The sequence below is a fragment of the Pleurodeles waltl genome, chromosome 10, assembly GCF_031143425.1.
Source record: "Pleurodeles waltl isolate 20211129_DDA chromosome 10, aPleWal1.hap1.20221129, whole genome shotgun sequence".
NCBI classification, from domain to species: Eukaryota; Metazoa; Chordata; class Amphibia; order Caudata; family Salamandridae; genus Pleurodeles; species Pleurodeles waltl.
This window is the reverse complement of record NC_090449.1, coordinates 64,535,985-64,646,259: the sequence shown is the minus strand read 5'-3', so window position 1 is coordinate 64,646,259 and position 110,275 is coordinate 64,535,985. Positions and strand designations below refer to the sequence as shown.

The following is a 110,275-nucleotide window of genomic DNA, read 5'->3' as shown; positions in this document are numbered from 1 at the left end:
TTTAAGTTGGCCATCAACAAAGTCCCCGGGCACTACTTCTGGAGCAAGCTTAATCAATAGGGAACACCACCACAACTATTTAAATACAGATGCTCTACTCCAATACACATGCTAGCTGAGAGCTTGCAATGCAGTTTTTATAAAATTATACAACAAGAAAGGGTTAAAACAAGGATGTGTTTTAGAGCCCCTCCTATTTACTCTTTACAAATCAGATTTGAAAAACACCCTCAACAATGACATTTTACATTGCCGAACGATATGAGGATATTATCATTGTTCAAATACTCCAACAGTGTAGTAATTTAAGCACAATTTCCATACACCTTGAAAGGCTGATTACATCTTTTGCCTCATAAAGCATGAACAATGACATGGAAGGTAATCTAGATAAAACCAAAGTGATGGTGTTTGGAAGAAAGGTGAGAAAGCCAGGCCACCACTGATTATTGAACAATAAAAACAATTGAGAAAGAAAGTAAGAGATGTCGAGGTATTCCATTTGCTAATCATGGTACCTATAGTGATTACTGATCACCTTTAAGAGCAAATTCCCAATCATTGGGGTTTGCCTTCAAGCCCCTGTTAAAACAACTGTGTGACACGTCATAGGAGCTCATTCTAATGGTAATAAAAAGTTTCCACATACACTGACATAAGACAAGAAGGCAATGTTAGGATAAGCATCAGCATTCCTTGAGAATCCTAACAGCAATTAATCCAGACAACTTTTTGGCCGCCCAGCATACACATTACGGGCACAGACTATACCGGAATTGGAAAGGAGAGGCAATCTCTGACATGTCAGGTGGCCTTCCTCAAACTGAACTACAAACTGAGAAATGCTCCTGGTCAGTCCTTAAATCACCATCGTAGGAAAGAATTCGACATTAGCAGACAAAGTAATAGAAGCCCATGGCAAAAATATCTGTCCCCTGCCTTAGAAACAAACACTGAACCCGGAGGATCAGTGAGAGAGGACAACAAATTTAATTGTATTCGAAAAAACTGTCAATAAACCTCTCTAAATCCTGTGTGTTGCTTTACTCTTCAGAATATCAAAACTATGCACTTCAGGATATTTTAAGGCACAATGTAAAGCAATCACTCTCAGACACCTTAGTGGGTAAAATAATCAAGTTTATTTAAGGGGCAAGTTCTCATATGGCAAAACTAACCACACTAATATATATATACATATATATCAAGAGAATAACATGAGAATAATGGTGAGAATATAATCACTCTGTGAATAACTGCAAGAGTCAGTGCATATAATACACGCGCACACAATATTCTTCAATGCTCAATAGCATGAAAATGGCTGCAAGAATAAGTGCATATTACGCACGCACACACAATGTACTTCAATGCTCAATAGCATGAAAATGACTGCAAGAATAAGTGCATATTACACACGCAATATACTTAATAAATTGAAAAGCTTCACCGAAAAGAGCGTCTGCGTCCCTCTGCCGTACACAAAGCCGGGGAACCCAAATCGGCTGGCACAGGGAGCCTCTTTCGGGACAATCAGTCCTCCTGGCGTTGCGTCCAACCCAGAAGAGAGTTCCTAAACCAGTCCATCCAGGCCCCCAAGCTTTATAGTATTTACTAACGCCCAGGAGTCTTTTCTAGAAAAAGACCCCCTCCTTTACAAATTGTGCAATCGGCGGTACCTTGTTCACCCTTCGAGACGTCTCCTCAGAACGGGCCAAGTTCCCAGGAGAGGGCTCCAAGGTGAAACTTGCATTCCTCCTTGTGTACAGGCAGCTTGCATTCCTCTTTGTGTACAGGCGCATCCCCCTGTTGTTCTAACTGATAGCTCGTGGAATGTAAATAGCGCCCTTCGTATCAGGCAGATGGAGCGAAGTTGAGCAGAAAAACACCCCACCCTTCAGCTTGCCGAAGCTTGTGGAAAAACACAGAACAGTGCCTTACGCACTGAACCAGGCTCGACAAAATGGAGTCGTGAACCAAAATGGAAGCGAAGGCCAATGGAAGCAGAGGCCAATGGTCCACACCCTGCACCACTGTTTACCTTGCACGTAGTGCTGCTACATGCACATAGTGCATGTAGCAATACATTTCCACCCTTGGACCATTTGGCCAACTTACAACTAAGTATATCCTATAAGCTGAAATGGCAATGCTCTTGGGCGACACTGAGATAGAAGGTTAGGCACACACTGAATACAACAACATAACGAAATTAAAATAACTGTTATGATAATGATTACACCAAAGATATAACGCAGTTGGCCTAAATTAGGCAGTCATCCAAAAGCCCAATCCCACCACCCCTTGTCAACATCCTGCTGCACCCCCTTCACTAACTTATGCAGGGCTTCTATATGGGAGTTGATTGATATGGAGTGGTCGGATAAATTGAAGCAACACAACCCTTCAAAATCACTGCAGCCATGGTTGTGTTTAAGCAGTAAATAATCAATAGCAGCGCGATTCTGCAAAGCAGCTCTTCTAATTCCCTGTACATCTAATAACAGCTCAGCTAAGGCAGCTGATGTATAGTTAATATTCTTGACTACTAAACATGCAAGTTTATTAATAACTCTGGTATTATATACTGCAAGTCCTGGCACCCCTACGATAGAACCAGCTAAACTAACCTATTCTGTTTTGGAAAGCAATGAAATTTCAGAATCACAGTCCGTAGGTAATTGAATAGTGTCTCTGGTATAGCGAGGGTGTAGAGCAGTATCCATAGGAAACATGAGAAAGCCTAAGCGTGACCAGGCACAAGGCCCTCCGGTTAGATTGGCTGGAATATAAGTAAAAGAAAGGTTACCACAAGAAAAGAGCCAACCTTTAGGCAACTTAACATTTTGAATGTGGCTGGCAGCAGGCACCACGTGCTGGCAAAACATCGAATTATCTACATTCAAACAGGTCAGGTCATTCCGTGAGTGGCACAACGTCCGTTGTGCAGCAGTTAAGTTTTTGTCTCTTTTCTCCAATTTGAGCTGAGCACATTTACCTATTTTCATAGGATCACAGGTCAACGAATAGCACACATCCCCATTTGAGATGTTAAACGTGAGTATAGATGTCATGTTCCTCCACAACCGCCTGCCCACCTCCGGGCAATGACTGCAGTACTCATAGAGTGACAGATGGGAGCGAACGTCACTCACATCCACCATTCCATCCTGGTTTGTATTGTTAAAGATGTGCAATAATACAGCAGCAGGAGTGGGCACTGCCACTAGACAATTGGTAATCAGATCTTGAACGCTTTGCATGTTACTCATACAGAAGTGAGATATATTCAGCACTTCCTGCGCTAGATGAATCCAAACATTGTTCGGTTGATGCAGTAGCGTCGGCATCTGCGACTGACGGTTGAATTTTTGGGCTATGAGCCCCTCCTGCTCCCCGGTGGAGTCTCCCGAACGGGCTCCATACACCACACTCATGGCACAGGCACTCCACAGGATGATCTGAAAAGAACAAAGGACAAAACACGTATTATCATTCTCGCAAATAGCATTTGTCAGCGGGAACATGTTCCCATTTGTCTTGACCAGGTCGCATAACTACCAGGACATTGTCTGGTCCAGTGGCGATGACATCAGCGGGTTGAGGAGGGTTATTTGGGGATTCAATCCACACTTTGGCCCCTGGGTTCTTGTCAGTAGACCCGAACCCTCCTTTGCCTCTTACAGTGAGAAGAGCTGGGGCGCTCCCCTTCTTAACAACACCTCCATAAACCGGCATGATGACAATTTGGGCAACGCGATCACCAGGTTGCACCACTAGGTCTGCGTCACCACTGTTCAAGAGAATGACTTTTAACTCGCCTTGGTAGTCTGCATCTATCACGCCTCCTAAAACGTGGATGCCTCTCAGGGCAAGCCCAGACCGAGGGGCGATCAGACCGTAATGCTCAGGAGGAATCTGAATTCCCACCCCAGTTTTAATCAGAGTGATGTCTCTAGGCTTTAATCGATGCATGTGTAAAGCATGCAAGTCAAGTCCTGCAGATTCTGGTGTAGCTCGATATGGGGCCAAAGCTCCTGGAGCTGTTTCCCAATACACAATGGTATTGCTTGCTGTAAATGGATTAATCTGTAAAGCAGGTGTGAGCATTCTCATGAGAGGTGTCTCGGCATTTGTAAGGGGTCGGTTGTTCAAAATTTGCAAAGCATCGTACAAATTATCCCTCCACCCCTACAGTGTCCCATCAGACAGTTTACGCAATTGTTCTTTCAGCAACCCATTCATTCTCTCAATCAGTCCCGCTGCTTGTGGGTAGTAAGGTATGTGAAAAATCCACTCAATATTGTGTTGTGCACAATAGTCCTGCACTAGTCTGCCCTTGAAGTGGCTGGCGTTATCACTTTGAATCTGGAGTGGCACCCCATAGTACAGAATCAACAGATCTAATGTTTTCAGAGTGCTCTGCTGAGTTGCGCGCTTGCAGGGAAAGGCTATGAGATAACCAGAGTAAGTGTCTACCACAGTGCAGGCATACTGACACCCTCTGCTCACTGGCATTGGTCCAATGTAATCAATCTGCCAAATCTGTCCTGGCAATTTACCTCTGCCTAGCTGGCCTCTCACCACCTGTGGGACCGGTCTGTGCTGTGCATGCTGACAAATGGGACATTCAATGATTGCTGTTTTAATCAAATCTAGGGGAAGATGCATCCCTCTAATCTCGGCCCACCTGTGAGTAGCCTTTTCTCCAAGATGTCCGCATTTCTGGTGTGCCCATTTAGCCATTCCCACCAAATCAGAATTCTGCGCCTCCACTTCAGCCTCTTGAATCTTGGCTCGATCGTCTGCAAGACAATTGAACCATCGGTCTGATGAATCAGTTGGACAGTGAGCGTCCACATGATAGACAGTCACGGTGCTTTGAGGTAACATTTCCCAGATCTCCTGCCATAACTCCTTCCCCCATACCTCTTTGTTATGGATTTTGTCCTGATGTGCATGCCACGTGGGAAGCCAAGTAGCTAACCCATTGGCGGTAGACCAGGAATCTGTATAAATGTGACATTTTCCAGGTAGCTCTTTTTTCAAAGCCTGATACACAGCATAAAGCTCTGCAAACTGGCTACTTCTTCCCTGTCCTGTAGTTGTCAAAAGCTTTTTTGTAACAGGATTATGGAACACTGCCTTCCAGTGCCTTTTCGCTCCAACATATTTTGCTGAGCCATCTGTGAACCATACATGTTTTTTGTCATCTGCAGACAAGTCTGCGAACGGCTGGCCCCACCCTACTGGGGATTCACACACTGAAGGTACATCATGCAACATTTCGGAATTCTCCACTGGAGCCTGCGCTACCTGCTCATGCAAAACGGCAGTTCCTTTTGGACCCGCTTGTGCCCTGTCCTGGACATACCATTTCCATTTTATAATGCTGGCTTCCTGCGCATGCCCAATTCTATGAGTTTTAGGGGAACTCATCACCCACTGCATGATGGGAATTTCAGGCCTTAAAATCACATTGTGTCCCAGTGTAATTTGCTCAGTATCAACCAGGGCCCAATAGCAGGCCAGCAGCTGCTTCTCAAAGGGAGTATATCGCTCTCCTGCCTCGGGTAACTTCTTTGTCCAAAATCCCAGGGGCACCCTCTTTCTTCCTTGTTTTTGCCATAAACTCCAATTAGCATACTGCCCCTGGACTGTCACATTCAACTCAATGTCTCCCTCTCGAATCGGCCACAAATCCAAAGCATGCTGAATGGCGTCTTTCGCCAATTCAAACGCGCGCTGCTCCTGCTCTCCCCATTCAAACGCATTCTTCTTTCGTGTAACTTTGTACAATGGGGCCAAAATCTGAGACAAATGGAGTATATGCTGTCTCCAATACCCGAATAGTCCAATAAAACTCTGGGCTTCCTTCCGATTTCACGGTACTGCAAATTCCTTAATCTTTTGTTTCACTTTTGGCAACACTTCTCTGTGTCCCTGATTCCACTGAATGCCCAAAAATTTCACGCTCTGAGACGGTCCCTGCACTTTCTCGGGGTTAATCCCTTTATTCTGCAAATGTTCCACCACCCTGTCTAGCTGAATCTGCACCTGTTCTTGTGTCTCTCCCTGCATCATCACGTCATCTATATAGTGAGAAATTTGCACTCCAGGAACCACTGGTACTTCATCCAAATGCTCTGCCACCAGCCGGTGGCAGATAGTGGGGCTACGTAAATACCCCATGGGCAATCTACAGAAGGTGTACTGACGCCCCGCCCACTGGAATGCCAGCTGAGGCTGGCTCTCAGTAGCTATTGGTATCGTAAAGAACGCATTGGCAATGTCAATGGTGGCATACCAAGTCCCACTGTGTTTCTGTATGTTCTCAATCAAGGTAATGGTGTCTGGGACCCCTGCAGTCAGAGGAGGTGTATGTTTATTCAATTGGCGATAATCAATGCAAATCCTCCAACTGTTATCACTTTTACGAACAGGCCAGAGGGCATTATTTTACGCAGTGGTGATGGGAACTATTACCCCGGCCTCCAGTAAGTCATGTATAGTCTGGCTAATCTCCTCATGTCCTCCCGGTATTCTGTCCTGTTTCATTTGAATCACCTTAGTAGCTTGGGGAAGTGTTACCGGAGGAATCTTCAACAGCCCCACCCTTGCGGCGGCTATTGATATAAATCTTTTGGAACCAAATTGATAACATCCATCTTCCAAATGTAGGGTCATCCCTTTCAAAATGTCAATTCCAATAATGTACTCGGGAATGGGCACAATCAAGACAGTGTATTCTCTCTTTGGAAGTGCCCCTATTTTCATGGGAACCACTATCTGCACTGCCGGGGTTTCTTTTCCGCCCAATCCCGTAATGGTGAAGTACTGTCCCCTGAATTTTCTTGGGTTGCCATGAATCAAAGTGGCCTCCGCTCCGGTGTCAACGAGGGCTCGAACTTTTTGAACATTTCCACGTTTCCAATAAATTTCTACTTTGACATGAGGTCTGTTATCTTTGCGAGCCCATCCCTGCACCGGAGTTTGACCTGTTTCCTAATCTATTTTCACTCTGCGCACATCAGAGTCTGCCCAAGTCAGATCTGGATACAGTTTGCGGTAATTCTCAGGGAACTCCTCTTCCCTGTCTCTGCTTCGCAACCTCTCTGAGCTTACCAGCTCCCTCTCCCACTCTCTTCCTCGAGTTTTCCCAGAACCTGTCAGTTCCCGGTCTCTCTCCCTGCTCCGGGTTCCCTCTGAACTTCGGTGCTCTTCCTCCCAATCTCCATCATCTGGGATCTCTCTCTACTGTGGGGCTCTCTCCCTCTCTCTCCCTTTTCACCCTCACGCTCCTCCCCTCCTGCCTTTCTCTGGTTCACCACTTTGTTATCCTTCTTGTTCCCTTTCCTGCTCCCCTCCTTTTTATCCAAACCGCGTTTGCGGTACATTTCCCATATGTCCTTGGTGCTTATCCCATCAATTTCATCCCTGGTCACCCCATCTCGCAGCAAGGCCTGAAACATGTCTCGCCTTGTCACCCTGTTGTTATCAGTACGATTCTCAGACCGTGAATTCCTCTCTGGCTTAGCCCATTCTCCTAAGTCACTTAACTCACGCACCGCTTCTACCACCTGAGACAATGGGTTACCCGTCTGATTAATTAACAAAGTCATGATGACATGCTTATATGCAGGAGGAGCGGCTCTAATCAACCGGTTTCGCACAGACACACTTAAAATTCCATTCATCAAATCATGGGCATTACCCATAAAGATAGCTGTTTTCATCCCTTCTTCCATCAATCTCTGTACTGCATCTCTCAAAGTATACCAAGGTTTATCATTAGGCGACCAGTCTGACTCTGTCGGATACTTCTGAGCACACCCTTGCGCAGCTAACTCCAACAAATTGGTCATGGGACCATTCCCTGGATAAGTTCTAAACTCATTTTGGATAACCGGGTCTGTACTTAACATACAAAGCCTCGGGGCGTCGCCGTGATCCAATTGGACCCCCTGGCCTCCCATATCATGCACACGCACCATCCACGTAAGCAATGTTTCCCCAGACCTCTGTCGAAATCTGTCTATCACATCACTTAGTTCTTGCTGTGTATAATCCTCCAGGGCATCCAACATCACCCCTCCAGGATTAGCTGGGCTATGCTGTAACTTTCGCCGATATATGGGCTGCGCACGGACAACATTCCTGCGCTCTGTCTTTCCCTGACTAACATCTTGACAGTTATCACCCCCGGACTCATCTGAAAAATCAGATGTATCCCAGATGTTTCCATCCCAAAATTCAGGGTCAAAGGCTAATCCTGCCTGAGAGATAGCTAAATGCACCTTCTTTTTATTAACTTTCCCTCTTCGTTTCTTGTGTTTATATTGAGCGACTCTAACGGCCGTTCTCTCTGCAACCAGTTGGTACATTTCAAGCTTATCACTTAATAATTTATTTTGACAAGCTAGCATGGTAGAGGAATTTCGGGCTCCTACTAACTCCTTCTCCAGCTGCTCGTGGTCTTTTTGTAACTGTAAACATTTTTCATACAACTTTCGGTACGCAGAAAGCAAGATCCAGCCTCGCCTCCCCAACGCACAAATCTCCCTTCCCTTATCAATTGATACCTTTTGTAAACATGTAAGAACATCTTCAGGTTCTGCATTTGACATACACACATTCCAATTTTCACACAAACCAGCACAACGTGACCATTCCTGAGCTAAAAGTTTATACGGGGCAGTTTCCCACCCCGGTATTTCTATGTCCGGATTTGCTACATGAGAACTTGCTTTTGAGTTCGCTTTGATCTTATTAAGCATTTTCCCCTTTTTTTTTTTTTTCGAATCCTGCAAACGACTACGCCAATTTGTGTTGCTTTACTCTTCAGAATATCAAAACTATGCACTTCAGGATATTTTAAGGCACAATGTAAAGCAATCACTCTCAGACACCTTAGTGGGTAAAATAATCAAGTTTATTTAAGGGGCAAGTTCTCATATGGCAAAACTAACCACACTAATATATATGTACATATATATCAAGAGAATAACATGAGAATAATGGTGAGAATATAAGCACTCTGTGAATAACTGCAAGAGTCAGTGCATATAATACACGCACACACAATATACTTCAATGCTCAATAGCATGAAAATGGCTGCAAGAATAAGTGCATATTACGCACGCACACACAATGTACTTCAATGCTCAATAGCATGAAAATGACTGCAAGAATAAGTGCATATTACGCACGCACACGCAATATACTTAATAAATTGAAAAGCTTCACCGAAAAGAGCGTCTGCGTCCCTCCGCCGTACACAAAGCCGGGGAACCCAAATCAGTCCTCCTGGCGTTGCGTCCAACCCAGAAGAGAGTTCCTAAACCAGTCCATCCAGGCCCCCAACCTTTATAGTATTTACTAACGCCCAGGAGTCTTTTCTAGAAAAAGACCCCCTCATTTACAAATTCTGCAATCGGCGGTACCTTGTTCACCCTTCGAGACGTCTCCTCAGAACGGGCCAAGTTCCCAGGAGAGGGCTCCAAGGTGAAACTTGCATTCCTCCTTGTGTACAGGCAGCTTGCATTCCTCCTTGTGTACAGGCGCATCCCCCTGTTGTTCTAACTGATAGCTCGTGGAATGTAAATAGCGCCCTTCGTATCAGGCAGATGGAGCGAAGTTGAGCAGAAAAACACCCCACCCTTCAGCTTGCCGAAGCTTGTGGAAAAACACAGAACAGTGCCTTACGCACTGAACCAGGCTCGACAAAATGGAGTCGTGAACCAAAATGGAAGCGAAGGCCAATGGAAGCAGAGGCCAATGGTCCACACCCTGCACCACCGTTTACCTTGCACGTAGTGCTACTACATGCACATAGTGCATGTAGCAATACATCCTGTTACTCGTATTTGATGAATCTGGTCGAAGCAAATGATTGCACTCCTGGATGGCTATTAACACTTATGAATCGGGAAGGCAACAATCATATTGGAGAAAATATTTATAAAACTAAGGGCCATATGAATCAGTGTTTGGCGATCGCAAACGGCGATTGCAAAAACTGCATTTTGGTATGCAATTGCAACTACATACCGATTCGGTATTAGGAAGGGGTGTATCAAAGGCGTCCCTTCCTAATACTGAATGGCAGAGAGATGTATGATTGTTTTGTGACTGCGAATGCAGTCGCAAAACAATTGCAGTTACCACCAATTTCAAATTGGTGGTAACCCATTCGCAAAGGGGTCCCAAAGGGAACCCTTTCCCTTTGTGAATGCATGCGAAAAACATTTTTAAGAGCAGGCAGTGGTCCCGCGGACCACTGCCTACTCTTAAAAAATGAAAAGAAAACTTTTCATTTTTCTTTTTTAAATGCATCCCATTTTCCTTCAAGGAAAACAGGCTGCATTTAAAAATAAATGCTTTATTTAAAAGCAATCACAGACATGGTGGTCTGCTGAGCCCAGCAGGCCACCATCCCTGTGATTGTAGCCATTCGCAATGGCTTGCAAATTGTGACCTACCTCATGAATATCAAGGAGGTCGGTCCATTTGGGAGCCCTTGCAAATCACAGTATGAAACTCCTGGAGTTTCATACATTCCAATAGCGATTACTTAATTGCGATTCGCTACGAATCGCAATTTGGTAATCGCTATTGGATTAAATGATACATCTGGCCCTAAGCACCTCAAATCCTGATTTACCAGGATTCCATCCAAAGATCTAGCACCACCATGGTTCAGTTTTAAAAATAACCATAAATGCAGGGTTCGTGTTTACAAGAACAAATCAATTCTTCACGTGTTACGCTCTTTACCTGCACTTATTGAGGAACACAAAGGGTTGATCCACACTCCACTTAGTCTGTGAAAGAGCGCTAATGCTGTGCCTGAATGGAGAATGTTTGCAGTTAAACACCAGATTTTGTGTTTATGGCTCTTGTGCAATCTAAACTCCACATTCTTCCATCTATAGACCGCAGTATCTTTAACCCCTTCTGTGCCGCGGACGTAATGGTTACGTCCTGCGGCACAGTGCTGCTGTGCCCAGGACGTAACCATTACGTCTTAGGCACACAGCCCAGAGGGAGCGCTATCGCTCCCTCAGTGGGGTTCCCCCACACCCCCCTAGTCAGGGATGGAAGGGAAAGCCCTTCCCCTTCCACACCGACCCCCGCCCCCACCCCCCCTGTGACGTCAGCGCGTGAGCGCGTGCTGATTGTCACAATGCCTCCTCCTTCGCTCTGGAAGCTCAGCTTCCAGCGCGATGATCGGAAGAGAAATGCAAAGCATTTCTCTTCCGATCACGTGGAGGAGGCAGAGAGGCTTCAAAGGGAAGGAAATGTCAAAACGCCCACTAGACACCAGGGATGTCTTTTTTGAAAAGGAAACTGACATAAGGGAGCGACCCCTTGGGCAAGGGTCGCTCCCAGGGGGGGCATTTTTTTTAAGGCCTTTCCTGCCCCCCCCCCCCGGGGGGCAGAAACCTCTAGGCACCAGGGATAATTTTTTTTTGTTTTGTTTTGTTTTTGTTTATTTTTTTGTTTATTTTTTTGTTTTAGGTGTGGGGAGCGACCCCTTAGGTAAGGGTCGCTCCCATAGGGGGGAAATTATTATTATTTTTTTTTTTATGAGGCCAAACTGCCCCCAAGGGGGGCAGAAACCACTAGACACCAGGGAGGTTTTTTTTTGTTCGTGAATTTCACGTAAGGGGAGCGACCCCTTAGGCAAGGGTCGTTCCCCTGGGGGGGCAAATTTATTTTAGGCCATTTCTGCCCCCCAGGGGGGGGCAGATCAGCCTATTTTAATTGGGCCGATCTGCCCCCAAGGGGGGCAGAAACCACTAGGCACCGGGGATTTTTTGTTGTTGTTGTTGTTTTACAGATGGGGAGCGACCCCTTAGGCAAGGGTCGCTCCCCTGGAGGGGCAAATTGTATTTAGGCCATTTCTGCCTGCTTTGGGGGAAGATCGGCCGATTTTAGGTCAATCTGCCCCCAAGGGGGGCAGAAACCACTAGGCACCAGGGATCTTTTTTTTTGCGCCATCAGGCAAGGGGAGCGACCCCGTAGGCAAAGGTCGCTCCCTGGGGGGGGGGAGGCACATATATTTTAGGCCATTTCTGCCCCCCTTGGGGGTAGATCGGCCTATTGTTATTAGGCCGATCTGCCCCCGGGGGGACAGAAACCTCTAGGCGCCAGGGCTAATTTTTTTGTGTGTTTTTTTTTTTTTCAGAGATGGGGAGCGACCCCTTAGGCAAGGGTCGCTCCCCTGGAGGGGCAAATTGTATTTAGGCCATTTCTGCCCGCTTTGGGGGCAGATCGGCCGATTTTAGGTCAATCTGTCCCCAAGGGGGGCAGAAACCACTAGGCACCAGGGATCTTTTTTTTGCGCCGTCACGCAAGGGGAGCGACCTTGTAGGCAAGGGTCGCTCCCCGGGGTGGATGGGGGGGCAAATTTATTTTAGGCCATTTCTGCCCCCCCCAGGGGCAGATCGGCCTATTGGTATTAGGCCGATCTGCCCCCAGGGGGGGCAGAAACCTCTAGGCGCCAGGGCAAATTGTTTTTTTGTTTGTTTGTTTTTTTAGAGATGGGGAGCGACCCCTTAGGCAAGGGTCGCTCCCCTGGAAGGGCAAATTGTATTTAGACCATTTCTGCCCCCCTTGGGGGCAAATCGGCCGATTTTAGGTGAATCTGCCCCCAAAACCCCCAAGGGGGGCAGAAACCACTAGGCACTGGGGATCTTTTTTTTTGTGCCGTCATGCAAGGGGAGCGACCCCGTAGGCAAGGGTCACTCCTCGAGGGCGGGTGGGGGGGGCAAATTTATTTTAGGCCATTTCTGCCCCCCCCCCCGGGGCAGGCTGAGCTAGAGGCCAAAATCCACAGGTAGGCACTTTGCAAAAAACACCTCTGTTTTCTGTGAAAAAATGTGATGTGTCCACGTTGTGTTTTGGGCCATTTCCTTTCGTGGGCGCTAGGCCCACCCTCACAAGTGAGGTACCATTTTTATCGGGAGACTTGGGGGAACGCTGGGTGGAAGGACATTTGTGGCTCCTCTCAGATTCCAGAACTTTCTGTCACCGAAATGAGAGGGAAAAGTGTTTTTTTGGCCAAATTTTGAGGTTTGCAAAGGATTCTGTGTAATAGAACCTGGTCAGAGTCCCACAAGTCACCCCATCTTGGATTCCCCTAGGTGTCTAGTTTTCAGAAATGTGCTGGTTTGCTAGGTTTCCCCAGGTGCCGGCTGAGCTAGAGGCCAAAATCCACAGGTAGGCACTGTTTTCTGGGAAAAAATGTGATGTGTCCATGTTGTGTTTTGGGTCATTTCCTTTCGTGGGCGCTAGGCCTACCCACACAAGTGAGGTACCATTTTTATCGGGAGACTTGGGGGAACGCTGGGTGGAAGGACATTTGTGGCTCCTCTCAGATTCCAGAACTTTCTGTCACCGAAATGTGAGGAAAATGTGTTTTTTTAGCCAAATTTTGAGGTTTGCAAAGGATTCTGGGTAACAAAACCTGGTCAGAGCCCCACAAGTCACCCCATCTTGGATTCCCCTAGGTCTCTAGTTTTCTAAAATGCAGAGGTTTGGTAGGTTTCCCCAGGTGCCGGCTGAGCTAGAGGCCAAAATCTACAGGTAGGCACTTTGCAAAAAACACCTCTGTTTTCTGTAAAAAAATTGGGATGTGTCCACGTTGTGTTATGGGCCATTTCCTTTTGTGGGCGCTAGGCCTACCCACACAAGTGAGGTACCATTTTTATCGGGAGACTTGGGGGAACGCTGGGTGGAAGGAAATTTGTGGCTCCTCTCAGATTCCAGAACTTTCTGTCACCAAAACGTGAGGAAAATGTGTTTTGTTAGCCAAATTTTGAGGTTTGCAAAGGATTCTGGGTAACAGAACCTGGTCAGAGCCCCACAAGTCACCCCATCTTGGATTCCCCTAGGTCTCTAGTTTTCAAAAATTCACAGGTTTGGTAGGTTTCCCCAGGTGCCGGCTGAGCTAGAGGCCAAAATCCACAGGTAGGCACTTTGCAAAAAACACCTCTGTTTTCTGTAAAAAAAATGGGATGTGTCCACGTTGTGTTTTGGGCCATTTCCTTTTGTGGGCACTAGGCCTACCCACACAAGTGAGGTACCATTTTTATCGGGAGACTTGGGGGAACGCTGGGTGGAAGGAAATTTGTGGCTCCTCTCAGATTCTAGAACTTTCTGTCACCGAAATGTGAGGAAAATGTGTTTTTTTAGCCAAATTTTGAGGTTTACAAAGGATTCTGGGTAACAGAACCTGGTCAGAGCCCCATAAGTCACCCCATCTTGGATTCCCCTAGGTCTCTAGTTTTCCAAAACGCACAGGTATGGTAGGTTTCCCCAGGTGCCGGCTGAGTTAGAGCCCAAAATCCACAGGTAGGCACTTTGCAAAAAACACCTCTGTTTTCTGTGAAAAAATGTGATGTGTCCACGTTGTGTTTTGGGCCATTTCCTTTTGTGGGCGCTAGGCCCACCCTCACAAGTGAGGTAACATTTTTATCGGGAGACTTGGGGGAACGCTGGGTGGAAGGACATTTGTGGCTCCTCTCAGATTCCAGAACTTTCTATCACCGAAATGTGAGGAAAATTTGTTTTTTTAGCCAAATCTTGAGGTTTGCAAAGGATTCTGGGTAACAGAACCTGGTCAGAGCCCCACAAGTCACCCCATCTTGGATTCCCCTAGGTCTCTAGTTTTAAAAAATGCACAGGTTTGGTAGGTTTCCCCAGGTGCCGGCTGAGCTAGAGGCCAAAATCTACATGTAGGCACTTGGCAAAAAACACCTCTGTTTTCTGTAAAAAAAATGGGATGTGTCCACGTTGTGTTTTGGGCCATTTCCTTTTGTGGGCGCTAGGCCTACCCAAACAAGTGAGGCACCATTTTTATCGGGAGACTTGGGGGAACGTTGGGTGGAAGGAAATTTGTGGCTCCTCTCAGATTCCAGAACTTTCTGTCACTGAAATGTGAGGAAAATGTGTTTTTTTTAGCCAAATTGTGAGGTTTGCAAAGGAGTCTGGGTAACAGAACCTGGTCAGAGCCCCACAGGTCACTCCATCTTCGATTCCCCTAGGTCTCTAGTTTTAAAAAATGTCCTGGTTTGGTAGGTTTCCCTAGGTGCCGGCTGAGCTAGAGGCCAAAATCTACAGGTAGGCACTTTGCAAAAAAACACCTCTGTTTTCTGTAAAAAAAATTGGGATGTGTCCACGTTGTGTTTTGGGCCATTTCCTTTCGTGGGCGCTAGGCCTACCCACACAAGTGAGGTACCATTTTTATCGGGGGACTTGAGGGAACGCTGGGTGGAAGGAAATTTGTGGCTCCTCTCAGATTCCAGAACTTTCTGTCACTGAAATGTGAGGAAAATGAGTTTTTTTAGCCAAATTTTGAGGTTTGCAAAGGATTCTGGGTAACAGAACCTGGTCAGAGCCCCACAAGTCACCCCATCTTGGATTCCCCTAGGTCTCTAGTTTTCAAAAATGCACAGGTTTTGTAGATTTCCCTAGGTGCCGGCTAAGCTAGGGGCCAAAATCTACAGGTAGGCACTTTGCAAAAAACTCTTCTGTTTTCTGTAAAAAAATGGGATGTGTCCACGTAGTGTTTTGGGCCATTTCCTTTCGTGGGCGCTAGGCCTACCCACACAAGTGAGGTACCATTTTGTATCGGGAGACTTGGGGGAACGCTGGTTGGAAGGAAATTTGTGGCTCCTCTCAGATTCCAGAACTTTCTGTCACCGAAATGTGAGGAAAATGTGTTTTTTTAGCCAAATTCTGAGGTTTGCAAAGAATTCTGGGTAACAGAACCTGGTCAGAGCCCCACAAGTCACCCCATCTTGGATTCCCCTAGGTCTCTAGTTTTCTCAAATGCACAGGTTTGGTAGGTTTCCCTAGGTGCCGGCTGAGCTAGAGGCCAAAATCTACAGGTAGGCACTTTGCAAAAAACACCTCTGTTTTCTGTGAAAATATTTGATGTGTCCACGTTGTGTTTTGGGCCATTTCCTTTCGTGGGCGCTAGGCCTACCCACACAGGTGAGGTAACATTTTTATCGGGAGACTTGGGGGAACGCTGGGTGGAAGGACATTTGTGGCTCCTCTCACATTCCAGAACTTTCTGTCACCGAAATGTGAGGAAAATGTGTTTTTTTAGCCAAATCTTGAGGTTTGCAAAGGATTCTGGGTAACAGAACCTGGTCAGAGCCCCACAAGTCAACCCATCTTGGATTCCCCTAGGTCTCTAGTTTTAAAAAATGCACAGGTTTGGTAGGTTTCCCCAGGTGCCGGCTGAGCTAGAGGCCAAAATCTACATGTAGGCACTTTGCAAAAAACACCTCTGTTTTCGGTAAAAAAATTGGGATGTGTCCACGTTGTGTTTTGGGCCATTTCCTTTCGTGGGCGCTAGGCCTACCCACACAAGTGAGGTACCATTTTTATCGGGAGACTTGAGGGAACGCTGGGTGGAAGGAAATTTGTGGCTCCTCTCAGATTCCAGAACTTTCTGTCACTGAAATGTGAGGAAAATGTGTTTTTTTAGCCAAATTTTGAGGTTTGCAAAGGATTCTGGGTAACAGAACCTGGTCAGAGCCCCACAAGTCACCCCATCTTGGATTCCCCTAGGTCTCTAGTTTTCAAAAATGCACAGGTTTTGTAGGTTTCCCTAGGTGCCGGCTAAGCTAGGGGCCAAAATCTACAGGTAGGCACTTTGCAAAAAACACCTCTGTTTTCTGTAAAAAAAAATGGGATGTGTCCACGTTGTGTTTTGGGCCATTTCCTTTTGTGGGCGCTAGGCCTACCCAAACAAGTGAGGCACCATTTATATCGGGAGACTTGGGGGAACGTTGGGTGGAAGGAAATTTGTGGCTCCTCTCAGATTCCAGAACTTTCTGTCACTGAAATGTGAGGAAAATGTGTTTTTTTTAGCCAAATTTTGAGGTTTGCAAAGGATTCTGGGTAACAGAACCTGGTCAGAGCCCCACAGGTCACCCCATCTTCGATTCCCCTAGGTCTCTAGTTTTAAAGAATGTCCTGGTTTGGTAGGTTTCCCTAGGTGCCGGCTGAGCTAGAGGCCAAAATCTACAGGTAGGCACTTTGCAAAAAAACACCTCTGTTTTCTGTAAAAAAAATTGGGATGTGTCCACGTTGTGTTTTGGGCCATTTCCTTTCGTGGGCGCTAGGCCTACCCACACAAGTGAGGCACCATTTTTATCGGGAGACTTGAGGGAACGCTGGGTGGAAGGAAATTTGTGGCTCCTCTCAGATTCCAGAACTTTCTGTCACTGAAATGTGAGGAAAATGTGTTTTTTTTGCCAAATTTTGAGGTTTGCAAAGGATTCTGGGTAACAGAACCTGGTCAGAGCCCCACAAGTCACCCCATCTTGGATTCCCCTAGGTCTCTAGTTTTCAAAAATGCACAGGTTTTGTAGATTTCCCTAGGTGCCGGCTAAGCTAGGGGCCAAAATCTACACGTAGGCACTTTGCAAAAAACACCTCTGTTTTCTGTAAAAAAATGGGATGTGTCCACGTAGTGTTTTGGGCCATTTCCTTTCGTGGGCGCTAGGCCTACCCACACAAGTGAGGTACCATTTTGTATCGGGAGACTTGGGGAAACGCTGGTTGGAAGGAAATTTGTGGCTCCTCTCAGATTCCAGAACTTTCTGTCACCGAAATGTGAGGAAAATGTGTTTTTTTAGCCAAATTCTGAGGTTTGCAAAGGATTCTGGGTAACAGAACCTGGTCAGAGCCCCACAAGTCACCCCATCTTGGATTCCCCTAGGTCTCTAGTTTTCTAAAATGCACAGGTTTGGTAGGTTTCCCTAGGTGCCGGCTGAGCTAGAGGCCAAAATCTACAGGTAGGCACTTTGCAAAAAACACCTCTGTTTTCTGTAAAAAAATGGGATGTGTCCACGTTGTGTTTTGGGCCATTTCCTTTTGTGGGCGCTAGGCCTACCCACACAAATGAGGTACCATTTTTATCAGGAGACTTGTGGGAAAGCTGGGTGGAAGGAAATTTGTGGCTCCTCTCAGATTCCAGAACTTTCTGCCACCGAAATGTGAGGAAAATGTGTTTTTTTTTTTGGCCAAATTTTGAGGTTTGCAAAAGATTCTGGGTAACAGAACCTGGTCAGAGCCCCACAAGTCACCCCATCTTCGATTCCCCTAGGTCTCTAGTTTTCAAACATGCACAGGTTTGGTAGGTTTCCCTAGGTGCTGGCCAAGCTAGAGGCCAAAATCTACAGGTAGGCACTTTGCAAAAAACACCTCTGTTTTCTGTCAAAAAATCGGATGTGTCCACGTTGTGTTTTGGGGCATTTCCTGTCGCGGGCGCTAGGCCTACCCACACAAGTGAGGTACCATTTTTATCGGGAGACTTGAGGGAACGCTGGGTGGAAGGAAATTTGTGGCTCCTCTCAGATTCCAGAACTTTCTGTCACTGAAATGTGAGGAAAATGTGTTTTTTTAGCCAAATTTTGAGGTTTGCAAAGGATTCTGGGTAACAGAACCTGGTCAGAGCCCCACAAGTCACCCCATCTTGGATTCCCCTAGGTCTCTAGTTTTCAAAAATGCACAGGTTTTGTAGGTTTCCCTAGGTGCCGGCTAAGCTAGGGGCCAAAATCTACAGGTAGGCACTTTGCAAAAAACACCTCTGTTTTCTGTAAAAAAAAATGGGATGTGTCCACGTTGTGTTTTGGGCCATTTCCTTTTGTGGGCGCTAGGCCTACCCAAACAAGTGAGGCACCATTTATATCGGGAGACTTGGGGGAACGTTGGGTGGAAGGAAATTTGTGGCTCCTCTCAGATTCCAGAACTTTCTGTCACTGAAATGTGAGGAAAATGTGTTTTTTTTAGCCAAATTTTGAGGTTTGCAAAGGATTCTGGGTAACAGAACCTGGTCAGAGCCCCACAGGTCACCCCATCTTCGATTCCCCTAGGTCTCTAGTTTTAAAGAATGTCCTGGTTTGGTAGGTTTCCCTAGGTGCCGGCTGAGCTAGAGGCCAAAATCTACAGGTAGGCACTTTGCAAAAAAACACCTCTGTTTTCTGTAAAAAAAATTGGGATGTGTCCACGTTGTGTTTTGGGCCATTTCCTTTCGTGGGCGCTAGGCCTACCCACACAAGTGAGGCACCATTTTTATCGGGAGACTTGAGGGAACGCTGGGTGGAAGGAAATTTGTGGCTCCTCTCAGATTCCAGAACTTTCTGTCACTGAAATGTGAGGAAAATGTGTTTTTTTTGCCAAATTTTGAGGTTTGCAAAGGATTCTGGGTAACAGAACCTGGTCAGAGCCCCACAAGTCACCCCATCTTGGATTCCCCTAGGTCTCTAGTTTTCAAAAATGCACAGGTTTTGTAGATTTCCCTAGGTGCCGGCTAAGCTAGGGGCCAAAATCTACACGTAGGCACTTTGCAAAAAACACCTCTGTTTTCTGTAAAAAAATGGGATGTGTCCACGTAGTGTTTTGGGCCATTTCCTTTCGTGGGCGCTAGGCCTACCCACACAAGTGAGGTACCATTTTGTATCGGGAGACTTGGGGAAACGCTGGTTGGAAGGAAATTTGTGGCTCCTCTCAGATTCCAGAACTTTCTGTCACCGAAATGTGAGGAAAATGTGTTTTTTTAGCCAAATTCTGAGGTTTGCAAAGGATTCTGGGTAACAGAACCTGGTCAGAGCCCCACAAGTCACCCCATCTTGGATTCCCCTAGGTCTCTAGTTTTCTAAAATGCACAGGTTTGGTAGGTTTCCCTAGGTGCCGGCTGAGCTAGAGGCCAAAATCTACAGGTAGGCACTTTGCAAAAAACACCTCTGTTTTCTGTAAAAAAATGGGATGTGTCCACGTTGTGTTTTGGGCCATTTCCTTTTGTGGGCGCTAGGCCTACCCACACAAGTGAGGTACCATTTTTATCAGGAGACTTGTGGGAAAGCTGGGTGGAAGGAAATTTGTGGCTCCTCTCAGATTCCAGAACTTTCTGCCACCGAAATGTGAGGAAAATGTGTTTTTTTTTTTGGCCAAATTTTGAGGTTTGCAAAGGATTCTGGGTAACAGAACCTGGTCAGAGCCCCACAAGTCACCCCATCTTCGATTCCCCTAGGTCTCTAGTTTTCAAACATGCACAGGTTTGGTAGGTTTCCCTAGGTGCTGGCCAAGCTAGAGGCCAAAATCTACAGGTAGGCACTTTGCAAAAAACACCTCTGTTTTCTGTCAAAAAATCGGATGTGTCCACGTTGTGTTTTGGGGCATTTCCTGTCGCGGGCGCTAGGCCTACCCACACAAGTAAGGTATCATTTTTATCGGGAGGCTTGGGGGAACATAGAATAGCAAAACAAGTGTTATTGCCCCTTGTCTTTCTCTACATTTTTTCCTTCCAAATATAAGAGAGTGTGTAAAAAAGACGTCTATTTGAGAAATGCCCTGTAATTCACATGCTAGTATGGGCACCCCGGAATTCAGAGATGTGCAAATAACCACTGCTCCTCAACACCTTATCTTGTGCCCATTTTGGAAATACAAAGGATTTCTTGATAGCTATTTTTTATTCTTTATATTTCAGCAAATGAATTGCTGTATACCCGGTATAGAATGAAAACCCAAGGCAGGGTGCAGGTCATTTATTGGCTCTGGGTACCTAGAGTTCTTGATGAATCTACAAGCCCTATATATCCCCGCAACCAGAAGAGTCCAGCAGACGTAACGGTATATTGCTTTAAAAAATCTGACATTGCAGGAAAAAGTTACTGAGTAAAACGTAGAGAAAAATAGCAGATTTTTTCACCTCAATTTTAATATTTTTTTTTTCAGTTGTTATTTTCTGTAGGAAACCCTTGTAGGATCTACACAAATTACCCCTTGCTGAATTCAGAATTTTGTCTACTTTTCAGAAATGTTTTGGTTTCTGGGATCCAGCATTGGTTTCATGCCCATTTCTGTCACTGACTGGAAGGAGGCTGAAAGCACAAAAAATCGTAAAAATAGGGCATGTCCCAGTAAAATGGCAAAATTGTGTTGAAAAATTGGGTTTTCTGATTCAAGTCTCCCTGTTCCTGAAAGCTGGGAAGCAGGTGATTTTAGCACCGCAAACCCTTTGTTGATGCCATTTTTAGGGAAAAAACCACAAGCCTTCTTCTGCAGCCCCTTTTTCCAATTGTTTTGAAAAAAATGAAAGTTTCACTGTATTTTGGCTAATTTCTTGGCCTCCTTCTGGGGAACCCACAAAGTCTGGGTACCTCTAGAATCCCTAGGATGTTGGAAAAAAAGGACGCAAATTTAGCGTGGGTAGCTTATGTGAACAAAAAGTTATGAGGGCCTAAGCGCGAACTGCCCCAAATAGCCAAAAAAAGGCTCGGCACAGGAGGGGGAAAAGGCCTGGCAGCGAAGGGGTTAAGAGCAGTCAGGAGCTGGGCAGGATCCGTCTGCACTCTGGAACAGACAATGCTAATTTGGTTTTTGATTGTAATCCCACTATTCCTTAATTGTTTTTAGTAGTTCTTTTTTATCAAATACATTGGAAATGGTAATACTTTCAATCAGTTAACTAAACAATAATGACATTTTGTAATTGGAAAACAATAACAGACACTAATTTACAAAAATACATGCGAATGGTGGAAATGAAAATGTCACTTACCCAGTGTACATCTGTTCGTGGCATCAGTCGCTGGAGATTCACATGTTCTGCATAGCTCGCCATCTGGTGTTGGGTCGGAGTGTTACAAGTTGTTTTTCTTCGAAGAAGTCTTTCGAGTCACGGGACCGAGTGACTCCTCCTTCTGTCTCCATTGCGCATGGGCGTCGACTCCATCTTCGATTGTTTTCCCCGCAGAGGGTGAGGTAGGAGTTGTGTTGTAGTAATAGTGCCCATGCAATGGAGTGACTAAGTATGTACCTATTTAAGGTTAAAATAATATATATACAAATGTACAAAGTTGAAGCTAACTTCCAAACTGCTACAGGCTCCTGGGGAGGTGGGTGGGCACATGTGAATCTCCAGCGACTGATGCCACAAACAGATGTACACTGGGTAAGTGACATTTTCAGTTCGATGGCATCTGTCGCTGTAGATACACATGTTCTGCATAGACTAGTAAGCAGTTATCTCCCCAAAAGCGGTGGATCAGCCTGTAGGAATGGAAGTGGTTTGAAATAATGTTCTTAACACGGCTTGACCTACTGTGGCTTGCTGTGCGGATAACACGTCTACACAGTAGTGCTTGGTGAACGTGTGTGGCGTAGACCATGTGGCTGCCTTACATATTTCTTGCATTGGGATGTTTCCTAGAAAGGCCATGGTAGCACCTTTTTTTCTGGTTGAGTGTGCCCTTGGTGTAATGGGCAGTTGTCGTTTTGCTTTAAGGTAGCAGATTTGGATGCATTTAACTATCCATCTGGCTATACCTTGTTTTGATATTGGGTTTCCTGCATGAGGTTTTTGGAATGCAATAAATAGTTGTTTAGTCTTTCTGATGTTTTTCGTTCTGTCAATGTAGTACATTAATGCTCTTTTGACATCTAATGTATGTAGTGCCCTCTCAGCTACGGAATCTGGCTGTGGGAAGAACACTGGTAGTTCCACTGTTTGATTTAGGTGGAACGGTGAAATAACCTTTGGTAAAAATTTAGGATTAGTCCTTAGGACGACTTTATTTTTGTGTAGTTGTATAAAAGGTTCTTGTATTGTAAATGCCTGAATTTCGCTTACTCTTCTTAGAGATGTAATGGCGATGAGAAATGCAACCTTCCAGGTTAGGAACTGTATTTCGCAAGAGTGCATGGGTTCAAAAGGTGGACCCATGAGTCTTGTTAAGACAACATTTAAGTTCCATGAAGGAACCGGTGGTGTTCTTGGTGGTATAATTCTTCTAAGGCCTTCTATGAATGCTTTAATGACTGGTATCCTATATAGGGAAGTTGAATAGGTAGTCTGCAGGTATGCAGATACTGCCGCAAGGTGTATTTTAATGGAAGAGAAGGCTAGGTTAGATTTTTGTAAGTGAAGCAAGTAACCCACTATGTCCTTTGGAGTTGCGTGTAAAGGTTGGATCTGATTATGATGGCAGTAGCAGACAAACCTCTTCCATTTACTTGCATAGCAGTGCCTAGTGGACGGCCTTCTGGCTTGTTTTATGACGTCCATACATTCTTGGGTAAGTTGTAAGTGTCCGAATTCTAGGATTTCAGGAGCCAGATTGCTAGATTCAGCGATGCTGGATCTGGATGTCTGATCTGTTGGTTGTGTTGTGTTAACAGATCCGGCCTGTTGGGCAATTTGATGTGGGGTACTACTGATAGGTCTAGCAGTGTTGTGTACCAGGGTTGCCTTGCCCAAGTTGGTGCTATTAAAATGAGTTTGAGTTTGTTTTGACTCAATTTGTTTACTAGATAAGGAAGGAGAGGGAGAGGAGGAAAAGCGTAGGCAAATATCCCTGACCAGTTCATCCATAGGGCATTGCCTTGGGACTGCCTGTGTGGGTATCTGGATGCGAAGTTTTGGCATTTTGCGTTCTCTCTTGTTGCAAACAAGTCTATTTGAGGTGTTCCCCAGAGTCTGAAGTAAGTGTTTAGAATTTGGGGGTGAATTTCCCATTCGTGGACCTGTTGGTGATGTCGAGAGAGATTGTCTGCAAGTTGATTCTGGATCCCTGGAATAAACTGCGCTATTAGGCGAATGTGGTTGTGAATTGCCCATCGCCATATCTTCTGTGCTAGATGGCTCAACTGCGTTGAGTGTGTCCCCCCCTGTTTGTTTAGGTAATACATTGTTGTCATGTTGTCTGTTTTGACAAGAATGTATTTGTGAGTTATAATTGGTTGGAAAGCCCTTAATGCTTGAAAAACTGCCAGCATTTCTAGGTGATTTATATGCAGTTTTGTTTGATGTACGTTCCATTGTCCTTGTATGCTGTGTTGATCGAGGTGTGCTCCCCACCCTGTCATGGAAGCATCTGTTGTTATTACGTATTGTGGCACTGGGTCTTGGAATGGCCGCCCTTTGTTTAAATTTATACTGTTCCACCATAGAAGCGAGAGGTAAGTTTGGCGGTCTATTAACACCAGATCTAGAAGGTGACCCTGTGCTTGTGACCATTGTGATGCTAGGCACTGTTGTAAGGGCCTCATGTGTAGTCTTGCGTTCGGGACAATGGCTATGCATGAAGACATCATGCCTAGGAGTTGTAATATCATCTTTGCTTGTATTGTTTGTGTTGGATACATGCGTTGTATGATCTTGTTGAAATTTTGAATTCTTTGTGGACTTGGAGTGGCTACACCTTTTGTTGTGTCTATTATGGCTCCCAGGTATTGTTGTACTTTGCACGGCAAAATGTTGGATTTTGCAAAGTTGACGGTGAAACCTAGTTTGTAGAGGGTTTGTATGATTTGATTTGTGTGTTGTAAGCACTTTGTTAGTGAATTGGTTTTGATTAGCCAGTCGTCTAGATACGGGAATACATGTATTTGCTGCCTTCTGATATGTGCAGCCACTACTGCTAGACATTTTGTAAAGACTCTTGGTGCGGTTGTTAAACCAAAAGGCAATACTTTGAATTGGTAATGTATTCCTTTGAATACAAACCGTAGGTATTTCCTGTGCGACGGATGTATTGGTATATGGAAATACGCGTCTTTGAGGTCTAAGGTTGTCATGTAGTCCTGTAGTTTTAGCAATGGTAACACTTCTTGTAGCGTGACCTTGTGAAAGTGGTCTGATTTGATGTAGGTGTTTAGTATTCTGAGGTCTAGGATTGGTCTCAGTGTTTTGTCCTTTTTTGGTATTAAGAAGTACAGTGAATAGACTCCTGTGTTTGTTTGTGTGTTTGGTACTAATTCGATTGCATTCTTTTGCAATAGTGCTTGAACTTCTATTTCCAGAAGTTCGGAATGTTGTTTTGATAAATTCTGTGCTTTTGGTGGTATGTTTGGAGGGAATTGTAGGAATTCTATGCAATAACCATGTTGGATAATTGCTAAGACCCAAGTGTCTGTAGTTATTTCCTCCCATGCTTTGTAATAATGACCTATTCTTCCCCCCACTGGTGTTGTGTGGAGGGGGTGAGTGACATCTGAGTCACTGCTTGGTTGTAGGGGTTTTGGGGCTTTGAAATTTTCCTCTATTCCTAGGGAATTGCCCTCCTCTGTATTGGCCCCGAAAGCCTCCCCTGTACTGTCCCTGGTAGCTGGACGGTGTTGCCTGCGAGGTGCTGGCTTGTGTGGCCTGACCCCGAAACCCCCCTCTAAAGGGTGTCTTGCGGAAGGTGCTGTAGGTTCCTCTGCTCTGCGGGGAGTAGAGTGCGCCCATGGCTTTAGCAGTGTCAGTGTCTTTTTTAAGTTTTTCGATTGCCGTGTCCACTTCTGGTCCGAACAGTTGTTTTTCGTTGAATGGCATATTGAGCACTGCCTGCTGTATCTCTGGTTTGAACCCAGACGTTCTTAGCCATGCGTGCCTTCTAATGGTCACAGATGTATTAATTGTTCTTGCAGCTGTGTCTGCAGCGTCCATAGAAGATCGTATCTGGTTATTTGATATGTTCTGTCCTTCCTCAACCACCTGCTTTGCCCTCTTTTGTAGTTCCTTGGGAAGATGCTCGATGAGGTGTTGCATCTCATCCCAATGGGCTCTGTCATAGCGCGCAAGTAGTGCTTGAGAGTTAGCGATGCGCCACTGGTTTGCAGCTTGTACTGCGACTCTTTTCCCAGCTGCATCGAACTTGCGGCTCTCTTTATCTGGGGGTGGTGCATCCCCAGATGTGTGGGAGTTGGCTCTTTTCCGAGCTGCTCCTACTATGACGGAATCTGGTGGCAGCTGTGTGGTGATGAAAACAGGGTCTGTAGGAGGTGCCTTATACTTCTTTTCCACCCTTGGCGTTATTGCCCTACTTTTGACCGGCTCCTTGAATATTTCCTTTGCGTGCCGAAGCATACCTGGCAGCATAGGCAGGCTTTGGTAGGAGCTGTGGGTGGAGGAGAGGGTGTTGAATAAAAAGTCATCCTCGACTTGTTCTGAGTGGAGGTTTACGTTGTGGAATTGTGCTGCTCTAGCCACCACTTGAGAGTATGCTGAGCTGTCTTCTGGTGGTGAGGGCTTTGTCGGATATGCCTCCGGACTGTTGTCCGACACTGGGGCGTCATATAAGTCCCAAGCGTCTTGATCCTGGTCACCTTGGCTCATGGTGGTGTGAGCCGGGGAATGTGACGGAGTTTGCGCTGGTGAGACGTTAATTACAGGTGGAGGAGAGGGTGGCGGAGTCACCTTTTTCACCATTTTTGTTTGTGGCGCCTGGTCTGTTTGAAACTCCAGTCTCCTTTTTCTCCTAATAGGGGGAAGGGTGCTTATTCTTCCTGTTCCCTGCTGTATGAAAATACGTTTTTGCGTATGGTCCACTTCGGTGGATTGCAGCTCTTCCTCAAACCTATGCTTTCGCATCTGAGAGGACAGTGATTGTTCCTCTGTATAAGAGCCTGGACCTGGGTCGGTTACGGGTTGCTTCGGCACCAAAACCCTGCCTGTATCTCTTTTCGGCTCCGAGGTGGCTTTTTTCTTTTTTGGAGTCGAAACCTCTCGGCGTCGATCTTCGTCGGTGCCGCTGTCTCGGCGTCGAGCCGCTTCTACACCGCCATCTCGGTGTCGTTGCTTTTCTCCAGCACTTTCTCGATCCCGAGAAGGCTGCGTGCCGGTGTCTCGACCGGAGTCGGACGATCTCGGCACTGTCTTGGCCTTTTTCGGTGCCGATGGTCGGTCACCGAATATATGGGTGGAGCCATGGCCTGGTGGCAGTGGCGTCCCCTGGGCCTTGTCACTTTTCTTCTGTGTTGTTTTCGACGTCTTACTCACGGTTCTTTGATCGTCGAATTCCTCGGAGTCCGATTCGTGGATCGAAAAGGCTTCTTCTTCCTCTTGTTCCTCGAACTCTCGGTGCGCTGTCGGCGTGGACGCCATCTGAAGTCTCCTGGCTCAACGGTCACGGAGTGTCTTTCGGGACCGGAACGCACGACAGGCCTCGCAAGTCTCTTCACTGTGCTCAGGCGACAGGCACAGGTTACAGACCAAATGTTGGTCTGTATACGGGTATTTGTTGTGGCATTTGGGACAAAAACGGAATGGGGTCCGTTCCATCGACGTTGTTCGACACGCGGTCGGGCCGACCAGGCCCTGACGGGGGATCGAAAACTACCCCGAAGGGCACCGGAGCACGTCGATCTTCGATGCGGTGTTGACTCTAACTACGCCGATCCCGAACGCAACAATACCGACGAAAATCTTCCGATATTAACTAACTTTCCGTTCCGAAACTCGGAGCGACAGGAACACGTCCGAACCCGATGGCGGAAAGAAAACAATCGAAGATGGAGTCGACGCCCATGCGCAATGGAGACAGCAGGAGGAGTCACTCGGTCCCGTGACTCGAAAGACTTCTTCGAAGAAAAACAACTTGTAACACTCCGACCCAACACCAGATGGCGAGCTATGCAGAACATGTGTATCTACAGCGACAGATGCCATCGAACACATAGTTACCATTCTTGCTAAGGCAAAATAGAACATTAACTTTGTAAAGTAGAAAAGTAAATTGCATGTCCAAATATTTTTTTCTAGAGATATGAACTGTCAAGTGAAGGAAAAGGAGTGTGTGTATTTTCTAGAAAGTAAACAGCATTACATCCACCAAATACATTTTTTAAACTACAAGCTGTTTGGTGATTCATTAATTTTACATGCATATATCTGCCACCTATGTCAGTTGGTACCAGGTGATTATGCTAAATATATCAGAGGTCGACTGGGAGGATAATAGACTATGGGGGTGATTCTAACCCTGGCGGTCGGTGTTAAAGCGGCGGCCAACCCGCCAACAGGCTGGCGGTAAAAAATATGGAATTCTGACCCTGGCGGGAACCGCCAACACAGACAGCCACTTTAACACTCCGCCCGCCACGGCGGTACAAACAAACAGCGCGGCGGTCACCGCCAACAGCCAGGCGGCAGACAATGTACCGCCCACCCTATCACAACTCACCAATCCGCCACCTTTTCCGGGGCGGGAGCACCGCCGATAAAAACACGGCGGAAACAGACTACGAACGGAAAAACGCTCACCACTACGCACTCCAGGAGGAAGGAGGACAGCATGGAACCCGAATTAAACATCCTACCTGCTCTCGTCTACCTTCTCATCTACCACGAGTACGAAGTCCGGCGCAGACGACAACGGTGAGTACTGCACCTACGACACACGGGAGGGGGGAGGAAGAAGGGTTACGGGCACACACATATGCGCCCCCCACCCCCCAACTATGTACACACCAATGCAGAGCAACAAGTCACAGTGACACCACCCAAACACCCCAGAAAAATGCTAGGACATAATCAAATTTGGAATAAATATTTATGTACCAAAAAGGTCCTGAAAAATATCGTACAACCATGAAAGATATTCACAAGAAAACAAATGACATACACATCAGTGTATAACTGAAGTAACAAGTCCTGCACATCCTACGAATTCATCATGTCCGTGGGCCAAAGTTTTGAGAAACAAGGGCAAAGCCCACACAGGAGACCTGAGTCCTTTGGAGAGAACACTGCAGGGGCATCAGATGTAAAAACTACAGGCACCTCAGGGGGAAGGGAAGGGGGGGGGCACCACAGCCACATGAGTCCACGACGCCAGATCCACGAGGAGCCACCATGCCCAAGCCACAGTCTCTCAATGTCTCTACAGTGGGTGGGCTGCCCACTGGACCATCCTGGGGAGTGCAAAGCCACAGTCTCTCAATGTCTCTACAGTGGGTGGGCTGCCCACTGGACCATCCTGGGGAGTGCAAAGCCACAGTCTCTCAATGTCTCTACAGTGGGTGGGCTGCCCACTGGACCATCCTGGGGAGTGCAAAGCCACAGTCTCTCAATGTCTCTACAGTGGGTGGGCTGCCCACTGTACCATCCTGGGGAGTGCAAAGCCACAGTCTCTCAATGTCTCTACAGTGGGTGGGCTGCCCACTGTACCATCCTGGGGAGTGCAAAGCCACAGTCTCTCAATGTCTCTACAGTGGGTGGGCTGCCCACTGTACCATCCTGGGGAGTGCAAAGCCACAGTCTCCCAATGTCTCTACAGTGGGTGGGCTGCCCACTGGACCATCCTGGGGAGTGCAAAGCCACAGTCCATCAGGTGGATGACAGTCTCCACTGGTCAAGGAGGAGGCATGGTGGGCACAGTGAACCATAAACAGTGATTGAGACGGCGGTGCCCAGCGGAGCGGTGCTTGAGAGGAAGGGCCCAGCGGAGAGGTGGAGAGACAGCGGTGCCCAGCGGAGCGGTGCTTGAGATGAAGGGCCCAGCGGAGCGGTGTTTGAGACGGCGGTGCCCAGCGGAGCGGTGCTTGAGACGGCGGGGCCCTGTTCAGCGGTGCTCTTCTCCACGGCGGGCCCTGTTCAGCGGTGCTCTTCTTCACCGCGGGCCCTGTTCAGCGGTGCTCTTCTGCACGGCGGGGCCCTGTTCAGCGGTGCTCTTCTCCACGGCGGGCCCTGTTCAGCGGTGCTCTTCTTCACCGCGGGCCCTGTTCAGCGGTGCTCTTCTCCACGGCGGGCCCTGTTCAGCGGTGCTCTTCTTCACCGTGGGCCCTGTTCAGCGGTGCTCTTCTCCACGGCGGGCCCTGTTCAGCGGTGCTCTTCTTCACCGCGGGCCCTGTTCAGCGGTGCTCTTCTGCACGGCGGGGCCCTGTTCAGCGGTGCCTATCTTCACGGCGGGGCCCTGTTCAGCGGTGCTCTTCTTCACCGCGGGCCCTGTTCAGCAGTGCTCTTCTCCACGGCGGGCCCTGTTCAGCGGTGCTCTTCTTCACCGCGGGCCCTGTTCAGCGGTGCTCTTCTCCACGGCGGGCCCTGTTCAGCGGTGCTCTTCTTCACCGCGGGCCCTGTTCAGCGGTGCTCTTCTCCACGGCGGGCCCTGTTCAGCGGTGCTCTTCTTCACCGCGGGCCCTGTTCAGCGGTGCTCTTCTGCACCGCGGGCCCTGTTCAGCGGTGCTCATCCAGCAGGTCAAGGGAGCCAGACCTGGCCTGGACTCCCTGCTCAGTCGCCCTCGGACCGTGACGTTTCGGGACCCTTCGGGGACGGACTCCTGGCCTCCTTAGTGTCCTCCTTCCCAGCTGGGATGTGGCATGTGGGGTCCACCTTCTCCGCGCTCTTGCTGCCCTTCCGCTCCTTTGATGGGGCTCTCGGGCCCTTGCCTCCCCTAGATGGTGTGGGTGGTGAAGTGGCCGCACATTGCTCCTTGGGGGCAGCCCTGTCGGTCCTCGCACGGCGGCCCTTGTTTTTGCGGGTCCTCTTGCCGGGGCGGGGGCTGGACGTGTCCTTGCTGCTGATCGATGTGTCACTGCTGGCAAAGGGTGGGCTCCAGAACCCATGCACAACAGTGACACCCGAAGCTGGGCTGGTGGTGGCTGTGGTGCTCTTGGGACTCTTTGAAGGTGGATGGGGGAGCTCATCGGGGGGAAAGAGGTCAAGGTTAGCCATGAAAAGTTTTTTAGGGCCAAGGTAAAGGGTAGGAGAAGTGGAGATGGAAGTGGAGGTAGAGGAGGTGGTTGGAGGAGAGTCAGGTGTGCTGTCATTGGGTGAAGGTGCTGGTGCTGTAGGCTGTCGTGAGGTGGATGGCTGTTGGGTGGGTGGCTGCCTGCGTTTGTGTGTCTTGGAAGAGAGGGTGACAGACACAGTGGGAGAGGACACAGGGGACGTGTAAATGGCAGTGGGGGTGGTGACTGCACGAGTGTGGACTGTACTGGAGGGTGAGGTGGTGATGGAAGCACTGGCTGATGTTGGGGTGCATGCAGGTGTGAGTGTAGACGTCACAGGCAGGGAGGAGGGAGACGAGGAGGAGGGGGACACAGGGGTGGCAGTGGCTGTTGGCATGTCTGCATCTGGGTGTTGCTTGGGTGAGTGTTTGTGGGATCTGTGGTGCTTGTGTTTGGATGAGCTGCTCTTGGGTGTTGAGGTGTGTGCAGGCTGGTCTGATGGTGTGGATGGGATAGGCTGAGGAACAGGAGGCAGTAAGAAGAGGGAGGCTGGAAACAGGGACAATGGCTGCCGTCAGTGCTGAGGCCAGAGCAGTGAACGCTCGTTGATGGGCAGCCTGACCCAAATGAATGCCCTCCAGGTACGCATTGCTCTGTTGCACCTCCCTTTGCACACCCTGGATGGCATTCAAAAGGGTCGTCTGTCCAACAATGAGCGTCCTTACCAGGTCAATGAGCTCCGCACTGAGGGCAGCAGGGGCAACAGGGGCAGGGGCTGAGGTGCCTGGGGCGAAGGAGACGCGCGCCTTCCTGGGCGAACGGGCACGGAGCGAAGACTGAGGGGCTGCTGGGAGGGCGGGGCTGGTGCGCTGGGTGGCGGCTGTACCTGTAGAGGCGGGGGCACGGATGTTGCCGCCACCGCTAGGGAGCTCCCATCCGAGGACGTGTCGCTTTCGCTGCTCTCACCAGCGGTCCCCGTCGTGGTGCTCCCCTCGCCCTCCGGATCACTGGTGCCCTCGGTGTCTGTTCCTGGGCCCACCGGGGCATTGTGTCCTGCAGCTCCCTCGTGCTCCGATGCCAAATCTCCTCCGCCTGATGATGCTAATGCACACATGCACAAGAAGATGAAGAGAAAGGGTGGGGGGAGAAAAAAGAAGACCAGGTTGAGTGCATGCAATGTCAACACCGTTGGCGGAGAGGACAGACACAGGAGCCTAATGCACTAAGCCGCGCATTCGGGGTACACTACTCAGTACTACTGACTAGGACAACAGGCCAAGAGACGTCAAACGCGCACATGGGAGATGCTGGACCTTCAATGGCTGTACTTGTCACCCTACCGAGGTGGGGGCCGGGGGCACAGGGCCATGCCTAAGGGAGAGGACTACACTACAGAAAGCGCCCTGGCCTAATGTCACCCACAGCCCTCCTCCCCCACCCAGACGCCTCCACTGCGCAGAAAGATAGGAGAATGTGCTGATACTCACCCCCTTGTGTCTGCTGTGATGTCTTAAAGCGCCCATCCAATTCTGGGTAGGCCACCGCCAGGATCCGGGACATCAGGGGGTCATGGTGCGACTGGCACCCCTCTTAGGTTGGGAGGCCATCCCCAGCAGTGTTTCTGCGGTCTTCCTTGTTCCGCGGCGGATGTCCTCCCACCTCTTGCGGCAGTGGGTGCCCCGTCTGTTGTGGACCCCCAAGTTCCGGACTTCCTTGGCCATGGCACGCCAAATCTCGATCTTCTGATGCGCGCTGACCTATTTGACATGTACAGGGTGGAAAGGAGGAAATCATCAATGACCTGCATGTTAGATGTGATTGGCCCCCCCCACCAACTTTGCCATATGGCACATACTCTCATCTGTCGGGCGTTGCACTCCTCATTCGCCCCCCACCCCACCAACTTACATCCACCCCAATCCACACAGGCATAGCCCATTCCATGTGCACCCGGTGTACTCACTTGTTGGTCTGGAGGACCGTAGAGTAGCGCATACTGGGGGAGGACCCCATCCACGAGCTTCTCCAACTCTTCAGACGTGAAGGCAGGGGCCCTTTCCCCAGTCGCAGCAGCCATTGTATCTTCCAGACCGAGGTCACAGCAGCACTTGCAGTATAGGTCCTCTCCTGTGGATGATCAGGTCTCGAGTGATTAAGCAGATAGAAAATGGCGGTCACGCCCGCGGCGGTGCCTACCGCGGCGGTGCGTACCGCGACCGCCGGCGCACTTCGTCATTGGCTCCTGAAACCCATAGGCTTCAATGTTAACCAATGCGGCTTTGCGCCGCGGTCTTCGACCGCCTACCGCCACGGTGTGCCCCGCAAGCGCATTGACCTCACATCCCATTGTCCCACTTCACAGGTCAGGCAGCCGCCATTTCAAGGGCCTACATGGCTTAATTTTGACTGCGACACACAGGCCTAGGCCTTGCATTGCCACACATACACGCCTTTCAACCCATTGCCATTCTTTAACTGTGCAAGCTGTCTGTACGTACCTGTGGTTTGGCTGACTCTGTGCTCCATGTTGTCCTTCCTAGGCACCGTCCGCTGGGACTTGGGATGAGAAGGAGGAATCCTCGCATGTACCGACCGCTGGTGGACCTGTCGACAATGGAAGAACGCCATATAATACTTCGATACAGACTTGACCGTGCCACTATCCATGAACTGTGTGCCCAGCTGGAGCCAGCCCTGATGTCCCCCATCCGCCAACCCACAGGGATTCCCCCTCTGGTGCAGGTTTTGTCAGTCCTCCATTTTTTGGCAACTGGGTCATTCCAGACCACAGTGGCCATGTCATCTGGAATGTCTCAGCCTATGTTTTCAAAGATTTTGAGTAGAGTGTTGTCTGCCCTGATGAAACTCATGCGGAGCTACATCATTTTCCCAGAGGAGGGTGACTTGCCTACAGTGAAGGGTGATTTCTATGCCCTTGGACATATCCCCAACATCATTGGTGCCATTGATGGGACCCATGTGGCTTTGGTACCCCCAAAAGACGATGAGCAGGTGTACCGAAACAGAAAAAGTTATCATTCGATGAATGTCCAGGTGGTCTGTTTGGCTGACCAGTACATCTCCCATGTAAATGCCAAGTTCCCAGGGTCAGTGCATGACGCGTATGTGATGCGAAATAGCAGCATCCCCTATGTGATGGAGCAGCCACAGAGACAACGTGTGTGGCTAATAGGTGACTCTGGTTACCCCAACCTGCCTTGGCTACTGACCCCAGTAAGGAATCCCCAGACCAGGGCAGAGGAACGGTACAATGAGGCCCATGGGCGAACTAGGAGGATCATCGAAAGGACCTTTGGCCTCCTGAAGGCCAGGTTTAGGTGCCTGCATATGACTGGGGGATCCCTGATGTACTCACCAAAGAAGGTGTGCCACATCATCGTGGCCTGCTGTATGCTTCACAATCTGGCATTGCGACGTCAGGTTCCTTTCCTGCAGGAGGATGGTGCAGATGGTGGTGTTGAAGTAGCTGTGGAGCCTGCGGAGAGTGAAGAGGAGGAAGACTCAGAGGACAACACAGACAACAGGGACAGAGTAATAGAACAGTATTTCCAGTAGCACACAGGTAATAATCACCCATGCCATTTTACATTTCCTGAAAGCCTCCTGCATCTCAACTTTGTCGGTTTCCCCCCAGACCTATGAACATGATGTTTGATTTTCCCTTCCCTTTTCTGTGCTGTATGAGCCACTGCGTGACCTCGGCTTGGTTGGCCCATGGACTAATGCTAAGTTACCTCGGTATGTGTAATTCACAATGTTCACAATACGTAATTGATATGTAATGTGTCATACATTTGTAAATAAGACAGGCTGAGTCCTGATTGATTTCAGTGCAATATGTGATTTATTATTAGTGCATAGATATTGGTACATGATAGTGAAACAGTGATGGGTGGGGGTGGAGTAATGTCCATGGCGGAGTCCAGTTCTCAGTCTCACAGGTGCATTGTCCATATGCCTGTGGCAGGATGGAGCAGGGGCAGTTCAAGGTTTGACAGGGTGGCAATGTGGGACAGTGGGAGGACTTCAGGGGGTATGTGATGCTGGCGGGGGACTTGACATCCTACTCTGTCGGTTTTTTTGATCTCAGGCTCCTTTTGCGGGGCGGTTGTTGTTCAGCAGGAGGTGGGGTTCTGGGGGGCTGTCGTTGTGGTGGGGCCTCCTGTCCACTAGCGCCGGCGGAGGTGGTAGGCTGTTCCTGTTCCTGGCTAGTGACAGGGGCCCTGTGTGATGCCACATGGTCCCGAAACGTGTCCTCTATGCGGTTCAGGGCCTGGACTATGCTCCCCATAGCGGATGAGATGTTGCTGAGTTGGTCGCTGAACCCCATGTAGCGTTGCTCCTGCTGTGCCTGGATCTCCTGGAACCTGGCCAGTACCGTCGCCATCGTCTCTTGTGAGTGGTGGTAGGCAGCCATGATGGTGGTGAGGGGCTCTTGGAGAGTGGGTTCCCTGGGCCTCTCCTCCCCCCCCTGTCGCACAGCAGCCCTCCGAGTTGCCCTGTTTCCCTGGGCCTCTGTCCCCTGGACGGTGTGCCCACTCCCACTGCCCCCAGGTCCCTGTTGTTGTTGGGTTGGTGGGTTACCCTGGGGGCCCTGTAGTGGTAGACACACCGCTGCTTGACCTGTCCTAGAGACAGAGGCATGGGCCCGCTGGGTGGGAGCTGTGCTGTTGTTCCCAGAGGGGGTTGGGTCTGCAGTGGCCTGTGTCTGGGTGAGGGGAACCGACTGCCCAGAGGTCCCCGATGGTCCGGGCTGGTCGTCAGGTTCCAGGTCGACAGAGCTGCTGTCATCACTAGTGGCCTGTTCCGGGGGTGGGATGGACATTTCTGGTCCCTCCTGACCGGTGTGTTGTCGTTCGGGTCCTGCATGGGGTAAGAGGGTATGGTTATTGTTTCTGTGTGTGCATTAGCTTGCGTTTTATGGGTGCCCTTGTCCCCCAGTGCTGGCATTCCCTTGGGGGAGGTGTTGTGAGGGTGTTTTGGGGGGGGGGGAGGGATGGGTATGTGCAGTGGTCATGCTTAGGTGATGGGTGTCCATAGTTTGGGGGTGGCATGCAGGGGTTGGTGTTGGGTGGGTTGTGCTGGGGAGACATTCTCAGGGAGGATGTGTGCTGGGGGGTTGGGGGTGAGGGTGGGGGTTAGCATGCTGGGGGGGGGGTGAAGTGGTTGGCCTTGTACTTACCAGAGTCCATCCCTCCGTGTACTCCAGCGAGGCCAGCAGGATGCAGGATCTTGCTCCCATGTTGTGAATTCGGGTGGAGTGGGTGGGGGTCCCCCGCCAGTCTTCTGCACTGCGATGTTGTGTCGCGAGACCATCGAGCGCACCTTCCCCCGTAGGTCGTTCCATCGTTTGCGGATGTCCTCTCGATTTCTGGGATGCTGTCCCACCGCGTTGACCCTGTCCACGATCCGCTGCCAGAGCTCCGCCTTCCTTGCTATGGTGGTGTGCTGGACCTGTGAGCCGAAGAGCTGGGGTTCCACTCTTATGATCTCCTCCACCATGACCCGGAGTTCTTGGTCCGAAAAGCGTGGGTGCCTTTGTGGTGCCATGCGGTGGTGTGTATGAGGTGTGGGGTGGTGTATGTGTGATGTGTGTGTTGGTGTGTGGTGCTTTGTGCTTCTATGTGGTGTGTGTGATGTTGCGGTGTGCCTCTGTGTGTCTGGCTATCTATTCTCTGATGTGTCTCTCTCTCTCCTTCGTCTCTGGTTTTTGTTGGTAGGGGTTTGTGGGTGATGTGGGTGTGTGTTTTATATGGTATTGGATGTGTGGGAGTGGTGTGTGTATGTGTTTCAGGTGTGTGCCTTTCAAATTGTCCAATGTGGTAGGGGTTTGTAAAGGTGTGTGTATTTTGACCGCGGCGGTGTGTAGCGCCAATGGAATACTGCGGTTGAATGACCGCCGCGTCGATTTGCGGGTCATAATGGGATGGGCGTATTTCTGTTGGCGTGGCGGTGGAGGTTTGGTCTTCTCCAGTTTACCGCTGGCCGCTGATGTGGCGGACTGCAGTGGAGGGCGGATTTTCGGAGGTTTTGCAGTTGTGGGTCAGAATGTCCGTGGCGGCTGACCGCGGCCGCGGCGGTATTGTGGCGGCCTTCTGACCAGCGGTAAGCGGCTTTTACCGCCGAGGTCAGAATGACCCCCTATATTGCTAAAGGAACACAGGTTGACAAGCTAGGTATTTACAGAGACAGCAGATTTAATGTAGCAATATAGGTGCTCCTAGCACTCCAGAATAGATACAGATTTTTTTTAAGTGAAGGACATATTACTTACCTTGCAGAGAAAATACAGACCACAATTATAGACAACCATTGTTAAAGAAAGCCTTACCACTGACATTAGAAAATATTAGTGTTCTGTCACACTTACCAGCAGTGGGCACCACAGCACTTAAAGTGAGCCCTGAAAATGCTAATTTAAGATAAGTTCTCCGCCACGGTTTTGGGCTGACTCGAGACTTAACTAGTTGAAGAACTGGAGCAGCAGTATTTTACCACTTTAGAAATTGATAAATGTTTGTCACTAGAAGTTTCAAGTGATCTACTGCTTTAACATTTGTTGACATCTCTACACTAATTCCACAGCGCCACAGAACACAATACAGTTACATACCACAAAACAAAATAATCACCCAAAAACACAACAGGGTACAACAAACAGTGAAAATAGAATGTGACACACAAACCATAGTACAGCACAACAGTAACCCACAGACATAATTCAGCACAAAAACAAAACACTACAAAAGTAACACAACATGACTGAGACAAAAACGCAACACAAAAATATGCACCAATATTTTTGACACAAATTACCACCTCCAAAATTCAGCTCTGTTGATATAGAGATAAAAGGCATTTGCAAGATGCAGTAGCTTAATTGCTGCCAATAGCTTGTAATCGCCTCAGTCAGAAATATTCTGTGATCCAGCTATGGACGTGACCACAGGCAAGAGCTCTACATTCAGAAGTGATTGGGGCAGCAATGGGCTTCGAGTTAGACTGCTGTTGAAATACAGGCTGAGTATCATTCTAGAATCAGGAAACCTACCACATTTCCACTTATATTTCTTTTATAAGCCTATCATACTGCTTTTATACAACTGGGTCTGCGCAGCCTTCCAACAAGCACTAAAGCAATTCTTCTATACATGCAGCTATGGAGGGTATGTTTAAAAGTGAACAATTAAATGTTTAAACTTTTGAACTAAAATATGAGGTGGCACAACCACTCAGATAGCTGAAAGGCTTTGGTACGTGTACATAGATAGATGAGAGATAGATAGATAGATAGATAGATAGATAGATAGATAGATAGATAGATAGATAGATAGATAGATCGATCATCAAGGTACATATATTTGCAGTTAGGTGTAGAAAATCTATACAAGCCTACCTTTTGATATTTTGTGTCTTGTTATTCTGGCCATGATATTGTGACCCACCCGTAATCTGGCTTTGATATTGCCAGCCCACACCAGTATAAAATAACCAAAAAACGAATATTGGAACTGGAAATGAGGAAGACATCTTTGCCTCATACAGAAGCTAGACAATGCATGCCCTTGCTTTGAAGCTGGGTGAGATGTCCTCACCCCCAACAGGAGCTAAGCGCCGCAAGTGTCCACTGTCATAAAGGAGACGAGCAAGATATTTCCTTATATCAAACCAGCAGTTCACAAGACAGACAACGTACAATTGAAAAAACTGTTTGGTTCAGCGAATGATCAACAATTTACAGCCTCCATTTGAATTTATTTAACAGTTTTTGAATTGCGTAGGTGCTTGCTTTGTGGCACCTACAATACATATACTAAGCTGATAAGATTTTGAAAATACAAAAAATGAAATACATTTTGTAACAGACATAGCACACTATTCTTGGATTTAGACTGCTTAGAATAACACATATTTGTTCCTTAAGTAATTGCAGAAAGTGTTGCTATTTTTCACGTTCAAGGAGGATGTCCTTTTTAAGGGCTCATCATACAGTGGAGAACACTAGCCCACCTTTCACTCGGAGGTGAAACCTTGTGTACTTATAGGTGGTAAGAACCCAGAGTCTAGGTTGCTTGAAGGTACTTTTTTATTTCCGTTTTGAGGAATACTGCAGATTGACCACTTACGAAGTGGATGCTTCTTGGAGGCTCGTATGGTGGGAGTTACTGATTATCTCCAGCATGCTGCATTCATCCTCTTCCTGCTGTTGGTCATTGTCTCTCTGTCATTATACTCTGTTCCACCCTCAGCAACCCAACCCAACCCCACCGCGTCACCAGTCACTATCTTCTGCATTCTCAGTCAGTCTTTTCCCGTCTCTGTGGGTTATTTCCTCATGCTGTGGCAAATATCACTCTTTTCCTGTATCCCCCACCTCAGGCTGTATATTCAATTCCCTCTTGTGTGCCCTACGGTCATTTATATATAATTTGCAGTGCAGTGAGTCCTATCCCCTCATATGAAAGCTCAAAGCACCATCCTTTACCGAGACAATGACTTACCACTCACTCATCAAGAAAGCATCGCTGCACAAAGAAGTGAACTCAAACATTGCATATGAGGCTGACTATTCACATCAGGCCCGTCTTCTGAAGCATGAGTATCGAAACCTGGTGCAGCTTCTAGGGCCTCACTATCCAAAGTAGGCCCATCTTCTGAACCCACAATATCCACTCACGGTCCATCTTCAAAGGCATCAGTATCAACACAAGGTCTATTGTTTGAGGGATAAGTTTCCAAACTTGATTCATCTTCTGAGGCCTCACTATCCAAGCAGGCTTATCTTCTGATATCTCATAATTCCAGACAAGGTCAATTTAATGAAGCCTCAGTATCAACATATGGTCCATCTTCTAAGGTCTCAGGATCCAAACTTAGTTTGTCTTCTGAACGCTCACTATCGAACCCAGGCCTTTCTCTTTAATTCTCTGTTCAATATCAGGCCATCTCCTGAGGCCTCAGAATGTAAACAAAGTGAGTTCAGTTGAGGCTTTAATAACCTAATCAGGGCCATTTGCCTCAAGGCCTTATATCCAACCGGGTCCTTTCCAAAGGCCTCACTGTTTAAATGCCCCACGCCTTAAGACCTCAGTATCTGCATCAGGCCACTTCTAATACAAACAATTCAAATCTGCATCAGGCCATTCCTGAGACTAGGTATTCATATCAAGCACAACTGTCAAATCCTCAGCTTTAAAGTTAGGCCCCTCACAAGATCTCAGTATACAAACTGAGTTAATCTCCTTTGACCTTCACATCCCAACAAGTCCCTCACAGTGCCTCAGCATCACGATTCAGCCATGCTCTTGAAAACATTAGCATGCACACAGTCCCATCTTCAGAGGGGTCTTGGGATTCATTTTACATTCAGGTTCTGTTCTGGCACAAGAATATTATCTGATTCTGTTCCACACAGTTCCATCCAGGGAACTGTGAATCTCCCCAGTGTCACTGAAAGCCTGGCCAGCCTGGGTGAACGTCAGCTTGTACTTGAGACGCACTCGGTCCTAGGAGGAAGGAAGACACAAAGGTATTACTGGTAATTTGTTTTTGGTGTGGCCAAAGAGACACAATACTGGCATTACTTCCCCAATCACAAGACGGTCAATGTTACCTGTCACAATGGTTTGCGCATTGAGATTTGTGGATATTCATGGGATGTACATTTCGCTGGCGAGACATAGCATTGACGACTAGGTTTGTAGCCTGCAAGCGAATCGGACCTTATGTGCTATATAACCAGTCACAAATAGTGGTCGCTATTTTCAAACCAACTTTTTGAGAATGGAATATAGTATTACGGGAACTGACCTCTGTACCAATAGGTCAGTTCACAAAACACTGAATCATAGGGCATTACAGAACAACCTACCAAATTATTATTCATTAGACAGGCTTCAATTTATGAACCCTGTGATTGATTGACAGCAGACCGTCATCCCTGTGACTGCATTCCAAAACATAATATATTTTTTTTTAAAACAGCCCATGTTCCTTATTAGACTTGTACTGCTGTTTTTTTGTTTTTTACAAAAAAAAGTTACCTGTTTTGGAAAGTTCCAGGGTTGGGACGACAGTGGTACTCTGAACCACTGCCTATTCCCCTGAGGCTCCCAACAAAATTATCAAAGAGAAATTCAGGAGGAGGACTCCCCTTTCATTGCCTCTCCTATTTGCGATACAGAAAGGATCGCAAAAGTTCTTTTATGAATCAGAAATCATTTTTGACTCATTAAAGAGCTTTTCTACATAACAGAAATGCTTTTGGAGCCGATAACCCAGTAGGACATGGGTTTGCAAAAGGGCTTTGTACATGAGGCCCATTTGACTTGGGGTTACCTTGGCTATCTGGAGCTGAGCTTTAACTTCTGTTTATTCTAAATAATGGCTTGCTGCCTGTTCTTCATGCATACAAGACCTCTGTAACCTGAGAAGCAGATCATCTATCAGATGTTGGAGCATCTGTGTATCCTGGGTATGCAGTAGCTTTGTTGCTGTAATATTTAGGTTAGCCAAGGGTACCTTGGTAACAGTTTTTAAGACCCGTGGAATGTCAGGTATAAGTTCTGCTGTTTAACGAGTTTAGTCTGCCAACTACTGTACGTTCATTGTAACCAGTGGTATAATGTTCATGACCAAGGCCCAATTCTGTAATCTGCGTAACTAGGGAGATGATTCTCATGCGTAATACTTCCAACTGTAACACCTGTGCATTATGAGGGTTAGTCCTTCTATCTATATATGTTGGACGAAGAATAAGTCAGCAATCTAATGTCCAAGCTTGTACCATCTCTGTAAATTGAGGATTATTTCTGCTGCACGCGAAATTACCTAATTTGTCAACATAAGCAATAAAACATAAAACATGCCCTGTTTCTTACCTTGCCTGCCTGTCTTGCCAGAAGCTATATCAAGTGTTGAACCCCTTCATTCAGCTACACCCAAGGCCAGATTCTTGCATCATCCCAGGAGGCTCGCAGCTAAGGGATTGCTTTCATAGCTGCTTGGAATACCATGACCCAGCTGTCTCCCCAAGCCCCGATTCTAATCAAGGCCGTGTACTGTGTGGGGTTGTGAACAATGTCTCTAGGATTTATTCTGCTTTCCAGCCTGGCCTTGGCTACACACTTACCTGTGTGAGACTTGGCCCAGCCCTCACTGCCAGTCAGCTGCCCGGTCCTGCTCTGTTTTCCCTCATAGTCTACTAGAGATCAATTCAGATATGCCATGACACGGATCACACAGGGCACCCAAAAGTAGTTACCAACCAGAGGTTTGCCACTCAATCAACTAAAGGTACACACAAAACAGAAAATACCGCACAGCTCAGATATGGCAAATAGTCAACTATTGCAGGACTCCTATCCGCTCTTGCCACATGGAGAGACCACATCCTATCACCCAAGAGAACAGCTGACGCCTCCACTCATCCCACAGTTCATTCACATCAACATCGCCATTCACTGTGGAGACATTTGCTTCAACCCTCCTGGCACAGATGGCAATCATTGCCAATACATCAACACAGTTCAAGTATTCCACATAGTAGGCAAAACATTTCGAGCCTGATTTAGAGGGCTCCCCCGTCACAAGCGTGACAGATATCCCTTCCGCCGTATTACAATTCCAAATCGTACTACGGCAGACTGGATATCCATCACATTTGTGACTGAGTAACCCATTCGTCAGACTCTAAATCAGGCCCTTAGACTGCTTCTGGCAGACAGGCACTGAGCAAGTTACCAATCTAAGATGTGCTAGCAATCGAAGCACGCCTTCCTCACACAAGACTTCTGACTCCACCCTTCAACCACTGTACAGTGGCGTAATGAAACTTGAGCCCCCCCTCAAAGTACACGGAGAGGCCCTCCTTTGCTCTCACTCAGGAGCTCTAAGGCCAGGGTACTGAGCTGAGGGTAGCCCGTGGAGCTCGGGGCCCCCAGCACCAGGCTGCAGGGCCCTTTGTTACGCCTCTGCCACTCTGAGGACTTACTGCAGCACGATGCCAAAACATATCATCAAAGGACGACTTAGATCTGACCAACAATCGAATGCCTGGAAACATCTGGTGGGCAATCTGGACGACCGCCTGTACTCCAGTGCCATTCAGATAGCAGACTGGGCACTACACAGATGTCACTAACATTACATAACACTGACAAGGCAACATTTCTTCCCAGTTTACAGTAACAGGAAGTGAATTCAAAGGCAGTTCAGCCTTTTCTGGGATCCTCTTGTAATGACTGAAAAAAGTGGTGATATGCTGCATCGATGCCACAGATATTCTGATTGACTTACATCAAATAATGAGAATGGTAATAACACAGGTCCCTATTCACAATCAGAATTACTGACACAGCATTCCGTTTCAGCAATACTCATTGGTAATCCGTTCAACCAATCAGTGCAGCACAATTTGTTACGACTATTCTGATTGCAAGCTGTCAGAAAAGCAGTGGTTGGGTAGCTCATCCTTGGTACGTGTTTTCTAATCTGCTTTCAGGATAGATTATGGTGGATTTGCAAAATGAGTTCTGCTTCACATGTGGCCTAACAAGGGTAGATTGTCCCATTTTGAATTTCGATAAACAGCTTTCTAGTACTAACATAACATGTGGTCCTGTTTATTCACTACAAGCTGCATACAAAAATTCCCTGTTTACACTTGCTACAATAAGAAGAATTATTGCAATAGTTGACCAAACCTGTTCACAGCTCAGCTGATGTGATTAGGTTTGATACTAAAAAGTTAAAACGTTACCCACCTTCTGTGGATTGCAAATCAGCAGAACCTGGGATATGACTTCTGGGGGGAGCAAAGGATTAAACGGGGGTAGCTCGGAGCTTGATGACGGCTGCAACTTTATTCTCATCACCTGAGGAGGAAAAGAGGACATACTTGACAAAAGAATTACACTGGGTAGGGATGAGCAAAGGATAGTATATGGGCAGCTTCTGGGATGAGAGAAAGGAATCCTGAAGGTTTGCCACAGAGGCATGATCACCAGGCACTTCAAAGGTTTTATTGCTAGAGGTGCAAAGATTACCTTTAGTGACACTGGCTAAATACTGCAAGCACTTCACTGCAAGTGGTGTTCATAAGGGACACTGCTAGAGCTGCGAACGTGAGTGTTTGAGGAGTGTCCAGGAAGTGGGAGGGGTATTTGGGGACCCCTGGTGGTGGGCTGTAGGGGAATATTATGAGTGTTTTTTTGCTGAAAGGGTGAATGAGAGGATTGTAGGAAGGACTGCAGAAGTGTAAATGAAGGAGAGCATCTGAGTTTAAAGTACTAAAAGGGTGATTTCTTTAGGAACGAAGGAGGTACTTGGGTCACTGCAGGGCTGGTGCAGAGGGGTTGTTGTGTGGAATAAATGCATTTAAGAGCACAGTTATAAGGTATTACAGATTGAAGGGTACGCCACTTCTCCATGATTCAACATGGACGCCATCAGATTTTACCTGTCTGCACCACAAGACCATGAATGCAATGAGCTTTCATGAGCACTACCATCTTCAAAACGTTGGTCTCACTGATGGAGCAGTGTCAGCATTTAGCATAACAAGTCAAGTGCTGGAGTAAAACAAGGATACTGCCCGAGGGTCATAATCAGTGCCTAATTTGTGCTTTTTGTTTCCCGTGCGGGGCACCAGCACTTTTTTTGAGGGCCAGCACTTATTTTTCTGCCTCAAGCATTTACTGCCAGCAAAAGACACATATGGGAGAAATGGGAGAAGAGAAAAACGAAAAAGCGTCACAGTGGGAGAAAGCAGAAAGCTGCAGGTGTGAGCTGAAGGGGCATGGAGTGTCTGTAAATGGATGAAAGGGGCCCGAGATGGCTTTAGGATTACTCTGCCTCAGTATTCTGTGTTCGCGCATTTAATTGCAGGGGCCGCATGTTTAAGAGGAGGGCTTTGGGGACCGGCACCTTTGTATTTACAAATTAAGCACTGGTCATAATAGATTATTGGAGGTTATAGCGATACCCTGGTCATATACGAAGGAATGCCTGCAGTTCGGTAGGGAAGGGTATGAGCAAGTTTGTATCAGTTGTTAAAGGAAAAATGCTAGGATTGTGTCAGCTGGAAAGTACTCACAAATAATTTATAGAGGTGTTTAGAGCACTCCCAGGGGACCATTTATTAAGTGTCGTAAGCATGTAGTCATAGAGGGCACTATGTAGGTGTGACAAAAAGATAGCCTCAAGATAGCATGCCTCAAGATAGTGAGGTCAGAAGGGGGGATCCACTAATCAATACACCTGTTTCAAGTTGGATCAGACTCTGGTACCTTGATATTAAGGAAGCTTCTTCTGAGACTCTGTTTACACTTACTTGCGTATTCTCGTACTGATGCCACCATTTACCAATTTTGTTATTTTTCTATAGACTATCTGCTCTTTGACGTATTGGTGATTTCTGCTTGTTGGATGTAGGCAAAGACTCATTGGTTGTGCTAGGATCCCGGTGTGATTGTAAGCCTCAACGTCCAAAGTTGGACATCAAACTTCTATTCTCTTGGAAAGACGATTCCATTTTGGGTGGAATGGCCCACCCACCTTGCTCTTCTCTAGTTGGCTAGGTCCTTGTTTGTTTATAAGACTAGCTCTCCTCCCAGGTTGTGGTTGATTCTTGAAGCTTTGCATGTAGAGAGATTTGTTTGTGGCGAACAGATCTATGTTTGGTGTTCCCCATTGGTGAAAGTATTTTTGAAGTACTTGAGGGTAAATATCCCACTTGTGTGTTTGTTGATGATTTCTGCTGAGAACATCTGCCAATTGGTTGTGTATACCTGGAATGTATTGTGCTATCAGGTGAATTTGGTTGTGTATTGCCCATTTCCAAATGTTTTCAGCTAGGAGGGAGAGTTAGGACGAATGTGTCCCTCCCTGCTTGTTTAGGTAATACATGGTGGTCATGTTGTCTGTTTTGATTAGGACATTCTTGTGAGTGAGAAGAGGATGAAAAGCTTTGAGTGCTAGGAAGACAGCTAACAACTCTAATTGATTTATGTGTAGCTGTTTGTGTTGGGCATCCCATTGTCCTTGGATGTTGTGATTGTTGAGGTGAGCTCCCCAGCCAATCATTGATGCATCTGTTGTAATTATGGTCTGAGGCACAGGGTCTTGAAATGGCCGCCCTTTGTTTAGATTTGTGGAATTCCACCACTGAAGGGACATGTATGTTTGGCGGTCTATCAACACTAGATCTTGAAGTTGACCGTGTGCCTGTGACCATTGTTGTGCAAGGCACTGTTGTAAGGTCCGCATGTTTAATCTTGCGTTTGGCACAATTGCAATACATGATGCCATCATTCCTCAAATCTTCATGACAAATCTGACAGTGTATTGTTGATTTGTTTGTATTTGTGTGATTATATTTTCAGAAAGCTTGTAGCTTTTGTCTATTTGGATATGCTAGAGCTTGCTGAGTGACTGGTATTGCGCCTAAATACTGTTGTATTTGTGCTGGTCGAAGGTGTGATTTTTGGTAGTTTATTGAGAAGCCTAGTGTGTGTAAGGTTTGTATTACATTGTATGATTTTGGCATTGTGTATGACTGTTTGATTTTTATTTGCTAATTGTCTAGATAAGGAAAGACATATAGGTGTTGTCTTCTTAGGTAGGCTGCCACTACTGCCAAGCACTTTGTGAATACTCTTGTCGCTGTTGTTATTCCAAACGGCAACACTTTGAACTGGTAGTGTTTTCCTTGAATGACAAACCTGAGATATTTTCTGAGTGCAGGATGGATGGGTATATGAAAATACGCATCTTTGAGGTCTAAGGCTGTCATGAAATCTTGTTTTTGTAGTAGTGGGAAGTAACCATGTGAAAATGTTCTGACAGGATGTAAAGATTGAGGGCCTGAGGTCTAATATTGGCCTGAGGGTGCCATCGTTTTTGGAAATTAGAAAATATAGTGAGTAAACTACTGTCCCTATTTGAGACTGTGGCACTGTGGCACCAATTCTATTGCTTGTTTGAGCAGTAGAGATTGGACCTCTTGTAACAGAACGGTGTGTTCTGTGGATAGTTTGTGTGACCTTGGTGTGATATTTGGAGGAGTGTCTATTAATTCTAAGCAATAGCCATTGCGGATAATTGATAGCACTCAGTTGTCTATGGTAATATTTTGCCAATTTGTGTGGAACTGTTGTAGTCTTCCCCCCACAGGAGAGGTGTGGAAGGGAATGAGGGAAGTCACTGTTTTGGGTGCTGTGGAGGCTGCTTAGAGGCTTGAAATTTCCCTCTATTTCTGGGGTACTGTCCTCTATATGTGCCCCTAAAACTACCACGTTGGTATTGCGGTTGGTAGGTTGGCTTTGCCTGTGAGGTGGATGCCTCAGAGGATTGTGGTCTGAATCCACCTCGAAACTGAGGTTTTTGAAAGGACCCTCTATATGGTGCAGAGTAGAGTGCACCCATTGCCTTTGCTGTGTCAGAGTCCTTTCGCAATGTTTCTATGGCTGTGTCTACTTCTGGCCCAAAAATATGTTTTTTATCGAACAGCATATTTAACAGTGCCTGCTGTATTTCTGGCTTGAATACAGAAGATCAGAGCCATGCATGCCTGCGTATAGAGACTGCAGTATTGACACTCCTAGCAGTGGTATCTGCTGCATCTAGGGCAGATCGTATTTGATTGTTAGTAATGGCTTGCCCTTCCTCCACTACTTGTTGTGACCTTTTCTGGTGTTCTTTGAGGAGATGGTGTATTATGTCTTGCATCATGTCCCAATGGGCTCTGTCATAGCGAGCTAGTAGTGCTTGCGAGTTGGTTATTCTCCACTGATTTGCTGCCTGGGACGCAACTCTCTTCCCCTGCAGCATCGAATTTCCTGCTCTCTTTATCAGGAGGGGGTGCATCTCCTGATGACTGACTATTTGCTCTCTTCCTGGCAGCGCTAACTACCACAGAATCAGGAGGTACCTGAAGGGTGATATAATCAGGGTCAGAGGGTGCAGGTTTATATTTTTCTTTATCCTAGGTGTTATGATGCGTGCTTTAACAGGTTCACTAAAGATCTGTTCCGCATGCTTTACGATGCCTGGGAGCATCGGGAGGCATTGATACCTAGAATATGTTGAGGATAGAGTGTTAAACAAGAAATCCTCTTCTAGGGGCTCTGTATGCATGGTGACGCCATGATATGCTGCTGCCCTAGCTATGACTTGGTTATAGACAGTACTATCCTCAGGTGGTGATGGTTTAGAGGGATAGCTGTCTAAGGGCCAGATGCAGGAAACACTTTGCGACTCGCAAATGCGTGTTTCCAATGCAGAAATGCATTTTGCGAGTCGGGACCGACTCTCAAAATGCATTTCAGAATCGCAAATAGGAAGGGGTGTTCCCTTCCTATTTGCGATTCGTAGTGGTATGCAATACCATTTTCGACTGCATATGCGGTCGCAAATGGTGTCGCAGTTACCATCCACTTGAAGTGGATGGTAACCCAGTTTCCTTTGTGGAAAACGGGCTACACTTAAAAAAAAAACAACTGCTTTATTTAAAAGCAGTCACGAACATGGAGGTCTGCTGACTACAGCAGGCCTCCATGTTTGCGAGTGCCTATAGTCGGTATGGGGCCACAATTTGCGACCCCATACCGACTTGCAGACGGTGTCTGAGACACCGTTCTGCATTACAAATTGCGACTTGCAATTTGCGAGTCGGAAGGACTCGCAAATTGCAAGTCGCAATTTGCAATTTTCCTACATCTGGCCCTAGATCGTTACTTGGAATGGGATCTGGGTCATAAAGATCCCATGGATCCACATTGTCCTTGGTTGAATCATAAGAATGAGTGGGTGACTGCACTGTGTAGGGCTAGTGGGGAGAATGAGCAGAAGATTGAGTAGGTGGTGGTTTCTCCTTCTGCTTTGGCACTTTTGCTGGAGGCTGTATAGTGTTCAATTCCTCCTGCAAAGCTAGCTTCCTCTTTGTTTTTAAAGGAGGTGCTGACAGAATTCTCCCTGTTTCTTTATGGATGTGGATCCTGGATTGCCTTTCATCCATAACATCTAGTACTGGTTGTACCTCTAACTCCTCTTCAGAGGTTTTGTGGCTTTCTTTAAGTCTCTTTGAAAGTCCATGTTCCTCTGTGTAAGTTGGCCTTTTTGGCTCTGAAGCGTGCTTTTTCAGGATCGAAAAAGTTGATGAGGACGAAGGTTTCGGCTTCAAAACTGGCTTTCTAATTTTCGACTCTGAAAATTGGTGTCTAGTGGAGTCGGAAATGGAGCTCTTTGTTGTCTCCGATGTTTTCAGAGGAGTGGCCTTTTTTGGTGACGAACTGGGAAGTTGGTCACCGCCAGTCTTTTTTCGGGCCGAGCCAGGGCCTTCTGGCAGTGGCGTACCCAAGGCCTTGTGCTTTTTCTTTTGTGAGGGTGCAGGGGCAGACGTACTCGCATGTTGTCCTGCTGTGACTGGTCTGTCTTCCTCTGATTCTTGCTTGTACTCGGAATCTCGAAGTGAGACTGCGGTCTGCATCAATTCTTCTTCTTCTACGTCGAGATGTTCACCGCTCCTCAACGCCATTTCGAGTCTTCTTGCCCTTCTGTCTCGCAGAGTCTTTTTCGATTGGAAGGATTGACAGGCCTCACAGTTTTCTTCCCGATGGTGTGGGGAAAGGCAGAGGTTGCAAACCAGATGCTGGTCTGTGTACGGGTACTTCGCATGGCACCAAGGACAGAATCGGAATTGAGTCTGATCCATGAGGCTTCCACGCGGTCGGCCCGAATAGGCCCGAGTTGGGTGCGCGCGCCCCGAAGGGCGAACAAAGTTGTTTTCCCGACGGTACTGCTGTGTCGATAGAAGGATTTTAACGTGATCGATTCAATACCAACAAAAAGAGAGTTTTACAGAGTTTTCCGTATCGAAATCTTGGTGCTAGAGGAAACACGTCCGAACCCAACAGTGGAAAGAAAACAATCTAACAAGGGAGTCGACGCCCATGCGCAATGGAATCGAAGAGGAGGAGTCACTCGATCCCGTGACTCGAAAAGACTTCTTTGAAGAAAAACAACTTGTAACACTCCGACCCCAACAGTAGATGGTGGACTACAAATGCACAGCATTTGTATCTGCAGCTACACATGCCATTGAACATATATATATATGTATGCATCTGTGTAATAATAAGTCTGGAGGTGGGCGTGGGCACTGGATACAGAGAGGCATTGTCACTGGCAATACTGGAGACAGGGAGAAGGATATTCTGGTTCATGTTGGCAAGGGAGGTGAATACTCATTCGAGTCACCTATAGCATGTGGGGTGTGACAAATATCCACAGTGTCACTGAAGGAGAGCTGCAGTGAATACTCTGCTTCACTATTGTGAGTGTTTTATGGATCTCTGAGGCTACTGCTGGAGAGGCGTGGAGGGATACAGGGTACTCAGGAGACTGCAGGGAGCAATAACTCACAGGAGTCATTGCTGACGGCGCACTGAGGTCATGTTAGTGGGTGTGACAGATGCTCTGTGGTCACCATAGGAGCGAAGAATCAAAGTCTCCTACGAGTTAGTGATGCCAAGCACTCAGGGGATCACTGCAGGAGATGTGTGTCAGGATAATCTGAGGTAGCTTCTTGAGGGCTGCAGGGATGGAATAAATACTCTGGGATCACTGCTGACCGGGGTGTGGTGGATATGCCTAGGGTCATTGCTGGAGGGCTGTGAAAGATACTCATACAGTCACTAAGGGTGGGGCGTGTCGCATAGTGTGACTGCTGAAGGGCTAATGAGGATATATATTGAGTCACTCTTGGAGGGATTCAGGTGGGGCCACTTTGGGGCCCGCACTGGAGGGCTGTGAAGAATATTCATAAAGGCCAATGCTGGAGTGGTGCCAGAAGATACTCTGAAGTCACTGCTGGGGTATGACACAGATACCTTATGCATGACTGCTAGAGGTTTGTCGCATATAATCATGGGGTTTACTACTGGAGTGGTGTGGTCAATACAGATGAGGCCTCTGCTGGCTCGAGTAGGGTGGCAAATACACACATGGATCATTGGTGGATGGGTTGCAGGAGCGTTGTCTGGAGTCACTGCTGGAGGGGGTTTAGAGATATTCATCTGGGTCACGGCAGGAGTTCCTGGTGATGTGCTTGATAACAGAAACCATTCACTAACAAATGGCATTCAGGCCTGCCTTGTTTTTTCCTATAATGGGGAACACTCAGCATTATATACCCCGATCCACACCAGATGCTCACCTTGGGGACCGCAGCCTGGAACAGGATGTGCTGGGTAGGTTCTGGCGCCGTACTCAGTACTGAGAGGACTAAAACAGTCACATCAGGTCGCTCGGGTGCTGTCTCTGAAGACACATGTAACATGACCTTCAGACCATTGTTATCGTAGACAGTGACCGGGACAATGCTACCTGCAGAAGAAAGAACACACACCATGAGAAGAAGTGGGACTATTCCCTCTTTCCTGAGGGTGCAACACAGTAGGGCTAGACAACAACCCATAGGGGATCATGACAAAGACTCTTCCATCATCCTGGCATATACTCCTACTACTAAGAGTGTTAACCAGTAGGTAGTGTGTAGGCCAAGAGAACCCCAGCACTCTTGTCAGTATTTGTTTTCCATTTTAAACAAATGTACTTGAAGATTACATAATCGTTTGATAATCAGGATGGGTTAACTGCCTCTTTGTTGGTTGCCTGTACCCCGCGTCTGTAAATAAAATTGGAAGAGGCCGGTATATGTTGACTTTTGCATTCCACTCTTCTGCACCACTAGAAAGGGAATAGAACATTCTTGTGATTAATGTTCACGTTTTTGCAGAACCAGTAGCAGAAGGTCCTGCAGTGCTATATGGCAGAACATTTTCAAGAGAGAATATCCCATGAATTGAAATTTTGCTCAGTAATTGGGTATTCCACCCCTTCCAAACTACTCGTACTTGATTTGTTAGCACTCGACAGGATGGAAGTAACCCCAGAGATACCAGGGCTTACTTCCGATCATTGTTATCAAATATGATTTCTTTTTATTGTATGTATATATGGAATTACAGATAGGTAGCTTTCAGCAATGAGGTTGGGTTCCACCAAGGGGTTCCAAGTGTTTTCATAGACAATCTGAGTGAAGCTCAAGTTGTCCACAATGTCTCTTAGAACACGGATGTGGCAAACACCCTTCATTTGATATGTAGCCATCGCCAGTTTTGAGTTGTAATTGCCCCTCTGCCCCACATAGTCCTTCCTTTCTTGAGCTGACCCTCATGGACCAGCAATCCTGAGTGAAATGAGCAAACAAAGCATACCATGGATGCCTTCAAAATGCACTGATGCTTAGTGTCCTGCGCACCCCTACCCACCCCTCAATAGGTCAAGCCTTGGCAAGAAAGCATTTTTTTAAATTAATGTATTTTTTGCTGTCATATGCATTATGCAAAACAATTGGCAAACATAAATAATATAGAAATAAAGGAGTGGGACACCGCCGTGGTATGGACGTGCACTCCTTTTCAGGTGCCAGTGCATATGCGATTAGGAAAAATTGAGTCACTTTCATTAATCCATGGTGCATGTTGCAGTAGCTGGAAGAAAAGAATGAATGCAGTTGAACAGAGCAATGGACAAAAAGGACTGACTATAAGACCTTCAATGAATGCATACATGAATGTATTTTCATTATGATTTTTCTTGTCTAGTCTGAGATTGGCGAATTAGCAAAGCTGTCAGTAGGACAGATCTAAAAACCAAAAAAAGGAGGGTCATCCTGCCACTTTCCCCTATCTATGACTGGGATTTCATCCCACTTCCCATTTCTTCCCTAAGTATGCAGCTCTTCTCCCAGAGCGAAAACACACCTTCAGCAGACATAGCGAAGATCAACTGCTCTGTCAGGTTCACAAATCTTTAGTTGACATGGCAGGGATCTGCGACGCGGCTTGGAGGGAGGCCTGGAAGGTGGTGAGAGGTAATGTCACAGCATGTGCCTCTGCTTCCAGCAGAGACATGGAGACCCCGGGCAGACAGGGGAAGACGAAGAGGCCACTACTCAACACTCGCCATGTCACAACTTACCTTGAGGCTCTGGAGAACTGTATGAGGCAGGTCCGGGGGCGGGGCTGGTAAGATTGACTCTCCACCACATTCACGCGCAGGGACGCCACAAAAGTAACCAACCTACCGGCTGCTCACTGTTGTGGCATCACTGAAGTGAATAATTATGAAAAACATTCTTGTGTGGCTAAAACTAGGAGCCGAAAGCCACAATGTATTTATGGTCTTGACCCTTCTAATTTGTACTCTCTAATCCTTGTTCCTATTCTGTTTCTTGCCTGCTTGTTCCTGGCGAGAGAGCTAAATAAATCCAGTACTACAAATAAGGGAATGTTTTCATAAGGAGCAATGTCTGAAGGCTTCATTGGCACTAATAAATCTTGCTTTATATCCTAGATTTTGCAACAATTGCTGGTGTGTGCATCACTTCCTGAGCTCAGGTGACATTCAGATACACCTCTCATAAGTAACTCCCTCGGTACACTTTTGCATCATTGGCACAGCGTGGCATCTCACTTACTAGGTCGGATGGACTCTAACGGGATGAAGAGGCTGTCCAGGGAGGCATCGAGGGAGGTTGGCGACGACACTGCAGGGACTGGCACCTGTTGACGAGATCCCCTTGGAGCCACTGTACTCCAAGAATTCTTTTCGAACTGGGGCTGCATCTCCATGTTGTGACCAGGCAGGTCAAGTGGGGACAATCTATCCCCAGAACAATTTCTAAAAACAAATAAAAATGCAGGCAAAAATGAGAGACTATGAGTGTGCCCGAAAACTACTTTTAACTCCCAGGTTCACACACATCCATGGCGTTGCCAGTGTATTGTTCAAATGGTCCGTGAACTTCTCATAAGGAATAAATGCAATTAATGGATATATTGGTACTTTAAAGAAAGAAAGAAACCAGCTATTTACCTCTAAAAAATAGTTTCTTGCCTTAGTTATGGCTTCACATGGTCTGCATACCTCTTCTATTTAGTTGTTGGTTGGAAATGTGCAACTTGTTTGTCACAATTACCTCTTATTGCACGTCTTAACAAAGTACATGTATGTAATAAGATCCCAGAATGCTGTTGATGAGTGGTCCACCACACCCAGGCGACAGTGCTGCCTTTACATCATGTTTCTGCGTCTCTTCTATCGCTGTATTTGTTTACAGCAGTTTGTTTTCAAATTATGATTAACCAGGTCCCAAATATTGCTCCAGATAAGGCCCTGTTTTTGCAGTGATTAAATCTATCATAAATACACATGGACCGTTAAAAGGGTGCTGGAAAAGTCTACTTATGTACTTAGGCCCATATTTACAAGTGGCCTGTACTGCCAGTGCGTCACTGTTTGTGATGCAAAGGTGGCATGGGCTGCATACCCATATCTACGAGGCCATGCAAAGCCACTTTGCATGGCTTTACTTGGCCTTGTAGATATAGAGTAAGGCAAAGCAGCACAAATTGCTGCCTTGCCTTGCTTTGCATCAGGGAGGCATTTCCATGGGTTCCAGGCAGGTGTTCCCACGCAACATCTATGGATTTTGACACATTCTGAGATTTACAAGGTTTGGTAAACCTGAGAATGCGTCAAAAGGCTACGACTGCCCAGGGGTGGCTTAAGACTGACGCAACAGGGAGATATATCTTTATTTATTCCCGTTTCCCCTCTTTCTATGTGTGCTGCATTCTGCAGCACACATAGAAAGAGGAAATCGCCTCCTGTGATTCTTTTTGTGCAGGAAGGTGTCCCTTCCTGCACAAAAACAATCATCCTTACAAAGCAGGCACCCTTGCACCAGGTGTAATGGTGCCTGCTTTGGTGCATGGCTGAAATCTGCACCAGCGCAGGGGCAGAGGACAGAAATTAGCTGTATCTTGTAGATATGGCGCATTTCTGCCCTTTTCCCGTGGTGCAGGGAGACGCAGCAAGGCACTTGCTGCGCCTCCCTGCGCCATGGGCCTTGTAAATATTGCCCTTGATTTGAAGAAGGAGCATTTCGTAATACATTTTAGTAATCACTGGAAAGCTATGAATCCCTCATTATGTCAGTTGTAATGCAGTACTATTTTGCTAATTTATGCAAGGAACTCCAAGTTGCTACTCTGCTGAATTCTATGACATGAATGTTTTGTATTAATAGAATTGTTGCCTTGAAGCGTCAGGTTTCTGTCACCCGGGGGCGGTCGCGGTAGAGGGGGCCCACAGAAACAGACTGCAGGCGTGGACTAAGGGGCCAGTCTGACCGAATCAACAAGTGGGCTCAGGTCTCACAAGCCTGGGGTTGTAGGGACACTAGTGGTCCTTTTCCTCTTGTTCCAGGGAGTCCAGGTGCAGTGGACCGTCAGGTCTCTGTCTGCAGAGACAGTTGAGGTTGAGAGGGCCTGCAGACGGAGGATGCAAGCGCAGTCGGGAGGTTCACAGTGGGCGAACTCAAGGTGGGCTTTGTCTCTGGAGGTCCTGAAAACCACGTTGACACCGTTGGCCCACTACAGCTTGGACTAGGCGGCTCAAGTGCAGTGGGGATGTCCGGCATCAGATTTTGGCTGTCCGGGTCCTCACGGTTCTTCTTTGGTTGCCTGCAGATGCAAGGAAGCAGCTTCTCTGCTCCAAGTGAGTTCTTGGCGATTTGGGAAGCACTGGCAGCTCTCCTGGTTTCATGGAGGCTGCAGCGGCAGGACTGGGCAGTTGCTCCACAAGGGTCAGGTGCCGCAAGCAGGCTGGCAGGGTTGGCACCACATCAGTCGTGCTCCTCAGTTCTCGGGTGAGCAGGCTTCTTGTCCACTCTTTCTTTTGTGTGCAGAAAAGACCTGAGGTCCTGGCTTCAGAGGGTCCCCTAAATACAAACTTTAGGGCCATTAAGTGGAGTGAAGGGTAATAGTCAATTGACTACTTACCTTTGGGGTCACTACACCCCCTAGCTGAACACTTTCATTAGGGAGTAGGCATCACACTGTCCTAGAGTTCCTAATTCCACCACACACAAGATGGCTGAATTCTTAATTCTGTGTCCACTTCAAGTTGGTCACCTTAGGGGTGTGTTCAGCCTACAAATGCAACACTCCTCCTGCATAGTTAATTTTCCCACCCGTTCAGGTGCCAAAAGAGCCCTGGCCCAGGGGGGGTCGGAATCTCCATCTGAGGAGAGCCGGATCTACATACCAAAGGCGGTGAGCTCCTTTGAAGCTTCCTGTCTTGGAATGCAGATTTGTAGGTCATCCTGTTGGGAGGGGTGTGTAACACCCTGGCCAGAGCAGGCTTTGTTCCTGACCTCAAGAAGGCAAAGGCTCTCACCTTTGGGGCAGGCTGGATGGAACTAGCAGTTAGCCCACCAGCATTTGGTAGATTATCAGGAGGCACCTCTAAGGCACCTTCTGTGTGCATGTATTAATAAATTCATCACAGCAATCAGTGAGGGTTTATTAATATGAGATGTTTAATACCAAACATTCATAGTTTCAGTGAAGCCACTGTGTAGCTGAGGAAATCGTATTGACTAGTGTCCAGCACACGCATTTAGAATGGCCTCCCTGTTAACTTACTATGTCTAAAAGTTGACAAAGACATTGCAGGGGCATATTTGCTCATGCATATATGCCCTCGCCTATAATATAATTCACCCTGCTTTAGGGATATAGGGCCCGCTTTAGGGGTGACTTATAAATAGTACAGGCAATGTTAGGGGACATGGCACACAAGTGTGTCATGTTGTGTTTTCACTTTTTTGGGCACCCTGCCACGCAGTCCGCAGTGGCAGTCTGCATGAGTTTGGTGCGGGTCCCTTAGAGCGGCATAAGTTATGCTGCAGCTCTTCAGTACCCAGACCCTACGTACCATTTACTAGGGATCTACAGGGGTAATAAAGGGCCTGGCCACTTGGGGATCAAGTGACCAGGTGTCCTGCTTTGGGGAAGGTACTTGGGACCTGGTTAGCAGGAACCCAGTGCACTTCAATCAAAGTTGCATCCAAAACCAAGAAAAAGGGGGTGGGGGGGCTTCTGCAACCAGAACCCAGTTCTGTACACTATTTTACTTCTTTTCTGATTTTTCTGACACTATATTTTTTGTTCTATTACACAGACTATAATACAATGTCCATTCATCTTCCTGTCTATTATTTACTCTGACCCTATATTTCATGCAGATTTTCTCAACTGCAGTCTCGTATGCCTGGAAAGTATGAGTCTCTTGGGTTCTAAAATCAGTCATCTTTCCCTTTTTTATCGCAATTGCAGCATAAACACTTTCTTTGCGTTTGAGTGATAGACCACCCTCTCACACAACACTGTGTGCTTTCCAAGATGCAGGGTTTTTATGTAACTGATTGTTTTCTTACACTATCCACATCATATGGAGCTAATGCTGGCACTACCTTGGTAAGGAAGTTGCTCTGCCTTCTTTCCTATCTTCAGCATGGGCTCTACCCAGGTCACAATGCTCGTGCTAGTATAAAAAAAACCCTAACTCTTCCAGGATGATGTTTCCTTACATCCATTCTTCCCTGTGTGGGTCACAGCATATTTCGGCACGTGCCGTTACGTTACACAGTCTGTACATTTAGTTGTATAATGCAGTCATAGGTCACAAACGTGAGTAAGCATGTTACATAGATTCTAAAATTCCAATGTAATAACCGCAATACTAAGTCATATCATTTGTGACATCTGTGCAAGCCACCTGCAGTTCTTGGGATAGTACCCCCGGTTCACGCGACCAGTGTGGATGATAGAAATTACCAGCCTCTGTACACTCCAGTTCTGAGTTGAGTAGCTTGGTTTTAAATGCTGTAATAAAGCCCAGTGTTTATGCAGGTCCTTGACTCCAGGCCTGAGTCCCATAGTTGCAATAATACTCTCTGATTATGCAAGTCCTTTCCTCCAGGCATGGTTCTCCTAGTTGCAATAATACTCCCTAGTTGTGCAAGTCCCTGACTCCAGGCATGGTTCTCCTAGCTATAATAATACTCTGGGGTTGTGCACGTCCTTGACTTCAGCCCCGCATCCCATAGTCCTTGACTCCAGACATGGTTCTCCTAGCTATAATAATACTCTCTGGTTGTGCATGTCCTTCACTCCAGGCATGGTTCCCCTAGCTATAATAATACTCCTTGGTTGTGCAAGTCCTTGACTCCAGGCCTGCATCTCTTTGTCCTTGACTCCAAGCATGATTCTCCTAGCTATAATAATACTCCCTGGTTGTGCAAGTCCTTGACTCAAGGCCTATGTCCCATTGTCCTTGACTCCAGGCATGGTTCTCCTAGTTATAATAATACTCTCCGATTATGCAAGTCCTTTCCTCCAGGCATGGTTCTCCTAGTTGCAATAATACTCCCTGGTTGTGCAAGTCCCTGACTCCAGGCATGGTTCTCCTAGCTATAATAATACTCTGGGGTTGTGCACGTCCTTGACTTCAGCCCTGCATCCCATAGTCCTTGACTCCAGACATGGTTCTCCTAGCTATAATAATACTCTCTGGTTGTGCACGTCCTTCACTCCAGGCATGGTTCCCCTAGCTATAATAATACTCCCTGGTTGTGCAAGTCCTTGACTCCAGGCCTGCATCTCTTTGTCCTTGACTCCAGGCATGATTCTCCTAGCTATAATAATACTCCCTGGTTGTGCAAGTCCTTGACTCAAGGCCTGCGTCCCATTGTTCTTGACTCCAGGCATGGTTCTCCTAGTTATAATAATACTCTCCGATTATGCAAGTCCTTTCCTCCAGGCATGGTTCTCCTAGTTGTAATAATGCTTTCTGATTATGCAAGTCTTTGACTCCAGGCATGGTTCTCCTTGTTGTAATAAAACTCTCCGGTTTTGCAAGTCCTTGACTTCAAGCATGGATCTCCTAGTTGTAATTATGCTCTCTGGTTGAGCAAGTCCTTGACTCCAAGCATGGTTCTCCTAGTTGTAATAATACTCTCTGGTTGTGCAAGTCTTTGTCTCCAGGCATGGTTCTCTTACTTGTAACACTACTCTCTGGTTGTGCAAGTCCTTACCTCCAAGCATGGTTCTCCTAGTTGTAATAATACTCTCCGATTGTTCAAGTCCTTATCTCCAGGCATGGTTCTCCTAGTTGTCATAATACTCTCTGGTTGTGCAAGTCCTTGTCTCCAGGCCTGCATCCCATTGTCCTTGACTCCAGGGACGGTTCTCCTGATTGTAATAAATCTCTAGGGTTGTGCAAGTCCTTATTTCCAGGCATTGTTTTCTTAGCTATAATAATACTCTCTGGTTGTGAAAGTCCTTGACTCCAGGCATGGTTCTACTAGTTGTAATAATACTCTCTGATTGTGCAAGTCCTTGACTCCTGCCCCGCATTTCATAGCTGTAATAATACGCTCTGAGTATGCAATTCCTTGACTCCAGGCATTGTTCTCCTAGTTGTAATACAACTCTCTGGCTGTGCAAGTCCTAGACTCCAGGCATGGTTCTACTAGTTGTAATAATATTCTCTGATTGTGCAAGTCTTTGACTCCAGGCATGGTTCTCTTAGTTGAAATAATACTCTCTGGTTGTGCAAGTCCTTGACTCCAGGCATGGTTCTCCTAGTTGTAATACAACTATCTGGCTGTGCAAGTCCTAGACTCCAGGCATGGTTCTACTAGTTGTAATAATACTCTCTGATTGTGCAAGTCCTTGACTCCTGCCCCGCATTTCATAGCTGTAATAATACGCTTCGAGTATGGAAGTCCTTGACTCCAGGCATGGTTTTACTAGTTGTAATAATACACTCTGATTGTTAAAGTCCTTGACTCCAGGCACGGTTCTACTAGTTGTAATAATACTCTCTGGTTGTGCAAGTCTTTGACTCCAGGCATGGTTCTCTTAGTTGTAATAATACTCTCTGATTGTTCCCTTGACTCCAGGCATGGTTCTACTAGTTGTAATAATACTCTCTGATTGTTCAAGTTCTTGACTCCAGGCATGGTTCCCCTAAATGTAATAATACTCTGTTTTTGCAAGTACTTCACTCCTGCCCAGGGTGTCGTAGCTGTACTAATACTTGCTGGTTGTGTAAGTCGTTTACTCCTACCCTGGGTCCCATAGTTGTAATAATACTCTGTTTACTGAGGTCCTTGACTCCAGCCCTCCGGCTCACAGTTGTGTAAACAACCTCCATTCAATGCATGTCTATTTATTGCAAGTCTAATGTCTTGTACAAGACACAGCTGGCTGGTGTATGTCATTACTAATATCTCCTCAAGCATCATTGAGCCTCCTTAGGTGAAATGCTGCTAGTGCAATATGATTTCTTAAGATACAATAATAACATACGTTTGTATTAGTGTAAACATCATATCACACTTACACAGTGCAGACATATCTCTCACCTGAGCTCCAAGTGGCATGGAGGAGGCAGCGTTCCAATATCCAGTAACAGGCCTTTGTCCTGGTCACCGCTTCCTCCGAGGGGCCTCCCCCCTTTGGCACGGACCTGCGCAGAGGCGTGGGCACTAGGTAACCCATTCTGTGCCGCGAGCTGCAAAGCAATGATCGTTTTGAAATGAAACGTGAGGGTTCGGTTCAATTCTGAAGCACAGGAATCAGGTGGGAGGAGCAGGCGAGGGTAGTAGATAATCCGTACTATCCCAAGGGTCTGGTACAGGAGATACATAAGCTCACCCTCCCACCTCAGAGGAAGAGAATTAACAAGAACACCAGGGAGATAAGACCCGGGGGTCAGAGGCGTCGTGAACCCCCCGCTTTAGCAGCCACAGCGGGGGTGGGATTCTTGATGGGCGTCTTCTACCTGCAACTCGGCAGATAAAGGCTCATTATTAATGTGAAACGGTGGGTGAGTGAGAGTGAACGGATGTATGTGAGGATGGAGATACGAGTGAAAGGGTGGGTGGAGAGATGGACGATGAATGCATGGATGAGTGAAAAGATGGATGGATGATTGAAAGGGTAAATGGATAGATGGATGGGTGGACGGGTGGATAGATGGATGGGTGGATGGAATTTTGAAAGGGCGAATGGATGGTTGGATGGCTGGATGTGTGAGTGAAAGGGTTAATGGATGAGTGAAAAAGTGGATGGATGGAAGGATGGATGAGTAAAAGGATGAATGGATGAGTGAAAGGGTGGATGGATGGATGATGGGGAAGAATGGGCATAAGGGTGGATAGAAGAGTGAACGGGTGGATGGAAGAGTGAAAGGGAGAATGGATGGATGGATGGATGAATGAAAGGATGATGTAAGGATCAATGAGTGAAAGAATGGATGGATGAGTGAAAGGGAGGATGCATGGATTGACGGATGAAACGGTGGATGAATGTTGAGTGAAAGGCTGAATTGATGGATAAGGGAAAGGGTGGATGGATGAATGAAAGGATGGATAGCTGAGTAAAAGGGTGGATGGATGGATGGAGTGAAAAGGTATATAGATGGGGGAGCGAAAGGATGGATGGATGGTGGGATGGATGAGTGAAAGGATGGATGGATGGGTTGATTGGTGGGTTTCATGGATACATTTGGAGATGGACGGATAAGATTAGTTAAGAATGGGCAAATGAATGAACAGAGGGTCGGAATGATGAAAGAATGAAATCTGGATGAAAGACTAAATTGATAACAGAATGTAAATGCGAAATGGTGGATATCAGTGCATGGATGGAAGGATTTTATCAGACTTTCCCACCAAGGATGGCTTCCAAAAATGTCATACAACTTCTCCCGTAGCCGTGGGAGCCACAGTTTCTCTTCCTCACATGAGCTGTCGGCACAGAGTTGCTTACAATGCTCCTATTAGTCTAACCATATGATCTGAGCCAGAGTGAGGTCTGCTGTAGCCTGTGTGCAGAAGTTTGACCCAAAAGCATGGATAGAGGCCTTGCATGAAAACATAAAAATAAAGAACCTTACATGCCATGCAGGAGCCAAATTCACACACGAAGAAGTGAACGTGACGTCATTCGGGAAGAACCATTTCATGGGGTAAGTACAAGCCAGTTTCCCAAGGAACATTTTATCACGAAGGACCAGGGCTTACAAAAAGCTCCCTGGTTTACCAGATGCACCATATCTGGCAGTAAGCACCAGACCATTTTGGACACAACAGAACACAGGAAGCAAGTGTCTCTTGTGGAAATAACAGGCGATACAGATGTAGTATTCCAATCCATACAGGAAATAGACAACACAGGAAGTACCGAGCCTTATAGTCAGGTGCAACCAGCAGAACAAACACCTCTACTAAATTACCAAGCCATGCAGAAAACATAAAGGTTATTAGAAGCACTAGATTAGTGCTGGGGCACTCGGGGATCGCCCTTCCATACAATAAGCATCAAGCCATACAAGAATTGACCAGGCAATACAGAAAGCAGCAGACCACCAACCAATACTAGGTTATTCAGGAAGCATTGGCATAGACAAGAGCACCAGTCCATATACTAAGTGCTGTTTCATACAGCCTGGTAAATCTTTGCAGGTTCCTTTGTTATTTGTATGAAATAGTGCGAAGTCGACCCTGAGGTACTGGAGCGCTTTACATGAGCACCAGTTACATTACAAAAGGAAACATTCATTTTTTCAAGCACTGGGAGATTAAGTGATTTGCCCAGAATCACAGGATGTTGAGACGACACCCAAGGTCGAACCTAGTTCCCCAGCTTCAAAGTTGACACCTCTGGTTTACACCACATCCTGTTTCTTAAACTTTAACTCCTGACAGCAACACAGAAATAATTATCTTGAATTCATGTCAGTTTCTTTGTGGATTTTCCATGAACAGTTCCTTCTACTGTCCTTCCTATAGATTATGTTGTGTTCTAGTTAAATTTCGACTCAAAATTATTGTGTGCCAATGATTTAGTATGGTCAAATTTTTGTGACTACAAAAACGTGATGGGCAAAACGTTTCGAGGGTAAGTGTACTTTTTTAAACATATTTTCAGGAACATCGAGGTTTAAATTATAGTGTACTTTGTAGTTTTTATGTTATGTTTTTATTTGATTGTTTATGTTATTTGCAAATTAATTTTACATTATTTTTAAATAATAATATAATGAGGTATCTTGTTTCGGGTTGTTAGGTTTACTACACAGGAAGTGTCAGACACAATGTGCAAGGGTAGACAGGAAGCAAGAGTCCTAATTTGCCATGCCGAAGTCACAAATGCTCAAAGCAACCCACCAGTTACCATCCCACCTGAAGGTGGCAAGCCCTCCTCTTGGAAATAGAAGTTGACAAGCTCTTTTCTTTAAAAAAGAAAACGCCAAACGTCAAATGATGGACCTGTCCTTATGCAAGACCTGCACAAACTTAAGCTACCTTGTTGATACCTCGGTTTTCTGGTGGCTTTTTTGGGTCAGATGAGTAGTGGGTGTAAGGTTGCTTTATTTTGATAGTTTCGAGGTCAGTGTGGTCCAATAGACATAACAGTTTGTGGGGTGTTTTAGCACTAAACTGTGGTCGAAATACAGACATGCAGAAATATTGTCTCAACAATATCGACCATCAATATATCATCAAGGTAAATAGATGAGTTAAAACGAATAAATCTACACTTAGCTACATTTACTAACCTTGACAAGAAAATGGCATTTGATATTGTAGACAAAATGTTTGTGAGGTTGATAATGTTCACCATTCAGTGATGTACACCCCCCTCACAATCAGTAAAACATTTGTTTACAAGTGATTGCAAGCCAATGCAAAAGGTATAAACAAAAACAGCATCCAGCTGACTGGTCCATACAATAGTGCCAACTAACCCCACAACCATCATATGGTGCTATGTAGCTATAGTAGCTTTCACTTCCAGGGAGAAGTCTCCAGATCCTACAGGTATTTCAGCCATGGCATGTGTGTCTTTTCTAAACATTGTATTTATGATTGGCCTGGAAAAGGGCTTGAAATGAATAGGTTCTCGCCACCTCACCTGTGCAGGTGCAGAGTCCGGGGATGCCATCTGGAAGGCCGGGGAGTCTCTTAGCTCTATGAGAGAAGAGTAACACATGAAAAAGGAACAAGATCACCTTCCTACCTGCCTTCAGGGGGCCCCCATTCATCCCAAGGCCAGTTATTATCTGTGAGATGTGAGAGCCTCATGGGCCCAGCATCATATTCTGCCGGGTGCACCGCCCTTTGTGTCATGCCTCTGACTTCTGCTTTCAGATAGAACAAGTAGGCACACTTCTCACCACAAGCAATGAACATACAACACATGCAAGGGGTGTGTGAAGCAGGTATGAAATCCACTGTTTAGTATTAGATCACAGATCAGGGTGAAAGGGATTTCAAGAAACATGGCACAGAACAAGATGAGATTCACGGATGAACACGACAAGTTGCGATCACACTTCCGTCTCCTTTCCCGTTCTAGAAGGACTGAAAATCACGCTACTCAATAACAACCAATCTAAAAGCCTCATTGAGTCCCCCTGCAGATAAGCATGGTGTTCAAGATCCTCGCAACCTGATGTCTACTAGAAACCGGTCCCAAGTACTGCCAAAAGGGAGATTAAAAAGTACCAGTTCTCCCACCCACTACACTACACTCTTCTGAAGAACACCTGGTGTCTGGCCCTGCATCTGACGCAAGAGATAGAGTGGCAAATATTTAGCAGTAATGCCACCTTATCTCTGGAACAATTACCCATAGACATTTGCATCACACTCACTCTAGCTCTTCAGTGGCAAATACCCACCTCATCTCACATTATATTCAGACTCTAGAGAAAACAAACACACACAAAGACATGAACATACTGTAAACTGAACGCAATATGTATTCTAAATGGAAATGTCTGACGTAGACAATACTTATGGCACAACCTTTGAGAGCTTTTTAGCATCCGCATGTCTATGCCACAGTTAAGAGGGAATACTGTACCAATGAACTTAAAACCCAAACCTTACTTGGATGCCTGGTCTATGGGTTGACCTCACAGCCTCTCTCTGAAGCTCCTAGAAGCAACTGAGTTTTGTAGTGAGCCTCATACAAGCCAATGAACATGAATGTAAACAAGCTCATTGAGAAGTCTTCAGATCGGCTGCAGGTTCAACAGCCTCAGTCATTAAACATAGGTTTCAGGTCATCGTATTTCACACTTGGAAGGGATGGACACAATAGCAGAACGCTAGGGATGCAAGGCTCACCTAAGGAGAGGAACTCTTCCTCCAGCACACAGATGGAGGGCACGCTTAGGAGCGCCGGGCCTGCTGTCCGATGTCCTACCTCCTCCAGGCCATCCAGTGAGGTGAAATCGATTAATCTGTAGCTCCGGGTAACTTCAGGGCCTGTGTTTTCTGCGCAAATAGGAAAATTAAGTGACTACCCACAAAAACCATTCACACATCCCGTCGATGTCTCTCTGGACATCCAGAAGCTCCTGAACACGACACAACATAGTCTACACAGAAAGCATGAATGGGGCAGTGACATGAAGTGGAGTATACAAAGGCGTGGAGATGATTGGCATTAGCAAGGGAAAGGTTGATTATCAATGAAATGGGAGTTCTATTATTTCCTTTTCCATTTTAAGCAGACCTACACTTTTTTTGCAATGTTGTTACATAGTCCCTTTCCGGGTCATTGTTTCACCTGTGCTCCTCAAAGCTGGCAAGCACGTAAGATGTGACATGTTTCAAGCAATGTCCTCCTATCACCATCCCTCGACTCCCTGCCCACATCTTCCTGGTCAGAGTTCCACTATTTTGTGTTGCACTTTCAGCAGGCTATCATATATACATGAGGCGATGTGGGCACAAACAAGAGCCAGTGTGGTGACTATGCATATTATATTCCTATGGCTCCACCAGACTCCAGGGAGAAGGTTTGTGGATTAGGGACTAGCTTGGTGCTGACCACCCACTTTTCCTTATGATCAAGGAGTAGGACCCCAGATAAATTGTTCTTTTTAGTGTTGACTCATTGTCCATTGCTGACTTTTTGTGTTGCCTGAAGTTGACTGCATATGGACTCCTCATTATGCCTTTCCATCTCCCATCACGATGAAAGTTGCAGAGATGGACATGAGCTAGAAAGCCCCAGGCAAACCTACCTGCCAGTTACTTGGGTCAGTTTGGTGGTTGCCAAGGGACCTATCCGCTCTCCCAAAGCACCCTGTATACCCCAGCTCTGTGGATATGAGCCGGATCCCTGCACAATAGGTCACAGATAGTGGGTGACTCCTTTCATTCTCTCTTTAAAAAACTCTTAGAACATTCTCACTTCAGGCACACTCAGTCCTTCCTTTGCAGGACTTCACTGAAAAAATCTCCAGTAGGGGCCATCATTCACATCATACCCTGCTCGCGGCGTAGGCATGTATTTTGTCACTCGAGATTTCTATGTCTCTCCCACTTTGGTACATCATCTAACTGTAGGCTGAGTGAATGGCATGCAGATACCCTCATATGTCATACAAGAGGGCAGAGGTGCCCGCAGCTGCAAGAACCCAGAATCTGTCTTCCAGTTGCAGTCTACCTAATGGTTTCCGCTCTCTGACTTGATATTCTCAGCGATCACAGGTAAAATGAAACGGAGTATGGGACTGCCTTTGTCTTCTTCACACAATTTGTTTCTAACAGGAAGAAGTTTCAACTTTACTTTGTAGATATTGGTGACTTTCATCTAATGGCAGACATTCCCGGGCAGGTGGTTGCCATGTATTAAGAGACACATGTTAGCAACAACTGTCTTTGCTAAACTTATGGGAGCAGCAGCTTGAGGAAGTCATTTTTGACCAGGAGAGACTTGCAGACTTGAAAGTGTCTGTTTCTGGCCCTTCTCATTTTAGCCTCCCACTAGACTTATGAACAAATTGAAATTAACTTCGATTTAAGAAGTTCTCCTGTCACATCAGGTCTACGTGGTGCATCATTGATGAATTCTCTTTTCAGAAATGCCGCCTGGAGGTTTCTGAAATCTCCAAGTTATTTCCTGCACTGCCCTCCTAGACCATTGGCATGGACCCTTGGTCCTGTCCTCTACTAAATCCATTCAGGTTGGGGTGCATTCTTCTGATGTGGGAAGGATCTCTTTATTACAGATAATCGAAGATATCGTTTTAAGTTGGTTGGTGCAATGTTTTAATTAATGTTTTGGCCAAGGTAAAACCCTTTGCTACATCTGGCCCTATGTGATCTACAACAGTGCGTGCTGCAAACTGCCATTTGTGGGCTTTGCTGTATGTATCTTGGAAGGTGAGCCCTAACGTGTTTTGTTGCAGAATGGTGTCTGTTGTGTTCTGGTGAATACTGCTATTTTGAGCAGGGAGATCCCCAAATGTAAGGCATATCTGTGCTACGTTGGATGTATGCTAAATATTATGATGAATCATGTTTAGTGTTTGTGTGTTGATTCTTGGTGGTGAGAGCTGTTAACATATTGTTCATGTAATGTTGTGAATGTTATGTATTTAGCCCTGTTGTGTAAATCAATAGATTATTATTTTAAGTAACCCTTCTAAATCCTTAATTAATGTCTTTCAGGGGATGTGCCCATGAGTTGGTTGATGACTCGGTGTGGCCTCTATGCCTGGAATCATGTAATTGGGACAGAAATGCACAATACACTGAAAGTGTGTTTCACATTGCTCATGCTTATATGACTTCATTCATATTACAGTCTGAGGTCTCAAAACGTATCCAGGCTAAACATTTATGGTCAAGTACCAAATCTGGGATTAGAACTAAGGTCTCTATTTTACAAGATCAGCTATTAGTAAAGAGTGCGTATGCCAAATGGGACAACTTTGTATATGCCTGTTCAATATCATTTTTTTTTAAAGTTTGCCAAATTCATATACTTCAAGAAGTTATTAATTTTTCATAAAGAAATTTTGAGAGCAAAATCTGACAAAAAGTATTTTCTACACAACAACAAAAACATGCACAAACTGCTTTCAAGGACAGTTTTTTAGTTTTTTAATACACAAAAACCTGGCGGGGACAGTGGAGGAGGGGCAAAATCTCCAACAAAACTTCAAATTCAACTGCATCTGAAATTGCATAAATGTTACAAACCTCGCAACACTTCAGCAAGTTGAAAAGTTTTTGTCTTTGCCCAACTTCGCCGGAATTTTAATTTCACACATCCCAACATAGTAGACCACATCTCATGATTTGCTGCTGCCCGCCCCACACTCAGGCCTTCAGACGGTATGAGATGGGGATGGAGGGGCTTATGCCTGGATCACTGGAATGTACCTACCAAAACTCTTGAGATCCCTTAAACGTGTTCTTCTATTAAATTCATATTAATAAGTACGGCTAACATATTTTCTCCCATCTCGAGCCAAGGCATTACAATAGGCTTATTGAAAATCCTTATTGCCACTAAATTCTTGCAACCATCATAGCTTCACTTTATGTCTGTTGCTTTTAGCGGCCCACGTGGTACCTCTGGTATCTGATCCATCCGCTGGTGCCGGCCCAAGGCTTCGCCCTTCACAGCCTCTGCCCCCCACGATCTGCCGGTACATGGAGAGTTCCTGGGTCAGCTTATCATTCACCCGTAGAACCTCCGCTGAAGGGAAGAGAAACAAGCATGTCATATCAGATCTGAGCAGCAGAACAGCTGCGGCCTATCCTCACTAGCAAGGTCACATGCACCAGATCACACTCTGCGCTACCACACAAGGGGGGAGGATCCAAGCTCAAGAAGTCTTGACTCCCAAGACTGTGCTAGCCATGCTCACGAGTAAAAACAGTGATGTGTTTGCAGCGGCTATAGCATTTTCATTTTTAGAGCTGGTTTGACACAGCTGTTTTTATGGCTCATGTTTTTTAACAAAACCACAGAAATGCACTTATATATAAATAAATAACTTGGCTTTCAGTCAGTTCTATTCATCCATTTCCCTGTTAAGTGTCTTTCACATACTGTTTCTGCCGACCACCGCGTACAGCATGCGGCAGTGGGTCAGCCCACTTCAGCCACTGGCTCTCTTGAACTGTGAGAGATGCCATTTTCACCTGCTGGCACGCACAGCTGCGTTGGAAAGGTTTGCTTTTCGGGTTCAGGGCAAGTGTGCTTGGCAACTAGGTCACTTTTATTTTGAAATTTATATAAAGGTTTACCGAAAGTTTTTTGCATGTTGTATGTGTTGCAAAAAACCCAAATACAAAATGTGCATGCTTACCAAGGCTAGACCTATTGGCTTTGTCAATGCATGTTTTTAGGGTGGAGGCAGAAGGGGATGTTGTGCTCCATGTGACTGTCCCAGTCTCTCTACGTCACTGGGGATGCCATCTCTTCCTCATGGTAACTTCACAGTCTACTTCGCTCATCTATTGCGTCACTAATCTGACCTGCATGGACAGCTTTGGTTGGCTCCTAGCTTAGACCTAGTCATCCTCCTCCGCAACCACACACCTGGCTCATGTCTCTCCTCCCGCTGCACAGGCCACAACGCAGGCTGAGTTTGCTAGGACGATGGTGCAACGTTCTCCGTCGTCCCGAGTATGAAAAAGTGGAGTTAGGTCCCAGTGGGCATGCGCAGACCTCACGAAAAACTACTCTGTTGATACACAGAGGCAGGCTTGTGGCATCATCAGCAGACAACTGACTGGGGATTAACTGAGCATACAGGGCCCCCTACACCTCTTCACATCAAGGGCCAGGGTTTGGGTTCAGAGGTGTGGCAGGGTAGGGAAGGGTGAGCATCTCCCGGCTGCCACCTGTGTGTGGCACGTGGCATCTCCAGCTCAGTACACTGGCAGAAGCTCAAAACGGGGCCTTCCAAGTAAGGGACGTTTCCGCCTGTTAAGTGCAAACAATATCCCTCGGCAGAGTGCACGGAGCGTTTTCTCGCTGAGCCTTGAATCTTAGTAATAACACGCTTACAGATAGTGTATGCATCAAATCAGAGGCGTGTTTATTACACCGAGAGGAGTGCGAATGAGCAAAACACAAGCCTAGGTCAAAAGCACAAAAACTCTGAAATGTATTGAAAGTGCTGTACGATGAGGGGTTCGCCAAATACGTTTTTCATAAATAGCTTATTTATCGAATTAATGACATTTAAATATTGAACATAAAGTCAGATCAACTTAAATAAGACATTCAGTTAATTAATTATATGTATTTGAACTAATATAAACAGTTACGATTTCACAAAACACTTGAGAGGTTATAACAAGCTCAGATCATCAGTGCATTCCACATGCAGAATATGCACATTTCAGGGCCGTTTCAGGTCACTCTTGGGATATGATCTTATGACCGCCTCCAATGAGTTGGTCCATGATCATAATAGATAGGTCACTTGTCTGCGTGTCTCCTGGAGCTAAACTGGACAATGGGAGTGTCATAGACACATGCCATTGGCTGGGATTCTATCGGACCAATCACTAGAGCAACTACCAGAAGACCCAACTGACCCACTCCTGCATCAGGACCTTATCACTTGTACCCTTTTGCTTACTTTACTTCCAGACGCCGGTACTGAGCACAGCATGATGGAAGGGACTTATCTATTGTTTCCATTGTGCATCAAATCCGATTAAACCAATCCCAGGCTTCCGATTCTTGTGACGTCAGAGGCAACCCACTAACAGACAGTTTGTGCCAGTGCTCCAGAGCTCTACTCCTCCGCGAAAACACAGGGATGAGTCTGCAGCGCGTGCAACTAGAAGCGCGACCTCTCCAAAGATGGCCGAGGTAGGCTGCATCACCTGAGTCAAGGGGAAGGGAAAATGGAGCTAATAAAGGCTGTTCCACGCATTCACTGACAGCCAACGCCTCCAGTGGTACATGTCCAGGCCATATTTAGCCTTGCGCTTGAGAGAGACAGATAACCCTGAACATTAGCCGCACGGTCTCCCCTGTCCCCACATCTATCATGTGATGTCTGACTTTACCACAGGTAGGCCCCCCTCAGAGCTGAAATCTCAATTTTTTAAATGGGGAAAAGAAATACGAAAATAGATAAGATAAAGACCTCTCGTTTAGGATCAGTGTCATGGTGAGCGACTTACCACACAACCCACCAAGAAATGTCCCTCAACAGGCAGTTCGCAAGGAATTAAGCGCACATTTTGCCTGACTTCCAAAAAGTGGGATTTATGGGTAAAATTAAAAGTTGGTGTGCATGACATACCCAAAGCCTCATCATTATCAAGCGTGTCACTTGCCAGACGGAAGAGGGTGGGCCGCAGCTTCTCACAGCGCTCATACAGGTTCTGGTCAGGGAGAGGACAACATATCCTTGTTAGTACAGGTCCTTAGGTCCAAAAAGGCAAGAAAGATGCAGGTCTAGGAGAGGCTCAGTAGTGAGTCTCAAACTGATCTCTCTCTCACACACTCTCTCTATTTCACTGTCTCTCACACACACACACACATTGTGTCTCTCACACACACTCTCTCCTCTCTCACATTCTCTCTCTCTTTCTTTCCCACAGTACTGTCACTTTGCTGTAGCCACTAGCCACTAGCGACACAACGCTACACAGCATAGCTCCAAGCTTCACAGCAGAGAATCACCAGCAGCGTACTATATCCAACTGAAGAACACAACCAAGCAGCCCACAACAAAAAGTCCCTAAACACATGCTATCTGGACAGGAACATACCGTGAATCATCTGCTCTAGAACAGCACCTGAAGTAGTAGGAAAGGCTGCGTAAGGATGTGAGACCTTGCTGGCAGTGGTGATGCTAGCAGAGGGATGTGTTGTCACTTACCACTACCAGACACAAGCACACTTTTCTTCTTTACCTGCATTTCTTGGCGGTCGCCTGGCGAGACGCATCCCTTCTGGTACTTGCTGAGCTTCTCGGCCAGCAGCGTTGTCTGGCTCTGCACGTCGTTGATGGCAGCCACCCGTCTGGAGTGCTTCTCGTTCTTCTCCTGTTCCTGTGAAGGCAGAGAGAAATCAGCACTCCTGCAGCCTGCCCAGGTTAATACCTGCAAAGCCCTGCAAAAAGGTATGCGTGCAACCACCACAGGTCAAGAAGGTGGATGCATCACCAGGGTGGCGAAGGAGCGCAGCGGAGGAAGCTTCATCACTCATCAGCTCCATGTGTGCAGCACGCGCCACGGCCATAAGCTGAGAGCTTATCAAGAGAAGAGAAGAGAAGAGAAGATTTCCTCAGGCAGGAGATCAAGCAGTCACACTGCATCATTGCCAGACCTATGTGGAGCAGAGCAGCATGGAAGTCCTGACTATGGTTATTCAAATCCTTTCCTTGAGGAAGACCTAGCCAATGACAAAAAAGTTTAGAGACCTTTCACTGAATTTGAGCCAGGGAATGGATATCAAGCGATCTCTTTGTTACATCAAGCAGTAACAGAAGGTGTGATTTTAATTTATGGCTCAGGCGAGTTACTGAGCAGAAGTGCCTTGGTTTTGTACATGAAAGTGCTCATTCACGAATGAGAACTAAAAATTGAAACATTAACTTATAGGAAAGTATTTTACCCATGGATATCAGGGCGATAGAGGGTTGGTATTAACACCTAGGGTCAACCTGCTATTAAACAGTATACAACTTTAGGATGGCACAGTGAGATAAAGATTTTAGAGACAAGACTACTCTGATGATCATGCCACTTTGTAATAACACTCATATAAAAAATAGTTTTGTTAGTTTAAAAAAAGAGTAAAAACCTGGGTGTGATGGGCAAGCCGTTATCCTTTATTCCCTGTACACATCACAGTCATGCTGAAATTAGAAGTGCACAGGATGTGGAAGTAGATGCAGCCCCAGCGCCTGCAGGAACAGCTTACAAAGGCACTGAAAGCACAGGCCTCACCTACACATTTCCCAGCTTGAGCAAGACATTATTGTACCTCATCATTAACAGTGGTCCCCCAACTCCTGCACAGGTGCAGACCTCTCACCTCGCTTCTTGCGATTTGCCCTTTCTGGCCCCATATCTGAATCTCCCATCCATGACCCTCTATGAGTCACAATTACTGATGGTTCTGGGCCATCCTGTAACCTAACTCTCTGCAAATCTGTCCTCTGTGCGAACCAACCAATTTACTTGACTCCTGCCTTAGCTCTCTGACCTCATTTCACGCACATCATCTCTCAGTTCTCTCTTTCTTCTGCCTAGTTGACCAAGGCAGACCATGTGAGTCTTTCTGGCTCATCCTTCCTGTGGCCCTCTTTTCACTGAATTCTTTTTCCTTGCTTGTTCTTCCTTTTGCAACCCCCACCCCACCCCATGGAATTTGGGTGTATATTTCTGCCCACCCTTCTTGTGGACATCTCTTCTCTCACTGCGCTTGGGTCACTTTTCCAGACACTCCATTCCTGAGGCACACACACTTCTCATTAAGCGCAGGTCTATTTTTCTTGCCCCCACCAACCGCCCCCTTCCTGGGGTCATCTCTCGTCTCACTGGATGGAGAGTCTCTTTCTGGCTCTTAATATATATATCATATGTCATATCTCTTATCACTCCAGCATATCCCTCTTTCTATCTCACCGTCCCCTGGCCCTCTCTCCTCTCACTGCATGCAGGCTTCTTTTCTTGCCTCACCCTTCCTATGGACATCTCGCCCCATACTCTGCAGGTTTCTCTTCCTAGTTCTCTTTATCAGGCTCTTGTTCTGATTCCCCTTTTCTGTGCCATTTGCTCCTTCCACTCTCAGCAGTCCCCTTCCCCACTAGATTTTACCTCCTTTATTAGAGTCTTGATCAGCCTATTTGCTGCCTTCAGGTCTTCGGGGTGGTTACTCTTCAGAAGTCTCGCCAAGAGCTGAAAAAAAAGATTTGCAGCACTTCAGTACAGGACGTAATCATCAAACACTAACATCTTTGGATCAATGTCTGCCTGCGAATAGCCGGAACCCCCTGACTGAACACATAATCAAAAACCTAGACGAACACACACATGGGCCAATCACAATTGCAGGCGCTCTAAGCACGTGGTAAACGGGAGGGAGGCAATACAAGATGGCGCTGGGCAATGGAATGGTACTGATCCCCCCAACATGTAATGGGGCCCAGTGTATTTTAAATACATGCTGACACACTTTTGAAAAAAAGAATCAGAAAAAGGACCCAAAGTCTGTGATGGGGAATAGGCACGCTGGCCTAGGATTAGGAGTTGGCACGTGGTCCTGGACTAATAGTAGGGCTTGCACCTCTATACGTGATGCAGAATAGGAGAGGATGGTTCCTGACTCTTGACAGCTGGCATCAGAGTATAAACTCTTAGGTCTGTGACAGGTAATTCTGATCTTAGACCATAGGCTTAGCCTTTAGAACCTGGCGCTGGATTGGGAATGAAAGATAATACACTAATTCTGAGAAGTGGGTATTGTAGTTGTGGCCTGGCTGTGCGGTGGGGAATCAGAACATTAGCATCACTCCCCCCTGACAGGCACAGTGTACATTCTCTTTTCAGGCAGATCAGTCCCCTTGGGTACACAGGTCCTGCACCAAGGCATCATCAGACCTAGGGCCAGTCCAGATCAAGGGTGGGGTTCAGTATCTGGCCCAAGAGGTGCAAAGCCTTTCTGTTGTTTGTACGTAAATGATTTCCCTTTAATTAGTCTTTTTTGTCCTGACTGGACCTTACATTTATTAGCTGATATCTGCTGTGTTACAAAACAATCTGAGTTTCCAAACCCCTCCACTTCTAGGAGTAAGCCTTGACTACTCACATTTGCCACGCCAAGAGAGTCAAGTGCCTAAAGTGAGTCATATAAGGTAATGCCCTGCGACATCTATATTCCCCAAGACTACAGACCTCACATGAATTGTATGTCTTTGTGATCTGAAAGGCTTCAAAACCTCACTCTTCAAGCAGCATCTAGGCTTCATCAGAGAAGTACCCCTTGAATCCTCTGCATATTCATCACTCTACACAGCCCATCTTCCCTACCTTGTGGCCTACCCACTGCCACCAGCTGCTGTTTCACCCACAGACCTCCCACCCTCATATTGCCCAGAAACACTATACTACCAAAATATCGTGGCCAAAATATCAAGGACCAAAATATTGAGAAGGTAAGTGCATATAGGTAAGTACAGATTTACTGTTAACTCCACCTCTGCATACCTTGAAGATATTTGTCCACAAAATATTGGAAGCACAATGTTCTGGAGTCAATATTAAGATGCAATAACTATCACCCAGCACTGACTGCCATGATGCATTCTACCTCCAGCTTAGTGCCTCCAGACCTACCTACCATATTTTCTTACAGAATACATCCCCTCCTGGCTGACTTTTGTGAATCTCTCTGTTGGTTTGTAGTTAGGTTTGTGCTATACAAGCCCACATAAAAGACCTCTATAGATGTGGAAGCATAATGAGGCAGTCATGAGAGGGGGTGCAGCTGCATGCAAACAAGGCGGTTGTTTAGGGCAGGGAGAAGGAAGATAAAAAGGAGGCACATACACGGTATGCCTCCGTGAGGAGGCACACCTATGGTCAGTGCTTAATTTGTAAAGTAATTAGTGCCGGTGCTCAAACTGCTGCTCTTTGCAATTAAAAACTGGAACCATCAATAACAAGGGGGCATTGTCTTGAATCCACCTCATTCCTCTTTAATCCACCATCATACACTCCCTGCCACTTGAACTCACTCTTGCAGGTTCCTGCTGTCTCCCCTTATGAGGGTTTTTCTGCTCCTCCTCTTCCCCCTTCTCCCATTTGTGTGTTTTCTCCCATTTGTGTGTTTTTCTCAGCTCGGGTTGAAAGTCTGATGAGGAAAAATAAGTTCTGGCCTCCAAAATGAGTGCCGGGGGCTCCACCGGCCTCTACCGGCTCATATTAAGCCTGCCTATGATCATACATGGAAACAGGATGCAAATTTGGCTTGAGATAGTCTAGGGTTCATGGTGCATCCATTTTTGGACAATTACTTAAGATAGTGGTCCTTTCTGGTATTTGTAGTCTCTGCTTTCGTAGAACCAAATGGATTAACACACCACAAATCAATGTTCTGTAAAAATGAAGCCTGTAACTAGACATAGGGTGTCCTCTTATCATCTAGACACATGGCAAACGTGTCCAAGCAGTGAGTACCCACAAGAGCAGGAATACATCTAATAGCAAGCATGAGTGGAATCAGGCCTTGAAAGACATATGAGGAGCTGCCACACAGTCACCTGAGACTTCTCTTCATCATCAAAAATGGAATCCTTCGGCCGTGGTGACGGTGGTGGTAACAACTTGTCTCTGGGTAACTTGGGGTCTTTTTTAATAATGCCTAAAATCAGAAGAAATAGAAAAAAGGAAAAGATCTATGAACACAATACTTTTGTTTTTGCACCAGGAGCACACCAGAAATAGGCACACACCCTACTCCTTCTTTCTTTATTAATTCTGGTTCTTACTTACCCTGGTACCTCCTCTCTATGCCCAGCGCTCTCACGCTGTCTCCTCTGCTAGTTACCTTTCTCTCTCAGTGTCTCACTCTTTGCTGTGCTTCTCTCATTCTACCTGCCCCTGTCTCTCTTGCTCTCTCCCTGTCTGCCTCTGTCATTCCTCAGCTGTATTTCTTCTTCCTGTTTCCTTTGCCAGTCTGCACCTGTTTAAATCTGTCCAGCAGTAAACCTTACATCCTGCGCCCCCTCCCACAGTGGGTCCACAGGGGGTTAGGCTCCCCAAGCTATTCCGCATCCCATTTGACCTCCACCACAGTCCTCGGCTCGGTTGTGGTGCTGCGCCGCCTCCGGCCATCTCCTGGTATTGTTTCATTTATAGCTCTGTCTGTCAGTCTCTCCCTTAGCTCCCGCTTCACCTCCTTCCTCTGGAGCTCTGGAACTCCCTCCCTTTCTCTTCTCTCTTCCCCTTCAGCAGCACTGCACACGCTGCCTCCTTTCTTTCTCGGCAGATTTTCTTTCAACTTCATTTTCCAATCCCTGCAGTCGCCACGCTTGAAAAATAAAATCCTATTTTTATTGCTGAGCACTTTTCAAGCACAAAAAATAACTGCACAGCTCCTGGTCATCCGCACTACCCAGGCCTCTGCCGAAGTAACAAAGGAATAGATCATCCCTGGGATTCTTAGTGCATATGGATGCCACAGACATGGGCCACGGCTGGGAGTTCTAGAGAAGGTAAAAAATCTGGTTTTCTGAAACACACGTTTTTATAATACTGGGAATCATAGTCCTGTCCGCTTACATTAACCTGCAGGGGAAAGGCTGCAAGCGGGGGGCCAGGAGCGGATTTCCTATTTCCACAACCTTGTTCCACGTCCCTACTTCAATGAAATGTATCCATTTTGCCAGAAGGGCAGGGGCACCCAACTGGTAGATTCTAAAAATTCTGAGGCCAAAAACCACTATCCATCCCTGTCCACTTACATTAACCTGCAGGGGAAAGGCTGCAAGCGGGGGGCCAGGAGCGGATTTCCTATTTCCACATCCCTGTTCCACGTCCCTACTTCAGTGAAATGTATCTGTTTCGCCAGAAGGGCTGGGGCACCCAACCGGTAAATTCTAAAGCCAAAAACCACTATCCATCCCTTTTGTTTTTTTGTCTTATTAGAGTTGAGTGAGACACGGGCATGGTCTTCCAGCTACTGTGGATTCAATGGCCTCCAAGCTGAGGAAGCATCTGTCGCGACAGACCAAGCTTCAGCCAAGGAGTAGCACCACGGACGGTGGAAGATGGCATGAAAGGTCAACTCCGTCTTCTTGCACCAGAACTACTGATATCTCGGCTGAAATGATTCTAAAGTATTGCTTTTTCCTCCCTTCATGACCTGTGTGTCTTACTAGAGTCATCAGCGCATTAGAGTCGCAATCTCAGTCGTCAAAGAAGGTAAATGAAAATAGGAATACCAAACAAATCACAATCAAGCCAAGCAGGTGTTTACCAGAAAAAAATGTCTTCTCACTATTGCAGGTGTTTAAATTAAACCCAACTACAATAAATGCTGTCCAATGGCATATCTTGTTTATTTTGTTTATTTCCGCTTTATTATTTCTGACAATCGTTCAGATGACTGTAATTCAACAAGTCAATGGACTTTTAATATATGGAGTAATGGACCAGTCACAGAACCTTTCAAAGAGGTTCTTGAATGGTTGGGTCGCCAATAACGATTTAGAAGGATATGTGACGTTCCGCTAAATATGAGTGTTTGATTTACCATTCTCGGCTGACAGGTTTTGGATAATTGGAAGACTATGAATGAGAAATTCACCAAGAAAGAGAGCACTGGATTAGTCAAATCATGAACCAATGCCGGCAGCAACTGCAGACTACCATCCTTTGAGCTTGAATATGGAGATATCGTACTGCGTTTCATCCTTTTGATAGGTGCAATAAGTGATCCCGCCCGTGTGCTCCTCCCCTTGCCTGAGTTGTGTTTCTCCATCGTGTAGGTTTCCCCTTGCCCCTCTTGATGTTCCCTTCCTCATGTGCTTCTTTTGCCTTCCTTCCCCCACTGACTAGCCCAACCCACTCCTCGGTTGCCCGCTGCCCCCCTCCCCACGGTCCTATTTCTTTTTTAATTGTAGCTTTTTTTGGAGGGCCGGTCAGAATATCAATGTCAGCTCTTTTGCTTTATAAATAAACGATCTTTTGCACTACTTCAGATTCATATTTTGTATTCAGCGACACATCTCGGATCGGCTAATGTTTTAAAAAATGATGGCTGTGTCACACCCATGCACCACACCTACAAAATGACCGAGCCATGCCTACAAAATGGAGTAGTTGCGTCCTTGCGTCTTCTTTTTTCCTTTTGTTTATGCTATACAAAATCTGCAGTTTTGCCATCGCTGTACAACATCTGCAAATAGCATTTGCAGCGCTAAAAGGTCTCAAAGTCAAGACCTATTGATTTTGCCAATGCTTTTTATTTCTGCCTGAGATTTTGTGATTTTGCAGCTCTCCTATGATGTTCTGATGTTGTCCAATAGATAAGCTGCCAACTTTGGAAGCCAGGGACATGGACTCTAATAGTAGCACAACTGAAAATCTCCCCGAGTCTAAAAGAGTAAACATATGGATTCTAATTCAATTGAAAATAAGGATAACGTAATGCCAGTTTGCAGTTCGAATGTGCAAATTATTGACTAATCTACACCCTCTGGTATCGTGTCATAACACCCTTGTTAATGTACAGTCCTCTATTGCTACCCAGCTAGGTTTGCGCTATATAAAAATAAATAACTACATAGGTATGGTGAAAGAGGGATTTCTGTCTTAACTCTGACTAAAACCGAAGATAGTGAATCTAATAATCATATTGACAATATGTTTTCATTCATACTGGAAGGCAGAGGTAGGCACTGTCTAGAGCTTTGCTTTAAAAGGTATCTGAGGGAGAGACCAGGGAACCTGCCTTAATAGCGGAATTCGATCCTCTTGTGGTATGTGCATTGATGTTACTTTACGTGTAGTCTTTGTTATTTATTTCGCCCGGAGATTCTTCGCCTTTTATTATTATTATTATTCATTTTTAGTTATCCTCCATTATTGCTGTCAGCAGTGCTTGGATTGAGGTCTCCTACAAGACTCTGGTTGGGTGAATTTTATTTGGTCGAGCAGGAAACCACTGGGATGATGCTTAATTGGAGCCTACAACAGGGCTCCGTTTAAGCTATTTGATTAAAGTGAAAAAAGTACTGTTCAATCAATCAAGAAGTATTTGTAAAGCGCGGCTTGTCACCCGAGTGTGTGCCCTGGCACTGTTCCCTTTGTCATTTCTCAAAATGGTGTTGGATAATCTTAATGGATTTTGATGTTCTTGTAGGTTTTTTGGTTTTATGTTTTAAACCAAACCAAACCTATATATTTAAATGGTACGCAATGGTGAAAGTATGAAAACTGACCATTTTTCTTCAGCGTTCGATACGCAGTCTGGATTTTAGATTCTTCCGGAAACCAAACCGTCCAGCTGTAGAGAATCTCTATGATTCGTTCCTTCACATTGTGTGCAGACCATGAGCCTAGAAACTGAAGGAGAAACGGTTGAGTACAGAAGTAATATTGACAGTAATCTTGTCGAGGCAGAACTAGAGCTTTAATTAATCTAGGCAAACAACCTCATTCAGTGTAGCGCCTCCTGCAGACTTCTCCTTATGGCTGGTGGGGCTCAGCACCACCAACGCTGGAAGCAGACATCCATTTTGATTCACATCAACATATCACCTCTAGTGAATATATCCTCCTCATCTCAAAAGACAAGCACTTCACTGGATACTTTCAATGCTTCCATAAGTGAATTGTTGGACCACAGTTAAAGAAGCCTTCAAGCCTGTGAATAACTCCCCAAGCCCACATGATGAGACAATCGTTTCCTTATGGGACCATCCTGTGTATGAAGTCACCGTGCATCTCAAGCCTCAAACATATGTCAACAAACTGGACATCCACACCATCAACCAGAAAGATTTCATTACTCCAGCTATGCAATCCACGCAGCTTCCTGAAGTAACCATAAGATGAGTTACTGGTGCTCAGTCAGCCACATAAACAAATCACCCCACCAATAAATAAATAACTACATGATTAACTAAACAGAGGCCATCTCTAAAGTCTACAAAGGCTCAGGAGACTCATGAAGATAAGGAATAGCCTCATTTTTTTTAAATAATCATAGTTTATAGTCTTATATTTGTTTATTCATATTTAGATTTGTTTGTTATTTATCTATTATTGCATTTTTTGTGTAAATGCGTCTATTTGCTCATTTATTTATGTATATATGTGATTATTATTTGTTAACGGGTACATTTGATTGTTATTATTTAGTTAACGTGTTTTTTAATTTGTTTATTTGTCTACCTTGTATTCACTTATTGGTGTGTATGTTTATCATTGTATTTGTATGTGTGTGGCTATTATTAATGTATGTGTTAATTATAGAGTTACTTATTATTTATGTAATTCTTTTGAGTGCTGTGAACATTTCAGAGGAATGGAGCTTGGTAATGTTGCACAGCCAACAGACGACTGGTAGACCGGGTGGCGAAACTGGGTAGAAATGCCAGAATTATTGGCTCAGTTCTGGGTCACCAAAGCTAAAAGAAAGACCAAGGACTAAAAGTAAGGATGACATTAATAAAGTTAAAAAAATGCTGTTTGATTTTGCATTGTGGGCCTTCTGTTATATTATTTTGCCAAGAATGGTGTAACAAGGTTTTAGACATCTTTAATGACAAGAATGAACTGCTGGCACTCAGTCCTGCTAACAGGATGAGTCAGCACTGTGATGCGGTGCCTGAGTACTGCTAACAGGATGAGTCATGGGTGCAGAATCTGTGAGTCAGCAGGGCTGATACGTGATTCAGTACTGCTCAAAGGATGAGTTAGCAGTGTTGAATCAGTGAGTCAGTATTTTTAGGCCGAGTGTGCAAGCGCTTTGACCTGTTGTTAGTATTGTGGGCTTTTAACCATGCCCACCTCACGCCCATTACTTTCACACGTTCGTTGGTTTGCCTTTCAAAAATCCTTTGTTATAATTGTTAAAAGCTTTATGTTTGTCCCTCCTTGGGTAGGTTTTGTTACCGCCTTGTAGATGACCCTGTTACATGGATAACTGCACGATTGCCAATATGCTTGACTGTGAGTGAACTTCTTTTTCCTTTTGTGTCTCTCCTTCGCGCTCATGGCAGACATGGAGCTTTGAATCGGCTTGCTTATGTCAACAGTTTTACTTTTCATTTTCAATTTATGTGGCTAGAAAACTCCAGTTAGGAATTTACAACACCAATAGCTCTAACTGGAGCAAATGCGAGACCCATTGCATTGCAAATGCTTGTTTTAATACAGTGAGTGAATAGTTCTCAAATCTTCAGCCAGCTCTACAAATGGGCTGAATTATCAGCGCTGATACGGTGAGTCAGCATTGCTGAAAGGATAAGTTAGCGTTGCTGTTCTTTTTACATCTAATGCAGGAGTAGCAGGCTCAAAGGGTCTCTCGCGACAGAACCCAGTCATCAGGGGAGAGATGCAAGAGCATGGCAACAGAGGACCTAATAAGGAAGGGTTAGCCGACTGCTCTGCTGTACCCCTACTTCCACGCCTGACCACAGCAGGTATGAACACCACCAACGGTAATGCTGGCGGGGCGGTGTATTCCTATCCGACAGGGGAGCGCTGCAAGCAGAGCTGCCCTCCGGATAATGATACCCATTCCGCCAGCCTTTTCCCTGCGGTTCACACTGCCAAGGAAAGGCTGGCGGAATGGGTATCTTGGGGCGATATGGGGCCCCCGTGCAGTGCCCCATCACGCAGGTCTCTGCGCGATGGGTGCATCTGCACCCGCCGCACACCAACATTGGCGGCGGCTCCATTTGGAGCTGCTGTCAATGTTACGGAGCCTCTTCCCCGCTGGGCCGGCGGGCGGAAAAATTATACGGCTGGGGGGGAGGGGGGTAGTCGCGCTGGCGGTCTTCTATTGACCGCCAGCACGGATCTTGGGGGTTTTGACCGCCGAGATCATAATGAGGCCCATAATCTTCTACCACTTTGTTTTCTCCCTTATCTCCTCAACCACTCTGAAATCCATTCGTCCCAAATCTACAAATCTTACCTTCGGTGATATAACTTTAATCAATTCATTTAGGAATCTGAACTTCGCAATTTCTTGATGGAAAGAGTTCCCACAATTATTGATGCAAGTCTCCAACACCTATGAGAGGAATAAGACTCATGAGTTAGAGGCAGAGTTCACTGGGGCAGCAAAAGGAATTTAACTGGTTATGCATGCCGCATTCAAACATGAGAGGTGTAAGTAGAGGAAGACAAGCACTGACATTCCTGGATCTGTGGATTTTGCCACAGGTGACTATGGCTGAAAAGCCCAGCTGGAAATTAAATAGAAGGCAAACTCATCACAGGTGAGCAAGCTCCTAGAATGGATGGACCTTCTTGTAGCTATGGAATGTATGACACATTTAACCATCTTCAACTGGACAGTTGACAAGTTGCCTGGTGTTATGGTCGGACATTACGCCTTCGCTGTAAGTTCAGGCTATGTTTTGAAAGAAACTGTTTCTTGTCTCTAGAGTGGTTATCAATCAAGGATTTTTGTAGAAGAAGGTTAAAGTACAAATTTCAACACTGATGTTTGTGAAAACTGAAGATGTCATCCCAGTTCCCAGGACTAGTTACCAGTCACACGATGCTATAATCAAATGCTGTTGTTTACTCCAAGAAGCAAGATACAATATGCTCCATACCTGTTTTTGATTCATTTCAACTCAAATAGGATTGAATCGACTTATTTATCTCATCAGCAGAGGAAGAGAAAGATAACATGAACATGTAAGTGAAAACAATGGAAATCAACTGCAAAAAGTACTTCACAACGTCTATGAATAATTGTTCAATAGTATTTATTTTTTATTGTTACGACTAAAAATAGCTAAACAATATTTAAAATATCATAAAATGAGAAGTATAAAACAAAATATCATATGCAAAATTAAGAACACCCACTAAACATAAAGGGGCAGATTTATCAACACTTTGTAACGCCGCACCTTGACGCGGCGTCTCTCTCTCTGCCTCCGCAGCAGGAATGCGCTGCCGACATTCGGAGCGCCATTCCCCGCGTTTTTTGGTTTCAGTGGTAGCGCATCCTGGGAAGCGTGTATTTCGCTGCCGGTCGCGTTACCCTTACCTGTAAGACATTTTTCTTCTTTTCTGTTGGTGGTGGTTTTTCTCTGGTCTTTTTCCTTCTTGCCCTTGTCTTCTTCATGTCCATGCTTGTGTCCATTTTGTCTTCTTCCTGTTTGTATTCCCAGCATGCTCTCTTTTCTTATATACTGCTTTCTTTTTCCTATTCTTGTCTATGGGCTTTGCCCAATTCAAGGTGGTGTTCCTTCCCTTTCCTGTGATGTCACTTCCCCTTTTTCAGTATATAAGCCAGTCAATCTTGCTCTACCTTGCGTTGCAAACACTTCCTTTTGGTTGTGCTCTTTGCTCCTGTTCTTCGTTCCTGCATTTTTGCCTTGAAGTATTTTTGCCTATATTTGTTCCTGTTGTCAAGCCCTGTTTTTTCTTCTTCTTTTTCAGGAGTTCCTGTTTGAGGTTTTATCCCAGTGCTTGGGGTTTCTTCCCTCTGGGACTCCTTCTGGATGGTACGGTCTGCTTTGGCGTTTCCTGTCAAGCGGCACCGTGGCTACTAGAAAGGGTCGCCCCTATCTGGGATTATCCAGAACCTGTAGAAGACCGGGTGTATTCTCCAAACCTGTATCCAGAGGTGAGAAGTCGTAACACACTTAGGGCCTCATTAGGAGTTTGGCAAACTCCCGACGGGAAGGTTGCCGCCACACTGGTTACCTCCCCACCGGACCCATTAAGAGTTTCCCAGTAGGCTGACGGGCCGAAACCGAGGTGGCGGGAAAGTGGCAACAACACTGTCTCTGGCTCGTAATCGAGCCGGCGGCAATGCGGTCGCCTGCAGGGTGCACTAGCACCGTCGCATTTTTCACTGTCTGCACAGGTAAATCCACCATAAAAAGGCTGGAGGAGAATCAGGCCATAATCAGCAGAGCAACGCTGCATGCAGCGCCTCCCTGGTTGATTCCGATCTGCACCCACCGTCAACCCATCGGGATCACCGACCCCTGCGGAGACGGCAGAACCCTGACGGTCTGACCGACAGCCTCGTAATGAAGCCCTAAGCCTGGTGCAAAGTCACCAAAAGTGATGTAAACCGTTGAAGAGCATTTATTTATTTACTTACCAAAATGTGTTTGTGCTGGAAACGTGGCTACAAGTAATCCAAATAACACATGGTTTTAGGTGCAAAGCTCTATCTACTTCTACTACTGCAATGAGGGTGGCATCCTCCAATGAGTCACATAGTGACACACTATGGACAGGATAGAGGGTTATGGCAACAAATGGATGGTTTGGAAAGTTGTGCTGCCACAGATAGACTAGGTGTTGATGCTATCCCCTAGGTGGGGAAAAGGGTGATGCCACCATATGGATGGATGAGAGGCTGATGCCACCCCTTGGCAAGGTCACAGATTGATGATGCTCAGGGTGATGTCAGAGGGTGGATGGAAGAGTGATGCCTCCGTCACGAATGCTTTAATGTAAAGAAAAGGCTGAGGCACTTGTTATGAAATTAACAATGAGAGGATCTTACCGTCAAGGCTCGGAGAGCTTCTGGTTCCTGTGGTGACTGGATCTTATGTGCCAGGATTCTAGTAGCAATCAGCGGGCTGCAGTAAAGGTAGAGAGGTGATATTGTCATCTGTGTCTAGGATCTTAAACACTTATGTGTACTAATTGCTAGCACTACACAATATATGTGTCCAGTGACATAAGGTATTTTTGCACAATACCCACAAAATTCACTAGTAGGCATTGATGAATTGTGCACCTTAGGTTTTACCAAACATAAATAAGATAAAAAATATGCTACACAAACGTAAATAGAAAACAAGAAAAACACTAGAGATACCTCAAACTGCATAGTGATTATTTGTACCTCAGACTTGGTGACACGTGTCTGATTTATCAAACTATGTGGCAGACAAATGTCGATACCTGAATCTTTGCAGCTCACATCTACCCAATACCTCAGATCTTATTCTAAAATATGTTTGGTAACTCAGACCTTGTGGTGCACACCTGTAATATAGCCATCATCATGGTGTTTATATATCTAGTACTTCATTCATCGTGGCATAGGACACAGCAGGACATATGAGATGTTCCTGATTGGTCACATCCCATTGGACATGTATGATATTGAGAAATTTCTAGCACACGTCTGATACCTCGGAACCTCATGGGACATGCATGGCCAATACCTCATATTTTGCGCTCATATCTGCTCTGTTGGACCTCATGGAATGAGCGTGTGTGATACACTGGATATCACAAGATATCTGATATCATAGACCTCAGGGTACAAATGTGCGTTACCTCAGACTTTGTGACAAGGCCTATGGGCTTAACCAACTGTGGACACAGATAAGTGATTGAAACAAATAGATGGGTGTTTTGTAGGTGATGGCACTCATTATTTCCCACCAAAATCATAAGCACAGACTGTATATATAAGGTGCTCCTGGAAGGGGAGATCCAACCTACTCCCCCTAATTTTCCCTGGAAAGGGGTTAACTATGTGATTGAAAACCAAGGCACACGTTCAAATACAAATTAAAGTCAATGTTATCATATAACATGTTTTTCTGTTCCGCTTGTATGTAGTGCTTGATTTTGACATACAGTCCACCGTTCCAGCCAACATGTGTTTCATCATGCAAGTATAATCGCTGTGACTTCGTCAGGGTTGCCTACTCAAATTATCTTCTGTAATCATTAGTCCTTATTGAGCCAAGAACACGTATGTTGTCACCTTCGTTTCACCATATTCTGTGTTCAGCTCCTTAGTCAATATAGATATGGTTGCGTACATGCCTGAACGGGGACGCCAATTGTTTTGACTAAGGAGCTGAGCGTTGACAACAATTGTGAGGAACGTGGATTGTATGTCAGAAGCAAGCACTATAAGCGTGGAATAAATAAAAGACTGAACAGAAAAACACAATATATGATGACATTGACTTTAATTTGACTATGAACGTGTGCCTTGGTTTTCATTCAAACAGACAAGTGATTGGCTAAATTAAATCACTTGCTCGACTAGCTCTGTTGTAAACACTGGTGGTCATTGTTAAAGGAGTACTGATGTTCAAAGAGGACATACTACACCCCTTACCTAGCAGCATCATTCTCAGTGACTGCTAACACCATGGTCCCCATACCACCACTGCGTCGCGGACCTCACTATACCGAGCATGGAATTGTTTTTTTCACTAATTAACTTGAGTATATAAAAGTTAGGTCTTGATTTGGCTCACCCCTCTGGATCAGCATTAACAAGGTCACAGAGACGCTGGATACTCTCCCAGTTTTCTTCTGGGTTCTCTGGATCAGTGGCTTTATCTGAAAGCAACAAAGATATTGTTACAAAAGCAATGCAGCCCAAGTATTGACAGGTCTAAAACTGCTATTTTCCTCAGCCATGCAAAGAGAAGACTGGTCCTACTCTGCTTTTTCCCATTGGTCCCCTTAGGTAGCTCTGACAATGCTGCGACCTGGCTGCTAGTGTGATTGTGGTTAGACTAGGTGTTAGAAATGGGGTCTTTGGTTGGTAGTCAGGTTACCCCCTGTCCATGCGAGGACCCTCACTCTAGTCAGGGCAAAGGAGAAACACACCCGGTTAACCCCTGCTCACCCCCTTGGTAGCTTGGCACGGGCAGAACGGCTTAACACAGAGACATTGTGTAAAGTATTTGTACCAACACACACAGTAATACAGTGAAAACACTACAAAATGACTCAACACCAGGTGAGAAAAATAGCCAATATTCATCTAAACAAAACAAGATCAAAACGACAAAAATCCAACATACACAAGTCAAGTTATGAATATTTAAAAGATTAAACTTCAGTATAGCACTTAGAAACACAAATGCTTCGAATTGGTGATATCACAGCATCGCAACGGAGTCATTCGCAACAATCTGATGCTAATGGCACTGGTCACGGAGTCACACGAACCTGCAGGTACATGCCTTGTGAAAATGATTAAACTAGCCAGTGCACGGAGTCGGGGATCGCGGCGTCGCTGGATCAGATGCGGCGTCAGTTCTGGTTCTGCGGAGCAGAGGTGTCACAAAGAGGCGTCAGATCCTTGCTGCGGAGCGGTGGAGGTGAGGCGGCGTCAGTGCAAAGCGCTGGATCTGCAAACTTCCAGCAGGGTCGATATCCGGCGGTTACGGCGTGGTGCGGCGAAGTTGGGTGTCATGACTTCTGTGACATGGCACTTCAGGACTCACGGAGTTGCGGACATTGGGGGGCTGCTGCGATGTTGGGCCTGCGGGGTCATCGCACTCCAGCGAGGACCATGGCTTCAGGTGCAGGTGGCATCACGGAATCCAGCATCAGCATCAGTCCGGGGTTGTCCGAGGTCGGTACACTTGGTTTTTTTTTATTTTTCACCAGCTTCTCCTTTCACGGGCCCAGGGACTGGACTAGGCACCACTTGGCAGGGCAGAAGTCTCAGCAGAGAGTCCAGGTGCTGACAGAGGAAGTCTTTGGTGGCCCTGAGATTTCAGAACAGGGGGCAAGCTCAATCCAAGCCCTTGGAGATTTCTTCCCAAGCAGGAATATACCACAAAATCCAGTCTTCAGGCAAAAGCAGCAACTGCTGGATAGCCCAACAAAGCACAGTCACAGGGAGGGGCAGCACTTCTCCTCAGCTCTTTTCCTTGGCAGAGGTTCCTCTTGGTTCCAGAAGTGAATTTTGAAGAAATCTCAAGTCTGGGGTTTTGGGTCCAATACTTATAACTCTTTCTGCCTTTAAAGTTGCCCAACTTCAAAGAAAAATCTCTGTTGTTTACAGGATCCTGCCTTGCCCAGGTCAGGCCCCAGACACACACCCGGGGGTTGGAGATTGCATTATGTGAGGGCAGGCACAGCCCATTCAGGTGTAAGTGACCACTTCTCCCTCCACTCTAGTCCAGATGGCTCATCAGAATATGCAGGCTACACCCCAGCTCCCTTTGTGTCACTCTCTAGAGGATACACACAAACAGCCCAACTGTCAGTCTGACCCAGACACGGAATTCACAAAGAGGCAGAGCCACAGAATGGTTAAAGCAAGAAAATGCCTACTTTCTAACAGTGCAAAAAAAACAGATGATGGACAGAATGCTGAACAATACAAACATTCACCCCCAGTCACAAAGATCTGAGTTTAATCCATTGTGAATGTTTGCATTGTTCAACATTCCATCCATCATCTGTTCTTTTTGCATTTGTTGCCCCAAATGGAAAGGGTATGCCCAGATGTGGGTCTCATGCTCACTGCACCACTGGATTCAAGCTAGCCTAGCTGATGAAGGGTGATACCCTGAAACCGGTCCTAGGATGCTTGATTCCGGTCCAGGGAGTACCTGGCTTGGCAGTTCGGGCTGGACTGTTCCCATGGGGAACGGGGTCAAGACTGATTTGCATATAACTGGGTCCAAACTGGAACGGCATGGGTGGCAAAAAAACAATGGATTTAGGTCCAGATCTCTGTACTGGAGTTGAATGTTTGACATTGTTCAGCATTCCGTCCATCGCTTGTTCTTTTTGCATTTGTCGCCCCAAGTGGGAAGGGTATGCCCAGACGTGGGTCCCGTGCTCCCCATGCCACTGGAATCAAGCTAGCCTGGTTGATGAAGGGTGATACCCTGAAACCGGTCCTAGGATGCTTGTTTCCAGTCCAGGGAGGACCTGGGTTGGCAGTTCGGGCTAGACTGTTCCCTTGGGGAACGGGGTCAAGACTGATTTGCATATAGCTCCGTGCATTTGTTTAGACGATGGCAAGGTACAACAAGGGGGCTTCCTGGATGTGGAAAATAGGATAATATAAAGTTACAATATGGGATTGCATCAAGAGAGTTATGTGTAATCACCAGCTTTAAACATATCTGATTCAATTTTCTGCACCAGACATAAATCACTCCAAAAAGACTACATAAGAATGCAAAATAGAATCAATGACGAATGCCCAAAATTGAGGAGGTCTGAAGCAGACGTCTACTACAGGGTATAGTAATGCCACATTTCATCCCCATATTTTCAGGAATTTATAATCCACAGAAAAGAACAGTAGATTGTTCATTCAGCACTTGTCTTCTAGGATTTATGCCTAGATCCAAAGCCAGAGAGTACAAATACAGATTCCTGGACTTAGTGCTGGTCTTATATGAGTGTGTCTTGGAAGTCAACTAGCGGCCCAGATAGAAAGGTTTGGTTGTGGAAACATGATGATGGATGGTAAAAGAATTCTCTTACTGTGAGATTGTTGTTACCACAGACACCTACAGGGTGTGGAGACGATCTGCTGACTGAAAGGAATGGCAGGGATGTTACTGATCAAAATTTAAGCTTAAAATGTGTGACGTTCTGGGAGTGTTGAATCCCTGTTCTGAGACCTCTGAGTAACCATCTCTCCTACCTACCTACCTTCCTCTTAAGGTACTATCCTGCTCAACTATATCACCATCTGTACTGGGATGAAGCAAGCAGCTGCCTTGAAAGTTTATAACACTGTATGGGTTTGTTATTAGGTCGAATAGTTCTCTATTAACCAGACCACAGCAAGATAGGCTAAAAGGAGAATGATGGAAGGGTCCGTAAAAGTATCAGTTACTGTTATTGTCATTCATTGAAAAAGGTGTACATGGAAAGTAATGAAGGAAAACCAAAAGTCTAAAGAGGTTCGAAAAACACTTGCTTCACAACACATTTAGGAAAGGGAGACTGAATTTCTACGAGAGACATCTCTGTCTCCAAGGTGAAATCCAATTCTTGGAGGGAAATTGGTGAATGTAGAAGCTTGGGGTTTTCAGCCTTAAACGCCATTTCCCCTTGAGAGGTTCATAGTACATCTGAACCATAACCTTAGTCTAAAAGAAGTGACGCCTAAAGCACCTTGAAAGTCAAACAGTGTCAGAGCACCATTTCTCAGCGCTTTTCCCAATGGTGGCAGGGCAAAAGCCACTGACTACAAGAGGATCAGAATGCGCCCTAGTATTCTGAATTGAGGGAGGACAACTCCTACTCCCCTGTGTGAAGTGTATGTCTGTAAAATGAAATAATTATTGTGGTCCGGAGCATTCAATACAGGTTCTTTGTGCAAACCTTGTATCAAGTCTTCAAAGACCTTCAGCCATTCCACAGACCCTTTGGCTCTTTGGAACTTCTTCTTGGAGATCATGGCTGTCAAGGGGCAACTACTGGCCCATAGCTGGCCACAAAATTGCAGTAGCAAACAGTGACCCCTTGAAAGGCTCTCACTTAAGTCTGAGCTGTGGGATCTCCCAATGCCACAGTCTGGATCTTGGCCTCTACAGCTCTGATTTTTCTGTTGATCAAGGTACTTTACAGAAGACTGACAAAGCTGATTCGTTGTTGCATAGATATCAGTTTGAGCTTCTATGTCACAGCCGACACTGTTAGGAGGACCAAAGGAGTCCATTGCAGTGCTTCAGAGCCTCTAGAGTGCTGCTGTGGCATTCTTCGCGTTTCTCTGTGTTACCAATCCCAAGTTGAATTTACCACATATGATGTTGGTTTAGTGAACCACTCAGTTTGGTTTTAGGTTGTAACTAAATACAAGAAAGACCTATGTGTTTCCGTTTGAGGATTGGTGGGGCAGAGCATGGCAGCCTGGCACACCCTGCCATACAGTGAGCACCAGAGCCATTTAAATACAGAGGATTAATGGTCTTCCACATTTGCGAAGTTCCACTAAAATATAACACAGACCGAGTGGGTTCATGCCCTGAAAATCTCTGTATATTATTGGCTCTGGGTACCGCTGTCATTAATGGCGGAATAGCACTATGCCTGATGGTCACACTCCTTCGGATACTATCTGTTTTTTCAGAAATCATTAGGCATCCAATTCCTTAAAGAACTACTAAAACGATAAGAACTGGTCCATTCAAACTAAGGAGGAATGTGAAAATGTTATTGGCCCCATGTGAGAAAAGGAAGGCATACCTGAAATATAAACAGATTTCTAAAACACCCCATCAATATTCGAAGTTGCAGAAGAGAAGAATTGGAGACAATAGCAAAGTCTGAACCTTCTAAAAACAGAAAAGCTATTGTTTTGGAACTTGAGGGCCAAAACAAATGTACCAACAGTAGTCAAGGTGGTGAAAGAATCCTGGATGAGATATTGCAGCACATTAGGCACCCAATTAGTAGTTCTAAGGTGCCCTTAAGGGCTGTGACAGCGTTTAGAGGTTGTCCAGTGCATTAGCATAATATGTGGAAGGACAAATTATTAACTAGAGCAGGTGCCATCTCTGGAAGTATACAGTCAAGGACCTTTGAAGAATTCAGAATGTAATATGGGTTACAAGCAGGGTAGTTCTTAAACTGTGAGCACAGAGCATGAGCTGACAGACAGACATAGGGGTGTATCCCTGACACTGTGTCAGTTGGTACGTCGCTGGCAGGAGGGAAGCCACGTATCGGGCAGGCAGAGAGTAAACTAGTCATGGAGTTCTGAGCATCTCCATCATTCTTACCTACAACTACTTGATTGAGATTGCCTGAGGTAGCAGATAAATATCAAGCATATGTAGGTCAGTGAAAGGGCTATCACCCTGGGGATCTCGCTAAAGTGAATGAAACGGTGAAAAGAGACCGAGAGTTAGCACACCAGGATTCTAGAAATGCAAAGTTTAAAGTCATCTCACTGAAATATCTAAAGACAGTTTATATCATATAAGTAGGGGTTTCATAGCAAGACTACAGCTATCCAGGATGCGTGCCAGAGCCATTGGGGTTGAACAGACTGTTTTTTTCCATGTGTTTTGGGGGTCAGCCTCATCTGGGCAATCAAGACATGATGGGATTGCAAGTGGAGAGATCTGCAGGGTTCCGACTATTTAGTCTGATGCACCCTAAAATAAAAAGCAGATCCTCAACCAGGATCGCTGTCCTGGCTTTTTTGGACCAAAAGGAGACCCACCATAACAGAGAAGGCAAGATGTTGAGCCGGATCTGGGAATCCCAAAAAAGGACCTGGGGGAATGATCTGCAGTAGAGTGGGCCATTAATAAACTGTTTTTTTCAGAGAACGAGTCAATAAACAGCAGCACAAATTGAGGGACCCTACAACACACCTTGGTTCATGCCCCGGGTGGAAGACCTGTATGGTTTAAAAGGAAGGTCAGTCGAGTATGTGCACAGCTACTTTACATTCCAAGAGTGGAGAAGAAGCTATATCATAAAAGAACTAGAATCACAGAAGGATCCATACACGGATGGGCCAATCAAGCCTGCACCACAGGCAAGAAAGAGGACAGCATGTATACAGTGCGGGCAGTCATAAATACTTCAGGTATAGTGTGCTGCACATGTGTTGACACTCCGTGTGAAGAACTATGACAAGATTCCCATTCATGGGAATGTTGATGTCATGTCATGTTGTGTGTTGAAGTAATAAAAGTACTAATAAAAGGACTAAAAAACAGTATTGATACCTTCATGGTCCACGTAGAGATACAGGTTTGTTGATCATTGGTTGGCCATCGCCACCTGACTAACCCATGATCTACATGATGGCTGAATTTCTCCTGTTGCTTACTGTAGTCAATGTTTGTTTACTGGGAGACTGTCTCCTTTATAAACATATCAATAAACACAAGGCCAGTCCAGGGATCAGAGAGATCAGACAGATAAAGAGGACCACAATAAACCAAAAGAGGGAATGAAGAAAAATGTGATGGGATCCTTATAAAATCCCCAATTCATAACATCACAACCGCAATGAAAAGGATGCCTTAGTTCTAGGTCTGAGACACATGAACTCGAGTCAATTAGCCTTACCTGAGTTCATTGAGACCTGCCTGTGGGAACCCCTCTTTTCTATTGGCAAATAAAATTAGACAGATAAAAACCACATTAAGCAAAAGAGTAGTAAATATATGTACAGAAATACATATTGTGTCAGAATGACAAATTCTCATATGGTGGCTAATGATCTCCTAAACAAAATATGCATATATTTCCTCAACTGGCATCCGAGAGTAAAATAATCTAATGCAAAGCATACATAAAAAAAGAAAAGAAAAACAGCTTACCCTATCATAAAGGATTGTATCCAGAAGATAATTTCTAAAGCCAAACTTTTATGGGATCCCAAATACAGAGAAACTTTGACCTACGATTATTGCTTTGTAGTATTGAGATTTCTAGACCACACACGTTAATGAACTCTGACCACCAGGATAAAGGGTGAGGAGGTTCTTTCTGTAGCCACATCGCAGCAGCCTCAATCTGGCCAGTGATGTCACCATGAAATAAATACCAACTAACCAAGTGACAATTTTCCTGGAATGACCTAAGATAATCAACATGGGGTCCCATTCCATCTGACTGTCAAATAATCGGTTAATCTTCCCAAATACATAATTTCAATAGCTTTTAATCAAAAGACAAGTTGCAAAAACATGAATGGCATTTGCTCCCTCCATATCATAGCGAAAACACTGGGAGTCTTCTCTGACACCCCACTTATATAATCAAAGAGGTGTATAATAAAGATCATTAAAGATCTTGAACTGATGCGCCTTTATACAAAAAAAATTAAGAACCGTCTGAACCAGTATGTTAAATTTAGCTATATCATAGGGTGTCACGTACTGGCCTAAATTTCAGCTCCACTTCACAGCCAACTTAAAAAAATCAAGTCGGGTCGGCCCTCCCTGAATTAGGATGTGATCTGCAGCCCATATGAATCCACATCTGGACATCTTCATGAAAAAATCCAGGAACTCATTTCTCCCCTGGACTCTATCCTCTCTGGTGATTGTCCCAAGAATATTATGAAATTGAAAATATTGCAGGAAAGCTTTCCTGGGCAACATCTTACCTCAACACAAATGTTTAACTTGAAGGATACGCCCCTTCCCCATTCTGTGCCCCACATTTGTAAAGTTACAATGTCTCCAACATGATATATTACTATGATGCAATGAAGTCAGGAGATTATGGTTGTATCTAATCACGGTATATCAATGGTATTTAGTAATTCGGGCAATTTTCCTAATTTGTGTTCAGGCTAAATGGTATACCCACAAGGCCCTACATCCAGTATCTTTAAAGTACTCAGTGTCACAGTGACCGTTCAGATGTTTAGTAACCCTACCATCTCCTTTTATTCTCCCAAATAATTTCCCCCAAAAGCCACTCTGAACCTCCCATTACAGCATACTATTGTAGGGTAAAGGCTGAAAGATAATAAAGCCCTAATGATGCCAGAGCCAGACCTCCTTCCAATGGTGATAACTGTAAAATTTGGATGGAGCATCGAGGCTTTCGATATCCCCAAATACATTTTTGCCAACTCCTTTCCAACTGGTAAAAGAAACCCTTTAAAATATATAGAGGTATAGTTCTAAAAAGATATAGATGCCTGTGGAGATTACCATTTTCAGTGCATTACACCTCCCTGTGAGACTAAGGTGAAGCCTGTCCCACTGCTCAAGTTTTGTAAGAGACAACATAAAGTGCATTGTAATTAAGATTGATAATTTCCTCAATATTGAGGATACCTGTACGTCTAGATATACTGCTACTTTAACCAAGTGGAAATCTGTTTGCATACAACCATCATCAGTAATACAGTTTTTTCCGTATTTAGCTTGTACCCTGAAATAGTGTCAAACTTATATGCTACTTTCTCGATCGCCGGCAGCAAGTTGACGGGTGATGCTATAAGTTTGGCAATATCATCGGCATAAGCCAGGACTTTGACTTCCAACGTATGTATCGTAAATGCTTTAAACTTTTGGCTTGGTTCAGAGCCTGTATAAAGGGATCAAGATATAATGCAAATAAAGGGAGTAGAAGGGGGCAACCCTGCCGAGTACCCATCGAAATGCAAACACTGTCAGTTAGCCCTCTCGCATATAAAATTAATGGATGGATCTCTACCCAGAATAAAACCATGCCTCATTGGATCTACCAATAATGAGATTATCTGTGACAGCTGGTTAGGTAATATTTGTGAATGGATTTTTGATCCAGAGTTAATGAGTGAAATTTGGCGGTATGAACTCCATTTAGTAGGAGGCCTATGGAAAACTTTATTGTTGCTTACCCTGATGAGAATGAAAGAAAAGGATAAGATTAAAAAATGGGCATACAATAGTTGTGCTCTATTGCAACACTGCAAGATAATACAGGACCTCACTGTCTATGGTCTACATGTTACAGCCTATCAGTCTCAGACAAGGGCCAATAGCCCTTTTTTTCAAGATCTATATTCCCTATGCAGTATCAAGTGGGGGGTAAGTCACTAATGTTATATTTCAAGAATCTCACACCATGCATGCACTCATGCATTCCTACATTCGTAGGGTGATGCATTGATGATCCGTAAGGTAGGAAAATAGACATAATGCTCATTATAAAGTTACATTGATTTTGCGTATATCTTTGTATCATGCAAAATCAATGTGAGGCACAAAATGTGTGAATAGACTGCACACAGATACTCATGTTTGTGTTGTACATTTGTGTGTACAAAAACACACCATATTCCTCGAGTGTTCCCAGGAAAAGTGGAAATACTTGATGTAGTGCATAGCAATCTATTGGACTCTAATGCAAAAGAAAATCACAATAAATGTCTTTCTCTCTGTGGGGGTAACTCACCCCTACTAGGGTTTACTCATTGCTCCATGGCTATCATTGAGGGGCCAGCTTTTTAGTCATAGAGTCCCGGAAGTGCAATCTATCGGGCCTCTCTTGAGTGAGCCCAAATAAAGCGAGTGACCAGCATCCCGGGAGTAGTAGTAAGACTCTCACCAAGGCCCTGATTTATACTTTTTTGCGCCGCATTACCGTCATGTAACAACTGTATTTTGTAAGTTTGCGCCATTTTAGCATCAAAAAATGACGGTAATGCGTCGCAAAAAAAGTATAAATCAAGGCCCAAGTACTTTTGCCGCTCCCAAGGCTTGTCTGTCGACAGCCCGGTAACCAAAGGCTTTTAGGACATCTCCGACTCCAAAGCAGTTCCCAAGCATAGAGACCGATGTCGGCAACGACCCCTCTCCTGAGAATTTGCATCCTGAAGGAGGTAACTTTGAAAGTAGCAGCAAAGCATCTTTGGCATGACCAGTTCCCAAGCTTGACAGCTGTAAGGCCTCCTCTGCACCCGGAGCCGCTGGACGTGGTGGAGAAGTTCAGCTGTGGAATCAAGATTCTGGGACCCCCCAAAGGCCTCTACATTCCGAGGGGAGTGCGAGTCCACCCCGAAGTGTGCTTTTGTCAAGTGCTGCAATTTGAACAGCATCCACGGATCCCGCAGCACCAAAGACAGCCAGAGCACCTCTGCACTTGGACTCCCTAGGCAAGGTAACTAGAAACTGACTGCTGAGGCTTGTTCTAAGGACCCACAAGACCTTAACTTCAAGTTAATCAATCAATCAGCTTTGTAAAGCGCAGCTACTCACCTGTGAGGGTCTCATGGCGCTGGGAGGGGGAGGGGGGGGGAGTGGCCTGATCCGAATAGCCACCTCTTAAGGTTCTTCCTGAAGATGATGAGCGACGGGCTTTGTCTGAGGGGCAGGGGGACGTTGTTCCAGCTCTTTGCTGCAATGTAGGTGAAGGATTGTCCTCCGGTGGTGGTTTTGCGGATGCGAGGGATGGTGGCCAGAGCCATCTGGGTGGAGCGGAGGGATCTGACGGGGGTGTGGAAGGAGACGCAGTGGTTCAGGTAGGCTGGTCCTGCGTTGTGTATGGCCTTGTGCATGTGGGTGAGTAGCTTGAACATGATTTGCTTCTCGACCAGGAGCCAAAGGAGGGTCCTCAGGTGTTGGGAGATGTGATGTCGCTGTGGGAGGTCCAGAATGAGCCTGGCGGCGGCGTTCTGGATGAGTTGTAGTTTTTTATGTTTCTAGTTGAGGTGCCGGCATAGAGGGCGCTGCCGTAGTCGAGCTTGCTTGTGACTAAGACATGGGTGACTGTCCTGAGACAGTCTTCTGGGATCCAACTGAAGACCTTCCAAAGTTTGCAGAGTGTGTGCCAGCAGGAGGAGGCGACTGAGTTTACCTGGCGGTCATGGATAGTGAGGATGGTTCCCTGGAGCTCACCCTACAAGTAACTGATGCACACTGTGGCTTTCTGCATTGCCTTCACTGGGAGTCGTTTGACCATTAAAAATACTCTATTTTTCAATGCTTTAAAAATTCACAACTCCGGTTGTATGTAAGATACAAAGTTCGTTTTGATATCTAAATTAAGATACAAATCTACTTTATTTTTCTAAATTGGTGTTGGATTTCTTCAGAGTCGTGTCATTTACTTATCAGCCATGTGAGTGTTGTAAAATGCTTTACACATGTTCCTCTAAGTAGCCTGACTGCTCATTGCCAGTCTACCAGGACGGAACTAAGGTTTACTTGTGTGAACTTCAGGTCCACTTCTGGGTACCGTGTTAGTATTACATGGTAAGACTCCCCAGTAATACCACATAATACTGCCACTTTGCTACAGATAGATTATGAAGAGCCCCACGGGAGCATGCAGCAAGCAGCAGATGGAGGTGCAGTCCCCCAGCAGCCTCACTGTGCTTAAGCCAGATGCCCGGTTGTACCTGGGTTTTCCAGAAAACTATCCCAATATTCTATTATCACTAACATGCATCCTCCCAACTTCCTTATGAGTCTTGAAAGCCACCTTATTCACATCCAAGTTCATAACTCATTTCCCCTCTTATTGTTATGATGCAATGTTACACACTTCAGCATCTATAGTTTACATTTTTTCCTTCTCGAGACCTAGTTACTGTTTTTAGACCTCGAAACAGTGGTTCAGTGACATTCTCCTAACAATGAAAAAAAGCATCAATGTTAAACTGTTGAGTGCCACAGTCTCAATCTTTCCCATGTTCCCTTCAAGAAAATGTGATTATCTATTTGTCTCCCCCAGTCTGCAGTCTGATTGTCAACCCAGGGAGACTATGGAAGTGGATGTGTAGGGCCTGCATGGGGCAAAATTAAAGGATGCGGGTGATAGATACTGGTGTCTGCAGGTGTACCTGTCTGAGGATGCTTGCTGATCAGCTTGAACCTGAGTAAGTTCAAGAAATGATTTGGAGTTGCTGTGTTGCCCTTTAAAGATGTTAAAAAGCCCATTTAGGGGTCCTGAGGTTGCCCTAAGAGATGTGGGAGGAGGACCATGAGTCATCATGTGTTGAATGTCACTGAACTTTCAGGTCCCTCAATGTTGCATTTTGGCAAAATGGTGATAAGAAGATGTAGGACCTTGTCAAAGAAAGTGTGCATGAGGAAATCCTAGAGCATGAAACAGTTGGATTATCAGTTGCACTTGTTCAGGGGCCAGTCAGAGACATGGCCTTTGATGGTTAGGCCGTGCAAGGGACATCTGTGCCACATTTGATCATTTGTGCCTCCACTAGAGTGGGTGTGTGGTTACTTGCTGGAAAATCTGTCACAGAACTGCCTCCAAAGAGGAGAGATAAATTACAATTCTCTCAGACATGGGCCCTGATTCCGAGATGTTCCAACTTCTGCGCAAACCGCTTTTTGCGCAGGGCTCGGAATGCTGAGTTGGGCTGTATTTCCTGCGCCCATTATTCAGCGGGTGCATTAAATACCTCATCCTTTGTTAAATTTCAGCAGTTCAAACCTACCGGAATTTAGCAGGGAGAAAGTCTACAACATTTACTATACTCTGCAGATTTTGGTGCTCTCCGCACAAAAATCCACACCTTATTCCCTAAAAAGCAACCCGATAAATAACGTACCTCAGGGTATCATTATTTAGCAGGCACGATAAATAGCGCCTTGATTCGAACAAACTCGGAACAAGGCCCATAAAGTACATGGTTAAGATTTCGCACCCTGAATCCATATGGAGAATAAAGCCTATTTGCTTCCTCAATACCTTCCCATGCACCTCTGTCTCATAACAAGGGTAAACCTCCTGGTTTAAAATAAAAATAAAAATCTCACTTCCTGTTTGGGAGCTGGCTCTAAATATAATTGGAATTTACCTAAATGTACCGGCTCACAGATAAGCTAAAATGGTGATTTACCTAAATGTACAGAGCATATCATCAACAAAGAAACTTTGCTCATCCATCAATTGTTTCACATTTTTTTAATTGGCTCTGACCTGGATGAAATGTCAATTACTTCTTCAAAAGTTAAACGAAACAAAGTCTACACCAGCTGTAGGAAGATGTTAAATGCTAATTTAGACGCTACGGTGTTTTGCAATTCTGTCGAAGTTGCAGCCCAAACAACATTTTCACTTGATGGAAAATGAAATCAAACATTTGATGTAAACTCTTAGAAAGCTTGCTGGTAGTACCCGAAACTAATACTTTCTATGTACCTTCAATGTACAGTCATGTTCTAACTCCTAAGAAGGCATTCACTAACCTGCCTGCAAGTCTATTTTAATTCTTTCATAGATTGAGATTCCAACCCAAATAGCAAAAGTAGGTGAATTTTTCCCCCATACATACAATGCTGGACTAGCCACCTCGGGCATCATGCGTTTCTCCGGGAGGCTGGAAGGGTTGGGGCTACTTTTGTTACTTTGGGGGGGGGGGGGGGGGCGGTTTTACACCAGTGCAGCAGTTTCAAAAGCACTACAGAGTTTCTTGTATATCCAACACTTTTCAGGCAGCAGTAAAAAGTAAAAGTGCCAAGATAACTCTGGTATTTAATGTTCCTGCTGGAGAGAGATCAGAGTTTTGACTAGTGGCAGTTTTGAAATAATTTAAGATAGTGCAGAGGGTTAATGTGCCTGCTGCAAAGAAGGTGTACTATGCAGATTACAGAAGAGTATTTTATGTGCAATGCTCAGTGGGATACTGTTTTTTTCACTGAGATCCTTGCAGTTACCTTGCAGTTCATAAATTACAATCATAATATAGCACAGTGGGATGTGAACTGCCATCAAAGAGCTGCATGCAGACTGCAGGGTACAGGTTAGAAAGGTCTGTTTTTTCCCCAGTCTTTGATTATCCTAATTATGCTAAAAAGAGCTTGTTTGGGGACAAATCAATTATTAGTAAAGTCACCCCTAACCACTGTTACGTTCTGACTCCTGAGTTTATCTTCCTCAGATCAAGCACTCTTTTAACCTGCCTACCAGTATGGATGCCGTGAGTCCTACACCTTGTGGTCCCCTTTCTTTAATGCTACATTTTCTATACACTGATTTACACATGTATGATTTAGTGTGTGTGTGTGTCTGTGATGTAAAGCGCTATAAAACAAAATAAATACATGTGAGAGGGGCTATGGAGAGATGAGAGGCGCTGTTAGAGGGTGATGTGGGGGAATTGTTGAAGAATCCAAATGAAGATGGATGTATCCTGGTGCGGTTAGGTCATAATTTACTATGCTTTAAAAATGAATACAATTGAATATAATGAAACGTGTTGTAGAACGCACTGTTTTTTCCTTTTTACCCACATTTGGGGGAGAACCCCACAAGCCCCATTGCAGTGATTAGGCTAGCTCGCTGTGTACCCTATTGGGGTTGATCAACATTTTCCAGAGCTTCTTTGGGTTCCCAGTCCCACCGGGCATGCATGGTGACCAATCTTTCATTTTCCAAGCCTTGTAAATAAGGCCAACATACCTTTTTCAGTGGAATGAAACTAAGCCAGTTGTATTTGAAGTATGTACTTTCCTTAATAAGATGGAAGTAAAAAAAAATTAAATACTTATTTTTCATTTATTTCAGTTCTTCATATATTGCAAGACCATTTCATTTATGCTGAAGACTTGCAGGAATTAAATTCAGTAAAATAAGGTTGTCAGCATACCTTTTCACTTCTGTGGACCCCCACTTTATCATTACTGGAACCCGGGGACCCCCACTGAATCATTATTGGAATCCGGGGACCCCCCACTGAGTCATTACTGAAAGCTGGAGACGTAATATGTGAATATTATTTAATTTTCTAAGCAGTCGCAGACCCCCTGATGAGGCTTCGTGGACCCTCAGGGGTCCTCGGATCACAGGTTGGGAACCACTGCCTTAAAATGTTAATTTCCGGAGCAGTTAGTAAAGGTGAAAAGTTTGAGTATCAGAAACATACTCTGAAAGGTATAAATATAAATAAAACAGACGGGGATCTAAGGACAACTTTGTTCGAGACCATTGTTCACTTCCATCTTTTTAGAGTATCATTTTGGATTAACCATTTCTATTTGCGCCAGTTATCTGTAAACAATTCGCTTGCCACAACAAGATTGTTATCTGGGATTTTCAATTTGTGCAGTTTTACCTACAATATATCTATTGACTCAATCGAAATCATTTGAAAAATCTATTAAGATTATATGTACTTTCTGACTGTATAAATTCTCATTGTTCAATCATAAATCGGAAGGCAAAGGGATTGTCCACACTAGAGTTGTTCTATCTGAACCCATGGGATTAACTCAGCTAATTCCACCCAATCCTTCAATGTGTGCAATATATATATATATATAGCAAATATTTTTCCATTAGCATGTGACAATACACTTAAGCAGCAATGAACCAGGCTGTCTCATGCCTTTTTCAGGTATTGCCCCTCCAGAATGTAGGCATTGCAATGGATTATGCAGAACTGAAACATATTTTCAAAACCTAAGACCAATGGGGTACCTACTCCTTCTTCTGCCAGAGGCTGCAGGAGATGGGCAGATATTCGAGCAATGGGCAGTGGTGGCAAGAGATGGGCAGAGTGTGGTAGGATCCTGGCACAGCTCGACAGGACACAGGCAGAAAGTATGGGGAGATGGGTAGGGGGTATAGGAGAAGGGAAGGTCTGACGACAGAAGGTGGGCAGAGGTGGCCGCAGCTATGCATAAGAGGGACAAGGGGTGACCAGGAGGTGGTAGCTGGCAATCCAAAGGGGGGCAGTAAATCAGATAGGAAGGGGTCGGCTTCAGCACTGGTGGTGCCCGGTGCAACAATCTTTTGGGGTGGCGAGATGAAAGCAGGAAGGCAGAAGATGAACATGGGCGAGACAGAGGAAGATGGGCAGAGGGTGGCAGGAAAAGGGGCTGGTTGGGGCAGGAGATGGGCAAAGGGTGTAGCACCACTGACGGTGGTATGCCAAGGGTAAAGGTTGGCAGTGGCCTGGAGATGAGCAGAAGGGAGGTGGTAGGAGATGGGCAAAAAGTAAATGAAGACAGGTGGTGGGCAATGGCGACAGAGGCACTGATGGTGGCATGAAAAGGGTAAAGTTTGCCAGTAGGAGTACTGGTGATGCCAGGAGATGAGCAGATGTGAGGTGGCAGGTGATGGCAAATAGTGAAGGCGGACTGATAGTGGTAGGAGATGGGTAATGGGTGAGAGACGCACTGGTGGTGGCAGGAGATGGGTAAAGGGCTATTGAAGGACTGATAGTGGCAGGAGATGGGTAAAGGGCGACGAAAGGAGTGATAGCGGCAGGAGATAGCTAAAGGGCGATAGAAGGACTGATAGTGGCAGGAGATGGGTAAAGGGCGATTGAAGGACTGATAGTGGCAGGAGATGGGTAATGGGTGAGAGACGCACTGGTGGTGGCAGGAGATGGGAAAAGGGCGATTGAAGGACTGATAGTGGCAGGAGATGGGTAAAGGGCGACGAAAGGAGTGATAGCGGCAGGAGATGGCTAAAGGGCGATAGAAGGACTGATAGTGGCAGGAGATGGGTAAAGGGCGACGGAAGGACTGATAGTGGCAGGAGATGGGTAAAGGGCCACGGAAGGACTGGTGGTGGCAGGGGATGGGTAAAGAGTGACAGAAGGATTGATGGTGGCAGGAGATGGGTGTGTGGGCAGGAGATGGGTGGGGTGACAGGGGAAGGATTGGCGGGGCAGGAGATGGGTAAAGAGCGACAGACGGACTGGTGGTGGCAGGAGATGGGTAAAGGGCCACAGGAGAAGAATTGGTGGTAGCAGTATGTGAAAAGGTTGGGAGGGCAGGAGATGGGTAAATGGTGACAGGAGAGGTCTAGTGGTAGGAGAAGGGCAGGTCGAGGCAGGAGATGGGTGGGGAGACAGAGGAATGACTGGCGGGGACAGGAAATGGGCCCCTGGGACATGAGGGTGGCACGCGGTGGGCAGAGAGTGACAGGTGGATTAATGGTGGCAGGAGATGGGTGGGGTGACAGGAGAAGGACTGGCTGGGGCAGGAGATGAGCGGGGTCAGGAGGGTGGCACGCGGTGGGCAGAGTGACAGATGACACGATCTCCCCACTCGGCGGAGTCCGCTCACTGCCCCCGCTGCCCGTGTCTGCGCACATGATCTAATCTTCAGTGCCCACTTCCTCCTTCTGCCGAATATTCAAGAGAAGTTAGATTCGAGTTACCCTAGGAAGGTTAACACTTCCCGTGCCAGGTGAAGACCCCCGGAGCCCACCCGCAGCTGCAGTGTTAAAAGTTTACTCAGAGTTTTAAACTCTCATTAAAGTTCTATGGAGCGCGACCTGGAGACCGCGGCAGCTCCGTTTTGTCCCTCGCTGCAGCGGAGAGGCAGGGGTGCGTTGTCGTTCAGTCGTTACACCCCACCCCACCCCACCCCACCCCGGACACCCAGCCCCGCCACACACAGTCACTACTCACTCAGCCAGAGCCCGATGGTGTCCTGCTGCGGCCCCGGGCCTGCCATCTCTGGGTGCTCTCACCGAGGTCCTGCTGAGACCGGAGACAGGTCATGGGACCTGAGGGGGAGGAGGGGAGAGGGTGGGGACGGGGGCGAGGGAGGAGGAGGAAGACAGAGAGAGGAGGCGACCAGAGAGGAGAGCCACGAAGTGCCTGCTGCTTCTGAGAGCGAGCAGCGTTTATAGATTTTGCTTGTCCAACCCACTCTCCAAAACCCGGGCCTTGGCAAACACGTTTCTGACCAGGGTGTTGGTTACGTTTCCTCTCTTCTCTGAGCCTGCTTGCACTTTATCGTATCCAAAAGTATTACCATTGGTGCCTTGGTACCATCGAACCTGGGCAACTCACAGAATGCCAGCGACTGTCACCATTATGCCAAGGTGTGCTTGATACTACAGTGAAAACATAATTATGGCATGCATTGTCACTGTGTGTCATGCATTACCACCATAAGGCCTCGGCAGCATCAGAGCCTGAGGTTGGCAGTATTGTGCAAGGGTGCTCACAATATGGCAAGTATTACCACCATTGCTCAAGGGTGAAACATTATGCCTGGGTAGGGCACCAATGTGCAAGGGATGCCCACAATATAAGCACCATGCTATATGGACCTCCATTGTGCCATGCTTTGGCACCACTGTACCATGGGTGCCCACAATATAACTGCCAGTCTGCCAGGATCCACACTATACCAGAGATAGGCACCACTGTACTACAGATGTCAGCAATATGCCAGAATTACCACTATTATGCCAGGATCTGCATCTTGCCCAGACACTAACAAGTTGCCAAGAATTACCACCATTCTGCTAGGCCAGCATTTCCCCAGAAGCTGGCATCATGCCATAGTTGCCCACAAGTTGCAAAGAAATACCACCAGCATAGCAGGGCCAGTACTTTTCCATTGGTGGGTAATGGGTATCTTCCTACGGAGGCCCACAAGTTGTCAAGAAATGCCAACTTTATGGAATGGGAAGTGAAACGTGTTGCCTGGCCGCCAAAGGGTTACAGAGTAACACGAACAGATAAACAATGTAACTCCTGCCACCCCCAGAATGTATTCATGCATCACTTTAAGCTGAAAATTCCAAACAGGAAAAAAATAACTCTTGAAACACAACCAGCCCTGCATACCACATTTCTGGTGTTGCTTGTACCAAACCGTATCAACTGCGCACAACAGTTTACTGGTTTAATCTGCTACAGCATTTCTTTTACCCACCTGATGCTGAGTTTTACAATTTAAAAAGATGGGGCGAGTGGTTGATTCTAATTTTCTGCAGATTAATTTGAAACTTGTAATGGCAGGGTGGAAGAAATCAAGCTTGTAGAACTTGTAAAATTCAAAAAGCTTGTGCATGGTATCTTACTATTGCGACAGAAAAGTACAGGTGGGGCTGCATGAATGTGAATGTAGTTCCGCGCCAAAAAGGTGTCAAGGGCTCTGGCAACCCGCGAGCAAGCCAGTCACAATTTCCGATTATTATATCCAGACAGCGTAGCATCTACACTACATTCTGCAGTGCCCAGCAGGGCCGGGCCATGCCAAATGTTTAGGACATCCACATAAGAAACATGTATATACAAAGGGACTCAATAGAAATCTTTTCTGCAGACAGTAGCCTATTCTGAAAATTTGGAATGGATCTCGACCTCTTGGTCGGGCTGGATCCCCTGCGCTAGTTGCTCTTCTCTCTTCTTAACAACATTTCATATTTCTTCTGCCGGTTTCCAGGGACCATCTCTATAGATTCCTCAATGAAGAGGTTCACGAAGGGATCAAAGCTTCGCAAGATGCTCTGGACATGGTGACCTCTGTTCAAGTTTGTGGTAAGAAAAGAGTATCAATGGCAATCCATTTCTGTATACCTACACATTAGTACCCTCTCTCCAGTGAGCAATTGTATTTTTATTCAATTGCATTTTACATTTGCTAAAAAAACATTCCAAGTCCAAAGCCAAGGGGACGGACTGGAAGAACCTGCCCTAGATACCTACACAGGTGATAGAAGTGCCTGGGTCAGAAACTAGGGACCTTATTACGAGTGTGACGGTCTTTAGACCGCCACACTCGCGGTGGGACTGCTGCACTCCTGGCGGTCCCACTGCCACATTATGATCCTGGCAGGTGAGACCACCTAGAGACTGCCGTCACCACCAGGAATGTGGTTTCCGACAGGTAGACGGCGGTTTGAGTTATGCTCAGCCACAGCGCTGCCATCCTGATTACAACTCAGCTTGTGCCAGTCTTTTCATGGTGGAAACCTCAACATGGAAAGGCAGGTGGAAGCCAGTGCCGGGGGCCACAGGGGGCCCCTCCACTCCCTATGTCTATTGCATGGGCCGTGCAGGGTTCCCCTTGTCCGGCACCATCAGAATGCGCACTGTCTGCTTTGCAGACAGTGCGTGTTCCGATGGTAGTTTAGTGCTACGGTATTGGCCTTGTCTCCCTACTACTGTAGCACCGTTCCCGCCGGTCAGCCCGGCGGGAATGTCGTATTACAATGCTCCCGGTGGTCAGCAAGGCGGGAACATTGAAATACGAAGGGTGGGGCCACAGCCCGCTGGAGGGCAGCATCCTCCCCATGGCATTGGCAGTCCAGTGGTTGGACCGCCTATGTCAGGGTTTTGAAAAGTCGGTCCTGGAGAGCCGGGTCCATGCCAGATTTTTAGCATATCCACATTTAGAAAAAATATGTTTCAGAAATCTAAATTTTTCTAAATGTGGACATGCTAAAAATCTGGCATGGACCCAGCGCTCCAGGACCGACTTTGCAGAACCCTGGCCTATGTCATAATTAGGGCCTAGGTCTTGTAGGAGCTTATGTTTAATTATGTGGCAAAGCTAACAGCGATCTGCCTGGCGCACTCAAGCAGGGTTTCGTTAAAGTGTCCATTCAGTGCCCAATAATGCAAACTCAGTACTAATAAAAACATGTTTTATGCCCCAAAACTGTAAGCAGTCCTACAACTACCCCTTACCACTTGTTTTTGATGATTCTAAAGATACCCAACACACCTCAAGACGAGGTATACCTGTCAACATCAGGAAAGTGCACGCTCTACGGGCAACAAAAATGCAAAAACCCAGCCTTTATGCAAGAGCATAATTCATGCATTGTATTTATATGCAGTATGTTAACCTTTTGCATTGCAGACTTTAACCTTGAAAAACACTATTAATGATGTTTGCAATAACTGTTCATTTGCAATGTATTGCTGCAGGCTTACTGAGTGTGTTAGGGTGTGGTCCCTATCTAGGACCTTCTAGAAGCTTTCCCTGCAGCATGACTGGGTGTGGTTTGTGGGCTGGGCCAGACTCTATATAAGGGAGCCAGCCCAGCTCCACATGCTCTCCATTCAGAGGTCCCGGTTCAGAGCAGCAGCAACTTCCTGAGCTCCTGTTCCGGAGGCCTACCTTGATATTCCAGGCCTGGCCCGCAGTATATTAGTGATCCTTGAGCAGGGTGGTAAGGCGGAGGTCGGACTGGGCCCCCGACCCCCGTTCTCAAAGACTCTTGAGTTTTGGGCCTACTCAGAGTACGGGATTCATTGCTCTCATGTAAAACTTGGTGTTCAGATCGGCAACAGCTTGCGCGATCATTTCATGGCATTTGCATATTCTTGTTCGAATCGTCAGTGTGTGTGATTCATTTCCCACATGTAAAACTTGGTGTTCAGATCGGCAACAGCTTGCGCAATCAATTCATGGCATTTGCATATTCTTGTTCGAATACGCAGTGTGCGCGCTTCATTTCCCGCATGTAAATCTTGGTGTTCAGATCGGCAACAGCTTGCGCGATAATTTCATGGCATTTGCATATTCTTGTTAGAATTGGCAGTGTGCGCGATTCATTTCCAGCATGTAAAACTTGATGTTCAGATCGGCAACAGTGTGCGCGATCATTTCATGGCATTTGCATATTCTTGTTCGAATCAGCAGTGTGCGCGATTCATTTCCCGCATGTAAAACTTGGTGTTCAGAGCGGCAACAGTGTGCGCGATCATTTCATGGCATTTGCATATTCTTGTTAGAATCGGCAGTGTGCGCGATTCATTTCCAGCATGTAAAACTTGGTGTTCCGGTAGGCAATAGTGTGCGCGATCATTTCTTGGCAATTAAAACCTTGATGTGTAGTGTTTGTTTAAGTGCACACATTTATCCTGGGCTTTTGGATTTTCTGTGAATATACTAAATTCAAAATGCGACATTCTTTGTGCATATTAAGTCCCTAGTACAATTCCTATTGTTTTCCAGGGAACGTTTCAGATTGCCTTTTATCCTCATGTAAAAATGCAATGTTTGTTTCGAAACATTATTCTAGAAGGTTCTTTTATTTCTAGACAGTATGTGATATTTCATGAAAAGCTCATATGAAACATTGTATTAACCATTCTTGATTTTTCCAGGTACCCAGAGTTCTTGAGGTCTAGTTATAATCACTTCTTAGGTCATCCATGGTTTCAGTATGAGAACTCTTAGAACCATAGTCTTGTGAAAGTCAATGTGATTATATATTGATATTGTGTTGTTTAACCTTTCGCTTCCTACAGGTCTCCTTCCCAGCTGTTCCCTACCTAATCCCCTTTTCCCCCCACTTGGACTCTCTCAGGCTCTGTGATATTTCTATCAGAGTTTTTGAGCTGTCTAGTGGTGGACATGTTGGGAACGTGCGCGGGCCTGAGGATCTGGTCTCCCTGACAATACCATTTCAAATAACAAGGTTTAGTGAATAGAGAGCATTTTGACCAATTCCTGAAGTTCAACTGTATCCGGCTCAGAAAACACTTTTTGATTCACATCATACTTACCCACCTTGAACCTACAAACAATTCTCCATGACTTTGCTGATTTTGAGAAGTCTTTAAGTCTTTGCTGTCACAGTCTTCTCTATTCATTCCAACTTAATCCTAACCCACTCAATACATATCAAAGGTTTTTTCACAACATTCACTCTTTCATCATGCTTTGCGTCATACATATAATGACGCATTTTTTCCTGATTCGGGATCTTCAAATATGTCTTGTTTATTAATGCTGGTTACAGTTTACAACCGGAAACCCTTACATAACAATGCAAAGCGACATGTCCCACCTAATGCAAAGTCATCCGCTATAATTGTTCCTTTAGTCCAACTGAATTGAAGCTAAATGGACATTTATTTAAAGGCTTTATTAAAATGTTCTACCAACTTCTGGCCACTTTCTTTGATGGTAAACAAGACAATTAATGGGGTATGACCATATGAAGGCCGAAACATGCACTGCATACAAATGGCCTAAAATAATGCAAACCCAGGATTCTTTATTCCACAAAATAAGTAACTGTGTTATGCATCTTGAAAAGGTCAGGAAGTGAACACATTCAATTTATTTTCGTTCCTTTAATTTCGCCTTTAATGCCACAGGTAGGTAACTAGTGGTAGAATTTCAGATTATTGTTCTTTCACCGGTGGTGGCGATACCCAGTGCTAACGCCTCACATAAGTCCTTCTGCACATCCCGACAAGATCCATCATCACACCCTGATCATTCATGTTGGATTCTTTTTTAATAAGATCTCTCCTGGAGGCCAACATGAAGGGAAATTTCTTTATGAATCTAGAGAAATATTATTTTAATCCCAGAAAGGATTTTAACTGTTGCTTTTTCCCATTCCTCAGAGCTTAACAAATGGTCTTCATTAACCTTAATCTTGGGTTCATTCCATCCTTATGTACAATACAACCAAAATACTCAACAATGTTTGCAGCAAATGAGTTTTGCCTTGGGTCACTTCTTATTTAATCTCTAACCAGCATTTTCAGGATTTACACAGCAAGTAGTCACGTTCTTTCCTATTGACCACATATACTGCATCATCTTATTGGATGTATTTGGATTTTATTTCATTTTTTAATAACCTGTTTGTGCATCTTTTAATAATAATTAAATACGTTAGCAAGACCATACATGTAGCTCACTGAAATACCCGCACACAAACATGGTTAGGGGACCGAGAGGTACAATTGGGCTAGCCTATATTTGCATCTTCCCTGCCGTAACACAAAACACATGAAAGCGAATAAGGCACATTTACGTTACCCTAGGATTCTTACCTAAACTTCTGGGAATTCCACAAACCTAGCAGGCTCCCAAGTATTGCAATGCAGTAGCTGTCCCACCACTAGAGAATGCAGTGGCGGGTTAGGGTGGGAAATGATGAAGCATGACACACAGGCGGTGTGTGACGCCACACCTTTCAAATTATTGAAATTTCTGAATCTGGTTTGATCATGCATAATTGATAACTTTAAGGTGGTCCAGTTTTCATTCAATGCTGTGTCATTTGCTAGGTTTATAGGATTCCCACAAGGTTAGGTAATAATCCTAGGGTAACCTAAATGTACCTTATTCGCTCTTATGTGTTTATTTTTTTTTGCTCACTGAAATACTGCAGATGGGAGTGCCAAATGAAGCATATTCTGGGAAATGAAGCATATCCTGGGAAATGTAGAAATTCCATCTGCAGTTATAAACGATTTAAGATAGCATACACTATTATGGAAATAAATCTGATGAAATGAATCTGGTAGATCAAGTGTGATGGAAGACCTCATTGTCTGCAGACACAGCACCCGATAAGTTGACCTTCCATCTGTGGTAACTGCCCCCAATTCAACCCATAACACTTGGTCTCTGGTGGCTGTAAGTGGCACCAACAAAGCAAAATGTTCTGG

At 45.9% G+C, this 110,275-nt stretch overlaps 1 protein-coding gene across 1 annotated transcript; it reads right to left on the bottom strand.

Moving 5' to 3' along the window:
• Positions 1 to 38,216: 38,216 nt before the first annotated feature.
• GGA2 (golgi associated, gamma adaptin ear containing, ARF binding protein 2) lies at positions 38,217 to 103,659 on the bottom strand. The gene is made up of 17 exons (XM_069209669.1): positions 103,517 to 103,659; positions 86,208 to 86,292; positions 84,482 to 84,557; positions 81,911 to 82,009; positions 79,206 to 79,329; positions 75,522 to 75,622; positions 73,078 to 73,158; positions 71,167 to 71,304; positions 70,551 to 70,632; positions 67,850 to 67,975; positions 64,603 to 64,752; positions 63,383 to 63,438; positions 59,827 to 59,975; positions 53,026 to 53,228; positions 50,698 to 50,867; positions 43,247 to 43,357; positions 38,217 to 39,988 (listed from the first exon to the last, which is right to left on the bottom strand). Exons 1-17 carry the CDS (start codon positions 103,560 to 103,562, stop codon positions 39,875 to 39,877), a joined length of 1,911 nt encoding a protein of 636 aa, XP_069065770.1. The 5' UTR covers positions 103,563 to 103,659; the 3' UTR covers positions 38,217 to 39,874.
• Between the last annotated feature and the right edge of the window lie 6,616 nt (positions 103,660 to 110,275).

Excerpts from the sequence above, each read along its gene's own strand:
- GGA2 (XM_069209669.1), bottom strand. The coding sequence starts at position 103,562 with ATGGCAGGCCCGGGGCCGCAGCAGGACACCATCGGGCTCTGGCTGA. Across the intron at positions 79,330-81,910 it reads TTAAAGTTATATCACCGAAG|TTTCTAGGCTCATGGTCTGC; the intron begins GTAAGATTTGTA and ends TTTCTCCTTCAG. Across the intron at positions 39,989-43,246 it reads TGATTTGCAATCCACAGAAG|GACCGAGTGCGTCTCAAGTA; the intron begins GTGGGTAACGTT and ends CCTTCCTCCTAG.